At 40.9% G+C, this 144,179-nt stretch overlaps 6 protein-coding genes across 22 annotated transcripts in view; 2 read left to right on the forward strand and 4 right to left on the reverse strand.

The window, feature by feature from the left end:
* Positions 1-4,851: 4,851 nt before the first annotated feature.
* Positions 4,852-6,246, forward strand: LOC112842915 (uncharacterized). Its single transcript, XM_025900462.1, has 3 exons — positions 4,852-5,051; positions 5,292-5,467; positions 5,664-6,246. Exons 1-3 carry the CDS (start codon positions 4,889-4,891, stop codon positions 6,219-6,221), a joined length of 897 nt encoding a protein of 298 aa, XP_025756247.1. The 5' UTR covers positions 4,852-4,888; the 3' UTR covers positions 6,222-6,246.
* A 325-nt stretch (positions 6,247-6,571) lies between these two features.
* On the reverse strand, positions 6,572-8,994 carry LOC102081651 (protein ANTAGONIST OF LIKE HETEROCHROMATIN PROTEIN 1). The gene is made up of 4 exons (XM_005476543.4): positions 8,637-8,994; positions 8,142-8,307; positions 7,696-7,811; positions 6,572-7,424 (listed from the first exon to the last, which is right to left on the reverse strand). The coding sequence occupies exons 1-4, from the start codon at positions 8,787-8,789 to the stop codon at positions 6,618-6,620; spliced, it is 1,242 nt and encodes a 413-aa protein (XP_005476600.2). The 5' UTR covers positions 8,790-8,994; the 3' UTR covers positions 6,572-6,617.
* Positions 8,995-41,727: 32,733 nt separating this feature from the next.
* Positions 41,728-44,859, forward strand: ptger4c (prostaglandin E receptor 4 (subtype EP4) c). The gene is made up of 2 exons (XM_003438015.4): positions 41,728-43,336; positions 43,469-44,859. Exons 1-2 carry the CDS (start codon positions 42,482-42,484, stop codon positions 44,060-44,062), a joined length of 1,449 nt encoding a protein of 482 aa, XP_003438063.2. The 5' UTR covers positions 41,728-42,481; the 3' UTR covers positions 44,063-44,859.
* Positions 44,860-45,469: 610 nt separating this feature from the next.
* LOC102075588 (artemin b) lies at positions 45,470-63,071 on the reverse strand. Of its 2 annotated transcripts, XM_005476054.4 has the most exons (5): positions 62,544-63,071; positions 61,588-61,919; positions 49,741-49,802; positions 47,632-47,842; positions 45,470-47,309 (listed from the first exon to the last, which is right to left on the reverse strand). In XM_005476054.4, exons 2-5 carry the CDS (start codon positions 61,712-61,714, stop codon positions 46,810-46,812), a joined length of 900 nt encoding a protein of 299 aa, XP_005476111.1. In that variant the 5' UTR covers positions 61,715-61,919; positions 62,544-63,071; the 3' UTR covers positions 45,470-46,809. The 2 variants fall into 2 exon arrangements, with proteins under 2 accessions (XP_005476111.1, XP_019202900.1); XM_019347355.2 differs by lacking the exon at positions 62,544-63,071 and having other exon boundaries at positions 61,588-62,492.
* A 4,434-nt stretch (positions 63,072-67,505) lies between these two features.
* st3gal3b (ST3 beta-galactoside alpha-2,3-sialyltransferase 3b) lies at positions 67,506-120,991 on the reverse strand. Of its 13 annotated transcripts, none has more exons than XM_019348121.2 (14): positions 116,777-116,988; positions 115,116-115,193; positions 108,144-108,291; positions 102,122-102,208; positions 101,569-101,610; positions 100,300-100,342; positions 98,965-99,057; positions 93,342-93,436; positions 88,169-88,232; positions 87,989-88,084; positions 85,404-85,590; positions 74,797-74,943; positions 72,904-73,050; positions 67,506-70,199 (listed from the first exon to the last, which is right to left on the reverse strand). In XM_019348121.2, exons 3-14 carry the CDS (start codon positions 108,250-108,252, stop codon positions 70,110-70,112), a joined length of 1,200 nt encoding a protein of 399 aa, XP_019203666.1. In that variant the 5' UTR covers positions 108,253-108,291; positions 115,116-115,193; positions 116,777-116,988; the 3' UTR covers positions 67,506-70,109. The 13 variants fall into 13 exon arrangements, with proteins under 13 accessions (XP_019203666.1, XP_005476113.1, XP_013125479.1 ...); XM_005476056.4 differs by lacking the exons at positions 115,116-115,193; positions 116,777-116,988 and adding exons at positions 109,767-109,908; positions 110,015-110,390; XM_013270025.3 differs by lacking the exons at positions 115,116-115,193; positions 116,777-116,988 and adding an exon at positions 120,953-120,991.
* Positions 120,992-129,218: 8,227 nt separating this feature from the next.
* Positions 129,219-144,179, reverse strand: part of kdm4ab (lysine (K)-specific demethylase 4A, genome duplicate b) — a 22,900-nt gene continuing 7,939 nt past the window's right edge. Inside the window, exons 12-23 of one of the 4 annotated variants that reach the window (XM_013270712.3) lie at positions 142,174-142,281; positions 141,862-141,970; positions 141,407-141,582; positions 140,547-140,760; positions 139,952-140,031; positions 137,768-137,823; positions 136,760-136,868; positions 135,705-135,896; positions 133,735-133,905; positions 133,509-133,628; positions 132,700-132,792; positions 129,219-130,716 (exon numbers count right to left, since the gene is read on the reverse strand). In XM_013270712.3, coding sequence (XP_013126166.1) covers positions 130,579-130,716; positions 132,700-132,792; positions 133,509-133,628; positions 133,735-133,905; positions 135,705-135,896; positions 136,760-136,868; positions 137,768-137,823; positions 139,952-140,031; positions 140,547-140,760; positions 141,407-141,582; positions 141,862-141,970; positions 142,174-142,281 — 1,566 coding nt within the window. In that variant the 3' untranslated portion in view covers positions 129,219-130,578. Of the gene's footprint in view, positions 130,717-132,699; positions 132,793-133,508; positions 133,629-133,734; positions 133,906-135,704; positions 135,897-136,759; positions 136,869-137,767; positions 137,824-139,951; positions 140,032-140,546; positions 140,761-141,406; positions 141,583-141,861; positions 141,974-142,173; positions 142,282-144,179 lie in introns of all 4 variants that reach the window. The other 3 variants (XM_005476068.4, XM_013270720.3, XM_013270716.3) reach the window with 3 other exon arrangements.

Genomic DNA, 144,179 nt, shown 5'->3' on the forward strand with positions numbered 1-144,179 from the left:
ACAATAAAGCTGCCCAAGCAAGTTCAGGCTGTGTTGAAGAATCGTAAAACCCAGTCTTTGCCGCTTCTACTGTGTTTCCATGTATGTTTGCACGTCTTTCAATAAATCACTGCACATTTTTCCCCATTTTCCTTTGCTTCTGACTTTTAAAGGCTTAATTTAGTGAATAAAAAAAGTCTTACTAAACATTTCACTTGACACTTAGCTGTGATCATCCATATTGATGTGATTGTCATGTCTTCAATGTTAGTTACCATATCAAAGATTTTATGAAGTATCTCAGTGTCATATTTGCATGAATAAATGGACTCAAACTCAAAACCCTGAAGACCAGTGCAATTTTATTAAAAGAGCTCAAACACAATTAGAGAATGAAATTACAGTGCAGAGGCCGAGCAGCGGGTCACCAGAGAGAAAGTCTGATTGAGATTTTATTGCTCTCATTTACTCGTACTTACCTTGTGCACTCTCAGGTGGGTGAGGCGGGAGGCAGTGACAGTGGACAGTAGACATGCAGGGAATTTCCAGGTAAGCGAGACAAACAGCAGCCATCTTAGTTTTTCAGGAAAGTCTTTACTTTTTACATGAAACAGCCAAAGCACACACCTTGAGAACGAGAAGGCAAAATCAGATTATGGGAAATAGTGGAAGTTTCACCTGGCCTTTTGAATCTCAGCGTAATGAATAGATGTTATGCAGCTGTGCTAGCTGGAGCTAGAGACAGCAGTAACCCCACATAAGTCCAGGACAACACCAGAACCCTACCCAAACTCCACCTGAGAGCAAAGAGAGAGAGAAAGAGTGGCAAAGTAGGAGGACGAGAAGGGCTTAGCAGAATGATGATATTCAAGACTTGATTTAAAGATGCAGTGTGCCTGCACACTCCCATAAAACTGATAACTCAATTCAGACTCAATGAATTTCAAACAGAATGCCCTGATCTTTCTGTTAGGGAACACTATGTGCTTTTAAGGCAATTTCATTGCGTCTGGTCACTTTAAGAAGTCAGACACGCTACCTTGACGTGTATTTAAATATATGATTCATGTATTATTTAATTACTCAGCAGACAGGTACCATATATTCATCTTATAATTGCTCTTCCTTGTCTGTCTGATACATCTTTAACATTGTGAAATGAATGAGTATTTATATATATTAAAAAAAAACAACTAATAATGCAGCCTTTTTTCTGGAGTCACTATTTGCCCTTAACATTTAATCTGCCTGTCAATTCCATTTCACCCATTTAGTTTCAAACTTTTTATGGCATAATAATGAAAATCCAAATTTAATGTTGTTTCAGAGTGGAGAAAAAAAAAGTAAAGCTTCTGGTCCCGACCAAAACAAGACTGCTGGGATTATGTCCATTGAAATGTGACTGTGCTGACCTTGCTGCAGGCAAAATGATAATCAGCCAGAGTTTCAACCTTAAGCTGTAAAACGTCAGAGGAATTTTAGATGCTCAGCAAGCAAAAGCAACCCACATTTGCTTTTACTGTAGAGCTCATTCTTTTGGGCAGGTTGTACATCAGGCTGCGCTCTCTTACAGTTCAGCTGCTTAACATTTAAAATGTAATCAGAGGTGTTGCGTTCCCCTGTGGGCAATGGACTCCACCATCTGCACCGGTGGTACATTTATTGTAAACACTGGCTTCTGATGTTTCTGCAGATACTATGGTGACCATAACACATCACATGGCCCTGTTGAAACAACAACAAGTTTTAAGACTTTGTATTCCAGACAAACAGAAAGCCGGCAGCATCGATACTGGTTTCCCAGCATTATGAGGAGATGGAAATATGCATTTCAGAAGAGGCTGTTTAAAAGCTTAAGTGCACATGCGATCATTTAAATGCATTTCAACCCATTTTCCCTCAGCAGTTGATGCATTAGAACACATTTTCATTAAAGGTGACTGTCTGGGTTCGGTCTGCTTTCATATAAAGAGATGGAACCGCAGGACATTATATGCAATTTTCATCTGACCTTTAACTTTCGCCATTAGGTGGGCAAATAGTAACTGTTGGTGGCTCACATCTCCCACAATCCCGAAATGAATTTACTGGTGGTGACCTGTGGGAAATGTGTTTGTATCAGATTATAAACCAAATAAAAGTGATACATAAGATAAATGTGAGATTTTGTACTGACTTGTGGATGCCTGCATTACACTTCACATAATTTTTGCATAATATTTAGGCTATTTCGTTCTAGTTTACTTCTCTTCTTCCTTTTTTCCCCCTTCCTTTTTGCCTTTGCGGCATTTCTCCACAGAAGTAGAGAGCAGGCAGAAATAAACCTTATTTGTACGCCGTTAAAATAAAGAGCACATCCACTCAACCTGTCACGGTTCTGGGTCATTTTGACCCAGCATTTTCTGTTTCTCATGTTTTGGTGTTTTTCTAGATTATGATTTATGTTCTGATTCTTGAGTTGTGCTGGTTTGATTTTGTATTACGGGTTATATTTTCTGTCAAGTCTATCTCTCTCTGTCAAGTCCGCGTCTTTGTAAATTGTTTCTTGTTTCCTGTTTTACTTTGAAGGTTCATGTCTGATGTCAGTGTGTTCAGTTTTACTTCTCCCCTGTCTCGTTAGCCTAATTTCTCCCACCTGTGTCTCCCTCCTGTTTCCCATTCCCTGATTACTCCCCTGTGTATATAAGCCCTGTGTTTGCCTTTGGTCTCTGTCATGTTGTACCCGCTGTGTTCCAGTCTTTCACGTCCTCTGTTCTGAGTTTTGGTTTGCTTTTGTGAGTTTTATTTTATGAGGAAGTTTTGCCAGCAATAAAGCTGCATTTTGAGTTCCACTCCCATTGTTGAGAGTCCTGCATTTTGGGTCCTTTTTCCTGCCTGCACACAGCCTATCATGACAGAACGACGCGACCACTACATGGACCCCGCAGCACTTGCCCCGTCTGATGAGCTTCGGGAGGACATAATTTATTCAGTGAATAAGTTATGTGACCTTTGGCTGGATCATCCAGAGGAGGAGTTTCAGCGTGCTGTAGTCAACCGGCTACAACGACTGGTTTCCGGTCTTCCCTGGTTTCTGGACTCACTTCACCTGCTCAGACAGGATTTCTTTATAAATGAGCTTCATCTTCACCCCCCAGCCGTTACCGGTTACCTACCGAGCTCGGCAAAGGATGTGGTGCCCGGCCCGCCGGACTTGGAGTTGCCCGGCCCATCGGAGCCATCACCGAGGAGGAAGCGACGGCTGCGCCACCGGCGCGTCACCCCACAGCTGGACTTCAGGATGTCAAAGCAGCTGGCTGTGGTGAGTGAAAAGAACACTTTTTCTGTTTCTTTGGACCTTGGGACCATCTATTCTGGGGCTATGTTCTTTTTATGTCAGCCGCCCAGCCGGAAGCTCAGTCTCCTGTGTGGCCACCAGTGTTGGGCAAGTTACTTTCAAATAGTAATTCAATTATAGTTACTAGTTACTTCTTCAAAAAAGTAACTGAGTTAGTAACTGAGTTACAATATTCTAAAAGTAATTAATTACTTGGAAAAGTAACTATTGCGTTACTTAAAAAAAAAAAACAAAGAACGTTTAACCCTCTGGCGTCCAGGGTATAATTGGCCATTTTTTTACTACTCTTGATTTTCTCTCCACATTTTACCTTTAAAAACTATTTGCTTTGCCTTGTTTGGTATCATTCTTTTTAGCGCAACCTCACGTGCCTGAATTTACAGTTATGTTCTCATTTTGTCATACTGTATAACCAGAATTGATCTAAAATCAGACAAAAAACATAAAATCAGAGTAGAAAAAGTTATATTTTTACTGTAACAACCATAAACATGTTTAATGAATCATATTTTATAACTTCAAATGCAAATATTAATTGTCAATTTTAAAATCCTATGCACAAGTTTTGCAAACAACAAAGTTATTTGCATCCATTTACCTTTTACCCTTTTTTTAAATAACCATTTCAAACTATTTACAGAACAATCAGCTGTTCTTCAATAAGATGCCACAAATTATTTGTGCCACTCCAAAAAAATCATTTCTATCCACTATAAAGGAGAACATCACAGCCTGATACCTGCAGGTCTGACAGCAGCAGGTGTATCACTGCTGTTTCTACCTGGAGACAGCAGTCGCCTCATTGTTCTGACACACAACACAAAACTATCCACAACACTACACACTAACTACACAAGACAACACATTAACTACACACTCCAAACATGCTAAACGTCACAAATCTCACATCTCAAAACTCGCTCTCTCTTTCTCTCTCTCTCTTTTCCTGCTCTCTCTCCCTCTCTCTTTCTCTCTCCCTCTTTCTCTCTCTCCCTCTCTCTTTCTCTCTCCGTCACTCCTAAAACTTCCCCTGTTTTGTTTTGTTTTTTTGCTCATAAGCAGAGAGTGCTTGCTAGCGCTAACGTGGCGAAACTATTGAGGAAAAAACACCGCGTATATATCGTTTATCATGACTCTGGTTTTACGTGGCCTATCGACACAATTTATAAACTAGCACCTTGTTGCTTTGTCTTTAAGTGGTCATGTGATCGGCTTACCACGACTACTTTATTCTTCCTCAGTCAAACAGCAGCACTCATGCGATTGTTTTGCCTCCTTATGCCGGGCTCACACTGTGCGATTTTTGGCCCATTTCGAGCCGATTTTTGAGTCGTGCGACCGTTTTGGTGATCGGCCCGAGTTTGTCCTTCATCGTGCGTCGTGCATCGTGTAGTGTACGTGGGGTAACGAGAAGCGATTTACACCTCACGACCAGCTCCCGATCATCAATCGCTTGGTCGGGAGGATTTCAAACATGTTTGAAATCCTCACGACCGTCGTGAGGGTGTCACCGCAGTTTCTCACACTGCGCACGCGCAAACGCATAAACAGCGGCGAAAAAGACTGAGTAGGATGGCAGCGCAGCGTATTGTATGGACACAAGCGATGGAGGCACAACTGGTTGAACTTTGGCAAGCTCACCCGAGCCTTTTTGATGTGGCTTCAAAAAATTACCATGACCGCAACAAACGTGACAGGGGTTGGATGGAGATTGCTGCCCAATTGCAGCTTCCTGGTAATTTTATGTCATTAGCAATTAGCAAAGTTGATGGTGGTAGTGGTGTTTGTGACTGAGTGAAAGAGAGGGAGAGAAAGAGACAGATGTAAAACCCTATAAATCGACTTTCAGAAATATTTATTTTTATAATTAATTTCCAAGTAAACACTCTCAAACTGCAGTTTTAACTTTAGTATGAGAAGAGTTTTGAATCTGAAGTATTTAAATAAGAAGTACATGTTAATGTAAATTTTTCAGTGAATGAGGTGAAAACCCGGGTTGCATCACTTCGGACGCAGTATGGCAAACTGCTCAAACCGAAACCTAGTGGCAGTGGCCAGAAACCACCAACTCCCAAACAGACCTGGATCTTAAAACATTTGGATTTCTTGAGGGCACATGTTGTCCATAGACAGACTGAGTCCACTCTGAGAGTAAGTTCATAACCAAGTAGTTTAAAAGCATACACAGATTTGTGATGAATGATGTCAAAGGTAATTCTCAGTTGAAATGTTTTCAGTAAAATAAATGCCACAAAGTATACAGTGTAAAATTAGTGTCTGATGTAACTAATACTTTTTAGATCTTTATCACTTTCCCTTTGTCTGCTTTTGGTATGGTTTCCTACAGCTTGGAACAGAGTCAGAGGACATAGGCGCAACAGAGGAGGGAGATGAGGATCAGTCCACTATGGGAATTGAAGCAGATGTCTTTATGTCTTCAAACACCACTAGCCCAGTTTCAGTGAGCCAGGAAGAGGAAAACACCTCAAACAGTCCACCAATCTCAGAGTCCAAAGGTCGGCTTAAAAGACATAGAGTGCAAAAATATGCACCAAAATCAGCAGAGCACAGCATTGAGATGACCAAACTTTCCCTGCTTCAGCAGGTCCAGCAAACGCTATCAGCATCTAATGCAGATTCTGAGGAGCTGTTTGGCCAACAAGTAGCCTCAGAGTTAAGAAACATTAAGGACAGAGCTCTACAGCTGCGGCTCAAGAGAAACATTATGAACATGATTTATGACACACAGGAGGCTGAGCAGGGAGGCCACCATTCTCAATTTGCAGGTTCGCAGGTTAGGCCCCCTTGTTATCCCACCCAACCTCATCAGGTCCAGCCGCCCCCAGAATGCCAGGCCCCATCAACCCAGCCAATGTCCTTTCTGAAAATGCTCAACTCTGAGTAACAAACAGTTATATCTAAGAATATTTTTGAGTTTACTAGTTCAACTTTACTAGTTCCTGCTGTAAACATAGTCCATTCAAATTACAGCTTCATTCAAATGTTTTAAATGTTCCAACAGTTAATTCAAATTGTACATTAGAATTTTCTTTGTGACACTATTACTATGTGTCTTTCCTACCTCAATTTTGTGGAGTGTTGCAGAACTATTTGCACAGTTTGAGGGAAGATATTTTTGTATTCATGTAATAAAGCAAAACATTTTTGCAATTTCCCAGAGGTAGATTTATTGTTTTCAGTATTTACAAAGGGATTGTTTTTTTTTTATTTTAGTAAATCTTGGAAAGTAAACAAGGCAATTTAAACAAAAAAAACAAACCAAGAAAACCCTTCTGTCTTCCTACACCATGTCTTCCTGCCATGAAACACTCCCTGCAGGTGAGACAAAGTACTCGCAAAGGACATCTCGTTGTTTCTTTGCTTCTACTGAGGGGTTCCGTGCAAGGCCCATTGAAACTGACTGAAGCTCTCCCTCCATTCTCCATGCACCTTCGACCAGCTGGTTGTTGGCATCCTCAGAATCCACATAGCCAGGTGGTACATAGGCGTCAGATCTGTGGTCCCGGAGATAGTTGTGCAGACAAAGGCACGCAAAGATAATGGTGACAACCTTGTCTGGGTCCAGGCAAATTGTTGTTCTGAACACTCTGAAGCGATTCGCCAAAATTCCGAAAGCGTTCTCCACAACGCGACGTGCTCTGGACAGACGGTAGTTGTATATTCTCTGATCGGTGTTAAGGTTTCGAAATGGATATGGTTTCATGAGATCTGGTCGGAGGGGATAAGCATCATCTCCAATTAGCATGTGTGGCATCAAAGCATCAGTGCCTGGCAGGATATCAGCAGGGGGAAAGTTTAGTGTGCCTGTGTCCATTGCTTCTTTCAGGTCTGAATGGGCAAACACTCCTGCATCAGAGACCCTACCTTGTGTCCCTGCGCTTGCATACACAAACTTGTAATTGGCATCAACAACAGCCATAAGAATGATGGAAAACCTGGACTTGTAGTTAAAATACATGCTGCCAGTCTTGGGAGGGGGTTGGATGAAAATGTGTTTACCATCTATAGCTCCCAGGCAGTGTGGAAATTGCCACTTGTTTGCAAAGTCTCTGGCAATGGCCTTCCACTCAGACTCAGTTGATGGTGTCTGTGAAAGACAAGTAGAAAGTGATGCAGCAAAAGAATCTCTGGTGAATTAATGATTTCCTTTCTTAACCATACATTCAAATCACTGTCAGACTAGGAGTTCACTTTACTCTTTTAGATACGCATGTAACAAAGACTGAACAAATACATTTGTGACTCAGAATTGTTTTTGGTGAAAACTTGCTGTATTAACTGATGGGACGTTTTTGACAATGTGCAAGTCAATCTTTCAATAGCATGAGCATGAGTAATGTATTTTCTGTCAAAATTACCTTCAAGTAGTCTTCATGCAGTGCACAGGTAAGAGCTGTGCATGTTTCCATGACAATCGTGCTCAGTGTGGTGCTTCCAATCCTATACTGGAAACTTAATGAGTTGAAGGTTTCACCTGTCAAATAGAACAAAGTAGTGTCAGGTGGATAGTGGACACGGATGGAGCTTCGTAGAGTGACAGATTTTAGGTGACAGATGTAGAATATTATGCAGTAGTAGCAGCTTATGTAGTATGAAAGTATTCCTAGTGTGTAGGTGGATGGATGGACTTGCAGTTACAGGGCCAGTGTAACTGGTGAAGAAGAGCAAAAATATGTATGTACTTGCATGGGTGAACTGATTTCTTCACGTGATATAGATAGATGACCTTACTTCATGCACAGCATTCTATAGTTTAAGGGAGTTTATAGGGAGCAATACAGAATTTTCATGTCCACACACTTGCCTGTTGCCAAAAATCGTAGGGTAACTGAAAGCCTTTCCCTGGGGCTGATGGCCTTCCTGAGGTGTGTATCCTTCTTGATGATAGCAGGACTAATCCTCTCCAGTAGATAGTTAAAGTCCTCCACAGACATTCTGAGAAGGTCCCGAAAACCCCTCATATCATCTACCTGTTTACACAGAACAAAGTCAAAGTCAAGAACACACCAATAACGACATAATAGTGGTTGAATGTTATTGATAATTAAAAAGTTGGACTGATATTTAACCTATGTTGTATAAAGCAGAAAGATGTCCCAAAAATCACTTTGGTAGATGTTCAAGTCATTCACTAGAATGCTACTCAAGTAAAATGTAAAAGTACTGTAGTTAATGGCCAGTAATCCAATTAAATAAAAATACTAACAGGCTGAAATTAAAGGTTGCCTACTGAAAGTAGAGGCGTCAGATGTCTTGAAACATTTATCCATCATCATGCAGATAAGCTGTTGCTGCTTACCTCCAGTTCTCGTTGTAGAATTGACAGACCGTACTGCCCACGTTTGCCCAGCCATTTCCTTGTCCATACACGCAGTCGCTTTTTCTTTTTAGATCGTTCTGCACACAAAATGGCACACACTGCTAAGGCAGCGCGTTTCTCTTTGGTGAGCATTTTCGAATTTCGCGGATTAGTCTCCTCAGTTCCGGATTCTTCTTCTTCATATTGTTTATTGGCGGTTGACTTCCGGGTTCTTCTTCCGGAAACAGCAACACGACGTGTTGTGCATGTACGCACAGTGTGAGCACTCAGGTCGCATCAGAGCATCGGGTCGTATAGTGTGAGACCCTGCATCGTGACCTATGAACTTCTAACCCCTGCGAGTCAATCGTACAGTTTGAGCAGGAGCTGAATCGCGCGACTGAAAAAATCGCACAGTGTGAGCCCGGCATTAGCTCCAGGTGTTGTGCTAGACAGTGATCGTGATTACCGTCTGTGCGGGAGCGCGCGTAGCTGCTTAAAGCTGTAGCGCCCAGATTACTTACAGCTACTTCCTGCAGCTGATATAAGATGCGGTGAACTGAACACAGCTTCAACTGTTTGTTGAAAAATAGTAACGGACCGCGTTACCTTGTTAGTAACTGTAACGGCGTTGTAACGATAGGAATAGTAATTAGTTAGATTACTCGTTACTGAAAAAAGTAACGCCGTTAGTAACGCCGTTACTTGTAACGCCGTTATTCCCATCACTGGTGGCCACTAGTCCACCCGTTAGCGCGGCCTGCAGTTCAGTTATCAACTCAAGTTGCAGCTCCACAGTCTATTCAGCCACTATCTCCATCCACTCATTCTCAGGAGGGGGATGGCCCTACTAAGACTCTTGTTGTTCTTCAAGACCTGGCCTATTTAAAGACTGTTACTCTCTCCAGGGCCTCCCCAGAGGCTGAGTTTCAGCCCTGAGCTAACTCTGGACCCCTGGACAAGAAGAAGCCAGCGCAACCTGTTTTTTCTGGGAGCTCAACAGGGCTGTCTCAGCCATTGGTCTCTGCTGAGAGCTCAGAGGAGTTAACTCTGCCACCGCCGTTCTATGCTGGAAGCTCTAGTGAGCTCATTCAGTCAGCTAAGGACTGCATCCTGCTGTTACTGCCTGGGCAGAGACACTGTCCTGTGCAGCTCCAATCAGCTTCATCTCTGCCAGAGGTTTCTGTGCCTGCTGGTTCTGTCTCCACCCTGCCAGAGGTCTCCGTGCCTGTTGGCCTTGAGCCTGCCTCCGCTGGAGGGTCCGAGGGGCCCGTCCAGCCGTCTTCAGTCTCCGCTGGAGGGTCCGAGGGGCCCGTCCAGCCGTCTTCAGTCTCCGCTGGAGGGTCCGAGGGGCCCGTCCAGCCGTCTTCAGTCTCCGCTGGAGGGTCCGAGGGGCCCGTCCAGCGGCGCATCAGAATGGGGTGGGGGGAGAAAGGTAATTTAGGTAACTGTGATATGGTGGTTGGTGCCAGACTGGCTGTGTCACAGTCTGAGCTGGCGGACCCAAGTGCAGGCAGTGACGACAGAGTAGCTGTGAGTTTTATTTATAGTGAAAGACAAAATGCAAACAAAGCAGATCATGGTAGGGACTTTAACTAACAAAAGAACACGAGGAACGTAGAAAACATTACCAAAAAACCCTGAACACCAGGAATGAGGAGCTTGAGACATAAACACCAATGAGGAAATGCAGACTGTGGGACGCAGGGGATGATGAACAGACGACGGGGAGCAAAGGAGAGCACACACTATATATACACAGAGGATAATGAGGAAACAGCCATATAACCCCATTAGATCACTTGGCTCTCGCACTGCAGGCTTACTTGTTGTTCCTAGAGTATTTAAAAGTAGAATGGAAGGCAGAGCCTTCAGTTTTAAGGCCCCTCTTCTGTGGAGCCAGCTTCCAGTTTGGATTCGGGAGACAGACACTATCTCTACTTTTAAGATTAGGCTTAAAACTTTCCTTTTTGCTAAAACATATAGTTAGGACTAGATCAGGTGACACCCAATCCTCCCTTAGTTATGCTGCAATAGGCGTAGGCTGCTGAATTGAGTATTTCTTCTTCAGTCACCTTTCTCAATCATTATGTGTTAATAGACCTCTCTGCTGAATCACACTTGTTATTAATCTCTGGCGCTCTTCCACAGTGTCTTTTATCCTGTCGTCCTTCTCTCACCCCAACCAGTCGCGACAGATGGCCGCCCCTCCCTGAGCCTGGTTCTGCCGGAGGTTTCTTCCTGTTAAAAGGGAGTTTTTCCTTCCCACTGTCGCCAAGTCCTTGCTCATAGCGGGTCGTCTGATTTTTGTGGTTTCTGTATAATTGTAGGGTCTTTACCTTACAATGTAAATACCTTGAGGTGACTGTTGTTGTGATTTGGTGCTATATCAATAAAATTGAATTGATTTGAATTGAATAGACAAGCATCTCTGAATGTGCATATCAAACATCGAAGCAGATAGGCGGCGGCAGCAGCAGAGGACCACTATAGGTCCCACTCCTGTCAGCTGAAGAACAGGAAACTGAGTCTATAATTTCACACAGACTCACAAAAATAGAAGACTGGATAAATAGTCTGTTTTGATGATTCTCAATTTCTGCTGCAACTTTCAGATGGTATATGGTCAGAATTTGGCATAAACAACATGAAAGTATGGATCCTGTCTTGTATCAGTGCTTCAGGCTGCTGGTGGTGGAGTAATGACGTGGGGAATTCTTTCTTGGAACATGTTGGGTCCCTTAGCACCAACTGAACATCGTTTATATACCACAGCCTTCCTGAGTATTACAGCTGATCATGCCCATCCCTTTGTGACCATGGTGTACTCATCTCCCATGACTGCTTCCAGCAGGACATCACCATGTCACAAAGATCAGATCATCTCTAACTGGTTTCTTGAACATGACATTAAGTTGACTGCACTCAAATGGCCTCCATAGTCTCCAAATCTATCCAATAAAGCATCTTTAGGATCTGATAGAACGGGAGATTTGCTTTGTAAATCTCTGAGGAATGTTTCCAGCATCTTGTTGAATCTATGACATTAAGGCAAGTCTGAAGGCAGATGGGGATCCCACATTAGGGATTTTAGTGGTCCCTGTCATGTTGTACCTATATCCATAAGAGTTACACATTAGTAGAGATATAATATTTTTCCATATCAAGAGGAACTAATTTTATCATAGGATATTTTATAGTACTGTGCTACAATTTTCTACAAAAACCAGTCATGTACAGATTTTCACAAGGAGACTGGGGCTTTGCATTTCCGTTCTCAAACTGGCAGACATTTTCTTAAATTAAAGATGAAGAGCAATAAAGTCCTCCATCCTTCTTAATGCCTATAGGAAGATCAAGTCTTCTCATAGTGGTTCATTATTTCACAGCTGGAACAGGGCACGTTATTATGCAGCCTGTTATATGTGAGTATAGAAATGCAGACTGACACTGAATCTAGTATAATAAAAACGCCATCCTGCCTTGATAGCATGAAGTGTATGGATGTGGTCAGGATGATAGTGACAGAGACAGATTTAAATAGTTTATTTAACAGGTTTTATGGTGTGTTTATTTGAATTTGGCAAAAGGGGGTTAGTACAAACTAAACTAAAGTGATAACAAATTATTGTTAAATGTACATTTGATAAAGAGATTTTTCGAGAGAAGGCTGTGGTGATGATAAATCTGGAGACCATTGTGATTTATATCAATCATGGAATTAATATTTCTTGTGAACACTAGGACATCGAAAAGCAGAAATCAATTTCAAAGCAATTTTTTTTGTGTGAAAGAGACCAGGGTATAGATAAACAGAGAAATCCCACTACATAAAAAGCAACTGAAGCAGAGATATTAAAATTTCCTACTGCTGTCAGTCAGTGTTGAAATCAGAAAGTAAAGTCTTGTTGCACCACTTTTCTAAAAAGTCTGTCATAATATCTGTGCTTGAGCTAGCGGGCCTTTCATCCTTACAATCACGCTTCTTCTAATTTCCTTGTCAGGAAGATGGTTAATATGAAGATTAGATGGTGTACTCATAAACTTGGTTTCTGGGGAGTGCCTCAAACTCAAATTCTTTCTAACAGCCAGCAGTGGGCGACTGAAAAGTCTGATTAGGTCATTTACAGAGCAGTCTTCAGTTTTCCATAAGTTGATTCTGTTCATCTGGACGTAACGTTTTCAGTGGGAGAAACGTTTCGTCACTCATCCAAGTGACTTCTTCAGTCTCAGCTGACTGCAGGTTTCCCCAATCTTAGAAACAGTACATTTGCATAATGACTGAAACCAGCCCACTGAAGGAACAATGGGAGGTCAGTTCCTTCATCATAATTATGCAAATTCTCATGACCATTGATTAACAACCACTGACCAAAGATCACTGATCAATGGCCATGAGTACCATTCACAGAGAGTTGGGGAATGGCTGCAATCACAGCATTGTAAGATGGTGAAAGATGCACCCTTAGGCCCCCTCCTCGATTCAGAGATGGTCTTTCCCTTTTCATGTAAATGGCCTCCTTGACTGCGCGCTCAAACCAGCGTTCCTCCCTGTCCAGGATGTTTACATCCTCATCATTGAAAGAGCGTCCGCTCTCCTGTAGGTGTAAATAGACTGCAGAGTCCTGGCCTGACGAGGTGGCTCTTCTGTGTTGTGCCATCCGCTTCGCCAGAGGTTGTTTGGTTTCCCCGATGTATAAATCCTGGCAATCCTCCTGGCACTTAACAGCGTACACTATGTTACTCTGTTTGTGTTGGGGGACCCGATCCTTGGGGTGGACCAATTTTTGGCGCAGTGTGTTTTGGGGTTTAAAAGCCACAGAGACACGGTGTTTAGAAAAAATGCGTCTCAACTATTCTGATACTCCTGACACAAACGGGATCACTACAGGTTTTCTAAGTTTCTGGCTTCAATCCTCAACCCGCTGGTAGGCAGCTCTGAACACCACATCCAGAACACGTTGGATTTTGTTGAGAAGGTGAGAGATGTCATTGTGGAGGCATGTCCAGCCCCACCCATGGGGCGATCCGCGCTAACTCGCTAATGGAGATTTACCACACCCGCAGTAGATGTGCTTGGTGTTTGCTTGCTTGCAGCAAGCTATCAAATACGGTGCATTTCTCGGCTTTTAAAAAAAACGCCAGGTGTTTCATCAGATTCGAGGTGTTACCTCCTTTGCACAGTATCACCTTAAAGCACTTGTTGCAGGCTGCTGAGTTTGCATCTTTTGCTGTGAAGTACAGCCAGACTTTTGACCGCTTCGCCTTGGGCATTTTTAATCTGTAGCTCTGCTCTAAAAGAATGTACGTACCTGGGCCCGCCTACTATCCTTGGAAAGGTAAAATGATTGGCTAGAATCCAAAGTGTATGATTACTACCGTTTATGTCAGAACCGGTGCCATTATGGCACCGGATATCAGTACCCATCCCTAGATGAAACCATGGTCTCATACGATGTTACATCTCTCTTCACTTGCATCCCAGTCACGGAAGCGTTGGAGGTAGTTCGTAAAAGATTACAGGATGACCCCAACCTCAGCAACAGGACCACTCTCAGCATCGACCAAGTGTGTTTGCTTTTGGAACTGTGTCTTCATTCCACCTACTTCACATACAAGGGTCAGTTCTACAGGCAGAAACATGGGTGTTCCATGGGTTCCCCAGTTTCACCCATCGTGGCCAATTTGTACATGGAAGAAGTGGGAAAGAGGGCTTTGCTATCCTACCCTGGAACACCACCAAGCCATTGGTTCAGGCATGTGGATGACTGGGTGAAAATCAAATCTTAGGACGTATCACATTTCACGGATCACATTAACTCGGTGGACCAACACATCAAATTCACCAGGGAGGATATGAAAAGTGGCAGGTTAGCCTTCTTAGACTGTGAGATTTCCATCAGTAATGGGGGACATCTAAAAGCTGATGTGTACCGGAAACCTACGCATACGGATCAGTATTTAAGGTTTGACTCTCATCATCCACTGGAGCACAAACTGGGTGTCATCAGGACACTACAACACAGAGCAAACACCATCCCCACAGACACAGCGGCCAGGGAGGCAGAAGAACATCACATCAAGAAGGCCCTGAGTAAATGTGGTTATCCCAGCTGGACTTTTGTCAAAGCTGGGAAGACGCCAAAAGAAAGAACCAGGCGATCCAGGAGAGAAGGACGACCGCTGCCTAAACGAAAACCTGTAGTGATCCCGTATGTGTCAGGAGTATTGGAACAGTTGAGATGTATTTTTTCTAAACACCGGGTCTCTGTGGCTTTTAAACCCCAAAATACGCTGCGCCAAAAATTGGTCCACCCCAAGTATCGGGTCCCCCGACACAAACAGAGTAACATAGTGTACGCTGTTAAGTGCCAGGAGGATTGCCAGGATTTATACATCGGGGAAACCAAACAACCTCTGGCGAAGCGGATGGCACAACACAGAAGAGCAACCTCATCAGGCCAGGACTCTGCAGTCTATTTACACCTACAGGAGAGTGGACACTCTTTCAATGATGAGGATGTACACATCCTGGACAGGGAGGAACGCTGGTTTGCGCGCTGAGTCAAGGAGGCTATTTATGTAAAAACGGAAAGACCATCTCTGAATTGAGGAGGCGGCCTAAAGGTGCATCTTTCACCATCTTACAATGCTGTGATTGCAGCCATTCCTCAACTCTCTGTGAATGGTACTCATGGCCATTGATCAGTGGTTTTTGATCAATGGTCATGAGAATTTGCATAATTATGATGAAGGAACTGACCTCCCAGACCTCCCTGACCTCCCATTGTTCCTTCAGTGGGCTGGTTTCAGTCATTATGCAAATGTACTGTTTCTAAGATTGGGGAAACCTGCAGTCAGCTGAGACTGAAGAAGTCACTTGGATGAGTGATGAAATGTTTCTCCCACTGAAAACGTTACGTCCAGATGAACAGAATCAACTTTTGGAGATTTACTTACCTGGATGATGGAACATGCATCAAGAAGTCTTCAGTTTTGTTGATTTCCTGATGAGTTTATGGCCTCATATGCTTGTTCAAGACTTACTGAACACAACATGATGTTCATTTTATAAATTATGGTCCCCATAGGTCAAAAAGGATGATAAAATAGATAAAGAAGGGTATGCTTCAGGGATGGCCTACGTTGTGAGTGACATGTTGATACCCTTTGAGTTTGCCCCAGGCTTCACCTCAAGGGTCACATCACAGCTATGTCCATCTTTCAACAAACAGCCTGTCAAACAGGTGCTTCTACTTAGTTTGGCTTGCTTATGTAGCTGAGATATAATGTACTGAGTGAGTCACAGCGAATGTTCTCAAAACTGCATTGTATATAGTTTATTTTTTCTTATGTAAATTTTATTTTTGTAATGCTAAGGTTCCACATGTCACTGTTGTAGTGGGGCATTAATCAGTGTGACACCGCTTGCAATCATGCTGCATGTGTGGGGGTTCCCAGCCAAAGCTGCATGGACTCAACACTGGTAAGGCACACTTTCTGTAGCTCCTCTCCCTGTACTAAATTATACGTTTAAATTTGGTGTGTTTTTCAGTTTTACCCCACTATTACATTTGATTTTAAAGTGGCTGTTGAGAGAAACCACACCATTGTTTTGATAGTTTGTATTTTCTTTTATATATTGTGGCCAGAACTGCATGGACTCCACACTGGGCTAATGAGAGGCCTGCTGTTGCTTTGTGACACTGATTTTGCTGCTGCATTTTGTCTTTTAGAAAATAAATCCAGTTTCCAACCAGTCCCTGTCTGTTGTCACAATGTAGTCTTCCATTTGAAATCTGCTACACTTAATTACAAACAGGAAGATATTCAGATTTTTATTCATCACACACACAATCCAACAAGTAGTGAAATGCTTGTGTCCAAGCAGACAGGCTGCAGACGTGGCTCTGCCATCTCAGGGCTTGGTTTAGCATGGGGGGGTCTAGCCAGGACCCTTACCGGATCCCGGCCCCAGGCAGGAATTGAACTTGCGACTCCAACTCCCACAAATGTGTGTAGTCTTACCACAACGCTATCCAGCAGATATATGTCACAGCTCAAGGTGATCATGAACATGACCACAACCACAAATGTCTGTTTTCATGCTTCGATTGATTTATTATAGATTAGCTACACAATTCACATTCACACCTATGTCCAATTTAGATCTACCAGTTAACCTAACCCCACCAACTGAATGTGGCAGGAAACTGGAGCATCCACAGAGGATAGAACAAGCAGACTCCACACAGAAAGGCGAGTCATATGACAAAACAATGCAAACTAAATGTGCGCACCATCATTTACAACACAGTGTAATGTCATATTCTATACTAAAACAAAAAATCACCTTAATTAAAGTAACTGTTTACGCTGTAACTTTGGTAAATGCGAAACCTAAATATGAAAAATTAGGTGGGACAGTAAAACCTAAACTCTGTATCTGATTTAAATGAACAGGAAATGTGAATAAGCAGAATTATTTACTGTCTGTTTGAAGACACGGCCGTCCCACTTGTTACAAGAGAGATGCAAGATCAGCTTTAGAGATTAAGAAGCCCTTCTATTGTCTATGGACATTTTAAAATTAAAATTCGTGACTGTCATAATTCATCTCCAGAGCTCTGCTTCCTCTTTTAGATCCAGCCATAAGTGAGCCTTTTAGCTGACCAGTGTGAAGATGTACAGATATTTATTCAACAGTTCCAGTCTCTGCTGTTTGGGGTTGCCCGTGTGCACAGCTCAGTGTAGTGGCTGCCAATCGAATTAGTAGCTTTCCTCTTTCTTTTTTTTAAAATTTCAATTTATACAGTTTAATGGCAGGTCCATGGATCCGTCACACTACTGAATGCTGTCTCTGTGCAGACTGATAGGGTCATCAGACTTTCGCCTGCAGACTTCGCTGTGTGTGCGGTGACTTTAAATGTTCAAACAGAGATACGGTCAGTCAGGAGGGAGCGAGAAAGAGATCTCTCAGACTTAATTAGGTTAAAGAAATAATCTCCATGGCTCCATCTTCAAACCTGTTTGAAAAAAAACAACAACAAAAAAACATGCATTGTAGCAAAAATTGATGTTTTAAAACAGTTTTTAAAAAATATATTGATCACTTATTTGATAAAGTGCTCGGGTGTGTGTTTAAAAACTGCTCTGAGCTAACCATCACCATGGAAACATAACACATAGGGGATAATGGCTTTTCATTAAATCTGGCAATTTAGGTTTATTGAGCTGAACAAAAATTTGTGGGGCCCTGAGTTTACAGAAGGTTGAAAAAAAAAAAAAATGTTAATCTCCATACTAAAAAGGCAGACCCATATATTTTTCCACTGTTCATGCCAAGCATAATTTTATGCAGAAACAACTCACTTGTCTGTACATTTGAGACTGATGGTGGTGACATCACATGTTCAGCAGTCAGTGAAGTGCCACAGGTGCTGGCGGAGATCTGACAGTCTGTCAGGGTTAATGAGACCAACAAGTTTGCAGGTGTTTTTTCTATGAGAGAGGCAGAAAACTAAATGGTGAACAATTGTGAGACGTCTGAAAGCAATGTGGGGAAAACAGTACCAAGCTGTTGTCTCTGCTTTCACCCTCTATGGTTTGTGTGGTTTTCACAGTTAACGTATTCTAATTAGTGGAGTCAAATGGCCCTTTGGCAGCTTTTGGGGTGGAGATCGTGACACTGCATGGCGGTGATGACAAATAAGCTAGTCATTTCTATCAATTAATTAGTTCGCCTCTGGCACCACATCTTTGCCTCTCTGTGGTTACTCACTTGACTCACTTGTTTTAACAGATGGATTAAACAGCTGTTAATTGCCTTTGAAAGTTCATGTTCACTCTTTGCTGTTGGGAAGATTCCATGATGTGGCCATAACTGCAACAATAACGCTAAACTGTTCTGCTAAATATTTTCATTGCAGGAGCAAAGATGTTTAGGTGGCCTGAATCAAGTCAGATTGAATTTACATGATTTTCTATGGTGATATTAAAAGCAAGTTATATTTGGGATGAAAAATAAAATGTCAGTCTGCTGAAAATGATCAAAATTGACTGTGCTCATCCATCCATCCATCCATCCATCCATCCATCCATCCATCCATCCATCCATCCATCCATCCATCCATCCATCCATCCATCCATCCATCCATCCATCCATCCATCCCATCCATCCATCCATCCATCCATCCATCCATCCATCCATCCATCCATCCATCCACCATCCATCCATCCATCCATCCATCCATCCATCCATCCATCCATCCATCCATCCATCCATCCATCCCATCCATCCATCCATCCATCCATCCATCCATCCATCCATCCATCCATCCATCCATCCATCCATCCATCCATCCATCCATCCATCCATCCCCATCCATCCATCCATCCATCCATCCATCCATCCATCCATCCATCCATCCATCCCCATCCATCCATCCATCCATCCATCCATCCATCCATCCATCCATCCATCCATCCATCCATCCATCCATCCATCCAATCCATCCATCCATCCATCCCCATCCATCCATCCATCCATCCATCCATCCATCCATCCATCCACCATCCATCCATCCATCCATCCATCCATCCATCCATCCATCCATCCATCCATCCATCCATCCATCCATCCATCCCATCCATCCATCCATCCATCACCATCCATCCATCATCCATCCATCCATCCATCCATCCATCCATCCATCCATCCATCCATCCATCCATCCATCATCCATCCATCCATCCATCCATCCATCATCCATCCATCCATCCATCCATCCATCCATCCATCCACCATCCATCCATCCATCCATCCATCCATCCATCCATCCATCCATCCATCCATCCATCCATCCATCCATCCATCCATCCATCCATCCATCCATCCATCCATCCATCCATCCATCCATCCATCATCCATCCATCCATCCATCCATCCATCCATCCATCCATCCATCCATCCATCCATCCCATCCATCCATCCATCCATCCATCCATCCATCCATCCATCCATCCATCCATCCATCCATCCATCCATCCATCCATCCATCCATCCATCCATCCATCCATCCATCCATCCATCCATCCATCCATCCATCCATCCATCCATCCATCCATCCATCCATCCATCCATCCATCCATCCATCCATCCATCCATCCATCCATCCATCCATCCATCCATCCATCCATCCATCCATCCATCCATCCATCCATCCATCCATCCATCCCCATCCATCCATCCATCCATCCATCCATCCATCCATCCACCATCCATCCATCCATCCTCCCTCCCTCCCTCCCTCCCTCCCTCCCTCGGGCATCTCCAGATTGGATCAGAGTCCAGTCCCTCTCCAGGAGGCTGGTTCCAGAACTCAAGCCATGTATTGAAATTAACCTCAAGATATCTGGCTCGTGTCTGTCAACCTCACGCAATAACTCAGGCTCCTTCCCCACCATAGAAGTGGTGTTCCTTATTCCATGAGCTCCTTGACACCTGCCTGACAAACATTGCACCAGACCCATACGGCGTCTCCTGCAGGTGTTGAACCCACAAGAGGCCCATGTTGCCTCTTCAGGCTGATCACGACCAGGCCCCATGAGCTAAGGCCTGGTCTTTTGTAACTCATTCTTTGTCTGGCCCCTCACACTGGACAAGTTTGCCTTTGGACCCTACAAGGGTCAAAAGACCCTGAAAGAAGTAGCCCATGTTGTCTCCCAGTGGAATCATTAAAAATAAAATTTAATGTGATGCTCATAAAATAAATTTGAAGGCATTTATTCAGAAATTTATCACTAGAAAATGGATATTATATGGGTTCATCTAAATAGTTACACTAGTCTTCGAAGGTGGTGGGTGTGAGTGATCAGCTGTTCTTCCAGTTGATTTTCACCAAAGTTGGTTCTCAAACTGTTGAGAAAAAGCACTACCATCACATACTGCAGAATTTTAATTACTGGTATCTGCACTCCAAGGTTCAATGCAGCTGCTATAAAACTTTTTTTTAGTTACCTTGGATTGAAAACTGTTTCTTGTAATATGAATTACATGACTTAAATGTTCCCATTTCATTTGTTTTGCTGCACACCTGCAAGCCTCAAAATTACTTCCCCTCATTGCATCTGTTTTTGGTGATCTAATCTTAAAGACATGATCCTTGAAACATTATTAATACCAGTAGACATCTGACACAAACCCAAGCCTGCATTGCACATCCAGTAATCCAGAATACATCTACAGCACAAGACTGCAGGTCTACCTCGACACAGATGGTCTCTGATGCAGCTTTGGCAGTACACACATGCTTATTTTGAAGAAACACTTAAAGTAGCTTAAACCAATCACCGTGCTGGATGTACCCAGTTCCCAGGGCGTTATGTCTATTAGCAATAACTCAAGCATCTTGTACACCTGCGGCAATTTGGCTTGTGTAACTGCACACTACTGAATAAAGGGAGAAGTTGAATAGAGAATGTACAACTGATGTGCCAGTTATGCCGGAGAGGTACATCTAATTTTAAGAGTTTCTAGAACAAATCTAACAATGAAAAAATAAATAACAGACATGTTACTTTTAATGGATCAATTAATTTAGCACACAATTTGTTGTTTTATCAGTGTTAGTTTGTTAACTCTCTCTTGGTCTTTGTGTGTGTGCGTGAGTGTGACGGGTGACATCTCAGTATATTTCTTCAGTTGTTGATTAGACTAATATGTGTGATTCAAATCTGTCTAAAGTATCCCCAGCTAGTCTCACTGGCACAAGTCTTCTTTTTCTTCTCATTACTCTTTTGACTCTGACTCTGAAGCTCCTCCTTTTAGGGGTGGCTACAGCGGATCATCTGCTCTATGACCCAATCCCTACCATCTTCCTCTGCCACATCAACCCTCTGCAGGTCCTCCATCTCTGCACCCATGAATCTCCTCCGAGGTCTTCCTCTTTTTTCCTACCTGTCTATATACAACATCCACTATCTTTCTTCTGCACACAGACCTTTTCTGTCACCTCCAGCTCAGCCTCCTGTGTCTTTTTTAGTGCCTCAGTTTCCAAATCATACATCACAGCAGGTCTCACTACCATCTTGTGAACCTTCCCTTTCACCCTTGCTGCTATCCTTCTGCTATAAATCACCCCTGACACTTGTCTCCACCTGCTAGATGGTTGACTCCAGGTATTTAAACTCATTTACCTTCTCTCCATCTACTTCTTGCAGTTTCACATTTACACCTGTCTCCCACTCACTGACATATATGTATTCTGTCTAGCTTCGATTGAATTTTATTTATCCTCTCTCCGGAGCGTACCTCCACCTTTCCCAACTGCTCCCTACTCTCACTACAGATCACAATGCCATCTGCAAACATCCATGGAGACCCCTGCCTGATCTCATCTGTCAGGCTGTCCAAGCAAAAAGGGGGCTCAAAGCTGACCCAATATGTAATCCCATCCCCACCTTGAACCCATCTGTCACTCCAACCACGCACCTCACTACCATCTCACTATCCTCATACATGTTCTGGACCACCTTTACATACTTCTCTGTGACAGCTGACTTCCTCCTGCAGTGCCATGGTTCTTTTCTTGACACCTTATCACTTTCTCTAGATCCACAAAGACACAGTGAAGCGGCTTCTGATCTTCTCTAAGCTTCTCCATCAACACTCTCAAAGCAAACACCACATCTGTAGTGCTCTTTCTCAGCATGGAAGCCATATTACTGCTCACTGATCATCACCTCTCTCCTTAACACAGCTTCAACAACTCTTTCTCATATCTTCCTGGTATGGCTCATCAGCTCTGTAGTTACTACAGGCGGCAACATCAACCCTGTCCTTGAAAATCTGTATCAGTGCACTTCTTCTCCATTCCTCAGGTATCCTCTCACTCTCCATAATTGTGTTAAACAATATAAACAATCGTCCACTGCCTTATCTCCTAAACATTTTTGTACTTCCACAGGTATGTCATCAGGACTAACTGCTTTTCTACTCTTCATCCTCTTCTTAGTTGCCCTCACCTTCTCCTTACTAATCCTCTGCACTTCCTGATTCAATAACTGTCCTTCATACATCCATCCATCTGTTTTTATAATTAGTAATTCAGATACTTCCTTAGTGTTTACTCTCTTATCCGCTTAATGGAAACTGGAATTATTGTGCTGTGTTATGTACATTTTGGGAAATACACTTATTTGTTTTCATAGAAGATCAATACAACTCTGTCTACAAATGAAATTAAGCTGAAGGCATTCAGGTTGAAGTCATGGAAGCCATGAATCTCTTAGCTCATGAGACTGATTTCTTTTATGATGTTTCAGTGGCTTGGAATGTCATTTAAATGATATAAAAATAAAGTAATGGAGGCTACAGCGAATCTAGGCTGAGATGACGGTGTCAGTGCTCAAACTCAGGAAGCTAGACGACCTTAATTCTTTTAGAACCCTCTTCTGCATTCATATTGATCATTCCTTCTGGAAACTCAAAGACGAAAGAAGATGTGGCAGGCCTAAAAACTATCAAAACTATGTACACTCTTTGGAAGTCATGTCCTTAAGAAATAGTAAGCATTACATCAAACCCTGACACAGGACACAGGTGCCACAGGCCCTTCAGTTTATCAATCTAGTATTCACTGAAGCCTAATCAGAAATGGTCTCAGTGGAAAGGTAGCTGTGAATCAGGAAACCATTCTTAAGTAAGGGAAACAGAGAGAAAAGGCTGAAGTATACCAAATTACACAAGAACTGGACTAAAAATCAGTGGCAACAGGTCTGATGGAGTGATAAATTCAAATTTGAAAATTCTGGTTAAAATTATGGACAGAGGAAGTCAGCAGAGAGGTATAACAGTGAGTGTCTACAGCTATCTGCAAAACACGGTGCAATCTTCATCCCCTCTTATGTTTACCACCCAGGCTGTCATCTGACAGCGAGGAAAGCTACAGCTCATCCCAGCAGGAACGCAGCTTACTATACAGTCTGGACTCTACACGTGGGTGTTTTTATTAAAATTATGCTAACTAATGCTTGCTCAGTTGCTAACACGTCTCATATAAGTCTCATACCCTGGTTACATAATCAGCCTCGTGGCCTTTGAAGTTCCTGTCAAAAAGTAGAGCGACTTTGGAAGTCCACTGGTTTTGTTGTCCATTGTGAATTCTTCACAGAGCTCCTTCGCTCTTATAATGAGGCAGTCAAAAAGGCTAGATCCTTATATTTCTATAATCTTATGAACAGTCATAAGAATAATCCCAGGGTATTATTTGATAATATAAACCACAGTTTCTCTTCAACATCAGCATGCTGTGCTACTTTCTGATGACTACTGCGACACATTTCTCAATCACTGTGTAAATAAGGTGATGAACCTGAGATTGAAAATCTCCTCAAGTCGCTCACCTTATGAAGATGGTCCTCAGTGCACTGAGTCATTTATTTCTTCTTCACCAATTTCACTTGATGACTTAATTTCAATAATATTTAAGTGCTCCTTAGACAAATTACCTCCTTCTGTCCTATCTGGGAGTTTCGTCAGCATTGGTCCTTTATTGCTGTCTATCATTAACATCTCAATGAGACAATGTTGTTTTCCATCCTACTTTAAACATGCTGAGGTAACTCCCCCACTAAAGAAAACTAATCTTGATCAAATTATTAGAAAAAATGGTAGAAAATCACTTCAGATCTGTATTATGCAAATGACAGATTTTTGACCCTTTTCAGTCTGACTTTCAAAAGCAGCGCTCCACTGAGATCTCTCTCTTGAAGGTCTATAATGATTGTTTAATGGCTTCTCATGCAGGAGATTGTTCTGTAATTATTTTACTTGATCTTAGTGCAGCCTTTGATACCATTGACCATAAAACCTTACTTAATAGGCATAAGGTTTTGGCTAGTTTTTCTGTCTCTGCGTTAGACTACACTGTTAAAAAAAACGGTAATATTCCGGCAGCTGGGGCGCCAAAATACTACCGTAAAATAACAGAAAATAACTTCCTCATAAAAATACGGTTATTTCCAGTAATGACAATACAGTTTGTTGCGCTAATTTTACATGGGATCTTGCCTTTTTCAAGTGATTTTAAACAATAAATTAGGAACATGTTAATGTGATTAAACAATGAAATTACCTATAAATAGGGAAAAAAAACAAATCCTAAAAAAACAGTAATATTCCAGCAGCTGTGGCAATATGAATCATAATACATAAATGTACAGGAATATACAGTTAACATTTGGTTTAAATAATAATGGATTGCATGCCCTGGGACAGAGGCGAGGCTGCCATATCGCACCATCGGCCCCTCTGGCCATCATCAGTAGGTGAAGTGTCTTGACCAAGGACACAACGACCGAGAGTGTCCGAGCCGGGGCTCGAAGTGGCAACCTTCTGATCACAAGGCGAACTGCCAACTCTTGAGCCACGATCGCCCTAAATAGCAATGATAATAATACTTATGTGATGTAACACGCTTATAGAAATCACGTTATATACTTTTCCATAGCATTACATTTGAATTCAACGGTTCAATCTTTCAAATAACGGACAGATATTTGTGAAATCATGATACATTTGTGAATGTATTTTAACAATCTAAATATGCATATGTACAGACAGATACATTTAATAAACATGAAAATTATGTTTTATTACATTACAGTGATTTAATGTTAATTGACATGTGAAATGCGAAGTCACAGTCTAGTTGTGTAAATTTAATGATATTCTAGAAAAACAGTACAAAACTGTAAAATATACAGTAAGATACTTTGACATTACTATTTTTTGGAACAGAGTAGTCTTCTTTTTACTTATCTGATAGGACCTTCTAACTAACCTATGGGGTTCCACAAGGTTCAATCTTGGGTCCATTATTACTTTCTTTCTACATGCTTCCTTTAGCTGACATTATTTAATCTTTTAATGACATTTGTTATATTTTTTAGGCTCATGACTTTCAGCTGTGTATGTCGAGGAGGATTTTGCAGCATCATTTTAAACAACCTGCAACTGTTCTATTGAGGTTTTCCTAGGACATGTTTATAGTGCATTGCAGTAATTCAAATGAACTAGAAATTAATAATAATTTCTAGTTCATGTGACAAAATGGAGTTTACTTTACATTTCTCAGATGACGAAAACAGGAATGAACCAAAGACTTGACATGTGCATCCAAAGTAAAACCAGAATCAAAGGTTATACCAAGGTTCCTAACAGAGGAGTTTGCCAAAGAACCAAGAGGTGTCTCCTTTATCCCAGTGTCGGGGGAAATCTCCCAAATAGAAGGCTGCCAAAGTAAAACAGAGACACAGTGAGACAATATAATCAATCACATGTACATGGGTGAACGTCTCAGAAGAGAGTCACACAGTGTACTTCTTTATTCGTGCATTTATAGTCACTGGTGACAACAGTGAATACGTCTATTCATAGGCAGAGGAATGTTAGTGCGTAGGGAGTGAAGATAAGAGTGGTTGAGGTGTATGTGTGTGTGTTGTGAGATTCAGAAGGACGCAGCCCTTCTTTTTGTTAGAGAGCGCAGATAAAAGTATCCAGCTCTCCTCTTCCTGCTTGTTCAGCTATTATTGCTGTGAGAAAGAATTTATAAAACAGTCTTGTAGTGGACAACAGTCTAAGTCATCAAAAGGTCAACATACAGTATTCTATCATATGCAAACTTATATCATTAAAAGCTTATACTGACTACTAAGTACAATTTTCCATTGACACCCAGACATGCATTTTTCTGGTGCAATGATAATTATTTCAGCCCTGCATAGGGGGCACCAGATTATTTTTTTCTAAACCTGAGCTCTAAACTAATTCCAGACCCCTTACATCTGACCACTTACTGCTCTCCAGTCTGCCAAGTTCACACCACTGTCATCACTCCTAAACTGTGAAATGGTTTGCCTTTACTAATTATATCTTCCCCCTCAATTGTCCGTTAAAAAACCTACAACTTTATTTCTGTTGTTAAAGTAAGCAAGCTTTGTTGTTTTTATCAGTGAGCCTGAAATTGGCTGATATTCAGATTTTGTCACTTTTGACCATTTCAAGCCTACCCTTTCTCTTTTCATCATATTTTTATAACATTTTCCAAAATCTTTAGGTATTTCTTTGAATTCTCCTAAGAACAACAGAGTCTTGAGGATGCAATTGCCCCAACTTTCAAAAACATAAAGTAAAAATATCCATCCACCCATTTTCAATTGCTCAGGGTCACAGCTGTCATGGGGTGAGAGGCGAGAAACACCATCAGTCTGTTACAGGACTAACACAGAGAAACAGACAACTATTGCTCTCAATCACTCCTTTGACCAGTGTTTGGACTGTGGAAGAAATCACATAAGCACAGTGAGAACAGAAAGGCCCCTGCTGGCCATTGGAGTCAAACCCAGGACCATTAATGGCTGTGAGGCGATGGTACCACTGCGCCACCCAATATCAAAATAATTTATCTAGATGAATAATGTCATGTTCCTGTTACGAAATGTTCCTCTCATGTCTTTCCAGTGGAGTGTTTTGTATGGCCACAAACACACACACTTTCAACTAAACACAGACACACAATTCAAATTCAAAGTTCAAATCTTATAGTCTGCAACTGTTGACTGTGTGGTTTCAGTTCTGACATCCCACACACTGTCCACTGTCCATGCAACTTCACTAAATGTAACATGTTTGTGTGTGTGTGTATCTGTGTGTGTGTGTGTGTGTGTGTGTGTGTAGGTATTGTCTTTGCATTACACAGCTCTCCTATTTCAGGAATTAATGTTGGTATCCTGGATCATCAGATCATCTTTTTTCTTTCCACACAATGAGAGATGACGTGACTGTTTCATGTTGCTATCACTGCTGTCACAGTGATATGAAATCCAATATTGGGCCATCATGAGACAAGTTTTATTAAGTTTTCTCCTTCAGCGCATCAAAATTTTGTCTATAATAAGATATGCATTGTGTGAAAGTGATACTTATAATGACATTGACACTTAATGCTTCAGCACTGTAGATTGCAGGGATAATGTTTAATATTATTTGAATACTTTTACTGAAGATAAGACAAGGAGATTTATTTGCTAATAACCTTAATGATTACCGCTCTAACGAGGCCTCGGCGCTCACTGGATGGTCTTCACTGTGAATAGAAATATGAACTGTGATTCAAACTTCATTGTCCTGAGCAATTTGCTTGGTTCCTCTTCAAAATCCTCATTTATGAATGTTGTTTTGCAATAATTCAGAAAAAGGAACAAGGATGCCAAACAATATTTTTACTGGAGAATTTTATGAGAGACATATTTTTAATTTGCATTTAAACTCTATATTGTGTATATTGTGCATTTTGCTATTTATCGTACTGTTTATTTTAATCTCTGTGTGCAGCGCTTTGTGACTACCTGTCTATGAAAAGCGCTTAATAAATAAACTTTACTTACTTACTTACTTACTTAATAAAAAAAAAAATTGGGTTTGGTAATTGACATGAAAAATGTAATCGATTCACACTGAATTTCACGAAATATCACTACATCTTGATATTCAAGAGGAATTAAATACACTAAACACATTACAGTGATACATTTTTTTGCAAAATCTTACAGAGCAAGTGAAATTGCTTTTTTTCCACCTGCAAATGTGACAGTGACGGTTTAGATAGTTTACAAAGCCATAAACAGACAGTAACCTATAGCAATTACGTGACAAGTTACTGGAATCGTTTAGCATACAGATGAAGAACAAAACTAGTGGGAGAACTTTGCTGATGATGGATGGAGTGCACCAGAGGGGGTTCTTTCAGAGCTGAGCCCACTGGAGACCGGCTGATACACCAAGAATATTAAAGAGGAGACCGGACGCAAAGAAGCTAAGCTGGGCTGGAAGGTGTTAGCACTACTGAAGCAGTATAACCTGATGTTGAGTGAATGACTGAACGGGCTCTTAAATATGCAGCTGGCTGATAAGCCGAGGGAGAGCAGGTGTGCTAGCCAGAGATCCAGCCGAAGCCGGTTGCATGACATCATAGCTGTAGTAAGACTTACCCGCTCACACACTCAGACCTCAGGGAAGAGAGAGAAAGCAACTGTTGGAGGATAAGTGAGGAAATGTCAAAGAAAAGGGGAGAAAAAGGAAGGAAAGGCAGAAGTATCAGGGGACCAGGGACCATGATGGCTACGTTTTTGCCATGATGACACATACACACGGTGAAAGGTGAAAACAATACTAGTAACACCACTGAAGCTGTTAAAGAACTGCAGTGGATAAACATTTCAGTGTGGCTTTGATCACAGTGAAGCTGCACAAACACGAGCTGAACAAAACCGGGATATTAATAAGACTAAAGGCCATCTGACACACTGTGTAAATTAGAGAACTTTGGAGTTACCAGGCGGTGTGGTTTATAACCCGGGAGACAAAATTATGCAGCCTTTCATTGTGCTCTTGGCAGCAGTCCCTCTCTCCTGGATAGAGCTCTACAGACACAGATGACATGTTGGCAGTGTGAAAACTTATCGAAAAATTGTTAATGGGTACTGCTTAGGTGTAGGTTTGTGCTATTCTTGGTTTTACATTGGTCATAAGTGTTAAAAAGAAAACTTTCACTGCAGCCATTTTTTTCACACTTGTTCCTCTTTGCGGTGAACTCACTGCAGTTTCCTTTGGCGGTCACACAAACTTTGTTGTCACCTAGTCAACATTTGACCTCTGAATAGCATAATTTCCACTGCTCTTTGGTGGACTTCATGCAAATGAATCTTCCCACAATCTATTGCTTTCAACAGCCAGAGAGTTACAGAAAGGGTGACAGCACGACATGGTGAAAGCAAGTACATGAACGCAGCATCCTCTGTTTCTGAGTAAGATTAAGATTAAGATTAACTCCTTGTTAATCTTAACAAGGAGTCCACTGAGTCCTGTGAAAACTTTCTTTCTAACATGACTGTATGTGGTCATCTTTTCTCATTTCATAGACCATTAATATAGTTTACCTTTGGTGATACATAGTTCCCTGCAATCTTGCACACCAGTGACAAGGTCTACCGAGCCATTTGAAGGTATCCAGCTTCCTTCAGCTGGCTCCAGTTTCCAAGAGAAAGGAAAAAGCCAGCTTCTGCTTTCTGGTCAGGCCATCATGCAACTGCTTAGTAGTTTATAATGGAACTGGCTTACTTTGAGGTGTGATGGATGATGACAATTTCAATATTAAATGCATTTCGCTATGTAAGTGAAATTAAAACTGGATGTAAAAGCTGTGATTTCTATGTGCTGTAAACTGGTTACTTTTTTTGATGTACTATATGCCGAGAGTCTGGTCCACATATGAGTAATTACTGCACCTTGCTTTTTTTCAAAACTATCTGTTCTGTCCATAAGTCAGGTTCTGTTCTGCGTATTTCCTCGAGAGCATTAATAGATGTTTGGCCAACTTTTCCACTTTCTGACCCTTCAGGCCAGGAGTTGGCGTAAGGTGATCCAGATCAATATGGAGTTAACGTAAGTGCGGAGGCAAAAAGACCAGAGCTTCATCTCCCTCCTGCAGACACTGAGGATGAGGAGGTACCCTATTTCATTATCACATTTTGTTTTGTTCAAATAATGTAATTGCACCTGAAATGGTATTACATATGTATACTAAGTGGTTTCCACTTATGTACATATGTTATAAATGTCCTTGTAGCTGTTAGGAGCACTGCAGGTCTGTTTTTCTTCCAAACAGCTTTTGGATTGCTCTGACTGGCCAAGAAACTTGTTAAAGGAAAAGTCCGTTAACACAATTCAGGGTGACACTCGGGGTCATGGTCCACTCAGGGTTCAGACCTCAACCTGATTCAAATTCTGTGGTGGGACATTAAGAGAACATACCAATCATAGTGCAAGGTCCAAGCCTTGATTACATATGGGGAAGGTTGCATCAGGAAGGCCATCTGACGTAAACACTTCTCAAATCGAACAGGTGAATCATCAAAAATAAGATTTTCATACTCGATTGATCGGAGCCCAGGCTAACGACGACTGCCTCCAGTGCTGTTGATGGAGAAAAGGAAGGTAGATATATTGTGTGCAGGAGACCAGATGGAAGAAAAACAAAGCGAGGAGCATCAGAAGTGGATTCAACTATCATGGTATAAGTAGGAAAAGAAATGGAGTGGTGGGAATTTTGAAGGAAGATTAAGTGAATAGTGTTGTGGAGGTAAAGAGAGTGTCAGACAGGATCACTGTCAAGATTCAAACTCAAATGCAAGATATGGAAGAAAAAGTTCAATAGCTTTCTTTCAGGTGCAGAAAAAACAGATTGATATTGCTGATGAGAATTTTCAGAGCAAGACAAAGAAGGAGGCAGACACAAAATCCTCTCCACCGTTTTCTGTCACAGAAGGTTCTTCACCAGAATCTCCCAGGAACTGAAAGTGTCTGCACAGAAGAAAGTTGGGTAAGTCAGAAAACAGCACACAAGGAGCTGAACAACACTACTGCAGTAGCAGTTACTGCAACAGTCTGGTGTCTAAGGGATTTCTTCATGCAAGTGGGGTAACAGCTTCCAGAAGTGTCAGGAGGGAAGAGGGCGTAGAAACCCAAAGGAATTGTGCCTCTGGAACAGACAGGCAAAATTAAGAGAAATTCTGGAGTAAGTGGATGAAGTGGTAGGGAGTGTTCCCACGGAGGAGAGAGGGAGACTGGAGCAAATGTCAATGGACATGCTGGCAAAGGGAACAGAGGTGATGAGAGGGTGTTAAGTGGGTAGAGAGGTGAGAAATGCAGAAGGACAGATGCTAGTGGACTTTGGAAAAAAGTTGGAAATGGCTGTAAAGAACATATATTTCAAGAAGAGGAAGGAACACAAGGTGACATAAGATCGGAGGAAGCTGCACACAGGTGGGCTACATCTCATGGAGAAGGTGCAATCTCAAAGAGATATGAGGCTGCAAGGTGGCACTGAGGAAGAACATAATTAGGCAGCATCAAATGTCTGTAGGATGAACTGGCAAATCAAGAAGAAGAAGCAAGAGAAAACACATGCAAGGTTAGGCAGAGTTCAGGGAGCAGTTGAGACAGACTCTGGGTGGTAGGGAAGAGTTACCAGATGACTGGGAAAGTACCAAGAAGGTGTTTGGTATGTCTACTGGACAGAGGAAAGAGGGCAAAGAGACTTTATGCCGGAATGAGCAAGTACAGGAAACAAAGAGGTCAGCAAAGAAAAAGTGGGATAGTCAGAATGATGAAGAAAGTAGACAGGAGTGCTGGGAGGCTAGGTCTACATCAAAGAGAGAAGTGGCAAGACTAAAGGAAAAGTCTTACAGTAAATTGTGAGGTTGTGTGTTTGGACTGTAAGGGAGGAGTAAAGGGTTGATTATATCAATTGGCTAGAAAAAGAGACTGGAAAGGATATGCAGCAGATTAGGGTGATTAAGGATGGAGATGGAAATGTGCTAACGAGTGGAGGGAGTGTGTTGAAGATGGAAGGAGTACTTGGAGGTGGGATTAAATCAGAGATCTGCTTTCAGTCCCTTCTTGTTTCCAAAGTTGATAGATAGCCAGACGGATGAGGTCAGGCAGGAGTCTTTGTGGACAATGATGTTGCAGATGACTTTGTGATCTGTAGTGAGAGTAGCAGGTGGAAGTGAGCCTGGAGAGATGGAGGTGTGCTCTAAAGAGAAGAGGAATGAAAGTCAGTAAAAGCGAAATAGAATATATGAGTGTGAATGAGAGGGAGACGGATGAAAAGGTGACTAAGCAAGGAGCAGCGGTAGTTAAGGTAGTTTAAATAACCTGGGATCAACCATTCAAAGCAACAGACAAGGCACAAGAGAGGTGAAAAAACATAGCAGCAAAGTGAAAAGGAACATTTACAAGATGGTAGTGAGACTTGCTGTGATTATAAGGTTATATTGCTTTAATAGTCTAACAGCTTCCAGCTTCAGTTTAGCTTCTTTGGAGCTCCTCTCCTAATATTCTCCTTGCCAGTCTCCAGTGGGCTCAGCCCTCTAACAGTCCCCTCTGGTGCACTCCATCCATCATCAGCACAGTTCTCTGTTACACATTCCCACTAGTTTTGTTTTTCCTCTCTATGCTAAACAATTCCAATAATTTGTCACTTAAATGTGTAATATGTATAGTGTATTTTTATTTCCTCTTGAATAACAGTAAATTGTGTTATGTTATGAAATTCACTGTGTATCAGTTACAATTTTCATGTCACTAATCAAACCCTGCTCCTCAGTTTACAAGCTAGGGAACTTCACCTGTAAAAATAATGATTGCAATCCTTTTTCTCGTCTCTGAATTATTGCAAAACAAGATTCCCAGATGAGGATTTTGAAGAGAAACCAAACAAAATGCAGGAGGAGAATAAGTATGAGCCAGAAGCCAGAAGAGAGATTTCTTTTGTGTTCACAGTGAAGACTATTCACTGAGCACTGAGGCACTACACTATAGTGTAGTAATAATCAGTTTTTATGGTTTTGTGTTTTCCTTTATTTTATTTTATTTATTTTAGTTTGAGGTTTTTATTGCTTGTATTTCAGTGTAGTTTCAGTTAGTTCCCAGAGTGAATTTTCTGTTTTTGGTTTAGTTAAAAAATTTAGTTAAAATATTTAGTTTCATTTTTTATTAGTTAGTGTTAGTTTTAGTCTAACACTTATTATTATTATCATCATCATCATCATCATCATCATCATCATCATCATCATCATCATTATTATTATTATTGTTATTATTATTATCATTATTTGGAGGGCATATGTCAGATTGAGGAAAATCAGTGCAGTTATGAAATATGATATAAACTCTTACAATATGAACACCTTTTGAAACCAGTTGACTCCCAGTCTTGACAGTAAAAGTGTGCGTGTGTTTGTGTGTGTGTGTGTGTGTGTGTGTGTGTGTGTGTGTGTGTGTACCATGTTTACATATCTTTGTGGGGACCAAGAATTGGAATGTTACTATCTTTGTGGGGACCAACAGCCCTTACGGGGACAAAATGCCCGTCCCAATGAGTTTGAAGGCATTTTTGAGACTCAAAATGCTTTTTTAGTGTCAGGGTTACAATTAGGTTATGGTTAGGTTTAGGCTAAGGGTTAGGGTTAGGCATTCATTTTTGATAGTTAGGGTTAGGGTAAGTGGCTAGGGAAAGCATTATGTCAATTAGACGTCCCCACTAAGATAGGAAAACATGACTCTGTGTGTGTGTGTGTGTGTGTGTATGTGTGTGTGTGTGTGTGTGTGTGTGCTCAGTGAGGAGAGAATTTGTTTTTCCCGTGTTGTACATTATAAATCATAAGCTACACAAAGGACAGTAAACTGAACTGAAAGGACAAAGAGGACAGATTCTTAATGGGAACATTATTCATTTAGATTCATTTAAAATACTTTGAAATTTTGTGGAGAATTAGAAATGTGTACATCAGAAGGAGGAGGTTGAGTGGTTTGGAGACAAAGTTAGAAAGACATCACTGAGATGGTTTGGACGTGTGCAGAGGATGGATAGTGGATGGACAAAAAATGTTAAATATGGAGGTGCCAGGCATGAGTAAAAGAGGAAGACATCAGAGGAGACTCGTGGCTGTAGTGAAGAAGGATACGTAGAGGGTAACAGAGTAGAACGCTGTATGGATAAAGATGGTCTCCCGTGGTGACCCCCAAAGGAAGCAGTGAAAAGAGGAAAAACAAGAAGATCTATCCTGTTTGTAAATCAGAGCATCTAATTTCACAGCAGTGTTTCAAACTCAGCAGGTGCAGGCCACATCAGAAATGACAATAAGCTGAAGTTAAACACTCCCACTGCTGTACATACACATTCACACACAAACACATACCCACAACGGTGTGTTGATTCCACACAACTGCAATCCCACACCAAAATGAAAATGCAAATTACATCTACCTGCAACCATACACCATAAACATTACACACTCTGCTATTTAGACACTTGGCACACGTCTTGTTATTAGTGAGCAGTATGCTCATGTTGGTGGTAGTATTAGTCCTAGCTCACATGATGAAAATGTATAATATTCTGCTGCCATCTGACGCATGACACCAAGACACAGTATGGAAGACCATTAGTGCTGATGGCTGCATTCTCTCTGAGCAGACTGGTTGTCATCATCTCCACTGAGAGGGGTGTAAAAAGAGAGAGTGGGGTCTTCTACATGAGGACCATAATAATGAATTTTCTTCAGGCGCAAACAGTGCAAACACTCAAGGGAGACAACCGCTGGAATTTATAGGGAAATGTTAATCTTGTTATTCATTATATATTTTAGTTTAACATTCAAAAACTATGGTAAATTATGTAAAAAGCTCTTAAACCCTTTTAAGATATCAGCCCTCCTACATACACACACACACACACACACACACACACACACACACACACACACACACACATATATCTATCTATCTATCTATCTATCTACCTATCTATCTATCTATGTGTGTGTGTATATATATATATATATATATATATATATATATATATATATATATATATATATATATATATATATGTATATGTATATGTATATATATATATATGTATATGTATATGTATATATATATATGTATATGTATATGTATACATACATATATATATATATATGTATATGTATATATATATGTATACATACATATATATATATATATGTATATGTATATATATATGTGTGTGTGTATATATACATATATATATATATGTGTGTGTGTGTATATATACATATATATATATGTGTGTGTGTGTATATATACATATATATGTATATATGTATATATGTATATATATATATATATATATACATAAACACCCAGCATGCCCCTGTGGGTGGTTTATCCTTCAAGCTCGGGTCCTCTACCAGAGGCCTGGGAGCTTGAGGGTCCTGCGCAGTATCTTAGCTGTTCCCAGGACTGCGCTCTTCTGGACAGAGATCTCCGATGTTGTTCCCGGGATCTGCTGGAGCCACTCGCCTAGCTTGGGAGTCACCGCACCTAGTGCTCCGATTACCACGGGGACCACCGTTACCTTCACCCTCCACATCCTCTCGAGCTCTTCTCTGAGCCCTTGGTATTTCTCCAGCTTCTCGTGTTCCTTCTTCCTGATATTGCTGTCATTCGGAACCGCTACATCGATCACTACAGCCGTCTTCTTCTGTTTGTCTACCACCACTATGTCCGGTTGGTTAGCCACCACCATTTTGTCCGTCTGCATCTGGAAGTCCCACAGGATCTTAGCTCGGTCATTCTCCGTCACCCTTGGGGGTATCTCCCATTTTGACCTCGGGACTTCCAGGTTATACTCGGCACAGATGTTTCTGTACACTATGCCGGCCACTTGGTTATGGCGTTCCATGTATGCCTTGCCTGCTAGCATCTTGCACCCTGCTGTTATGTGCTGGATTGTCTCTGGGGCATCTTTACACAGCCTGCGCCTGGGGTCTTGCCTGGTGTGATAGACCCCAGCCTCTATGGATCTTGTACTCAGAGCTTGTTCTTGTGCTGCCATGATTAGTGCCTCTGTGCTGTCTTTCAGTCCAGCTTTGTCCAGCCACTGGTAGGATTTCTGGATATCAGCCACCTCCTCTATCTGCCGGTGGTACATACCGTGCAGGGGCCTGTCCTTCCATGATGGTTCCTCGCCTTCCTCCTCTTTCTTGGGTTTCTGCTGCCTGAGGTATTCACTGAGCACGCTGTCAGTTGGGGCCATCTTCATGATGTATTCGTGGATGTTTCTTGTCTCATCCTGGACTGTGGTGCTGACACTCACCAGTCCCCGGCCCCCTTCCTTCCACTTAGCGTACAGCCTCAGGGTGCTGGACTTGGGGTGAAACCCTCCATGCATGGTAAGGAGCTTTCTTGTCTTTATGTCAGTGGCTTCTATCTCCTCCTTTGGCCAGCCTATTACCCCAGCAGGGTACCTGATCACGGGCAGGGCGTAGGTGTTATATATATATATATGACTCACCACCAACACCTGAATAATCCATTAACATTATGTGGCATTTACTCTAACAGATCTAAGCAGATGTGGAGCATATTCAGAGAGGATGGCAGATGAATTTCCCACTTGACTGTACTATGATCTCCAGGCTCCTCAAATGTGAAAACAGCTCACAGATGGAAATGTGTGGGACGCCCAAACACCGTATACACATAAACAAACTTGACTGAGGCACATATGCAGCAGGGCATGTGTGGGATGTTAGTGCTGAAAAATATGAAACACTGACATTGAGCTTTGGTCTGTGCGTATGTGTGTGTGTGAGTGTGCATTTGCAAATGCTCGAAGGACAGATGCGTATGGCCTTTGGAGTTTACCACAACTGCAGTGTACAAGAAAACAACACTGTAGCTTTACAAGATGCAGATGATTTTTGGGCATTAATTGGAATCCACTTGTAATGCAGAAATGAAAAAAGCTAGTTTTAAGACAGTTTTAAAAATAGTTTGCTCCAGAGGTTAAAGGCATTGCCAGAAAAATAAATAAGACTTAATTGGCGTACAGGGACAAAGAAAGAGCTCCAAATAGGGGACGCTTAGGTTTACAGACACTAAATGAGCCTTAGCCTCACTGGTGGAAGCATCGTGGCAGACTGCTGCAGAGCAACGTAAAGCGGTTTGATTGGATATCTGTGCAGAGAGGCATCAGTTGTGGGAAAAGAAAAATAAGATAAAGCCACATGATGACATCCTCCTTCTGGGAATGCTTTCCACAAGGTTTAGCACACAAGGAGCGTGTTTGTGGGAATTTTTGACCATTATTCCAGAAGCACATTTGTGAGGGCAGACACTGATGTTGAACGAGAACGCCCGGCTCAAAGTGTCTACTCTAATTTATTCCATAGGTGATAATCCCCCCCTCCACCAAACTTTACACTTGGCACAATGCAGTGACAAGTGCTGTTCTCCTGGTAACTGTCCATTGGATTGCCAGATGGAGAAGCGTGATTCATCACTCCAGAGAACATGTCTCCACAGGTCCACTGTGTGGCGTGCTTTACACAACTGCAACAAATTCAATTAAATTTGATTTATATGGCACCAAATCACAACAACAGTCACCTCAAGACATTTTATATTGTAAGGTAAAGACCCTACAATAACACAACGAAAACCCCAACAATCAGACATTCCCCTGTGAGCTAGGACTTGGCGACAGTGGGAAACCTCCAGCAGAACCAGGCTGGGGGGGGGGGTCAGACAGTACACACTGAGGAAGGGAGCCAGAGATTAAAAGTAGGGAGGGTGTCTCGGCACACTCTGAATGGTTAATATGAAACTGTCTAATAATTAGACTAACTTTAGAGATATTGCACAAATGCAAGAAAGCATTTCTATATAATTGTTTAAAATGCACATTGAAGGAAAGATCCTGGTCAACATTAATGACTCCAAGATTCATCACAGTGTAACTGGAGGCGAAGGAAATGCCATCCAGAGGAGGTATCTGGTTAGACACCATCTAATGCTTTGCATTGCACTTGGTGATATAAGGCTTTAAATGCAGCTGCTTGGCCGTGGAAACCCATTCCACAATGCTCTTGAGCTGATCTAAAGCCCACATGAATTTTGGAGGTCTGTAGGGATTGACTCTTATGTGTCACAGCATCTGCTGACCCTGCTCTGTGATTTTACGTGACCTACCACTTCGTGGTTGAATTGCTGTTGTTCCCAATCACTTCCACTTTATTATTATACCACTAACAGCTGAATGTGGAATATTTAGTAATGAGGAAATTTAATGACTGTACTTGTCGCACAGATGGCATCGTATCACGGTATCACGCTGGAATTCACCAAGCTCCTCAGAGCGACCCATTCTGTTGCAAATGTTTGTAAAAGCAGTCTGCATGCCTGGGTGCTTGATTTCATACATCTGTGGCCATGAAAGTGATTGGAAGACGTGAATTCAATAATTTGAATGAGCGAGTGATTACTTTTGCTAATATAGTGTAACGTTAGAACTGAAAACAGGACACAACAGCTAGTCCACCCTTTTGTAAAAGCCTACCAGATGAACTCATGTGCTCAGCTGAAGTTGCCTTACACGTTCCCCTGTGAACAGGTGATATCACATCATCTTGCCAACAGTCGGGCCGGTATAACAACGTTTTGTGTCATTTTGTTTGCAAAGGCATCACATGCTGATCAATAGCCAGCTTCCATATTGATCCTGTGTTGGAGACAGAAACAACTCCTGGGATTTTTTTAAATGTAATAACCATTGAGAATCTTCTAAAGCTGCTCTGTGCTATTTCACAGTGAGAACTGAAGTTCCCTCTAAAAGTCATTAACACCATTTAACCAACTGTTGTTTGCCACACCTGTAATGGCCAACCTTCCCTCACAGCCAACGTAATGAATGTGCCCAAAAGGATCTCAGCATCCTTCAATACTGCTTATGACCTCCAAGGACTATTGATTAGTGGGTCTGAGAAGTGATTAGACCCAGTCATGTATCGAGTGAGAATAACGGCACACAGACAAAAGCGTTAAACCCATGTGTGCTCCGTCGAAGGGAGAAAGAGTATACTATGTGTGAGCATCAGAGCTGCTGATCTCTGATGGCTTTGGTTATTACAACAGAAAGGGACGCTTCAAACCCACAATCGAACGCACACCCAGGAGGCATCTGTCCCTGACGGCGGGACAGGAATCCACTTACACCGACAGAGACGGAGAGTCTCTGCAACAGCGCACCGTCAGACAAATCTTACTCCTATTGTATATGATGAATTCTTTCATTTCCACCGATTAGATTATCCTGCTGTTTCCGCTCTGTGTGTTTATTTATGTGTGTGCGTCTAAAGCAGTATTGCGTGGAATATCAAACATTAAAATCGATTTTAATATTGAGATATATGTATCTGAGTATTTCCATTTTTTCAGGTATAACATTGTGCTTTCCATTTCACATTAGTAAATAATTCTACTTCAGACTTTATATAAAAATATCATAAATGATTAACAGCATATAAGATGACAATCAGTAGGGAAACATGAACAACGCTCCACCGTTATAAGTGTTCACCATTAGAACTAACTAGAGCAAAGCCTTCAGCAGAACGGCTTGTCACTGTGTGGTTAGTTTGTGAATCACCACCTCGATAAGACGATAAGAGATTCGTTCTTCATAGTTGCAGCACCCGTGCACTTTTTTTGAGCTCCATTTAGTTTGCTCTACCAGTCTGTGCGTAATTAACTCCCAATTAGCGAGGGAGCGGCTCCTCATCACTGAGCCTGTGGGCTGACGTACCAGTACAGTCTGACTCCTAGGCTCCTCTGGTTCAATTGTATTAATCCAAACGCTTTGAAAAAATATGAATGGATTAAAGACTAAACAACATTTAGAGAAGTAGTAAATTATTCATTATGATGACTTTTGAAATGATAATTTCACCTACTGGCTAATTCCTCTCGACATTTAGTCGATCTTGGTGGAATGACTAACCCGACGTATGGAGGTTATAAAAAATGTATAGGAGAGAGAAAGGAGGCAATCGAGCAGCCTTTCGTTGCGGTTTGCTATGAGGCTGATAGCAGTCTCACAGCTCACTGATCGTCAACTTCAAATTCAGTTTTAATACACACTCCCCCCATCATTGTTTGCCGCTAGTCAGATATTTATCTAAATAAGTAAATAGATTCATAAATAAATGCATTTAGTTAATGCATTTATTTATGTGCAACTTCCTGTAAATGAAACTGGGTGAGGTTTGATAAATTGGTGTGAAACCGTGTACTGTGTTGACTCGTAGTCAGGTCTTCAGTAAGATGTTTGGACTGTCCAGCTTGAACTGCTGCTGTGGTGCCAAAAAACAGTGATTGTAAACTGTTATAAATGACCTTTTGGCCTCTAATGTGTCAAACATGTGCCAAACACATCTGAATGGCATCCAATCATTTTCAGCCCGAAAGAACATTCAACTTTTTGTGGCTTTTATATATCCATTATTTGTGCAGGTAAAAAGTCTCATTGACATTAAAAGGGTCTTTTTTTCAAAAACTGCACCAAACACAACATCACTTTTATATAAAGATATTTCAAGTTGCCAGAAAGGACTGGATTGATCATTATAGAATACAGAGTAGGCAAAATGACGCAGAGTCATGAAGACTTTTGCAAAGCAGTCTTGACTACAGTATATTTACAAACAAAAGCAAAAGTGTAAGACATAAAAATCACAAACGATCATTTCTTGGAACAACACAGGAAACGTCTCGTGCATTGGATGATTTTTTTTTAAACTGAATGAAGCGTGGGCTACAAAAGACCCAAGGACTCTAAACAAGGAATTCAAAAGGACCCCTCATTATGCAAACTCTTAACGCGCGTCGCTTATCTGTTAGGGCTGATTCACTTGACAAGCATCACCATCATCACAAGAATATCTGTATTTTTGTTTCTGGTTTCCCATTATGAGCGCAACCTTACTCGGATTGTTTTGTCTCGGAGACGGCCACATTCATGCGACAATACACCCCGAGGTCACCGCAGATAAAGATTAGTGGCTGTAGAGCCATCAATTTAGCTCACAGCAATATGGACAGCTTGTTCCCTCGAGTCCTCTTCAACAGAGACATGTGTACCTCCATGCTCGTGTGATTGATTGGCCTTTTCGCTGGAATGTGTGGATTTTATTTGATAGCACCGTGCTCGATTTTGACACAAAGATGGAATCCGATTAGAAAAAAAGACATCCGATGTCGAATGCGTCTTAAAGAGGTGGGTGTATTTTTATAGTTTGTGAAGGAAGGGTAGCTGTCTTCAAACTACAAAAAACAAAACAAAATAACAACAAACAAACAAAATCAGTTTCTCTTTGGAAGGTCATCGATTGCATCTCAATCGGACAGCCACTAATAACCAATAGCCTGCTGAAGGTTGATTTTGGTGGGGAGTGGTGGCGGTTGTTGTGGAGGCGCTGACCTTGGTGCTGAAGTTTAGTTTTCACTGATCTCCGCTTTTTTATGTAGACCATATTGATAAAGAGGATACTGTGGCAAACTGCACGTCAGTGAGCCATAATCCAGAGCATTCTCACATATGATATGAATCCCGGGAAGCCTCCTTATGAAATCGGTGAGAATCAGTGAGAGCTTCTATTTTTATTGTGAACATTTGTGATCATGTTTTTTAAAATTTCAGGTAAAATAAGTTATTAAAAACAAATGAACCTTTTGCTCTACGTGGCTGTAGATGAATATAAATCAATCAATCAATCTTTATTTATAAAGCACTTTTCATACAAAAAAAAAACTGTAGCACAAAGTGCTTTACATGGTTAAAAGCATTAAATGTAGCCTATTTAATGCGGTTTTTATGGTGCACACTTTGTAAATCCGTCCAAAAATTAGACAAAAGAAGGAGTTTAATCACTACACGATACCAGCTGTTGTCATTTGGCTAGCGGCTTTAGTGAGCTGAGGCTGCTGGTGTTTTACTTGTGGGGTTAATAAGGCCATCGGGGAAAAGACACTTGATTGTACTTTGGCTGCAGACATGAGATCCTCGGAAACCTGCGCGCTTCCAGCCCGCACGTCACTGTCCTGACATCAGCACAGAGCTTAAATACCAGCAACTCCGAGTGGTGTAAAACAAAATCAGGCACACCTGTTATGGACATGCCTGGATCCAAACACAGCGCTGGGACACAACATACGTTTCACTGCTGTGTGCTTTAAGCGTTTATGAGCACAAGATTCTATGCGATGTGATTTTTTTTCCTCTTCGTTTTTTGGAGAAGCACTTTGTGTTTTCAGAGCGACTTTTCTGAAGGTCACTGAAAGTCCCTCGTGCTTTAATCTTCGTGCATTGTTACTGCTTTTTTGTTTTGTTTAATAATGATCAACCACACTGTTGCGTTTGAAGAACTGGACACAAACGTTTCTGAGCCGTCACAGCTTCTCTCGCTTAACCAGAGCGCTTTCCCTGCGCTTCGACTTGAGTATAAGTCTCTGATCACTTCAGCCACTATGTTCGCCGTGGGCGTCCTGGGAAACCTCATCGCCATAGTCGTGCTGTGTGTCTCCAAAAAAGAACAGAAGGAAACCACTTTCTACACGCTGGTCTGCGGTATGGCCATCACGGACCTGTTGGGGACGTGCTTCACAAGCCCGGTGGTAATCGCCACGTACGTGTCCAACCGGTGGCCAGGGGGAGCGCTGCTCTGCCACTTCTTTTCCTTTTCCATGCTTTTCTTTGGCTCCGCTGGCATGTCCATATTGTGCGCTATGGCTGTGGAGCGATACTTGGCTATAAATCAGGCGTATTTTTACTCCCAGCACATAGACCGAACCATGGCGCGGTTTGCGCTTTTGGTCACCTACCTGGCGAACATCGTGCTGTGTATTATGCCGAGTTTTGGATTCGGACAGCACGTTAGCCAAATCCCCGGGACTTGGTGCTTTCTCGACTGGAGAGCAATGGATCCGCTGGGAGCTTGCTACTCGTTTCTGTACGGCGGCGTGATGACTGTGCTGATCGCGGTGACTGTTTTGTGTAACTTGGCGGTGTGCAGGACGTTGGTGGGCATGAACCAGAGGACAGGAATAGTCAGGACTGAGCTGTGTGAGCAGGGGTGCTCCCGTCGACGCTTCCCTCGGCTGCCTTCAATCACTTCTGCGGCAGAGATCCAAATGTTCTGGCTTATGATCTTGATGACCATCGTATTCCTGGTCTGCTCTATCCCATTAGTGGTAAGGGCAACAGACTATTTGTTTCTATTTGTTCTCCTATGTTTGTACCCAGTGCGCATGCATTCAGCTACTACTCTCAGCTTTATTTAACATCATAACTCAGATATCTTATGTCATGCTTTTGTGTCACAGGTGCGAATCTTTGTTAACCAATTGTATGGCCCAGCTTACATTTCTGCCGGGATGAAGCCCGACTATCGCAGCGACATGTTGGCAGTCCGCTTCGCCTCGTTCAACCCCATATTAGACCCCTGGGTGTACATATTGTGTCGCAAAAACCTGCTACTCAAGGGCTGCGAGAAGCTAAAGAGAACAGTTAATAAGGTCAGGGATGGAGGTGGTGACAACATCGGCTGGGCAGAGGGTCAAAACTCCCCGCAGTCTTTAAACAGCAACGATACCAGTTACGCTTCCATACGCACAGCCAGCTACAGAAACGACCGGGACCACCACGGATCCATGCAGAATAAATCTTTTACAGACTTTGCCCTGAGACAAGCGTGGGAGTACGACACGGCCCGGGTCAGCTTTCACCCGTTCAGCGTCGAATCGACCGCGATCCTCGGCTGTGATGACGAGGTGGAGGGTAACTCCAAACAGGAGGCAGCCAAGGCATCTCCAGGGCGCAGCGTAACCCCTCTGCTTCCTGCGCACATAAGGAGAATGGACATCGTTACCTGCACGTTCAGCACACCGAGCTCATGCGAGTCGGCGAAGTGTCTCTGAGTGAAATTCTCGAACTCCCGACAGCAGTTTTCAAGCACCTCGGGCAAACCGGGAAAGATCCCCGAACTGTGACTTAATCACATTTGATGGTTTTAAACCGCCATAAGTGTCACATCGTGTAAAATAATATCCAGAAATTAACACGTCACCATTAACAGCAGGTAACAGTTTTCTTATGATCTAACATGAGCTGAAAACTCGCAAAGTGCTTCAGGTGTGATCCACGTGATCCAACGCAGCAGTTCCACAGTAGATTGTGCTAACTGAAACGGAAGTGAAGCATCGCGTCAGGTCCAGAGAATCACAGAGACCAAACATTTTCTTCATACTGTTTAATCTAAAAAAAAAAAAAAAAGTTTAGCCAGAACAGTGTGTGCTAGTTTTTTGTTTTGTTTTGTTTTTATATATATATAAAAAAATTTCCAAACTTGGAAATGTAAACAGTCATACCCTGCGGGTACAAATAAAGTGCGTGTCATTGTCATTGGTTTAAAACTCTTTAAACATGTGCCCTTAAATGTGCTGTTACATATTTATTTATTTATCTATTTATTCATTTCTACATGCTGCCAATTCGCTCAGTGCCATGTAACAGTGCTGCATGATGCAGGAACCAGTGAATGTATTAGATTTGAATATATTTCGTGTTTTGATAACTGCTGTTGTAAAACGCGAATGTAACCAAATCTTTCTTTTTTTTTTAAAGAAGAAAAAAACACTGTTCCCCTCACCTGTGTGAGCTCAGGTGCTTACTAGATGTGTTATTTGGTCTGTGCAGATAAATAAAGGCAGCGACATCACCGGCTTTACCTGTTCTGCTGAATAAAGAACAATAAGTTTTTAAAGCAAACATCACCAGCTGGCAGACAGGTGGCAGGACAGCAAGTTTCTCCCACTTGAAAACGAGGACTGAAGTTCGCTTTTATTCTGGTCCAGCAGGTGGCGCTACAGGATAATTCATCAGCAAATTAAGTTGTGGCCTTAGTTCACAGCAGTAACCATTGTACGGATAACTGGACAGAATAGTCTGAATAATAGGTGTAACACTAACAAGATGTATATTATAAAAAACTTTATTCCCTTAGAGGATAATAACATACAAAAATAAAGGAAGCTTTATAATCATCATAATAACAACAATAATAATACTAATAAGGAGAGAGCGACATAGTGAGAGTATGAATGAGAACTAAAAGTCACCTTCAAGGTCTTGTCGTCTAGATCAGGGATGCGCCAGTTCTAAAATTCTGGGTCGGTAACAATTTAACCGATAGCTGGTTCTGATATTTCTTTTTCAAACAAAGTTATTGCATTATAAAACATAACTTTCAGTTCATATCTTAGAGCATTTAGTCAGCACAAAATTGCTGGGACTGGTAGGACACAAAACATGGCCACTGGTAAATATGTTACTTGGTCAAAGGCTGACATCAGTCATCAAGGCTGGGGCTATTCTGACAACACATCGACAAACTGTCTGAAGTTGAGTGTTTGGCTCACTGGGATTACTTGTTCATACAATAACCTCAGTATTTAGTGTTTAAAACTGAGCATCCACCAATGTAACAGCAAAGGAAAAGTATAATGGATCCTCTTCACTATGCACTGTACATACAATACAGTATGCATTAAAGTTTAAATAACTATTTCCAACACAAAGCTGACCACAAAAACAGATATCTCACCAGACTCAATTATGTTAGATGCTCTCAAAGTAAACAAAATTAAATATTTATCAGTTCTTCCACATTGTTTCAATGTTGGTCCATTTTTGCCCAATATCTGTTAGTCTGGGATGAAACGTAAATAAGAATTTGACCTCTTGGATATTGTTATGTTTAATAGAAAAAAAAATCAATAAACAGTTTTTAGAAATCCAATCTACTTCTGCCTAGAAGAAACTGTTTAGCCAAAGTTTGACTTTGTTTTCTAGGTAAGTGTGAAAATCAGCATCTGGAAAAGAAAAATAATGTTGTACTGTATGCGAGCACAAGTAACTGTCGACATGGAAAGTGAATCTTGGCAATAAATAGATATTTATCTACAATATAGAGTTCATAAAAACAGCTCTCATATGAAGCCATAATAAATAAATAATAATTTATCCAAAATAAATATACTTTACTTTTATACAGTAATACATGAAGATGCATGGCATCCATTTGGCTGAGTTCACCTGAACATAGAAAAGACACAATGTAATGTCCCTGTCTGTGAGCGGGAAGAGAAGGAATCTTGTGGAAAGACCTGTTCTCACCGAGCACGAATGGTCTGAATGGAAACACAGCGTCAGTCCATTAACTGTAAATTTTCTTTACATCGCTTGAGCTTCAGCCTTCAGGTCTCGCCCATATGAAATCAAACACATGAGGAAGGTCTCTGTATATAATAACCAGGCTTCAGTATCCTGCATTGGTTACCGGTTATTCGGTTAAAAAGAATTCACTCTTCATGAGGGAACAGTATCCAGACTGGGGTTCCCTAATGACCTCCCCCTCAGTCTCTTGATTTGACCTTGGCCCTTAATGTCCAGCTGCGGCTAGCCCACTTCCTCTTCACCAGGAAATGTATCAGGGAGGCAAACAAGTGGCCTCTATTGCTCTCTGTGTCTGTGTGAGACAGTGCCCCCATCTGGCCAAATCCTACACATGGGGCCTCACACACACAGAGACACACACACACACACACTATCCAGCCAGAGGCTCTTGAGCTTTATCCATCCCGGGCACTTATCTGTTCCTCATAATTCAGCCCATACACATGCAGCTGGCGGCAGAGAGCGACTGGATGGTTCTCCACGTGGTCTTGGCATCCATGAACGATACCGGCTCGTAGCGGTCGGGCCGGCAGCAGGGGTGGCTGCTGACTTTGCGGGCGGTGCGTCGAGGCAGCGAGCCATTCTCCAGCAGTGCTTTCAGTGCCAGGTCATAGTTTGTTCTTTCGGCCTGGCAGGAGCCTACACAGAACTTAAAAAGGACGATTTCATCCGAATCAAATCCCAGTCCTAGGTCCCGAACCCTCATCTCTTTTTTCTCCACACGGCAGTGCCTGCTGCTTTGCTTCGGGGGTCCGTTTCTCCCCCTACCCTTTCTGTTCCCTGTTTCTGTCTCTTCTTCCTTTTCTTTCTTCTTCTTCTTTTTCTTCGATGATCCTTTGGGCTGAGGTTCTGTGGGGTCAGAGGAGCGTGGTGAGCGTCCCACCCAGCGACTGCTGGGATGGTCATCCACCTCATCCATTACAAAAGGGTCTGAAAGAGAAGGAAAGAAAGGACATGGTAGGCAGGGAGTGAACACCAGTTTACAGAATTATGAGCAGTGGGGTATATTTCTTAAATAATCTACAATCTCACGTCTGCATTTTAATATAAAATGACTTCACGTGTAAGTGTATTCGAAGGACTGAGACACAAAGCAGGCTCAGACCTTTCTCAACCATCTTTCCATTCTAGTACTGCTCGGTAAAGCTTATGTGCTATGACTTATATAGTAAATGGACTGCACATGTCTATATAGAGAGAGCTTTTTAGTGTTATCAGTCACTCAAAAACACTTTCCCAAGAGCTTCAGTACCATAAAGAGGATGCCAAGTAGAGTAAGGGTCACTGTCTTCTTTCTGTTCCTTGTCCTCCACCATTTCAGGCAGCGTCACAGGAAGCTGTCTCTCCTCCTGGTTTCCCAGCAGGCCCACAGCGTGGCCTGACTCTGATCCCACACCAACACCACCTTTCATATGAGCTCCTTCCACCAGAGGCAGCAAAGCAATGAGCACCCACAGCAGCACCTAAGAAGACAGAGTATGTCAGTTGGTTCTTATTTGATACATATTCTTTTTCTAACACATTAAACATAAAAAGATTTCCCTAAAATGTGTTATGTATAGTTAATAAAGTCCTCCGGTCTGGTCAGCTGGTTGTTGTGTTTGCAGCACTGCCAACAGGGAAAATGCAGAGTGCCCTCTGGTGGACAAACTATGCAAAGTCAACCCTCATAACATGGTTGAAGGTTCTTCTTCCAGCTGTTATTTACAGTTTATTTTTCATTTGTCAGTCAATATAAATACTGATACCAATAGACTGGTAACAATATCAACTTACAGACAATTCGGCTCTAATTGCCAGTACTCTCATTACCTCTGAAAGCAAAAGTCCCATGCATTCTCCATAGGGATTGTTGTGACTATCCAAAGCAGACTGAACAATGACTGTGCTCCTGTAAACCACGAGTCTGTTTTATCAACCTTATTTCAAGGAAAAACATTTTTAATTGCGATGTCGTGGAAAAGAACTACTTTACCCATAATTGTACGCTGAAAAAGCGGCATCTCTGCTTGTGGAGGTTGTTCTTACTGTGGAAATGTTTAAACCAAGTGTGGGGAACTCCAGGCCTCAAGGGCCGGTGTCCTGCAGGTTTTAGATATCACCCTGATACCACCAACACACCTGAATCAAACGATTAGTTCATTACCAGGCCTCTGGAGAATTTCAAGACATGTCGAGGAGGTAATTTAGCCATTTAAATCAGCTGTGTTAGATCAAGGACGCATCTAAAACCTGCACGACACCGGCCATTGAGACCTGGAGTTCCCCCACCCCTGGTTTAAACCGTGTGAACATCAGGTCACGCAAAACTTCAGAGACAATATGAGTGGTGATTTTTAGTAAGGAACGAAACACTGTGCAATTTAGATATGTAGACTATACTTTACTACACACACACACACACTACAAACTTCAGCACTATTACTGCACAACACTGAAATAAAAAAGGTATAAATACAAGAAGGTTGTAAATGGTCTGGCTTGTGAGATTTACAGTGCACTGTGTGACAAGTAGTTTTTTCACTATTATAATTCTGTCAGTTTTGCACCTTTGTCTTATTTATTTATTCATTCATTTCAAAAATAAAAATAAAATCATTTTATGGTCAAAAGTCACATTGAAGCTGGTTGGCATATAACGTATAGGTGAAGTGATAATAATACTCAGTGTCACAGGCAACTTATTCACAGGCAACACTCGCTGGATCTATTGGTAAAACAAAACCGTCTATGTATAACAATTCTTTCATGTAGACAGTATAAGACATATAAAGGTTTCTAAGCTAGGCAAGTTTTCAGAGAAGTGTAATTACAAACAATTAGCAGTTAACACCAGAGGAATAGTTTGCCTAACAAGAAAACTCAGCTTACAGGGAGCTTTACAGATATAAAACTGATAAAGATAATAAGATTCTACTCAGAAGAGCTTCTTAAACACACAGGTTTTTTTTAATAAGCCCTTCAAAAGAGCTGCAGCAGCACTTTGTCTTAAGCCTGTTTCATCTTAAGTGATACTTAAGTCAAATAACTCTGCTTTATTTCCGCCTTGGATCAAGCTCCGTCCGCTGGCTTATCATTTAGCACCGAAAGCTTCGGTGCTGACAGGGCTTCATGAAAAGCTCATTTCTGAGTCTGGTGGGGATGGATTTCATTAACAATTTATACACGCACATAACTCTTCCTCTGATTTATAGCGGTCTGCACAATCGAATTGAAAACTTATAAGGTGAGCTTATTTGCACAGAGGAGGATTTCATTTAAGTGAGTGTGGAAAAGATGGAGAACAGAAAGAAGGAGGCGAAGAGAAAACAGGCAGAAGTTGGAGGAGAGGTAAGTTTGAGTGTGCTTGCTGCTGACAAACCTTGCCCTTTGCAGAAGTAACGTCTTGTCTATCCGCCCTCCGAATCCTCCATCTGGTCCCACCTGGAAAGAAAGAGAGGGACAGAGGAATTTAAGAACAAGAACAAGGCTTCAGTCTCCCAGCTTTCCTTCTCCTAGAACCTTTATGTTATCCTTTGAAAAGGATAACATAAACTAAAGGGACAACATGCGGGCGATATGGTGTGTATACATTCACAATTGTCCAGATACAGTAAAAGAAAACAGGCCCGTGGGCCCCTGAGCAAGCCGACATGTCACATAAATCACGTCCTCAGTACATGAGGACAATGTTTTGGTTGCTGCTTCAGTAAGAGACTAGTGTGTGCTGCCAGTTACTGTGGCTAGTGTTGGCTTGTCTGTTCATACATCCATGCAAACAACCCCAGTCCGGCAACAAAAGCCAGCATCTGCAATTTACTTGTCAAAGGCATTCTTTAGGGTTATTCCTGTGGCAGAGGTACAAGCAGGGGGAACCAGGCATGGCAAGAGCACTTCACGGAGGTCCCAGACAAAAACCACAGAGATGCAGGACAGGTGATAAGAAGTGTCACGGATGCAGATGTTTATATATAGTACGTGCTGTGTGGAGGATTGTGCTGGCTGCGGAGCGCCTGCAACATGAGGTCATCAGGTTAAACTGTGGCCTCCCAAAAGGGGAACTCAGAGAACATCAGACTATCACAAAGTTGTAGGTGTTTCTTCCTTATATTGCTTTAGTACTTAAGAAAAACATCATTAAAACGCTAAACAAAGGCAGCCGGACACCAAAACAGGGGCTCACATTGCTTTGAAGCTTTAAAGATAACCAGTTCACAGGCTAAGCGAATAATTTGATTGGCTGGTGCACTGTGAACATGCATGTATGAACTATAAAATCTTTATATACACCTCAGCTGCCACTCTGAAAGTCCAGTGGAGCATCTTGGAATCACTTTCTTTGTCCAAATATTAGACCAGAACCCAAATATATCGTGAGCGTTGATTGAGATTGAGTGTTCATCCTTGATCTCTGAAACAGCCATCAACAACACTGTGTAATCACAAGGTCCATTAGTAGCCATTCTGGAGCGTTTGATCATATTACAGGATCTTCGTCAGCAGGTGCCCATTTATCATGGAAATGTTTATGTTCAAATTTCAGGAACATTTTGTCCAAATTAGATAAATGATGATGAATGGAAAAGCAAGGAACTATATTAATTAGGATAAAAAATGCAGGTATGATTGATTTTTGATTACATTTCAATTAATAGAGGTTTAGGTTAGAATTAAGGATTGACATTTCTGTGTATTCCAAGGTGAGTGTTAAAAACATGAGGTAATTGGGGTTATAAAAATGAGGTAATCTGGGTTAGAAATATGAGGTAATCTGGGTTAGAAATGTGATGTAATCTGGGTTAAAAACATGAGGTAATCAATGTTAAAAATATGATGTAATCAAGGTTAAAAACATGAGGTAATCAATGTTAAAAATCATGATGTAATCAAGGTTAAAAACATGAGGTAATCAAGGTTAAATACATGATGTAATCAAGGTTAAATACATGATGTATTTAAGGTTAAATACATGAGGTAATCTAGGTTAAAAACATGAGATAATCAGGTGATGCTTAGTCTACAAGATGCCAAATCAGTGATTTTTATTTAAAAACCTAAAGACCACACTTTCCTTTCACTTTTCACTTTCATTTAGTCTTTGCCTTCTTTGTCTCTTTTGTATTTCTGCTTAAATTCATTTTTTCGCTTTGTGACTATTTGTAAATGAAATTTCCCCGCTTGCCTGCTAATAAATGAATTACTTCAGCGCGATGTATGCTTGACTTGTTTAAATCTGACATGAACATGTTTTTTTCTAAAACAGCACTCTGCCCACAATTACCTCCAACATCTTTGAAACCACATCTATCATCTCTGAGAGGCTTTGTGTAACTTTGGCACTGAACTACATACAGCAACACTGCACGCCCACTGTAGCGTATTCTAGCGTGTACCGTTCACGTCTCTATAGATCTCGCCGATATGCAGCGCACCATGTTTATTTAACAGTCACAAAGAATCCCAGCAGTTCTGTCTGTGCAGTGAGATGGAAGACTGACAAAAGGTTATGGATCACAGGTCCTGATAAGACCTGTTGGTGCATTTATGCAATCCTGCTTGTTCCAGCTGTGGTGATCCAGTCCAGGCAAAGTGAAGTTACACACACTGAGGGTTGGGCGAGGGAACAAGAGGACATTGAGACAAACTGATCGTAACTCAGCCAGAAAAACAGACACCGCCGCTGCGACATAAAGCCAAAGCGTTCCAGCTCCTGGGCTCTGTATCTCCGACTGTCTCTGAGCTGATTTAGAAATTATTTAGAAACTAACAGCAGTGTGAAGTGGGACACGGGGCTGCAGATCCTCACCGAGTCTCTGGAGAGGTGCCATTCTCAACCCCTAATGCCACAGCTGGGAGTGTTTAGCCCTTTTTAGATCAATGAGCTGGGAGTCTACATGGGCCTGTCTGCTGGTTCATTTCACGCCGGCTCTGTGGAGCTGTTTACAGCCCGACGCCTCCAGGCTTTTCAGAGATGAGATGGGTGGAGGAGTTGAGGGGTGGAGAGAGGGGGAAATAAGAAAGAGCACACCACTGAAGGTCCTGAAGAGCTGCAGACTGACACAAGCTTGCTGATATATACAGTATATGTGTGTGTGTTTAGACAGCTAAGCATATGTTTCTTCCTTGTTTGGCTGATTAAAGGCTTTGGTTTGTCCATCAGCCTGCATGTCTGCAGCAGAGAGTTCTTGTCACCTTCCATTTACATTGTTGCTTCTCAGCGGTGCGGTTGTTGTTCACAGTTAGTTAAGTGGGCAACCCCTCCAGAAGCAAGAGCAACCCACAAAGACAGAGCCAGTTAATACTCGCGGAGCTTACAGGACTGGAGTGCATAGCTACTCCAAATGGTGTTTAAGTGCTTGCACTGGGTGGATGTGGACTGTGTTCGGGGAATATTTATTTAAGATATAAGAAAAGATACCAGCTTGTAGAAAAGAGGACCCCAGTGTAAAACTAACATCAGTTAACTGAACTGAAGCAGGGAATAATTTGGGATAATTTGGGCCTTCATTTTATGAGCATCAAAAGATACAAACCACAAAAATGATGCAACACAGAAACATGCTTTTCTATTATATAAGAGTGCAATATGGGATTTATTTAGAGGAACACAACATCTAAAATTTGGTTTTAACAAAGCAACTGTATAAGCTTAGTCAGTAAAATGTCTCTCTTTAGATTTCACTTTTCTGTCTGAAAAATGAAAGTTGATGATGGTTTTCTATCACATACAAACATGTTTAATAGAAGGTTTAAACAACCATCTTATTTGAAACAGATAATAAAACCTAAAGAATCATTTAGCCCCCCCCCCAATCCTCATTTAAACATACTGTGCAGAATCTGCTGTTCTACTTACTGAGTCATAATCAGCCTCATTAGAGACATACCTCACACATCTGTCACACATTTGTCTCAAACACTGTTTTTTTCCTGAACTTTTCTGCAGCTATTCCCTACATTTGTAAGGCCGTATAAATATTACATTGATTTCCTGTCTATTACTCACAAAGATGTTTTACTGATCAGTGATCTGTGGGTTCACTGTATACTATTACAGACCTGAGCGTTACCCACAGAGCCTCCATAAACCTCTCACTATTGTAAAGAAAGAAAAAAGCTCCAAGCTCTCTGGCGTTTAGTCTCCCCACAAAACCCAAACGCCGATAATAACTTCCTATTAGAGTCGCTCTCTCTTCTGCTGTGTGAATGCTGGTAAAATGTTCTGACCTCCAGCTTTAACCTGTCACTACCACGGTGCCTGATTGCAGGAGCGAGGAGAAAAACAAGAGTACAGTAAATCACCGCTGGCTCAATAAAAGACACCTGCAGTGTAAGAGGAGAAAGAGGCTGAACACCAGGAGAGCCGCCTGATCACTACCAGACACCAAGAAATCTGGGGAGGTCCCCTCCAAAAGGTAGCATAATATCAGCTTGTGCCCCAAAGCTCCACATATATGCATCTAACCAGTGTGAACTTTACTTTAATCTTGCTTGTAACATGCTGTTGACAGGATTTTCATTTTTTTTTTTCATTAATCTGTCCAACAAGATGCTCCAGGGCGTTAAACAGTAAAAACTTGGGTCTTCTGGGACAAATTTGTAATTTGGGGCTACGTCTTAAACTCAGACATTAACGTGCCATTCTCCTGACTCTCACCCTCTACCCTTTGTTTCTCATTTTCACCCTTCTTATTAAAAGTTCACGCACATTAAATGTATTTTGCTCTTGATAAGTGTCCTTTCTTCCCCTTTATGACTAAACCAATTTCACTCTTCAGCGGTTAACGACAGCATGTTTAAACTATGTGAGGCGGCCATGAAGTCAAAAGGAGAAAAGGCCAGGAGGAGGAGCGATAAAGAGAATGAGATAATAATGAACAAACGAGTAAGGAGAATTAAAAATAGACAATGGGTTACTTTCCAGGGGAAAGAAAAATTAGAAAAAGATAATTGAACCACTGAATGGGAGAAGTCTGAAAGTAAAGATAAGCGCGAACACAAGGAAGGCAAGGGAATGACAAAATGAGAGTGCAGAAAGGGAGCGCAGACTGAAGCCCGGTCAGCCTGTAATCCCATAATCCCTGGCAGGCAGGCAGGATGTAATTGCTCGTTAGTGCCAGTTTCCACTCCTTGGCCTGTCACTGCTGGAAAACCACAGAACAGCGCTAAAATGAGAAACAGATAGCAGGTCCCATGCCTCGGTTCAGATAGCCCCCCCCCGAAACACACACATGTGTGCACGTACAGTCTCTCCGCCTGTTGGTCTTTTCTTGTAATCCTTTCCCTGCCACAGAAACATGAACTATTTTTGTTAATTTTTCACAGTTCCCACACACGCACACATACTTGAGGCCACACAGAGGAGGCCGGGATAATCAGAGGCGTGGACACCGCAGTGCCTGGAGGAGGATGGTGAGCAGTGAATCCGTATGACCTCAACCCCTGTCTGCATCTTTATAACTGAGCGACAACATCTGAGCCCATAGGTGTCTGACAGTCTCTTACACAGGTAACAGCTTTCAGATATGGGTGGTACAGCGGTTTAGTACCGTCACTTCACAGCTAGAAGATCCTGGTTTTCAATGTGCAGGTTGGAGTTTGTATGTTCTCCCTGTGCCTGCTTCCTCCAGCACATGTTGGGTTAATTCATGATTCTAAATTGGCTGCATGTGTGACTGCGAGTGTGAATGTTTGTCTCTCCGTGGTAGCCCTTCAACAGACGGGCAACCTGTACCAGGGTGTACTCTGCATTACACTCTGGGATAGGTTCCAGCTCTCTGCAACCCTGAGGTGGATAAACAGAAGAAAATGAACGGTTTAGAGACTATTGTTATGTAATGAAATGATTTAATATACTTAAAAAGAGTAGCCTTTGATGTATCTATGATTTCTCCAGCCCCAGCGACCACTCGGCTTGCTAAAGACAGGTCCTAATTTCAGTCCCCCAATATTTTTCTTTGATAGTTGATAGGCCTGCTTCCTACATTCATCACGTGGACAGAAGCCTTATCGCCTTATGTGTAAACAGGCAGCTGTTTGCTTACATATTTGCCACATGAACTTAAGAGATACTGCTACAATGAGCTCTAATCTGGATCGAAAAGTAAAGAACAGAAAAGAAAATTCTTTACTCGAGCAGTTAAACACCACAACCTGGACCTCATTAGACGTACCTATTGGCTGTCTAATAGTAAACCTGAGTGATAAGTGATTTACTTCACTGACCCTGCAGTTTTCTCTGAAGCGAAGCGAGGAAAATCCAGAGGAAAAAAAAGTGTTTAATGGTTTCTTGGTGGGATAAGTGGGATGAAGCACTTTTCATGGGGAGCAATGTGTTTGAAGTGGAACAGTTCTAGATTAACGCCCTCACACATTTAGGGTCAGGTTGCCAGAAAGAGTTACGGCAGACTGTCAAAGTGCTGGGATCATTGGGTCACCACAAGCTTGGTAAAATGCATTTTTCTGCGGGTCATAAAAGTGTCATCCACGACCAACGCGCTAACCTTGAGCGGCAGCCCTGATGGCTTTATTGCAACTGAGTTAGAGAGAGAGAGAGAGAGAACGCTGTCGTCATTTGAATGGCCAAAGCCACCTGACTCCACGAATGGAAACATGTTCTCAATGAAGCAGAAAGCTGAGGCTGTAACAGAGCCAACGGAGAGGAAATTATCAGACGTATTGTGTGACTAAGCAACCAAAAATGTAAAGTGACCACATTGCAGCGGTGTGAAATTTCAGAAATGCAAATCAGACTCTTCCATTTGTTCTTACATGTCTTGCATGCCTTATATAGACCTTACTAATTACACCTTCTTTGAGAAATTCGTCATACAATGGACGTTTGATGTTTCTGTTGATTGTATGTTTGCATAAATCTGTCAGTTACATTTCATTATGAGGGGAAAAAGCACATTGATTTGTTAAACTGGTTTAAAGCCTCCAAGAGCCAGAAGTACAGTAATACCTACTGATATGTTAGGAAAAAGTAGAAAGATTTGGTTTAACAAAAAAAAACTATTCACGATAATTTTAATACTATGTATCATCAGTGTTTGCAGATATCTGTATGTGCTGCAAAAAGGCTCTGAGATATGAGGTTTTGATCCATTATTATCTGCTGCTGCACATGTCCCAGTCTATGAATTATGGCGGATGTTGTCACATCCTACACTACTCAATATTTTTGTAGTGAAAAGGGATCAGACGTCAGCGTGTAATGTGTAAAGGGTTCATTCACAGTGACAAACCTTCAGAAAATGATCTGACGGTTTGATAGTTCAGCTAAGCAACAGAGAGGCTATTTTAGCTTTGTTAAGCTAACCGCGCTGAATAAAGCTTTTTATTTGCAAGTGGCGGGAAAATGTCCAGCATTCACTCTTACTTTAGTTCAGTTTTGTTCTCATCACCTGAAGGAAATGTCTGCTACTTTAGAAGCTAACCGTTTCAATGAATTCACCCTTTAGTTGCTAACTTTGCAGGACACAAACACAACTGAACGAATGCTAATGTTTGTCCAAATCTGTTGCTTTGTCGCTCACACAACTGGTTTCCCAATCAGCCCAAAATAATCAATAATAGAGTAATTTAAAATCTATGTGATTATTTTCTGATAGCTTGTGTTTGACACTGCTTGTATCTGTTGCTAAATTTTAGATGTTAAAGTGGCGAATACCTTGCTAAAATTAGCAGGAGAGCTAGAAAAACTCGAGCCTGCAGTAGGTTTCCGGTATAATGAGCATATAAACCTTCTAGATTTTTCCACATCAGCTGGAATTTAGTACCACCGCCTCTAGACAAGATTAAGTGTGCAGGGTCACTGGAAAGTTTAGCTAAAGCGTAGTTATCGCTAATTATCCACGCAGAAACCCACAATGCATCAGACCTGTAAGCGTCTCGCGACCCGATCAGGTAAATTAGACGGGACACCACCTTTCTCAGCGCACCGCCTGCTTTCCCATGAGTTAAAGACAGCAACAGCTGATGCGACACATCTGTGTCCTCACCGTCTCGCTTCCCTTCACTTTGCTTCTCACTAAAGCTGTTTCCCAGTGTCCCTGACCCTAATAACCCAAATTCCTGCCTGATTAAGTTGGTTTTAAAAGGAAGCCACACAGAGAGCCGTTGGTTGAGCCTCACCTTAAATGGGAACACATTTTAGCTATGCTGGAGCGATGATCGGAGGATAGGATTTCACTTTCCGGTGTTTGTGAGGACGGCAGCGCTTAAAAGGCCGCAGAAAGGACAGCGGGGGAGAACAGAGAGGGATGGACAGGAATAGATAGAAAACACACACGCACACGCACACGCACACATGCATAAACTCCTTTTTCCCCCCTGCCAAAACACTGTAAAGCTTATATTTCCAGGAAAGACTGGCAGTTCAAATCACACACACATGCACACACCCACTCTGAAATTTCTTCTCCCACAATCCCCCCCCCTCCACCACCCTTGCAACCTTTTCTTGTTCCAATCTCATGTTGTTATTTCTTCAAATTAAGCCCACACTGTGCCTGAGAATAGCTCTCAGAAAAGTGGTTATAAGTGACACACACACTCTCTCTTTCTTTCTCTCTCGCTCTCTCTCTCTCTCTCACACACACACACACACACACACACACACACACACGCGCATGTGCGCGTACACACACACAAACGCAGGTCATTATTAGTGTGTCTTGGGTCTGGTTGAAGCAGCGCTCTCCAAAGTGTTTCCGTGTCACCCTCTCTCACCCCAGACAGGCTGGCTCTAATGACCTGGCCTGATAGTTCAAAGCGGCCCTCAGACGCTATGATTAATGAATCTGACCTGCTAATTTCAGGAGAATACAGCTTATTGTATCAAAAAGCACTCTCAGAGACACAAACACGGCGCTGGGCTAGTTAACATTCTTCAGTATTTGGAGAAAAAGTTGTTTTAAGGGGGAGATTTTACGATAAGCACAGAGGTTAAGCTTTATGTTTCATCAGCGGCTCCAAACGTATTAACTTTTGCTTTGTTCTAAATAATTTAAAGTGTTTGAACTTGAAAAAAGCCAAAGTGCTCGACAACAAGAAAACAATCCGAGATCACAGAAAGGAGTAATTCCCCCTGCGTAGTTACACGAGATTGTCCAGCGCTACGAAAGCAGGGACACAGAAAACAGAAGTAGCATGGGAAGCATTTGTCTGAAGGAATACATCTAACAAATTGAAATTCCTTTATGTCAGATCATGCCTCCTTCAATTTGCCCTGAAGGAATCACTGTGGTTCGCTGCGTACTCTAAGCACTTCCAGATTGAAGTTGCCCTGTGGCACTTCACGTTGCATAATCAATCTCTCTCCCTGCGCTCTCTCCATTAGTGCTGGGACAAAACAGCCAGAGTAACGTTACACACACTGAAGCAGAGGCGCAGACGAAGACAAGCCTCCCTGCGCAGAGCACGCATCCATCTTTTACTGACGGATGTCCATTAATCTGAAAAGATTGTGGTCTGGTGTATTGCTTGAATATTGCACTGCATCAGTGTTGCTGTGGAACGAATAAAATGCTTTAATCTGAAGTCAGTCAGATTAATGTGCTCAGTGAACAATGAGTAGGTTTCACTGTTTGTGATGGGAATCGGCTTTTTTATTCTTAAAAGCACAAGGCTCTGGGCTTTATCTACTTTTTAATCTCTCGTGTTGTCAATATGACTAATCCAGGAAATATACAGCAACACATTATCAGACGATTAGGCGTAAAAGGTATTTGGTCATAGTTTAATTACTTTGCAATCACGTTTCTTTTTAAATTCCCACGACAGACGTACAACGTGAGTTCTTATTTGGAGGCATTTACTTTTTAACCTTTGACTTGAAGGCATACAAAAAATTCTAATCATCTAATAGTTCAGTGGCTTGGTGAGTAAACTTTACTGAATTTCACCAAATCTATCATTAATTTGATAACAAACAGTGTTACGTCATCCTCATGATGCCCTTCTGAAAGGTAAACATGAGTGTCAGTTTTCTATCAGTCGTTCCAATCTGAGCAGCTCGATTTAAAGCACGCATGCTGTAATGAAAGATTTATTTTCAAACAAACTGAACCTATGAGAAGCAGGATGTTCAGAATAACCTCTATGTGCTGATGGATGCTGTTCCAATGATCAATATTTAATAAATATTAGTTATTTGGGCTGAATTGTTGAGTTCTCATCTGCTTTAAAGCTTGCTTTAAAGTTAACAGGTTTTGCCTGGTGAGACAAATGTGTGATGTTAAAAATTGTCAGTATGATCAGTTTATAAGTTTTATGGTTACTTTGTTTAAAGTCCCCCCCTTAAAACAACTCTGCTCTAAACTTTGTGGGACTTTTTTTTGTCTAAACCTTCAGAAGTGACTGAATGTTCCCCCTACCTTCTGCTGTTTTCATCACTTCATTCCCCTTGATTGTCAGGAGAAGCAGAGGTTATGTTTTTTTTGGCAAACCTGAGAGATGCAATCTTGCTTTAAAGAAAAAAAAAGATATGAGTGTTTTTATCCTCAATATGTCCCAGAATATTAAATTAAACACACCACGTAATAACTGAGGTATCAGGCCCTGCGTATGAAGGCTTAGTGAGTAATAAAACCAGAGGGGAAGACAAATAGTGTCATAGCGGATCCAAGTCTATCAACGAGGATGCTTTTATTTAAATTAACTCGTGTTTTAGTTTTGATTATGAGAGTTTGAGTGGCTCCTCTGTGACCCCGGCTGGCGTCAGATTAAGAAAGAGTTAACACTGTAACACCAACAAACGCCACACTAACTCTTGCAAAAGCCACATGCCAGTTAAAACAAGCCAGACCACACATCAGCAGGCTGCTGGTAAAGAGAACATGCCGGCCGGCTGTACCTGACCCTCAGCGGGGCCACTGACCCCCGTGACCTTTGACTGGAGGAAGTGAAAGCTGTGGCAGCGTGACGGGGGAGTGTGAGATGCCTGAAGCGGAGGCCATACCCTCAGGTTCCTCCTGAGAACAAACTGGAGATTTTAAAACAATCCAGAGTAAAGTAAAAAACAAGGCCGTTTCAACGGCATGACAAGTTTTCACAGGCTTTACAGAAATTCAGCGAGCGACGCCTGCTGGGGACGTGTGACATGTCTCAGGTGATGCCAAAGCGCCTGGACACAGAGATTCATCGAGTGCTGAGATGAGAAAAATGGAGAAAACAGTGCTGACTCTCTCAGTGGCTCTGAACATCAGAGGCCCGCCTCCCTCCAAATGGGCCTCATCAGCGTGTGTGAGTGTGTGTGAGAGAGACATTGTATGTATATGACTGAATGAGTCACAGGGTCATTGAGTCAGAGAGTAAGCATGAAAGTTCATGTACAAATGTGTGAGTCAGTTAGTCATCATCAAGCTTTCTTTTCACATCTTTGAGCAGACAAATCTTGACATTTCAGGAGGGAAATCACCGGATGCTGAAAGTCTGAATGCAATGAACGAGAAGAATACAGATTAAAGTTGAAATAGATCCAGAAACACAGCGGTAAAGCCAGAGTGATCAACACGAAATACCCTGAATGTCACAACACCTGAAGCTTAAAGACTTCATCTGGCCATGATCCCCTCAAAGCCTCTGGAAAGTTAGAGAACACACGCATCTGTATGCCTCTCTCTCTCTCTCTCTTTCTGTCTCTGTATGTGCGTAATCAGCACTTTGATATTTAGATTTGCAGCCCACCACAGAAGGGGATCACACTGGAAGACTTCTGACTGCCGCTGTCCTCTCTTTGAGAATACACACACACCTATAAAACCACAGTTCCTTTGATTTATATTTTTCCGCAGTTCCGAGGCCCCCCTTCCCCTTCTGGCACCTTGTAAACACTTCTGACTATAACTCATATAACTTAACTTTATAAGCACCACAGGAACAAACACATCCACTACCCTCCTACGAGACTGCGTTTCATTAATGCCCTCTCAATAAACAGTGAATGAAGCCCAGCTCTGAATCCAGGTCACAGTGATCCTGAGAGTCAGAGGAGTCCAAAGCAGCTGGCAGGTGCGTGAGGGGAGGTTTGAGAGCGGCTGAGGTGAAAGCAAATCAAACATCAAACGATCATTTCAGTGTTGTCACAGCAAACACGAAGACAAGAGGCCCTTTTACTGCTTTTACAGCAAGCATAAAGATATTAGCACCATCACTCTAAACGGCTGTGACAAAGTCTTAAATCACTTCTCGAGCAACTTTGCACGGACCCTGAATGGCGCCTTACCAGCTGTCCTGCGCGCGTCCTGCTCCGCACCGCAGAGGACAGGGAAGCCGCTTCTTCTTCTTCTCCTTCTTCCGCGCTGGGTGCAGCAGCTCATGTTTTTGGCAATCCATACGCTACGATGCGTCATGTTTTGTAACGTGCTGTCACGGCTTGTAAATGTTCAGAGCAGACCGTCTGCTCCGGTGCTGAAGCAGACATAAAGAATCCATCTAAAAACGTCTCAGCTTCAAGGCGAGAAGCGCCTCCTCCTCCTCCTTTATGTGGGGCCAAAAATGCTTTTTTTTTTTCTATGGCCGGAGTCCTGTCACGGCTTCTTGTAGAGTCTCAGCACCCTGAACAAGAACAGAGACAGTGGATGGTAAATACACAGTAATAACCAGTGAGTTAAGTTAGTTCATTGCGTTTTATATGGCTCTCAAGTCTGATTGAACTATGGAATCAAATATAACCAAAGGATGGGGCAGTTTCCCATCTTTTTGTTACCATTATTTTGTTACTCTGTATTATTTGTGATGGGTTTTTAAAAAAAAAACAAAAACAAAAAACTTTTTTCAAACTTCAAGATATTTATTTCTACAAAAAAGTCCTCTCCAAAATATCTGAAGCGGTTTAAAGGAAACGATATTCTGGTCTGAAATGCGAGACCGAATGACTTGTCAAGAAAGACATTTTGCAGGCGGTTACAGCTACCCAGGACGAAGAAAATAAACCTCTACAGCTAACTGGTGTTGGCAGGTTACTGCCTATATAAAATTTAATTAGCGGGGAGTTTGTTTGCGGTGACACAAACAATTCAACGCGGAGAAAGAGAAAGCAAGGAGAGTCGGTCAAACAGTCAGGAGTGCAAGAAATGTTTGCCCTCAATCTGCTTCTTGTACTACGTCTCCGCTGACACGTCAAACCAGCGTTTAATGAAATGAAGCCAGTTTTTCCAGGCATGACTCTCCGCTTCTTACCTCTAGTAACCTGTTCGGTCTTGTCTCCAAACAGCTCGTATGGTTAATGACTATATAAGTTTTCAAAGCACGCTTTGCGTCTCTTTTGACAAAACGTCCGAGAATAGACTGTGCGGTCACAGTTTGGTTTAAAAAAATCACACGGAAAGCCCTTTTGTCTTCTTTTTGTGGATCTTTTGGCTTTGGGTTGATTTGAAATTTGAAGTTCAAACGGAGAAAACCTCTCCTCTGTCGGTCAAAATATCTGACTTCAAAATAAAAAGAAAAAAATCCATGCGTCACGCCTTTACGCAGCAACAGTCCGCGTCTCCAAAAAGCGCATATCTTGTTTTTTCTCTTGGTAAAAGCTCTTCTACTCAGGACTCAGGTATCCATTTATCAGAGCTGTGTCCTCTCCACAAATGTACTACGCGGCTACTTTACAATGTCTACAATAGCCTGCTGGACTGGAGGCTATGCGTAAAAACAGCGCGCCGCTCCCCCTGTCAGAGACTTTGTGAAACTGGAGCGCAGTGGCGGCTGCACAAAGTGCTCTGAGTTTTGTTCCTCATCTGCATGGCTCAGATGTCTTTTTGTTCCTGCGCTGGGAGCAGGGAGGGAGGGAGGGGGAGTGGGGGAGACTGTCATATGGGATGGTCATGGAGCGTTTCTGGAAAACTGTTCCAGTGGAAGAATCCGGGAAGATTCTTGGCCTTCATTGTTTACACACCGGGACTGATAAATGTTGAGAGTTTCAGTATATCCCACGTGAATGCGCACACTGAGACATGCATAGGTGAATTGTGATACAGTAGATCCACAGGGCCCCATTTGGGACCCCAAATGACAGTCGGCCGAAAGACGTTGGTCACTGCCCTGCACTATTTCTGCATCCCTTGTTGGGTCCTTTCCCTGACCCTTTGTGCCTCTGTAGTCTTCTGTCATCTTTCCATGCACACATGCACCCACGGGACGTCATTATGTACACGCACTCACTCATGCCCTCAGATGTTAAATGTCCTACCCTGGCCTGGGCTTGTCATTTGAAGGATGGGCAAAAGGACTGCGCGTGACACTACCCAGACCCCTGATCACTGCAATCCAAACCAAGCACCTTTCCCACTCCTTCTCTATCCTATATGGTTTATCCCATTCTTCTCTGTTACCCCACCCCACCCACCCACCCACCTTCACACGAAAAGGCCCTCAAGCAGAGGCACTCCCTGCAGGGCAAACACTGAGGCCCGCCAAGCACAAAGACTGGGTAAATAGCTGTCCTCTGCAGGCCCACTCTGCTGAGGCAGAGACAAATGCAGGGAGGTTCCCTGGTCTATGCCACAGTACTATTAATAGTAGCAACCAACAAGGCAACAAAGCGCACAGCTGAGGTGCCTGACATGCAGGAATGTACCATCAGATAAGAAAGATGAGCTCAGTAACAACAGGAGGGAAGGTAGACCCGCCAGGATCATAAAATTCTGGAATATTTGGGACTTACTGATGAATCAAAGATGTCAAAACAAGCGTTTAGAGATGTCAAAACTGAACTTTGTTTGATTCCTTAAATATGCCTGAAGCAGTTTTCACACATATCATCTCGATCTGCCAAATAATGTAAGTTTCCCTCCTTGGTAGAGCCAGGCACCACTTCAAATGAGGCAGCAAGCAGGTGGCAGTTTGAGCAGAGGGCACGACAAATCCAAGTGTGTCTAACGAGTGTGTCCACATCATCCATCACTGTGAGCCATGGCGATGAACTTGTTCAGTATTGTTAAAGGGAATTACAGCATGACACTGTTTGTACACCTACAGTTAAACCCCATGCAAGCAAAACACACACATTTCCAGGCCATACAAACACAAACACACACGCAGGCACTGGATTGCTGCAGACCTCCTCCTTCTCCCCCTGTCTGGCAAGCCATAACGTGGCCACTGTTGTGGTTTTAATGGAATTTTTCATTTCCTATGTTACAGTATAAAACTGAATTTACGAGGACGATATTTTTTTTAATATCAAAGTGTTTCTGGTGTGTCAAGTGAACCCAGAACGTTTGCTGACCAAACATGCAGCCTTGTCCTTTTGGGATGAGCTGCTGGGTCCACTCACATTCAGGACCAGATGTGCCAAGCCAAAAAGTGATTGCATGTATTTAAACTACCGCAAATGGCTTGTTGACCTATAATTTCAACTCATTTTGAGCAAGAAAGATCATTCTGATTACAAGGTAACAGCTGGAATAAATTTTTGGAGACATCAATTTATATATCCTTTATTTATGCAGGTAAAATAAGTGTCATTGACATTAAAATGTCTTTTTTAAGAGAGATCTGGCCAAGACGGAAGCAGTAATTGCAAATAACAGTTCTATCGAGGTATTGGACTGGATTGATTGTAATGTAGGTCATAGAGATACTTGCAAAACAGGTCATTTCTCTATTTTATATATAATCCCTTCTTAATTCCTGTTGACTGCAGTCTACTTAGCAATATAAGCAAAGGTATTACACATAGAAAACACAGAGAAGCATTGGAAATCACTTTTTGGGAGACAGAGGGAAGAGAGAAGAGTGCTCTCTGGCTGTCATGTGAAGGAGACTCGAAGGATATTTTTGTATTCTCTCCAACGTTTCTCTGGTCTCTTCTGGAGGCACAGGTCACTGCCCCTATTGACCATCTTTGCTGTAGCCCATTTGTCCTTTCTTCATCCAAAAGGTGACTCTCTTTTCTTTGGCCTCTTCCCACTTTTAAATTTGTTTTCACTTTTCAAGTGGGATCTCCTCTCTTCCAGTACACTGACTTTAAAGCCCCCAGGCCACACGTGCGAGAGAGAGAGCACAATGAAGCTCCGAGAGCAGTAAAACAGCGGACTGCACAGCACCCCGTTTCCACATTAGCTCAACAAGTGAACACACGGCGCTGATAAATCTCCAGTAATTACCGCCTCAGCCGAGCATTTCAAAGCTGCATTCCTGCAGGCGTCCTCCAGATTTGTTGTATCATTGTTCATACAAACAAATCATAAAGCAAAGCGTCGGCATGTGGCTTGATTGGGGCTGCTATTACGTGGATGGATGGATGGAGCGTGCGCAGAGTAAACAGCGGTGAAACTTCACAGTGTCACTCTGGCTTCAGTTCTATCTCCCGGAGGCACAGCTGAAGGGATGAGCTAAGGAATCAAATCAATCAATAGTCAAACGTCTACGCACACAAGGTTTTGTTTATTGCTTTGGATAATCAAGAATCGGGCCAGGAAATACTACATATAATATATATATTTTTCCTCTGGGCATAAAATATGCATTAAATTATATACATATATATCTTTCTATCCATAATCCAATACGTGTCAACTTTCTGATGATCTAGAATGAGCCACAGCAGAGGACAAGTTCAGATGCCGACGGGACAAGAAGGCACATCCATCTGCATTACAGGAGCATGACAGGCCCTGTAGGTGTGTCAGATCCACAGACAAAGGTAAACGACACTGTGTGGGACGCAGTGCGGAGAAGGGAATTTTCATCTCAGCTGACCCGGCATTGGCTAAACAGAGCAGGGGAAGAGAGAAACGGGTGTCTGAATGGGTGTTTTCACCCTCTCCAACTTTCTTTCTTTCTTTCTTTCTTTCTTTCTTTCTTTTTTTTTTTTTTACGAGGAGTTTGAATTTCAGGCTCGGAGGTCGTGGCCTCTCTGTTCCAAGCCTTCAGAGAGGAGGTGGGGCCAGGGGGAACCTGTCGCTCAGAATAAAAAGCCCGTCGGCTGAAGAGGTGCAGGCCTGCTCATAGCCCTGTCTGCCGGACCTGCGAGAGCAACCGCCTCCAGCCAGCCGGGCCGGCCAGCTGCCTCGGGGAGATCCCAGGTGGCAAATATTCCCCTTGCTGCAGGGAGGGAGAGAGCACTCGATCCCACCCTCGTGGAGGTCAGGAAATTTGTCGAGTCAGGGTAGCTCGAGTTCTGCGGTTGCGGTGACCAGTGAGGCGTGACTTATTTGTGTGTGTGTAAGGGGGGGAGTTTCTGGCACCCCGTTAACAGCAGGATGGGATGGGACGCTGTGGAGGCGCTTTAAAGGCCCTCGGCGTCTTGTCTTCCTTCACCTCACAGCTGTGGTTTATGATCACGTTTGCAGGGAAGTGAAAGTTTGTGCGCTGCAGCTGAATACTGCCGTGTATTTATTGTGTGTCTCAAATGAGTCCCTCATGACTTCCAGTGAAATTTGATCCCTGTTAGCAACGAGCAGGTGAAGAGGGAGAAGTGAACAGCGCAGCAGAGCACAAAATGGGAAACGAGTAACAGAGGGAGTGAGACAAACACACAAGAGAAAAAGGAGAGTGAATTAGAGAGGAAGCCTGGTCGCTGGAGGATTGAAAAATGATTTCCCCTGGCTCTGCAGGTTGGAGATACAGAGCACAAATCAGCGGAGGAAATCCCCTTCTCCGCACTGCTCCATCCCATCCCTCCTTCATCTCCACTGGGTTTCCTGCACTCTGTATCCCCTGAAACGGGAGGAGGCAGACAGTGTTCCAACCTGCTGCACATTTCATGAGGACTGCTCCACTATCAGCATGCCAGACTAAGACACCAAGGGCCACACCGCTGACATATTTGAGCCCAGAGCTGCCACTTTGTGATAAAAGCTAGATTAAAAGCAGAAGGCGGATCAACCACATCAAATTAATTTCCTGCACAAACAATCAGTTTGTGCAGCTGCTGCAGCTTTTTAAAAAGCACAGTAAAAATTATTTTTGGACACTCATGCATGTCTCCAATAAGGCCATTTACAATAAAATGAAAAGACCACACGCACAAAGTTCCATTACAAACCTTTTTATTAGGCAACAGAAAGCCTTCTGTAACTGTGTATATATATATTTATATATATATATATATATATATAAAAAGAATTATTAACACGTTCAATCACTTTGACCTCCTGTTGATGCTTCAAAATAAAAGATTTATAAATACCACAAACAACAAAAGCAAATACATTCGGCTTTATTTTGAACAGATTAGAAGAAAAGAAAAAGGCGATTTGGATGTAACATGTGAACTTATCCAGCATTCATTAAAAAATAAAAATTAAAAACCTAAAAAGTAAGACAGAAACGGGCTCCTCTCCAATTAAGGATCTGCTCAGACTCGTTAGCTCTGAAGACTATACTGGTAGTTTTCTGTGTTTTAGGGTTCAAACAGAAAATATTTGATTTTTTTTTTTTTAATCATAGTTTTCAAATGATTTAACCTAAGTAGCCATCTTGTTTATTAAAATACAATATACACATCACTTTCCCCTAAAACATACAAAAAACAACAAAACAGTATAGGGCTTCAACTTTCACTTGGATTGTATACAATGTACATACATGAAGTGGACCGGTCCCAAACGCCAGGAATGAGACCTGTCCTGACCCAGAGCTGGAGCTGCGCCTACATACTGGAATCAGCTGCCTTTGTTCTCTTTCACAGCAGTCACACTCCTCGCTACAGCTTCCAGGTGATGAGGTGTAAGGCACTGACAGCGCCTCATGATAGTGCAATGCTCAGATGTTCCCTGTACCTTTTGCTCTCAGAAAAAGTCCCAAACAGAGCCCAGTTTTACAAAAAAGAAAAAAAAAGTATCCATTTTCAAACCCAGGAGAACCATTCTGAAAGGGACTGGGCATGACATGACGATACATGACCCTGGCAGCATGTGGAAACTAATGAGCATGAAGGAAACAAAAAGAGCAATGCATCGTGTGTGTGTGTGTGTATACAATCTACACTTCCAAAAGAAGAGTTAAAAAGACAGAAAATTGGAGAAAACCCTATTCACAAAAAAAGTAAAGCAGTTTTTAAAATGCACCATCACCATATAAAGCTGATTATCGCATTCATATAACACGATGAACATATGCATCTTCTTGCTCTCCCTCACTGTTTGAAGGAGAGTGTGTGTGTGTGTGTGTGTGTGTGTGTGTGTGTGTGTGTGTGTGTGTGTGTGTGTGTGTGTGTGTGTGTGTATGAGTGAGAGATCACGAATATGTTCAATGTTAAAATACAGAGAAGCCTGTAACAGGATCTCCATGTGAGAAGTGCAAAGGCCTCAGCAGCACATGAATTTCAAACTGAAGGTGGCATTTATCACCTGTGGAATTTTTTTTTCTTTCTTAACGCCCGCCGTCACAGAAGGTCACATGTGTTGTGTTAACAAACGCTGCGTAAAACAAAGAAAATGAAGAGGTGCAGACATTTAACACCCATCCAGTTTCAAGCAGATTCAGCCGCATGACTACTTCTGCCATAAGCCTAGATGATGCTGCAGTCTCTGGGGAAGCACATGGTGCTGAAGTTTAAAGCACAAATGCAAAATTTTGTTTAGAACAGAAAGCAGGCCTGCCTGTGACCAAAACACTGGGACTTTGGAACAAAATAAATAAACAAAAAACAATAACATATATTCCACAAAAGAGTTCATCATTTAGTGAAGAACAAAACCTCTGCAGCAACAGGAGGATGGAAAAGGGATGCCATAAAACACCCTGGATCACTTTAGGTCTCTGACATGAACAAAGATAGGATTAAGTAAGAGGAGATTGCAGTGTCTTAAGTTTTACTTTCTCTCTTACAGGGTTCAACTTTAAAAACTACAAAAGACAGCATCTTTATTGAAAAAAAGAAGATGTAGAGTTTTAAAATACCTCAAATAAACTTCAATTTTAAATACCTCAAAGACCTTTAGTCTTGATTAGTATTTAGCTTTTTGGTGGCTTCTTACCTGATGCAAACAGCATGGGGAGCCGCAAGCTTATATTAGTGTGTCAAAGTAACACCAGTCTTTGTGACAGGTGGGGGTGTCAGAGATCATCTGGTGGAGCAAGTGTTAATTTTTAAGTCAGGACAGAATGGGGGGGGGGGGGGGGGATGAATGAATGAAGTAGTGACTGACGAGGATCAGGGCAGCTGCTGCAGCTTTTTAAAAAGCACAGTAAAAATTATTTTTGATATTTACAATGAGGAGCAAGAATACATTCAGGCAGCAGAAGGAGAGGGGGGTGGCCTCTTCTCTGTACGAGGTACATTTGGCACTGCTAATATTCAACCCATCCCCACATTCTGTTACAGTCCTTCTCCATCCCTTTGTCTTCTGTCTCTTCACCAGACTGACCGGAATGTCAAGCTAAACTCTGACTTTTGTGGGTCACAAAGTGTCACCTCTGCTCTTACTGTTCATTCATGTAATACTCAGGGCTTTGAAGTGGTAAACACTGCAGTGTGGGGCCGGCGGAGCGTTCCTGCGAATGTCTTTTGATAAGACGCAAAACTACGCAGATCCAGTGCTCCCCCCATGCTCGTTTCCCCCCGCTTCAATCAGCAGCAGTCTTTGGTTCAGAAGGCACATGTGTGTGCGCGTCTCTCCACAGAATCCCTCCTGTATTTATTCTTCTTTTTTTAATATCCTTTGATATAAAAACCCCGGCAGTGTGCAGGCCACCCGGACGCCAAGGGTTTTTTTTTCCTTCTTCAAAAAGTCAATCCATTTCCCAGCTTCCTGCTAGTAGTCTTTTGGGAATGGCGGAGGGAGACTGTGGGCGGGTGTAAACTTAGATACCATTGGTCAGATCTTTGATGACGTTTGCCTTCACCAGCTTACGAAGGAACTCCTTTTCCTTGGATATGTTGTGTGTCCATGACTGCAGGATAATCAAAGGAAAGGACATATTCAGAAAGATACAACATCACAGATGAAGCACGAGGATAAGTGGTGGGAGGAGGCATATTAAACAGTACATTTTCCAACAGCGCCAGACAAAATTGTATGTTAAGTTTAGGGTTACTATATCCCCAGTGTCTATACATGTGGGTGTTCAAGTGTACAACAATGGAGCATGTGTTAAGCCATGGTGGTCAGTCTTCTGTCCTGCTGTGCTATAAGAATTCAGTCCAGTGGGATAGTTAGGGACAAAGGGAGAAGGAATAGACAGAGAGCAGATCAAGGAGGCACAGGGTGGAGGAAGAGACATATGAGAAAGAATGAAAAAAAGTGGAGAGCTTCAAGACGCTCTTATAAGGTCTGGCTGTGTGTCTGTCTGGGTCAAGCCTCCTACAATTACATGATGGGAAACACCACGGCCTGAAAGAACAATAAGCTGCAGTTTTCACAGAAGTCAACAGCAAAATTACAATGACATTTAAAATACAATAACAACAATAACGACCTGCTGGCAACCACTGGTTGGGAGAGAAAAGTGCGTATTCTGCAACTAGTTGGCGAGTATTTACTTAAGGTTACGTGCAATCGCTATTAAAAAGGTCCACGATGAAAAGCTCCTTCTAGCTGCTTTGTTCACTAGCAGATTTACATCCAATTACATCTAATATGTAATCCAGCATGTAAGCACTCGAGACAGTTTCCTCCATTTGCTTTTAGGTTCCACTCTGGGTGGTTTTTATGATGTTTCATTAGCTTTAATGACGATCTGCTGTGGTGACTCCTATAGGAAGCAGCTAAAAGATGAGGAGGAGCAGGGTAGAAATAAACCCCAATGCCTTCTCAGCTTCACTAAAAGTCTGTCCGTATCCACTTTGCACACGGGACAGACAGGGCAACATATGCATTGGTTGCAATCATGTCTTTGGGTAACTTCCAAATAATAACTGTAAGACTTTATTCCTCTTTGACTTCTTTCTTTAGTGAAACTCCACATGACAAAAATGTTAAAGTTGTGACCATAAAATCAAAACTGGAAGATGAGCTGAAAGATGCCAATGGCTCCACAGCCTCAGGTCATCATTCTCTGTGGGTTTTCACAGTCAATGATTAGATCATTTCCAAGTACAGCTTTGAGATGAAAAAAATGAGGATGCATAGATAGACATGTATTGTGGATTTTAATCCTCCACCCAGACAGTTAAAGAACAGGCCTAAGAATAGCTGGGTGGTTTACCAGTTGTGCAGTTCCCGAAAAATCAAATAACCTCAGGCGCTGGTTAAGCTTTCCAAACAACAGAGAAAAAAAAAGAAAGGCTAAAAACATTAACATTAATTAGCCATGTGTGGCTGATGATGACAATGCTGATGAAGATGATGACAATAAATGCCAAAGGTTCACTGGGAGTTTAGACAAAGGTTATCATCATACTGAGCTCATGGTTTACACATGTCAGCGCATGGGTGACATCTCTGATTCAGCTCGGTTTCAGTGTAAACACAGAGATGCAGACTTGATGGAGCAGAGAGAGCTCCGTCATGAGGACGTTTAGAAAACGATCGTTTAAGTGACTGATGAAAGACCGTTCCCACTTCAATCTGAAGATTTAGTTTGACGATTGGCATTTTTCATCTCTAATGAATTTATTCTTTAATTTATCAAGAAGTCTCAACAAGCTTTCGTTTTGTTTATGGTTTAATACATGTACGGGTTTGTTTCCCTTTTTTTCCAGACATTTTCTGTGGTTTCTACTAATCTGTGGTCTTAATCTTTCATGAAAGCGCCTCTGATTTAATTTTCCAAGTCAAATGGGACGTAAAGTTACAGACAGGTGACAAATTAAGAGAAGTGTTTGAGCCTTAAACCTCAGTATCGAGGTGGCCGTTACTCTCTTGTGGGCGTGTGGCTGGCATGCTGTTCCTCTTTGAAGCATCACTCCAAAACAAGCTGTTTAGTGACTGCTTTCATCTTACAATGTAGCATTTCCTGATTCTGATGGGCGTAGTCCACGAGGGGTCACTGAACGGTTTAAAAAGAACTGAAATACTGTGAATTGCATGTTATGGCATTTACACATCTTAACTATAGAAGATATTGGATCAGTGAAGGGATATTTTTTGGAAGGTTTGTGTTTAATCCTTTCACAAAATATCCAGAGACTTGGAGCTGATGGTGCAGTTATCAGACACAAAATGTTCCTCACACCTCCGCAGCTTTAACAGTCCCTTCTAATCTTAAATATTTGTAGAACAACCGTTAGCCAACTGCAAAGAGCTGGTTAGCACGCCGGAGCACTTCCAAGCATTTTTTCCACAAGCTCATAACGGCTATAATTTTGGCTTTAAAGAAAAAAAAAATGGGAGAAGTTGAACCCCAAAAGAATTCTTGGACTAATATTACCATAAGCCCAAACAGTGACTGCTTTGTAGTGAATGTATTTTGGCTGTAAGCCAGTTCACGTCCCCCTCGCACTCCTTCACAGGAGTGGTGGTCCCTCCTAATCAAAGTCTACAGTTGTTACTTTGGTTATTCTACTGTGGCCAAAGGGTAAGGAGCAGCTAGAATATATTGTTCTCATTAGGAATGAGCCCACGTGGTTCCACATTTCATTTAAAGAAATCTTAAAGAGTGCCTCCAATGCTGGATTACCCTGTAGTGAAATAAGTGCTGATGTGCGAACGCTCACCTCTTTAATGGCGGACATCTTGACAGACTCGTAGTAGTGCAGAGGTGCGTAGGGCTTGTTCATGTCGTAACCAAAACCAGCCACCGCCACCTCGTCGCAGTTGTGCAGCGCCATTGTTATAGCAACAGTCCCCAAAGTTGGAATGTTCTGTGGCAGAAACACAGGTGTGGGCGACACACACACACTTTATTAAAATGAAAAACAGGGATGAAAAAAAAAAGAAAAGAAAATCTACCTAATTATTATTATAATTTTCTCATTGCATTTGACACAGATGTATTCTACCACTCTCGTATCTGCTTCCCTCCCTCCCTCTTCGGTACTTCTGTCTTTGTTCTACTTCACTGCTGCTAACTGACTCTGAACACTTGGTGATTAACTATTACCTTTGAGATGTGATGCCTGTAGACCCCTGCTACGACACGCTGATCTACAGGGTTGAAGCTGTGCTTCCTAACCGCCCTGGGGTGCCAGAGATCTGGGATTCGGGGGGGTAGGTAAAAGGGCCTCTGTGTGTGTTTGATTGTGTATGTGAGGATGTTGCAGAACAACAGAGAGTTGGGGGGGAAATGCAGGGTGCAGAAGAAAGAGCAGAGGGAGGGAGGCCCCATTTAAATCATTACCCTGATTTGCAGCCCTCAGGGTAGGTGGAGCTGAACCACCAGCTGGCCAACCCCCCACTGCATGTTCTAATAAGAGATTATTTTACACACATGCAGCCACACACACTCAACATAAACACTAGTATAACAAATAGTCCTCCTCATTAATTTCCATGTACATAAACATACACTGTGATGGTCAGAAGAGAAACGGTAAAGTGTTTCTAGGGAAAGAATGTGCCAAATCATACAACTCTGCAGCCAGACAGCGCTGCAAACACCCAGACACAAACACAAACGTGCACACAGATCATCATGCACTCGCTCTCTTATGCACAAACACACACACACACATATACACATGTTCAACACATGTTGCAGAGCGGAGTTCATGCAGGGGTGTTCTTGGTGGCCCCCAGAGGGTGGTGTTAGGGTGATACACTCCTCATGTCCCCTCCAATTCCCCCTATCCCCCCTTTACTCGCCAAGTGTACACAGACACATACACACACTGTTTGCATACACAGCTATATACACTTGCACACCAGTATTTAATTTCAAACAGTCTGATGTTTAGTTTGTAATTTTTCTGCTCTGCAATCGATTTGATAGTCACCAATTTAAATTTCATCACTTCTTAAACAAAATATTCTCTGGGATGACACGGCAGCAGAATTCACCCTGGCTCCAGGTTGCAGCAGGTATTCACTAGTTTTTAATGTACCAAAGTAAAATGCAGTGAAAGATCAGAACCCTTTAAATCCATGGCTCCCTAATTAAAGCTCCTGTTCCAAGAATGAACTCTGCTCATAACTTACAGCTAAATAAGCCCCTAAATGGCTCCAGAATCAGCAGATTATATAACATTTGTATATTTTCTTCAATTAGTTATTTGAAGAAAAAAAAAAAAAGAGAGACTCTTGTGTAAGCAGGGCACAGGCGAGTGGGGCTGTAATTATTCTGTATTTCGTTTGGAAACGCAGTCCAATCCCCTCCCCATTCTTTCTGGATATTCAGCTCTCATTCTCTTACGAAAACAGATGAATGTCTCATCTATGCATACAAAGTCGATATCTGATGTAGCCTACGTAACTGGCCGACGCCGTTGCCAGCATTTATCCTTGTGCGGACTGCATCGAGCAAAGTTACATTTCAAGGGGGGTGCACGTCAGGCTACACCACTGAATACAGCGCAGGGGTTTTTTTTTTTTTCCTGTTTTAGAAGGGTGTGCAGTTACAACATACCTACGGTGAAGGTTTAAAACTGAAGTGAAGTTCCACTGTTACTTACCCCTTTGCCCATGATGCCATTGTTGAATGGCAGGCCAATGAACTGGAAGGCAGCCTCCTGGATGAAGTAGGGGTTGAGGATTCTCATCTCTGTCGGCTCCCGAGGGACCGACTGAGCCACTGACTTCCAAAAGCCATCTGTGCCCCTCTGAACAGTAAAAAGATGGGAGGCAGTAGAAAAAGGTCAGTTTGTGTATAGTAAAGAATTTATTTTACACTGTCATATTAGAGCCATGTCACAGAGGCACAAAGAGGGGAAAAAAACCCCCCAAAAAACAAAAGGTTTCAATTGATGGCACCTTTATTGGTGATAGCCAACTAAAATTTACCAACCAAACATCAACAAAAGATGATCCTCCTTTAACAAAGACGCAAACCAGAAGCCAGGCTCTGTCTACCACTGATTGGGGAAATTACTTCTGGACCTTTAATGAATGAAGGGGGGTGGGGGGTTGCCGTTTGCAGGACACCAGTAATTTTGACCTGTCAGAAGGAAAGTCTAGCAGTTTGTGAGGGATAAAGTTGCCCTAGAGTGGTAACGAGAGGCTGCACAAAAGTCCTCATCAAAGTTTTAGAAGATGTAGATAAGACAATAGTGCGACACACAGTTGAACCTTTTTAAGGCTTCAGTGCCATTTTCCTTTGAGAAAGAAATACTTCATAATCTAAGTGAACACCAAATAAGGACAATGATTATAACAAGGTGCCGATAATAGTGCTGCCGTGTTAACATGCACCGACCCTGGAGCAAAACTGCTCCATTACCGTGCTGAGACTTTCTACTGTTTCCTACAATTTTCTCAGGCTTGTGGAAATATCAATATATTAGTGAAATAATTGATTTTGACAAAAAATCTTTTGTAGACACACATTTCTCTGAAGTCAGACACGCTGCTGGGAACCCATCCATAGCCAACATCTGTGGGTAAATATTGCATTAGAAAGGAAATGGCACAAAATCACACCTTGACCCGAGGGTGTTCTGAGAGACCTCGGGTCTCTTTACACAAGGCAATCTTCATCAGTCGCTAGGACAACCCGTCAGACATGCTAGTAACACCACCTGAATAAAATTATGCAACTCTAATGAAAGGCACTTGCCCAACTTAGTCATTCCAGAACCGCCGACGGATATTAGTAAACTGAGACACAGACAAAAAGCCCCCCCTTGGATAAGTTTATACATAATGCAAGTGAATCCTGAGTCGAAACTAGCTCCCTTTACTGCATTCATTCAAATGTTACACTAAATTAACAAGTAACAAATTAACAGTGTGTGATTGACTTGTCTTGACAGTGCAGCTTCCTAAGATCCATGAAGCCAATGGGAATCACCTGTTCAAACAGTCAAACACTCGCCTGGCTGCCTTTGATACAGCAATGTGTATGTGTGTGTGTTTGTGTGTTGGCAGAGGCAATAGCAACAAGTCTGATGGCTTTGTGGGTTCAACAGTGGCGGCTCTTTTTGAACGCAGGCCCAGCTCTGTGCCCTCGGCAAGCTGCGACAGGAACAGCAGCTCATCTCTCCTGTCAACACAGCTTGTGTTTGCCAGAAATCTATTTAGCCGAGCTGTTTGGATGTGTGCAGGTCTGTGTATGCTGAATAAAGAGTGATGCATTTTTTTCTTTATTCTAGGAAGGAGAGCGGCTAATGACACAACACATACACACACACACACACACACCCACCCCATGCTTTACACAGCAATGATCTGACATGCACATAGACACAAATGTCACAGGGTGGGGATCTCTTTGAAGATCAGACAAGTACAGGTGGCTTTGAGAAATGTATGAGCAATTAGTATGTAAGGATTTGGGATTGTTAGGAGGGATGGGAACGGTGGGTATGTTTATGAGTTAAGGAATGTGGGAAGCTGCTCACAACCCCGTTTTCCAAAACGCTGTAACACTTTGTAACATGTAAACAAAAAACAGACAGCAATGATTTACTTGATCCCAAACTTTGAGAAGGAAAGATGGGGTGGATTTCACAATGCTGTGAAAACATGGTGAGCAAATGGTTTAGAAAAAAAACAAAACAAAACATAAAACTACAAATGTTTTAGTGATCATATAAAATATCCAGAGAATTCAGAGACATTCCTGTGCACAAGAACAAGGCTCAAAACAAGTCATGAATGGCTGTAATGTTCAGCCTCAGGCTGCACTGCATTAAAACCAGACAGTTCTGTACAGAGTCAATGCACAGGCTCAGGAACACATCACAGGAGCAGGAAATAAATGTTAAAACATAAAAAGAAAATTATTAATTCCACAGACTTCCTTGTACCTGAGAGATCATTTAAGGTGGATTAAGGGGAAGTGGAAAACTGATCTGTTTTTATGGCATGGCCAACTTGCGCTTCTACAGAGGCACCATTAGGGGTTGAACATTTTATACAGTTTACCAAACCACATCCTGCACGTACTACATTAATATGGCTTTGTAGCAAAAGAATCTTGGTGCTTAACTAGCTAGCCTGCAGTAAACACCTGCCACCCACTGGAAACATTTGGTTCATTACAAATGAAACATATGCAAGAAGGACGACAAACCGCTGAGCAGAATGAGAAAGAATTTCACTTTCAAACAATAAGCCCCGTTTTGAAATGACACCATCAGAATGTGATTTTTTTTTTTTAATTAAAAATAAGCTTAAAATTAACAGACTCTCTGTAATTAACATTTCACAGCAGGACAGTTACTCCACCCTCCTTAGACAAGATCCACCAGGCTGCTATGAGCAGAACATTGAGCTGTCGAAATTTTCCAGAAGAGCTGCACATTGACAGCAATGAACAATGAACATCAAAATGACATAAGCTAGGTATCCAGTAAATAAAGATGAAAAGAAATGGCTTTAAAGCAGCACTGAAAAGGCTGCACTTCCAGCGATGAGTAGCGTACAATCTGTACTCAAAGCTCCTACAAATAGCCTTAAGGGAACAGGATGTGGCTCCCACTGTGGACTAACTGCTAACCTCTGTGTGAACATGCATTTGTTTCTCAAAACAAAGCACTGTAACTTTGCCCTAGACACGATAGGAAGCTACAGAAAGGGTCCTTCACACCACTTGCTAACGACGGACGCACACATGCTCAAAGGTGAACACACGTGTGCTGCGTTGGCTGGCCAGGCTGTCACTGAGCTGTGGTCAAAGAGGAAATGACTGTTTCCGTTCTCCTGCGACAGCTTTATGGTTAAATTGGTTTAGATTATTAGATTTAAGTGTGTGCACAAGGTGGTGCGCTCCAATAAAGCACCTGTTAAAACAAACCTGAACTGGGTGAGTTAATTATTTGCAATGCAAGGAGATCGATCCTAGAGGGGGGTCAACATTACTCAGTTACAAGAACTTAAAAATCAGCTTGGTGCCAGTCAACCGTGTTGAGGAAAAGATGATGCAACTCCCCTCAAAAAATAAAAACAACCCCCCCCAACTAGCCTAGCTTTAAACAACCAATTTGCAGATTGGAGACTCCGCTCAGTTTGCAGTCTTGTCAGAAGGTAGATCTCAAAGCATAGCGAGCCTGAACTGAGTGCGGATGAGCAGAAATTATGAGTTCACAGATTCAACAATTCTCCAAATAACAGGAACAGCAAGCTTATACTTGCTTATACAGTTACATCAAAGCACAGCATACAGCTCAGGCTGGCTTAACCTCAAACTCTGAATTACACACGTTTGTCCACTACAGCAACAGTCACGGCATTTCTTGAGAGCTAATTATAAACATTGTTTACCACACAGCACAGAGAGCTGGAAATGCAGTTCTAAATGTATGCACATTTAGAACTGCATGCACAATCTCCAGCACTATAACAATGCAGTGATGTTGCGATAATATCTGTGCAATACTAATTTTTCTGTGGTGAGGATGAAGAGGATGTACCAACAGAGCAGTAATGCTGTTGAGATTAGAAATGGACTATTATTGATTCCTCTGAAACCACAAACAAAAGCATGTACGATTAAAGTAGATGGCAGAGTACAGGTAACTTGTCAGCTTGAGCTGAAGCCTTACAAAGGCTAAGTGTATTTGTTTTGTGATTTCAAAGCTGCTGGAAAATCACAACTACACAAACCATTAAAGAAGAAGAAAAAAAAAAAGGGAGCTTGAATCAGAGGATTAAAGTGTGCCACAGGATGAGGAGAAGTCCTACTGTAAGCCTAAAGATGGAAAGGATCAAACAAATGGAAAAAGTGAAGCAAAAAAGAACGCTACAAGGAAAAAGGTAATTAACAACAGAGCTAAAAATCTCAAAAAAGGTAACTAAGATCATGTGCTGGTGAGATACCTAAATTAGACTGTCCATAAACATAATGGTATGTATCCTGTGTCCTTGTATAAAAAGGCTCAAATAAGCAACAGCTTTGGTTTAGAGCCTTGCATTGAGAGTTTTTAGCGTGCTTTGGTTTCATTGTGGCTTCCAGCCCAAACCAAAACTGAACTCACCTTAAAACTAAAGTGGTCCGCTGTGTTAAGTGAAGCAGCCAGCTCAGTTTATAGCTTCTGGGGGACTGAGTGAAAAGTGCAGACACACTGAACAACACTGAAATATGACGGATAAAGGGAAACAAAAAGTTTGACATATGCAGGGTTACTACAGGTGGCTTTAAATGCCTTGAGCGTAAACCATTTGTCTGCCACAACCAGTGAAGCCAAACAATCTTGTCACCAGAAACTGTTTTCAGTTTCAGCCTACATGTGACCACTCTTCAGATTGATCTCAGAGTATTGCTTCAACAGCAACGGATGGCCTTACTTCCCTGACTGACAACCGTAACACTATTTGGAGTTTTTCAATCCTGTAAACTTGCTGAGCGAGGATGTGGTTGCGTTTGATGTTTGTGCCGTGGAGCTGGATGGCTCAGACGAGGTGGACCGAATTTCCGGAGGGCCGGCTTAAAGCAATTTAGAAAACAAAACGGCAGCCCCAAACTGCGAACAATCACAATTACAGCTGCCTGGAGGTCATTAGCACTGTGTACATGTCAGGTCTCTGAGTTTACAAGTGGTAGTGTCTTACCACTTAAGTGCTCCTCTGAAGAGGAACCATTTGTGCAAGAATGTCTGAATGGAGAGAGGTAGGGAATAAAACCTGGAGGTGCACAGCAGGGGATTACAGTTACTAAAGGTCCACTTATAATATTCCCCCTCTTTGTTTTTAGGCAGGAATCTGAAGCAGTCCCCGATTTGTGTTTTTTGTTTTCTTGACACATACCACGACCTCTCCTCCCACTGAGGTCATAGTGATTTATCAATTCCTGGTCTCTCTGAGGTTACTCAGTATGGGAAGCACAAATCTCCAAACTTCCACGATGGCAAAGATGAAAATTGTGCCAATGCTTCACCGCTACACTACACTACATCCTTTAAAACCAGCAGGTGCAGCAAAGTCTCTGGGAAATAATAGGTGATGTGTTGAAAGATCACAAGCAATACCACAAGGATCTGCTCGTATATGGTTATAAAAAACAAATTAATAAAAATTTAACAAAAACACAACAACACAAACATCAGTTCTTCGGGCGACCTTATCATAGGTCTCCTTAAACTCACATAAATACATCATTAATCAACATCCACTCTATTGGAACACAGCACCGAAGGAACCCAGTGTACAGGTCCCAGTGTAAATCACAGCAGGCTAGGTAGGTGACTCACTTCTGAAACACAACACTCGTGGCAATCAGTGACATCCGGACACCACGTTAGTCACTTGGTTCACGTTCAGAATCCATGTTTACAAGTATGTAAATGTTTATGAATGCATGTATGCATGCAACTGGGGGATTCTCCACAGATGTTTGGACTTAAAAGAAGAGCCATATACCTTCCTGCAGTTCATCCACAGTAAAAGGGTTGCAAGAAACTTTTTTGGGGATAAAATGACAAGTATGTAAACCCCAAAATCTGGGCACCACACCACACAGCTCACTGGCTCACACCAGTATTCCAGCCATCGGGAATTTACATTTAAATTTCTCAACAATGTTGAGAACCTTGCCATTCTGGAGACTCGATTTTTTAGCTACACTCGATTTCTTTGGCATTTACAAAAAGACAGAAATATTGGCTACACTCCAGTATTTTGTTACTTTGGAATAAGAACCCCTGGCGGTATTTCTATTAAAGGAGAAGTACTTTCTTCCACAAATTGTCTGCATCCATCATTTATCTCTCTGCCCTGCAGCCAGCAGCGAAAGCTCCTGTAAACAAACAGGAGAGATAGAACACCGACACTCCACCTTCAAACCCTGTGTTTACCACCGGCTGTATATCTTTCACTGGATCTGTTTAAAAATATCCCTGCATATACAAACACATGCACACTGTGTGTGCATGAACTGTGAGTGCGCGCTGTGCATGAAGGCAAAAAAAAAAAAAAAAAAAAAAAAAAAAATTTGCAAATTAGACCCAGGAGAGAAAAGAAAAAAGAGAAAGAGAAAAAACCTATATCAGCAATCGTGGAAATCGTGTTTGAGCACATGTGTAAACAGCATGTAATGTGGCAATCAACCAGGCTGTTGCCGTTGTGGGGTCCGATTTTAAGGCAGAGTGAGAAAGTTAGCTTGTAATCAGGTAGACAATGAGGGATAAGGGAAATTGGAAGCTTTGTGATGCTTTGGGACTGTGTATGTATTAAAAAGGACAGGCACAATTAGGAAGAAGGATTAGATGTGATCACGACTGGATTTCTTTGCGTGCGTCTGCGTGTTTGTGGAAGTGTCTGAAACTCTAAATAACAGATTGGGAAACTGTCTTGCTCATTTGTATTCTGGCCAGCTTTCCAAGACTGCACTCTAGGCACATGAAAATCTGCAATAAATGAAGGATAGTCCGGCACATTTACCACCGGCTAGATGAGTCATTTGGAACTGCGCAAGTGTGTACCACCCACTAACCTTTCAGAAAAAAAAAAAAAAAAAAAAATTACACTCGCTTTCATAACCACAGAAGGCAAGTAAAAAAGGTTTTTCATCCCTTCCAGCTCCAAGTATGCAGGTTACACAAAGAAATTCCCGGCTGTAAAAGCTCCCGAAGGACAACTGTCCAGAGTTACATTATGTTACCCTCTAGGCCAAACAAAATGGATCGAGTAAAGGGGTGCAGGGGGGGCTTGCTGCTACTTGGATGAGGATTTCCTGCAAATAGTTCTTTACCAAACGTATGATGGTTTTATTCCATTAAATACCTGTTTGTGTGGTAAGAAGTAAAGAAAAATGGTTTTAAAATAGTGAGCAGGCATATATTTTTTTAATTCATTATTATAATTATTTTTTTAGGAACGTTTTTCCTGAGATCACAGGAGGTGAAATCAAACGTGCAGATAAAAACATCTTCGTGTTTACTCTGCATTTCTCCCTGCTGCTAGTGAATGAGATACAATGAAGACAGGATATCAGTCTTTTGACGGGTTTCTTTCATGTTGCTGCCAAGGCAGAAAATCCAACAGCAAACAGATATTGCTCTCCTAGTAACACAAGCAGCTTCATGCTTCACTAAAGGTATATGCTGCATTTTCTTACCAAATAGTTTAATGTGAGCAAACAAATTAAATGCCTGCGTGGTGCATTTTTAAATAAGCACATAAAAGCTTGCTGCAGACAGTTCATTTATCATTTAAGTCAATGTGACGTGCTACTTATTATACACAACTTTTGAAACTAGTGTCAAATGAAAGCATTCCCTAAACACATCGGCTTACAGTCATAACAACACCTACCACCACTGAGACTCAACCGGGGAGCAACGGTCAGCACTAATGAGCAGGCAGCCCATTTCACATCTGGACCAAAGCAGTTTAAACCGACAGATTGCACAACTCACCGACTCTGCTATTCTAGGACAGGCTTGTTACTCTTAGTAACAAGTCTGAACAGCTAGAGGGGCTTTTTTTTGGACTGTAATTCTATAAACCACCTCACTACACTGATATCGTTTATGGATTACTTTTACACTGAAAGAGTTTCAAGGGCACAAGTTGCCAAAATAAAAATGAAGTAAACTGTCTAGAATGGCAGTATAGATGAAATGCATTCGATTTCCTGCCATATAAATAGCGTGTCCCATTATGTTCCTGTTTTCTGGAGGTCAAACATGGGTCTCTGCACATGTGTCAGTTTTATTCTGCCATGGTGTCATCGAGCCTCAAAACAGAAGACACTGATGATATTTCTGTTTCCTGATAATTAACCCAACAGTTGCATTCCTCCTTCCTCAGCAGATGAAAGAGGACTGAGTCAGACGCCGGGGGCCAGATCAATTATCAAGGCTGCCATTTTCACTGTCCTCTCCATCTGACACGCCACAAAAATCTGGGCACTATCAAAGGCTAAAGAGGCCACGAGCCAGCCAAGAAAGCAGTTTTATTTTATTTTACTTTACCGTCAACTTCCAGTACTCCCTTTCCTTTCCCCACTGTCAACCCTTTACTCCATTTTACATCATCCTTTCCATCTATACATTTTCTTTTGTCCTTTAATCAAAATTGACACTACTACGCTGTTTCAGTTTGTTATGCCATACCCTAACTGTACTGTCCATTTCCTCCCACCCACCTCAATTCTGTTTTTTTCCACTTGTGACTTTCTATTTTGACAAAAGCCGCCTTGTAAAAATTCCAGCTGGGATACGGTCTCTGAAATTCACTCGACTGTGTCAGAAAATAAAGCAGGTTTCCCAAATCCTGTGTTTTCTAATGACACTTTTTTCCAAAACAAAACAAAAAAAGTAAAACATCTGGTTATTTTTACTGCTTAGAAGAAAATGTCTTATACTTCCTACTCTGATTTTTAATAAAATTACATTTGTGAGTTTTACAACACCAACATGAACAAAAACAAAAAAAGGAAACCCACACAAACAAACATCTGCTTTAAATTCAACACTTCTCCCCATGCAGGAGACCTCTGTGTGCACCTTCGCACCACTTCCTGTGCTCACAGTTTTTTCGTTGCTCATTGGAAATCCCAGTGTGACCACCTGCACGCGCTCCTTTGAGATTTCACCACAGGCTTAACAAACATCAACTTCTGTGTCAAACTGATGCAGCTTTCATGTAGAGGATGATGACTGAAGCCAGACACTCAAGCTTGGTGTCCAGCTACGACCTGAACACCAAACTGTAGTTTAGAGAAAGCACACAGAGTCCAAACCCAAAAGGTCAGTATTGTGACCAGAAGCATGCTAACCGCTCACTCCTCTGTATCTCTGTCCTTTCTCACAAATTCATTTAAATTTTATTTATACAGCAACAAAAATCTCAACAGTCGCCGCAAGACGCTTTGTATTGTAAGGTAAAGACCCTACAATAATACAGAGAAACCCCCAAAAATGAGACCAGGCAGGGAGACACGACAAAAGGCACACTGAGGAAGAAAGCCATGGATTAATAATAACTAATGACTATATGCAAAGTGGTGTATAAACACCACTTTGGAAATTCCAAGTGGAAATGTTGCTGTTTTGACAACTGAAGTTTCAGTGTGAATGCAAGTGATTCAAACATAGGAAGAGTTCTCGAAGTGATGCAATGGTGCACAGAATGGCCTTAAAGGGGAAATCGTCCAAAATTAAAAATCAAGTCAAGTTATTGCCCTTTATGGGTGAATATGTGACCGCCCCTCACAGAAGCAGGCAGGATTGGTTTTGCTTAACACTGCACATGTGGAGCTTTATAGAAGCACTCAGCAATAATGTAAATTCATAAAGATATAACACATTCTAAAACTTTAAAAAAAAGAAAAGAAAGGGAGGATCTAGTATGTTTCTTTAAATACTTGGATTATTCTTTGAGGCAGTCCCTTTGTCCTTGAGCTAAGTGGATTCAAAATAATCCCACTCAAAGAGATATTATAGACTACTCAACAAGAACAGCACGAAAGTGCCAAGAGAGCTTTTTTCTAACAAAAGGACAGAATGAGAAGAGGAGCCATTAAAAAACAGCCACGTTCGGTAATACTTTCAGAGATAAGGTAGACACAATTGGGCCATTCAGTCTGACCCTGTGAGATTAATAGGGCAACTCATAACCTGTCAATTAACTGTGCCAATATTTAATATTCCATGGGACATGTGATAGGCTTGTTACATAGCAAAGGAAAGGAAAAAAAAAAAAAAAAGGTCTTTTTTCCTTGAACGTCCTTTCCACATTAAACATTTAAATCATCTAAAGCATTCCCAATATAATTTAGTATATGGCATAATTATGTGTATTCTTACTTATTCTTTTACAAAGTGGTTTACATTTCCACAGGTAATCAGGAGGATGTGATTATAGGTTATTCTGCTCTGATTTAGATGTTCAACGGGGGACAAAATTGTTGCGCAATAATTCAGCCGAGCGCTGATCAAACCAACAAATACACAGTGAGGAAAGCAAATGCTGAAATAAATGAAAGAAAATGTAAGTGAATGCAAGCATAAGCAGGAATCTTGTTCCAAAAAACTGCTTGCAGTTTGGATCCATTTATATTTCAATAGTCAAGTAGCTTAAATATCTTCCAGGTTTTGTGTTTGTAAGTTCAAGATTTCAACCTTCATTTATTGAAGAGAGAAAAAAACAAAAGAGAAAAAACCTCCAAATAAGTCCTTACCATTTTCTCCTTGAAGACCATTTGTCTGAGCCACTTGAAATCAAGTGGTTTGAAAGCAGATAGAACAAAAAGTGAGTCTTGTTCGTAGTTTTCTGGGTTCTGGATCGCACCCTCTGGATATGTAATCCTTATGGTGGTTTTAGTTCCTACGTCTTTTCCATAACCTTTTACTAGAGCTTCATTCAACCTGTCAACGCAAGAAAGACAACAGTGAGTGGAATCAGGAATTTAAGAAAAGTAGGGATGCAACGATACCAATTTTTTCAAACCGATCCGATACCGATACTTGGATCTGAGTACTTGCCGATACCGAGTACAAAAACCGATACTTCTACCACACACAAGTTAAACTTAACCAGCAGTAAAGAAACGACCCCAGACAACTCTTTAACACAAACGAAACGTTTACTGAACGTAAGGGCAGAGACAAATACTGTACAACACATCCCTTTTTTAAACTCAAATGATATTCCAATTCCTTAACCAAATGAAATACACTGTATAAATGACATAATTCCCTTTCAAATTATATTAAACAACCCAACTTATATTATCACCTTTTGGTAAGTGACTCACTAATATACACTCCAAAACACGTTATATAAATCCACTTAACACACAATATTCACACATGGGCCCCACACACACTCACATACACACTTGTTGCAGGCCTGTTTGCTGCTCACGCAGGACGATGGAGAAAAATCCTCTTCTCCCCAGTAAGAGCACAAAATTCTGACTTACAGTTCCGTTGCCCGGTAGATCGCCGTTCACCAGTCCCACACTAAATCCACTCCCTGCGGACCCGATGCTGTCTCTGCTACAGCGCGTTAGCCAGTCACTGTCCAGCTCTCCGACAGTCCATAGCGGCTGCCTCCTTGGCGAAGCCAAGCAGTCCGGGCTAGCCTTTAGCCTCGGCGGTCGTAGCTGGAAACACAGTTTTCCACGGTGGTGCGACCATTGAAACAAAAAGTCACTTCACCCACACTCTGTTGTGAAGCTCTCACACGGTCAGCTTTCTAGTCACACACTCTTTTGTGCTGGTTAACCTCAGTAAAACTAGCCGAGTCTCTCACTTTGGTTCAGCTAACCTTGTGCATCTCTCCATGCCGTTCTCTTCTCCTCCTCCATTGCAACAGATACACAGGTCCCGTTTTATGCTACCTTCACGGGCCTCCAGAAAATTAGAACTCTGAAAAATATTTTAACTCCCTTCAGAGTTACATACCATAAAATAATACTTTTATGATTAACATAACAGTTTGATTGGTCTAATTACCTGTATTTACCTTGTGACATATTACAGGGCAAATTACATTTAGGGTAGAGTTACATCACATAACATCAACTGTGAACACCTTATGTTACCGTGGCGTTTAAGTCCATGGGAATTATGAGTATTCCCATCCGGGCTACATTAGTATCGGTTCATGGTATCGGTTAACTTTTACGAGTACGAGTACGCACACATTTTACAGTATCGGCCCCGATACCCGATACCAGTATCGGTATCGGTGCATCCCTAAAGAAAAGCATAGTGAAAAGCACGGGATTATTATTTTCTCATCCAAAGGTTTTAATGAATCAGATTAAGCTGTATACAGTGGTCTTTTTAAAAAAAAAGCAATATCATTTAAGGGGAATTGAAGCCAAGATCTAAAATGTTTAGGAATCCGCCAGATAAAACAGCACGTCTGCAAACAGAAAGACAAAGCAAAACCTCCACATGAAGATTCAGCTGACACATAAGCTGGATCTATGTGACAGACTGGTCAGAGGGAAACCCAGCTTGCCACCTCATCACAAGAGTTAACATCTGACATCAACATCTGGGTAAGCTACGGTCATTCTGGAATCACTAAATCACTAAAGGTAACAGTACATCCTGTTTTATTTTGGAGTTTCCTGCTTTCATCTTTAGCTCGTTTAGCTGATTAGTGGGCTGCTGTGCTTGTCTGTGGAGAAGCGAGTTCACTCCAGGGTATGACCGTCTGCCTGCAGTGAGCATGATGTCAGGTGGACGCAGTGTACGAAGTATGTGTAACAAATGCTCTGTGGGCCACTCTTGCCCATGTTGTTGTTGGTGTGCCAGCCAGGTCTGAGAGCAAAGTTATAAGACACAAAGAACTGAAGTGAAACGGAGTGTTAAAAACAATGAAAAGTGTCACTGCAACCACTGTGTGTGCTTTATTGCTTTATTATTTTTAAGGGGTTTTTTTTCCTCCCATGGTTTTCCCCTTCTCAGTGAACTTCCCAGTGGGGGGAAAGAAAAAAAAAGTATGTTACTGAGTCCCCCCAAATAACAAAAAGCAGAGCAGAGACTTCTCGATATTCCACAACACTGCTTCCCAGCACTTCACTGAAGCAACCATGCATTCCTATTTTGGTCACATGTTGCTGATGCAGAAGACATATTTTCTAAATTTCCCTTCAACTAAATATTCAAGCTGTCCAGGGGGGAAACCCCCCCCAAAAAAACAGAAAACAAAAAAACCCCACACCTTCACACTATTTAACGTTGGATATCACATTGGTTATACAGAACACTGCTGTTAAACGGAATCCCTTTTATTTTGGTATCTTACCTGACCACAACATCGTATTCATCTATTCGGGACCCCAGAGACTTGTTGGACAAGATCCCACCATTACCCACGACGATGCATCGCTTACAGCTGAGACTGGAAGATATGATAGTCATATTAAGAAGAAACAAGGAACCAAAAAGAGACTTCATGTTGGCGCTGATGAGTAGGTGCAAGTACCTGTCGAGCTCCTCTCCTAGCCCGTAATTTCTCGTTATAGTCAAAATGCTGTCTATTATTCTCTCTGCAGAGAAAGAAGAAAACAAAGCAGCACATTAAAGACAGGGCCTCCATACTACAATACAGTCACCATTAGAAATTCATCCATAAGTACATGCTATAATGTGGGTGAAATTCATTGCCAAGCTAATAATTTTTACCTCAGCAGCGAATAATGCTCCAAGTATCAAACTTTTGAAGAAGAAAAAAAAAAAAATACTCCATCTACTGATCTGGCACTAGAAAATGGAGCTTTGTCATCAGAGTCAGTCACTTTAAGCGCTCAGAACGTCCTTTTAGCTCCTCAGATGAGTTGATGTTCTCAAATAATGAAAATGACATATTTGAAAAGCTCAAACTGGGGGAAATCACACTTTTAAAAGCCAAACAGACTGCCAAAGATTTCAACATACCACCCGAGATACAACAATCTAGGTGGTCTGCAGACAGGAAGAGAGAATACCACCCTCCGTTTATTCACTCATAGATAAGGAGTGACCAGTGAACCTCAGGAATAGTGGTGATGGGGATTACAGGGGGGGAAGCTGTTGTATTCTGGAGAGGAGTGAATCTGAGAGAAACAGCCATACGGAGTTAAGGATGGTATGCGTGTGTATGTAAAAACTCTGCCATAAAAGCACTCAGAGTGGAATGCTGTTTTCAAACAATCACATTCTCCTGGTTAAGTGGCCGGTGTTGTACTCGTCTCCTTGCATGGCTAGCCCCCCTCTGATCACAGGTTGAGAAACGGCGATGTTTAGCCATAGCGTGCATTCCTGCCATGTTCTACGGGCTATTGAGCTGGAGTCATAGCTCCAGCATTAGATCTTGCATGCATTTCTTCCTCCTGACCATTTTTAGACCTCTTATATTTATAATTCATCTTCTCCAACATCTCAAATGTGCAGATTCCATTAGAGCTGCACCTATTTATGTTCCATCTTACATTTGCAGTACGTTGGAACTATGTGGATTTAACAGCTGTGATAAAAAAATAAATAAATAAATTTTAAAAAAGTGTCCTCGATTTGAATCTTCATCATTTAAAAAATTAAAAGAAACACAAAAAAGTCATTATTTTATAGCATTCCATGTTATTTATTATATTCATAATGCAGCACACCGTCTGCCTTTACTCTCACTCTTGTTGTTTCTCTTGGCCTCTTTTTGCAGACTGAGCGTTTAGACTGGGGCCTCAACCCAGGTTGTAAGACATATTATAGTCCATCCACCCTGTCTAACAATCCTAATGATTAACCTAGTGAAGAGAGGCGAGCAGAGCCACAGCTCATTGTTTGGATGTGGTGTCGATGTCTGGCGTCAAGTATCACCCTGAGCAGCATAAACACAAGGCCGAGGACCACACCTGGATCCGTGCGGGTGAAAAGTGAAAAATCACAATGGGTAGTGTGCTCTTTCAGAGGACAACATGGAAGCTAATTGCTCTAAGTACCTGCGGTAAACCCTTTCACCAAAGCATGTCTTGTGGTAGTGCCAAAAGACAAATTGCTGCAAGTACAGACATTAGTCCAATGTGGAACTCTTGAAATGTTAAAAATCTTTACTGGCAACACCGACGAATAGCAGAAGCATCACATAACACATAAACACAGACACTTTGCTGGAAAGAGTGTGGAGACTAAACACTACAACAAATCCTGTGATGAAAGAAAGATGACGATCGCAAAAAAAAAAAAAGCCAATAATTTATCTGCACTACAAAGATAATGTATCACTATCCTTGATAAATTAGTTAACAACTGTGAAAAAAAACAGCTAATGACGGCAAATGTGAGATGTGTTTAAGTCTTTGGCACCAGCTCACAGTCTGGCTGCCTTAATTGTGCTTCCTCCTAACTAAGTGTAAAGTTGCATAACGGTCGGTGTGATTTCATTTGGTGGACATGCTGGGAATAAAAACAGCACCAATAGTGCAGGGACATCACTCCTTTATTTTTAAAGCTTTGGAGCTGGCTGATGAGAACACAGTTTTAAATAGTCTGCTGTAGCTTTCTAACAACCCTGGATCTGTATTTGCAAAGATACATTAGCTTCTCTGATCATTTGTACACCAAACTGGATGAATGATCCGGTTTTCAGGTGTTAGGAAGAAGTTCATCCCTACACACATACACGAACAAAAAAAGTTCATGTCCCAAACTAAATATAACAGCTGGAAACAAGCATGGATACGTACAGAAGCAACTAACAACAAATCACATCTTTCCTCCCAACAGGTTCTCCAAAAATAGCACCGCAAGGAATTTATAAACTTATGGTTCACACTCTCACACCACAAAATTCCTCAAGTCTATTAACAGTTTAAAAAAAAAAAACAAAGTCCACTTTAAACTGCAGAAATAAGATATTTAAAAAGATTTTCATTTAAAATTTAAATTAATCCTGAATTTTGAGCAATCCAATCACTGGCTGTGTAGTTTTATTTTCCCCCCTCTGAAAACGAATCAGGGCAGCTTAATGATTTTTTTCCTTCTTCAGGCTGTAGCTGATGTGTGCCAAAGATACTTCTTGGCACAATAAAAAGTCAAAATAAAACTCCCACCCACCAGCTCTACTCCGTGGTCTCAATTTGGAATCCTTTGTGGAGTTCTATTCAAGATCCACACGTATCACCTCTCCACATGAGTACCACTAAAAGGGAAACCCCACTGCCATCACAGTCCGTGGAGAAAACAGAAACCAGGTGTAACACTCACACAGGGAGCGTTCTATTGATAGCTGTGGCTGTGTGTGTGCGTGGGTACACGTTTAATTGACGGTGGAGAACTTGCCAGAGCACAAAGGTAACATTCACTTTACCTTCTGCTTGCAAGTATTGGAAAATGTGACAGAGCATGCCAGTGAAGACAGATTAATGTTATCTCTTAGGTTCCCATGGTACTGTGTACTTGTTCGATATCTGAAGTGCTGGAGTGTGTTAAGGTCAGTTAACAAGTGCAAGCACTGTGTGCGGACATGCTAATGTTGGAGTGTTGGAAGACATCAAATTTTCCGGTCCCAAGATAGAGTTCATCCAGCAAACACATGTACATCACTTGAAAGGTTACGACAAACTGCGGAGGTTGGACTGACTGCCTGAGAATACTAGAAAATCTATCATATACTTATGAATGCTAGAGTATGTGAGAGTATTAGCAGTATTACCATGACATGCTTCGCTGGCTGTGAAGGCAGTAAAACTGTATTCTTTAATTTCAGTCTATAGCTATGAAACTTTCCCAGCTGTCAGGGGCAAAAGGTGGGGTACATCCTGGACAGGTTCCCAGTCCATTTCAGGGCAAACACAACCATTCAGTCACATTCAAACCTACAGACAATTTAGAATCACCAGTTAGAGTAATAACCACGTCAAATTTTGGATTTGACTGGCAATTCCACAACTACAGCTTGGTGACTGCATTTCTGACACTCTCTCCACCTCCGGCTGTGGCTCAGGAGGTAGAGTGGGTCGACTGCCAATCGCAAGGTTGTTGGTTCCCTTCACTCCAGTCTGCATGTCAAAGTATCCTTAGGCATCATCTTAAAGTTGTCCCTGATGCATCCATCAGAGAGAGAGGTTGGTATAGAAAAAAAAAAATTGCCTGTGATTGGGTGAAATAGGCTTGTAGTAAAAGTGTTTCGAGTGCTCCGAATAGAAAAGCACTTTATAAGTTGCAGTCTATGTATAGGGGCTTGGTAACAATTTAATTGTCCATCTACATCTGCAACATGGCTGTCTTCTGACTTCGAGAAGGACTTTGGAACACTCAAAGTGATTAAAGTGACCAGATGCATATTTTTTCACCTTCAAGAGAAAGAAGACTGTACTGTTGGAGATTAACTTTAACTAAACAAAGGTTGATATGAGACCTCTTTGCATCAGAGCTAAAAGAATGATCTGGGAGCCTGATCTACAAATAGAACCAGGCCGCAATAAAGAATCAAACAATAACTAAGCCTAGATGATATGAGGTAGTCCCCCCCCCCCTCAAAAAAAAGTCTGCAGTTGCTTGTGTCTATTGTAAATGAACCTTTTCCAATCTTAACAGAAACTCATCTTGCGAATTTGTAAACACTCTCTGCTTGCATTATTATTTGGCGACTATAATCATTAATAATTATATGTTTTAATAATTAATACACAACAAGCAAACATGCGAAGGAAAAATATATTATGTCCATGTTATATCTATTATGTCCAAAATACAAACTTTGCAATAATGGTAAAAAGAAAATGTTTAAGTCACAGAGGAAATAATGAGCCTTATTTTCCTTAGATCTCAGATTTTCTCCACAACTCATACCAAACAAACCAAGTGGAAATTCAGTCTGAACTGTTAAAATAACTTCTTAGGAGACATTTTGAAATTGTTGGTTGGTATGTACTGACTGTAGCCAAGTACAAACAGTATGAGGAGCCAAATGATAAAACCCCGATAAATAAAGAATGTCATCGCTTCTACTGAACAAAATAAAATATTGGCAAGCCAGAATATTATGTTGATTAATACTGAAAACACGCAAAGCTTGTTGGCTCATATCTGAGATACCAGGCACTGCAGGCACAAAACTGCACTACATCAGGTGTCAGTCTCCCACACAGCCTCTAAACGTAACAGAAACAGTGGCAAATGAACACATGCTCTGTCTTACTTTAAATGGGCACTCCACCAATCTTTATGGATTAAGGTTGGTGTGTAATTTAAAGAGGGAAAAAAAATGTGTGAAAATACAGTAGCTGTAAAAAAATCTTGTCCTGTGTAGCTTTGGGAGAGGCGTTCTGACGTCACGCAAAATGACCCTGATCGATGTCTGCGTAACTCCACTTAAAGAAAAAAAAGAAAAAGAAAAAAAAAGGGAAAAAGAAGACCCGACACCCCCCCCAAAAAAAACCCAAAGAAACAAAAAGAAAAGAAACAGAAAATTACACCAAAACTTGATGAGAGCTAGAACTGAAGATTTTTAGAAGACAACAGGGTCTAATGAAAGACTGACATGCATCAGGGAACCATGATCTCGCAGCTTCTTTCTGTTTTTATATGTAGGTCCCCCTAAAACCCCAGAACATGCAAGTCATATAATCCACAGTAAACATACACACTAGTGGAGGGTCAGCTGTGATGAATGGCTTTACCTTGTGTTTTAAAGCCGAATGGAGGTAAGTAGTTGTTGACTTTTGCTAGCCGTTTGAAGTTTCGATCAAGAAACATTGGCGCCAATTTCATAAACCTGTAAGAGAGATGAAACAAAAACGGAGATGGTTCTCATTAGCTGAGATACAGAAGATTAAAAAACAATGCTGTAATATCCAGTATTCTTAGTGTAACAGCTCCTGTTACAAACTTTCAATAATTTCTATCAATGTTTCCGTTGCTCCATGTGAGGGGCCGGCAGGTTCTCATAATCCTCACTACACCTGGGATAGTAAAGTTTATGTTACCAAGGAGGTGATAACTGAATTTTTGTGTGCATCATCATTAAACTTAGCCCGCCCCCCCCCGTAAAAGCTTCCTAAAATGAGCAAAGCCTCCACACACATTAGCACAACAGTTTAAATCCAAGCAGGTGATACAAATTAAGAGGTTGCAGTGCATAACCCGTCAGCATAACCTCTCCTCCAGGGCTTAAATCACAGCTGACACATGGTGTTGTCTGAAACAACAGACTCATGTCACAATGTTCTAACGATCTGAAGCAAGACTGAATTAGAGTGGAGGACGTTGTTCTCAATGAAGAGACATGATAAAACATAAAACCTGAAAATTCAGGGGTTACTGACGTCTTTTACCCACGACAGAATACAGAGTTGAAATGGCTTCAGCAAAATGTCAGTCCCATTAGAAAATAAATTAGGCCTGATAGTCAAAAACATCCCAGTGGCCAATGTTTTTAATGGCCCATGACCCGCTACTTCCAGCATCGCCTCTTCCTTATCCTGTGTGGCTATAGAAGTGTGCGCATGTGTCTCTCTTTGATTAACTGCAGCTCTGATATCAAAAAGGAGTCATTTCCTCTTAGTAATGCCTGTGACCCTAGTGCTGGGTTATGTGCCACTTCTGCAAGTGTAGCTTCGGGATGGATGTGTGTTTTTATGACCCGCTGTCAAGCTCGAGGGATGCAAGGCAAGAGGAAAAAGGAGCGAGGAGCCGTTCGTGTCGTTTCTCCTCTGATGTTTACATGGATGGAGCTCTATGGATGTGTTGTTCTTTAACAAGCCACCTAACATTTTGTGTCAAACCTAAAAGCATCGTGACACCCCTACAGAAGAGACAAAGTTAAGGAGATTTATCAAACTGGTATACATCTTTAGGTAAATTCTGAAGAAATATAGAGATTACAGAGCGCTTGCCCATCTTCCCCAGAAGTAGACCACCAGCAATATAAGTGTTGCATCGTGCTGTCGTGCATCTGTCCAATAAACACACAGAGCTGTAAATTATTCCTCCTGCAGCCGAGAAACGGCATTCAAACTATGGAAGCATGAAAAGACTCACAAGCTCGATCACACCTCTGTTTCTCAGCAGGACCCTTGAATACTTGTTCCCATAACATAACACTGCCACTGGTTGACAAGAAATATGTGGCCCATTGAGACACAATGACCAAACATGGCTGACATTATTGGGAGACCTTCTGGTTAAGCTTCAGCCTCTTCCAAGCACAGTAATCAGTCTTTGAAATCCTCATTATTCTCCAGCTTTAAAGCAGAGTGCGAGTGACTAGCGGTAGTTATGTATGGCTCTCTCTCCACCTCGACTCACCTCACCTGACAGGGGCGCGCACACTCAGAGACTTGTGTCCAGGCAAAACAAATGGAGATTCATTAAACCTGGGCCTTCTGAGGCCACATGGAGCTATAAATAACACGGGACCATTACAAGTCACTGAGCCCTGACCAACAGTCAGTCACTGACATCCTGACCAAGCACAGAGACAGGGGGCTGCTTGTTGTTAAATAAGTAGTGAGGGCTCCCAAAAACAGCCAACAGGCAGGGATGCATTGTGCTCATTTCCTTTGCTGGGTCCATCTCTCACAGGCAATATTTTCATAACCGTGCCACTTCGAGTTCACTGCCAACACTTGATTTAGGGCTCTAATACAAACAGTTTTGGGGGAAAGGAGAGGGTGAGGGGAGGGGCGTGAAATAAATTGGAGACTGCAGGGCAAGGAGCTTCAGAGAAGACAAACATGGAGGAAGCAGGAGATGATTAGATGGAGAGCCATAGGACCTCACTGCTAGAGGTTAAGTAGGTTTTCTTTAACTGTCGAACTGTCGGCCACACCTATTCACACAAACTGTTAACGAGAATATTTTAATGGATCTGTTTTTGCCTGGTAAACGTACAAAGCAGGCAGAAATAAAGAACGCTAACAGATAAGATGTTAAACAGCCGACTTCCCTTCCACACAGGAGACAATAAATCACGACTAAACACACACATGGCACAACTGTGTACATTCGGCTGTACACTTACACTCATTCATACAAATGAGCATACAGACAAACTTACACTAAGTGCAGCATTAATTGTGCTTATTGACCTGTGGTAGACTGGGTTGAAGGTGGTAGTAATCAGTGTTCTCCCAGGGGTTTTCTGTGTTGAACAGAACTTTGATCCGACACGTGCGGCTGATGAGAGGAAGTCGTTACCAGCGAGGACGTTGTTAAAACATAGCCTCTCATATAGGTAGAGGGCAGTTGCACAAAGTGCTTTGTCCATCTTATTAAAAAAAAAAAAAAAAAAAAAAAAAAAGGGTAACAATTTACAGCCCACAGGGCAGCTGATGGTGTTATTTAGAGCATTTGATGCCACTGTAGGTCTTATACCTTTAATTAAATACTACTACTTTTAATTTAAAAGTTGGAAAACAATGGCATTGCAAAGTGACAAGATACTACAACTGTTGAGTATGGGAATTGAGAGCTAGTCCCAAATTCTTCAGTCTAGTAGAATGGCATGTCTCTAGGCATGAACACTAGTGTGTCGCCTACTGCAAAACCAAAGTCAAACTCATACAAACCTTCACAGTGGCTGCCCATGATTATCAGGGACCACAACAGATTGCACCCTTGTGTCACTACCATTTTCATTTTCTCTACACTCCATTCTCTTAAATAAGGACAAAAAACATACCACAAAAAATTAATCAAATGAATCCATGCATGGAGACGTTGATCTCTGGAGACCATCTCAGCTGTCACTGGGCGACAGACGGGGCCCACCTTGAACATGTCGCTAACACGCTCCCATCTAAAGCCAATTTGCAATCACAAATTAACATGCATGTTTTTGTACTGTGGGAAGAAAACCTGTGCGCCTGGAGGAAACCCCACACAGAGACAGAGAGAACATTTAGACTTCAAACAGAAAAGTCCCAAATGACCAGAGGGTTCAAACCAACAAACTTCGTGCAATGCTAACCACTCTACCACCACATGCACACAAGCAGGATTCAATACTGAACAGGTACAGTTAAGCCCATAATTATTCATACCCCTGCCAAATTTTGACTTAAAGTTACTTTTGTTCAACAAGCAAGTTCTTTTTTGAGCAGAAATGACACAGGTGTCTCCCCAAAGATAATAAGACGATGTACAAGAGGCATCATTGTGGAAAAAAATATTTCTCAGCTTTTATTTATATTTTAGCAAAAAGTATCATGTCCAGAAATATTCATACCCTTCTCAATAATCAATAGAAAAGTCTTTATTGGCTATTACAGCAATCAAACGCTTCCTATAATTGCAGACCAGCTTTTTGCATGTCTCCACAGGCATTTTTGCCCATTCATCTTTAGCAATGAGCTCCAAATCTTTCAGGTTGGAGGGTCTTCTTGCCATCACCCTGATCTTTAGCTCCCTCCACAGATTCTCAATTGGATTCAAGTCAGAACTCTGGCTAGGCCACTGCAAAACGTTAATGTTGTTGTCTGCTAACCATTTCTTCACCACGTTTGCTGTATGTTTTGGGTCATTGTCATGCTGAAATGTCCACTGGTTCCCAAGGCCAAGTTTTTCTGCAGACTGCCTGATGTTGTTGTTGAGAATCTTCATGTATTGCTCTTTTTTCATGGTGCTTTTTACTGTGATTAGGTTCCCTGGTCCATTGGCTGGAAAAACACCCCCAAAGCATTAGGTTCCCACCACCATGTTTGACAGTGGGGATGGTGTTCTTTGGGTTGAAGGCTTCTCCATTTTTATGCCAAATGAAGGCAACATCATTGTGACCAAATAATTCAATTTTTGTTTCATCTGACCATAACACTGAAGACCAGAAATCTTCTTCTTTGTCCAGATGAGCATTTGCAAAGGCCAAATGAGCTTTTGCATGCCTTAGAAGTGCCTGGAGAAGTGGCGTTTTCCTTGGTCTGCATCCGTGGAACCCAACAGTGTCCGTTGGACTGTCTGCCTTGAGACATTGCCACCAGCAGAGCCCAGATTCACCAGAATGGCCTTGGTGGTGATCCTTGGATTCTTTTTCACCTCTCTCACTATTCTCCTGGCCAGCACAGGTTTCACTTTTGGCTTCCGACAACGTCCTCTGAGATTTTCCCCAGTGCGGAACATCTTGTATTTTTTAATAATACTTTGCACTGTAGCCACTGGAACTTGAAAACATTTGGATATGGCCTTGTAGCCCATTCCTCACTTGTGAGCAGCCACAATGTGCAGCTGCAGGTCCTCACTGAGTTCCTTTGTCTTAGCCATGAATGTCCACAGACCACCTGCAGAGAGCTGCTGTTTTTCACCTGTTGAGTTGAGTAAAACAGCTATTTCCAATTAATCAGGGTAATTAAGATGCTTTAGAACAGCTTTGACTATTTGGAATGGTATGGAACTTTGGATTTTCCCTGAGACTGTGACAGTTTGTAAAGGGTATGAATAATTCTGGACATGATACTTTTTGCTCAAATGTAAATAAAAGCTGAGAAATAATTTTTTCCACAATGATGCGTCTTGTACATCATCTTATTATCTTTTGAGAGACGCCCGTGTCATTTCCAGTCAAAAAATAACTTGCTAGTTGAATAAAAGTAACTTTAAGTCAAAATTTGCCAGGGGTATGAATAATTATGGGCTTAACTGTAGATTAAAACTTGGTGCTTCGGGCGATACCTAAAGGAGGCTCAATGTATGGCTTTGCCCAATAGCTAGGTCAAGTAGTTACTTTAGTGCCACAGCCTATTATTTAGCAACATGAAAACTTCCCTTGCACAAGAATGCTAAAAGGACAATGTCCAATAGACCGAGCTGAAAAAGTGGAGACAGTGAAAAATCAAAAGAACCAATGACATCAAGAGGACTATTGGGGATTGTATGGACTGTGTAGGGTGGGTATTAGAGACCCCTTGATGAGTCAAGACAGGAAGCTGTTTGGTGGCGTTCACAGAACGCCTCTAAGGCTCTTTAACATGACAGGGAAGTGATGTGAGACCTTCTACTCAGGCGACAAAAGTTCTTTTGTGTAATGGGGGGATCACAAGGACACAGTTGAGGTTTTGTGGTGGGGAGAAGATGATAGAAACATGATTGAAACTGGGGAGACTGGATAGGAATGTAGGGGCTTCTCTGTTTCTGACTCAAAACCCTTAAGGCCTAGTTGGCTTGAGGAGTGACATCATGCAAGTTGGTATGCTTGAGTAAAAGCTTTTCTCTTGCTGACATCCAGTTAACATTATCTATCTGTTAAACTCCTGATTTTGCATTTAAAGTTAGTTCTTCACATGCAAAAAAAGTCCAAAAGAAATGTCTCACTTAGGATAGATGGTGGCCATCTTAGCTGCTGCATATCCTGGCTTGCACGCTCCTTCGCTGAGGTTGCCGTACTTATATTCCAACTCCTGCGATCTGTACATTAAAAAGAAGAAAGCGAGAGGTTAATTAGACAAATCGTGATAACTGATTGCCAATTAAAATGACAAATTCAAAGCTTCAAAAACTGTGTTTGACAAACAATCTGCTGGAGAGATAGGGCTGTGGAATTAGCTGGGAACTCGGCAACAAGTCAGCATATCACCTGTGTGTGTGTGGCAAGACGAAGCAGAGAAGCCTTGTTTAAATAATCATGCTGGCAGCGGTAAAGCTTGAACCTCCCGATTACTACCAGGATCATTAATAATGTGATGTATGCTATGATTCTACTTCAAATAAACAACGGGAAAAGAGAGGGGGGCCCGTGTCTTTGCACTATGTGAGGTCCAAAAATCAAAGTTGGCTGGAGAAACTGTTTGACTGGGGCCTTCTTGCACATAATCTGAAGCTCATCTGTGCTAACAGACTTTATTTCAATCCTCTTCAATCACTTGCAGTAGAGTGGAATTAAAATCTCTGGGGTATTTCCATCAGTTTGCCTACCCCGCATTAAGATATGACCCAAGTCACAAAACTAATTACGAGCTACAAGATGAATTGCAATACAGTAAAGAAAGTGGCTGCATTACATGACGTGAACCCATGTGAATTCCACTGTAAAGCATGTGCTGACATTGTGGCTGCAGCGCATGTGGACCGATGTGATGTGATTCGTTCCTGTGCGGTAACGTAGGGCCAGAGAAAAGGACCTTGCCATGGCGGTTTAGAGCCAACGTGTCAAACCAATTCAGGGAATTATACACACATCAACAAACACAGTGACACAATGACAGCTGCATAATGATCTATTGTAGCATGTTCTTACTCTGACAAACCACAGCCAGTCTAAACACAAAACACTAACTGACCTACATCTCAATTCACACTTGTTTCAAAAGTTATTACTCAGACCACCTATCGTATCTGTGCTCGTGTCACCATCTGTGTTTCCTACACTGTGTGTTTATTTAAAAAGAGGAGGGGGGAAAAAAAGAAATAAGGTTAGATTAATTGGCCAAACGTTTACATTTTCATGTTTCATGTTTCCCCATTGATCAAGCCTAACTGCAGTATTCTGTGATAACAGATGTAAAACACGGCTGAATTAATGGAGTCAAAGTCTAAAAGGGAATTCGGTTTTGGGAATCCATCATGTGTAATGTGGCAAACGATGATGGAGAATAGCTAAATGTGTTATAATGGATGACATAAGTGTTTACTAGAAAGAGATGTACTCACAATTTTGTGTCCAGCTGCAGCAGAAAGCCCTGCTTATCATACACTGGGGACAGAGATGGAAAAAGAAATGGAAATTGTCCATCACCACAAGAGTCCATAAAACACTTTGCTTTAAGAAAAAAAACCCAATAAGAAAACAGAACAACAACAACAAAAGTATGGCATCTTAATGTAGTCATCCAACTATTCAACTAACAGCTCAGCAGCTGTAGTTGTAAACAACCTGTGCAGCTTTCACGGGGGAAACAATATGGCAGATGTAAACAAAAGCATTAGGGTCAAGGATTTGTGACAAACAAGCAAGGTTAGGGAGAAGCCAGCCAAAACAATCTGTTGAGTTTAAAATAAAAGTTAGAAAAACAAGTCAGAGATCACCTATGGGCAACCAAAGGGACAGCCAGTAGGTGCCTAGTGAAGCGTTGAGGTAGAAGAGAGAGAACACAGAAAACAAGGAGGAACATATTTAAGGTGAAATGGGAGCTTTGTTTCCATTGCAGGCCGACTCTTTGCAATAAAGCTGATTGGGTCTGCAAAATACTTGCTATGATCATTTCTGGCCAAAAACAAAAATAAATAAAAATCTATAACTACATTAGCATGGAAGAAATTAGGAATAGTGCAGCATTACTCCTGCAGTTGTGGATCTTGTCAAAGAGAAGCTGGATAATAAAAGATAGGGAAAATAAAGATGAAGAAAAAGGGTAATGGGAATGTCTGACGGTTTGAAAGGGAAGGATCCAAGCACTGCCCTGGAGGAAGGGAAATTAGCCTTAGCAGCCAAGACGGGTGACACATCTGTAGAGTAGCAGCCAGAGGGCAGAGTCAAAGCAACTTACTGCAGGTTCACACCCACTAAGCAAATCTTACGTTTTCTAACCCTTTACAGTATAATCCACCAAAATTCATGCAGACCGTTTCACTGCTATTTGTTACCGAACTGAGACAACAGAGGGCAGTGTTGTATTGTCCTTCATAAGAGAATGATGGCTGAGCACATGTTCATTTCCCCTGCAGTTGTTATGAGTGTTTCATTAATGTAACAAAGACACTTCTAAAAGCAAAGCGCTTTTTTTGGTAGGAATAGATCAAGACTGGAAAAAGCCAAAAAAAAAAAAGAAAAGCTGTCTGACTTCTTTGGAAATGCCACTTGTTTCCCAACCTAACAGGGCTGTTGGTTCCCAGGGTTTTAAAAGCTGACTTTTTCTTTAAAATGGTATCTGGGACAACAATGATGGGTAAAAGTTTGGGCTGGTGGGGCTGCAGATGTACCTGAGCCTACTACTTGTCCCACGTTGTTGTCCATTTCCAACTCTGAAACAGAAAAGGGTCAGTTAGCACCTTTTTAAGTCATTCTGTCATGGCAGTATTGGACTTGAAAATAAAGCCAAGTGGAAATGTCAGGAGTTACGGAGTAAGAAAGAGGAGGGGTTAGTGGCTTTAATCCCAGTGGGCTGAATTATAACTGTGAATTCCAATCTTTATTCAAAAGTCAGAAAGCCCAGTGAAGTAGAAAATTAAAAGCAAGACTCCATTAGGTTATATGACTGGTTGGACACTGGAACATTGAGAGAATGATGAATGAATAAGCACAAACGGTTTAAAACCGTTTTGAGACATAAAAAAAGGGTTATGGAAAGCGATGTGAAGTTAGCAGATATTTATGTATATGTAAATCCCTGAACTACTCAACCGTTAAGAACAAAAAAAACACCAAAAAACCACCAAAAAAACAAAAACAAAAAAAGAGAGAGAGAGAGGAAAGAAAAAAAAATGCTCCATAACTGTAACCCAGTATATGTGGGCCGAGTCCCAGTGCCTCTACCTGTAATTCTTTTCACTTCAGCACCTTTAGTCTGGGCTCTACTGTGGGCTCTAGTCTGGGCTAGAGTTGGCTCTTCTGCATCTTTGTCTGTAAACAAAAGGGGTTAAACTGAAATAAGATCATGAGGATAAAGCTGTGGAAGCAACTATTAACCAAACAACCAATAAACGAGGTCCTAAATATATATTAAAAAATGCTTTTGCTTCAGCAAAAAAGACAACAGTGGCCACAAAGAAGAACAGATGCGCACAAACAAAAGGCAGCGACAGAAATGAAAGAAAATGGAAATATAACCCGATCCTTCAGTAGTGGCTTACACAGAATATAGATAAGAGTCACTTTAAAGTCTGAAGACCTTTAACAAGGTTTTCAACCACACAGATGTAAACTGCTGCGCAGAAATGTTTTCTTTTACAAAACAGGCTGTGTGCAACACGGAGCTGCTGCCCTCAACGACTGTTCAGACTCGCCAATTAGTGAATTTCAGGCTCTGTTCCGGCTGAAACTGTATAGGTGTATCACTATAGCGCTGAGACAAGAGAAGTCGATCTCTGAGGCTGAGAATCAAACCTGGGATATTTAGAGCATGCTCTTTGAGCTGCTGTTGACCTCGATGTTAATGAAGCACTGAAAGTGACAGAGAGGATCCCATGTTAAAATAAATATACCGGACTGCCTTTTGCCATCTGAACTGCCACGTTCAAACTCACAAAAATCACCTCTCTTCTCCATTCTGATGCTCAGTTTGAACTCTTCCTGACCACATCTACTACATATGTAGTGATTAATTTTATATTGAACAGGTGAGTGCATGGGTTTACAGATTTGTGAGCAAAGTTTAAAGAAATTCTTATGCCTCGGACAAACAAGAGGGTTAAATTCTAGACAGCATTTTCAATTCATCTAATTGAGTTTGGGCTTTAAGTAAGCTGGATTAAAAGCTGTGGCATGCTGGCTACCGCAATTACAGAGAAACTGTTAGCAGCTCAGCTGGTGCCGCACACATTCTTTTCTCACCCTACAGACGTTAATTTCAAGTGTGATTTAGCACCCCAAGGTGGTGTTCTTGTTACTAGCAAGGAACCCAATTATAAGTGACCCTGCTGTTGGTAAGACTGAAAACAAAGTTGGCTGTAAGAAGATTATCCATAAAATTGAGATAAGTTTATCATGAACACTCTTAAAGGGACAGTCTCTTTTGAATACCTGTTAGAAAACAGGTGGACAACTGAGGGTAAAGTGTCATGCTGACCCTCTGCAGTCTGCATACTGACTACATTGGAGAATGGATGAGGTAATCTACATGGCGCAAAGCGCTTACTCCCATCTATATAGTAACAACTTCTTTGTCTTCTCAAGTGCTTTTAGGACTACTCAGCCACTGCTACTGAGAGAGAAATGTTAGGAAAATGTCAGTGAACGTGTCCACCATCTCATTTATTGCAGACTACTTGACAGATAGGTGTCAATGTGCGAGACAGGTTTGGCGATGTGCAGTACAGAATTTCCACAGGGGACTGATGTCTCTGTTTAGACGGTCAGTACAATGGCTGCCAATGGTACCCACAGGAATGCACTGATGATTGTGGAGTGGTTGGAACTGGGATGGATGTGTTGGTGATAGCTGTGCTCTTCCTTCTGAAGTCTACAGACCTGTGTCTATCCCGAGACAGGATCAGTAAAAATACCTGAGCAAATTATCATTTTCTAGCACTCAGCTGTGGTGAGTGCAGTGTACTTTGCGGTAGTCTGTAAGGGGAGCAGCATCAGAGCTAGTGGCTCCAACAGACTACATAAAGTGATTAGCAGAGCTGGATCCGTGATTGGCTGCAAACTGGACACTTTTGAGGCTGTGGTGAAGAAGGAGTCATTGAATAACCTTTTATCCATCAGAGATAATCTGGGCACCCTCTGTGCATTTACTGGACAGGCAGCAATGTATCACCTCTTACAGACTGAATCAACCCCACTGCTGCAAGGACAGATACAGCAGTTCTTTCAAACCACATGGTATCACACTCTATAACACAATGTATCTGTCTGGGAGAGACACATCTGCCAAATAATAAAATATATATATGTCATTTCAGCTGCTTCAACAAGAGAATTTCCCAAATACAGGATAGAGTATTTCATTTATTTAAAAAAATAAATAAAGGCATTGATTATTCCTGCACTGGGAAAAGTCGAGTCACTGTTTTATACTTTCAGCACAAATGGGAATCAATAACAACAGCTGCACTGTGATTAGCTAGACTAACAAAATAAGTCATTAAATAGAGGGCTTGAGGGTAAGAGAAAGTTTGGCCAAATAAGTACTTAATATGTCTGACCATACACACATCAGTGCTTCCTTGGGTAACACAGCAATACAATGGCCTGTGAATGTACTTCTTCATTTGAGGTTTTCCTCTTAAGTTGAATGCGATAGTTCAAGGCAACTAACGAGCCAAACTCTGGCTTCTATTTATGCTCACCGAGAGCATAATTAGATACGATTGATAAGCAGGTACATTTAGCACTTTCAAAAAACATGACATAAACCAAAGACATATTGAAGACACGTTGACGTGGCATGAACAGAAGGGTCCAAGATGGCATCAAAAAAATTACCACAGGAAATGTTACCTCGCTTAAACAGCAAAAACAAAACAAGCGCGCAAGTGTGTGTGTGTGTGTGTGTGTGTGTGTGTGTGTGTGTGTGTGTGTGTGTGTGTGTGTGTGTGTGTGTGTGGGTGGGTGGGTGGGTGGGGGGGGGCCTCAGGATAACAAGGTGATAAAGCTATGGTTACTGGCTCTGAAGGTGACGCACAAGTTAACAGATCCATGTGTACAAAAGTACCAACTAATGAGCTACTTTATGAACATAAGTATTGCTGCACGCCATCATTAACCTTTGTGCAGTTATTGAGTATTACAGATTATTTTACTTCATAATCGCTAGATGTGCTATCACTGCCATTTTACTGTTTTATAACCATTAATATAAAATCCCAACATGGAACATGTAAGCCTAGCACTTGCTGACATATACAAAACAAAGAGTTTGGAAGTAGGCCCGCTGTTTGATATGGGTTTGTTTTGTTTTTTTGTTCTTTACTTTGTCTGGAATTGGAACTGGAAGAATACAGCTAAAAATGCTTGCACATTATTATGTAACAGAATATTTAGGTATAATACAGTAAGACCCCACCATCTCTTGCCATTGGGGTTGTGATACTGACAGTCTTATCAGAAAACTACAACCTTTTCATTTCCTTCCTGGTTTCAGCTAGACCTCAGCGATTTTCCAGTCTTACTGATCACACAAAGCACACAACATACATTCATACAGTCCTTTTTAATATGTTTATTAAGCCTTTAATGTTTCTGTATTCTTCTAATATACAAATAACATTTCTAATATTTCTCATATTGTATTTTGTCTCCTGGTTTGTCAGATGTGGTGCTCTCTTTGCCAATCCACCCTTCTGCTTGTGATTGCCTATATGCTACAAAACAGAGCCTTTTTTTTATGTGACTGCATGCATAACTAGGTAGAACAGCTCTGTCCTGACTTACTGAGTTAAATACACCATCATGTGACCACTTAGGGATCGCGCATGCTTGGATAAGTGAAACCAGACAAGGAAAATCTTTCCCTGGTATATGAACTTCAATTCTCAGGACAGGCCCAACCTCAGCTGAAGAAGCGTGTGAAAATACCAACTACAAACCATCTCACAATAGAATCACATGAGCTGACATAAAGAGCAATTGAGTACAATGATCACACACCCATGTTCAAACCCAGCCTTCACTTCAATGCCATGGTCGAAACAGCGGAGGCAAACTGGTAAAAGAACCAATTCTTAATAAATGTAAACAAATGTAACCGATCAAATTTCCCATTACTTCCCAGCTGAAATCGCAAGAAGAGTGCACAGCAGTGCCACCAGTCAGTGAATGCATGACAGCAAAAAAAAAAAAGTACCATGATGGTATTAATGTTGTTTATAATCAAAGCACAAGTCTCCATACAGCACTTGCCCTTGTGGCACTAAGTCCTGCACTGTAAGACAATAATGGTGAAGAGAGATCACTCAGATATGATCCTCTCTTGACAGCACAGCTTAGCTGAGCAGGCCAGAGGGCGGGATGGACAATCCACGTGTTCTTCTTTCCCCTTTGACCCTCTTTAAGCCAAACATCTGTCATCACAACAGTACGGAAAGCCAATATTTCCCCCTGCAATCTTCTTTTGGTGTGCTGCTGAAGTCTGTTCACTCTCTTCACATCATGCACCCTTATATGTAACCTATTAAAAGACACTGGTGCTGTATAATTTCAAACCCACAAAGATAAACTGTACAAAGCTGAACGCCTTTGTATTTCACACTTTAAGATGATGAATGCTGATGTTGAATTTCAAGAAAATGTGAGCTGTTGCAACAGAACACAAGAGCCTGGTTTAAAAAGAAGAAGAAGAAGAAGAAGAAGAAGAAGAAGAAGAAGAAGAAGAAGAAGAAAGCACTGTGACAACCAGGACCATTGACTGATCACGTGTTCTGTCAGTAATGCAACACACGAGAAATGAGTTTTTTATTTTTATTTAAAGTTATTACTTTAAAGTCATATTTGGACTCAGAGAGTTAGCCACAGTCATGTGGCAACTGGACAGAGGGGCCAAACAAGGTTAAGTTTTAAATAAATTCAGACAAAAAAAAAGTCATGGTTGTATCGTCAATAATTCACGGACAGTAGATTGGAGAAGACACTGATAGTGTGAGTGCTGAGTGATCCAAGAACAAACAAGGCTGAGTTAAAACAATGAGGACAAGGCAAGAAATTAGGTCATAATGTATGAGAAATGCGAACACAACCTATGCATGGTTTCCTACTGAAACACTTTCCTTTAGAATCAGTATAAAAACAAATTTAGCTGCAAATTTTAGCTGGCTAAAAACAAAAACAAAAAAATCTCCTTCTGCTTGCACACATCTAGTGCATAGAATTCTTTCAGGAAGAAAATCTCTACTAACAGAAGTGGCACAAAAGTCAGGGGAAAAGCTCTCTAGGTGGGCAATTCTGGGGAATGGTGATACGTTTTGGGTTTTTTTAAAGGACGAAGGAAATAAAAAGATTATTCTCACTTCTGCTACAGAGTTTTTAATTTGTTAAATAAAGAGCTGTAGACTAACTGGCAAAACCTTACACTTGTGGTTTCTCTGTCAAAACACTGCACACTGGGAAACCTTTCTTCAGAAAACTTCCAACTTTCTCCCAGAAATCTTCTAGCCCCCTCTACTGGACACAAACAGCTGTTTTTTTTGGAGAGGCCAGGGGGCTTTATAAGTTGGTTGTTAAGCACTGAGCCAAACAGAAAACGGGGTTTCATTATTACTTCTCTAAATATAACATTCAATTTACAAATACCTACTCATGACCAACACCCAGCAGATGTGCTCTCTGTCTACATTAATGTGTGCCTGGAGAAACAGATTTTCAGTTTTGGTGGCAGGTGCAGTCGCACTATGAAACTAACTGCCACTTCCTCGTCATGTCAAAAGGATAAAGGAAACGGGAGGAGGCTACTCGATCAGTTTTTTTTTGGGGGGGGGGGCGGGTTTTGGTTTTTTTAAACTGTAGTCTAGGTAGATGGGCTGATTTCCATTTGAGAGACAACCCACATGGGTGTATCCACTGCTTTTGTCCTTGATGTACAAGCAGGTCTAATCAAACTGTGCCCTCAACATTCAGTGTTCTTCTGAAGTAAATGAAAAACTGAATTTCACATCCGAGACACACATGTTATGAGACATAAACACAAAGCTTGGCCTTCTGCCTATCAAATAAATAACAAAACAAAAATAGGCGTGCAAGTAGCTGACAGTGAGGGCAGTGAAGCAGACAGAAAAATAGATTAAAAAAAGACTTGCTCTCTCTAAAAACAGATAAAACATGCAATGTTTCAAACAGCTATGACAGATGGACGATGAGGTGATGGAATAAATGTAACAGTCATACTGGAAATGTCACTTACGAGACTTCTGTCCCCACATGGGTAGATGCAGCTTCCCGGAGGAGTAGTAAATAAAGCCCAGGACCAGCATGGGGCACAGGATGAACAGCAGCTTGTGTGCAGGCTTCATTGTCTTCAGTCATTTACATGGCACTATTCAGGTCATCACCTGGAATGACAGGAGGAGAGTGGAATAAAAACTGATAAAAACAAAACACAGTGATTAGAGGGGAAGGAAAAGGAGTCATAGCAAAAGATAGGTTGGCAAGAAAGGCAAGGGGGGAAAAAAAAAGTATAAAAATGCTTTTTTACGTCAAATGTGTGGGATGAAAGGTAGTTTTATCAAGACAGATCTTAGATTTTTCATTTAACTCTACAGAGGTGTGATCGTTGATCTCTTCCCTTGGTTACAACAGGAAAATAAAGTCACTAAAAATAAATGAAAACATAGATATGAGCAGTTTTCTTGTTATTCATGCACTGAACCTTGACAAGAAGTCCAAATGCAAGAAATTACAGTAACCGAAGCCATTCTTTTTTAGGGCACGTGTCTTTAAGACATGACAACAGCAATACTGAAATGTGTCAGCATCAGTCGCAAATTGCCTCACTTCTTCTATAACAATCTTCTTCTATAGTTCAACAGGAAATCCCACGCCCTGTGTTCATGGTTTGACACCTGCAGAGCACTCATGATCTGTGCTCTCTCTTTAAAAAGAGCACAAACTAAGTTACTGCTGTATTTAGTCACGGTTATAGCTCGGTTAACAGTGATCTACTTGCCTCAGGCAAACAAACGTGAACCAGCAAGCCATAATGCAGTGAATTATGCAGTCTAGAGGTTACCTGGCAGAAGACAAAACAACCCAGTCAGTGATCTGTGTGACCTTGTCCCTGCTTGGAAAAAACTGTTAAATAGAGGCCGGCTGCCTACGAACTCTTTCAACCACTAACACCGTCTACAGATTTCAGTTTGGTCTTTAAATATATATATATATATATATATATATGTGTATGTATGTATGTATGTATGTATGTATGTATGTGTGTGTGTGTATAAAATAAAAAAAATATGAGGAGACCCTGCTAAAACAGCATGATGCAGAAATTCTCAGACCTGAAATGTTCCAAAATATTGATATCAAATATCAAGTGGACTATCTCTGATCCTGGAAATTGAAGGCAAACTGAAGTGAAGGACTCAACAGCTTTAGCACAGGGAAGTGTCGAAACACATCTGAGCTCAGATAAGACTAATGCCTGCCTTGTTAAAGGGTCAGACACTTTAACAAAAGTTAATAATCTGCATGACCCAACAGATATTGTCCTTTATATTTAAAACGCAAGCACCAACCTGCGCAGTTGGTGACACTGCTGACCATCTCTCATAAAAATGAACTTCATCTAGTTTGGTTGCTGCTTGCAATCTGTGAAAAGTTTCCCCAACAGACAGTTAGGCAGACACACTGCTCGGTGCCTTTGACTACAGACTAGCAAACAAAACGCAGACACCTAATTTAAAAAGAAAAATAAACATAATAAAAATAAAAAGTAGGCCTAAAAGGGTAACCATAGCAGCAGAAACGAACCCGAGGCGGTTCGAAGGCATCATAGGGTAAAAGTCTAGAAGCAACAGTCGCTCACCTCACCTCACCCCACTGCTCGTTTCATACACACGCTTCCCAAAGTATTCAATCAGAGACCATATTTGAGGTCAGGTCTCTACATTCAGGTGTAAGTCACGTTATTCGCCTACTTCCAGCTGAGACCGCAGGGAGGTCCTCGGCTAGCAAGAACAAACATAACGGAACTTTGAGTGGTGAAAAGTTGTGTCCCAGTCTTTCATAAAACAGCCGTTTTAACAGGGGTTTGCCTTAGTAGAGTCCGCTTACCCTGACGTCGGCGTAGCAAATGGTTACCCAGATATTTACTGAGAGAGAGACAGAGAGAGAGCTATGGAAAAGACGACAGATGACATGAACGGCTAGCTGTTGTAGCCTCGGCTAGCCACTCGCTATGCTAACAACGCTGCGTTGGCACAGGGGGGAGTTTTGACTTCATCCCGTCGGCAGGCCTGCATTTAGCGCGGCGCTGCTCGAGACATTTTTGCGGTACAACAGCGATTTTTGTGAAACGGTCCACGCAGGTAGTACGAATAAAAAAGATCACAACAACAGAGAGTATACTAGAGCCCGCAGTACAATACTGAGAATATATAGCCGATAGTGGTAGAATCAGAGACCACCGGTTTGGCTCAATTACCCACCGCGATCACAGCCGAATAAAGAAAACACGGTTTAGCCACGTCTCATTGCCATTCCCCACGGATTGGTATAAATTTAGGCTTTACCTTTTCTGTTTCCTTCCGAGTCCTCCCGTGAGAAACAGTACCTCTCTTAGAATAAACAGAGGTTTGGCCGATAAAACGACAGTGTTCTCCCTCCTCTCCATGCCATCTTGATAAAATCTGCGAAAGTCAGTGGATCAGTAAGCAGAAGACGAACAGCTCGACTCTCCGTGTGTGTGTGTGTGTGGCTGCTGAGACAGGAGAGCTCCCTGCCTCTCCGGGCTCTAGTATGCATCAAGAGTGACTGAAGAAAAGAGCACTCCCTCCATCAACATGATGATGATGAGCAGTAGCGGCTTGCTTGTTCACAGCAACACAGTTTGCCCGCAACGGTCACATGAGGCTTTCAGTGAATTACCATGCCCCCGTTTCCTGTTTTAGTAGATGAATGCACCTTTTCATGTGGATCTTCACGTGGTGCTTCTCTTTGCTTTTCTGCTGTTATGGTACTGTTGTAGCTGGATTTTCATCAATAGCTCACATATACACGAGCCGTCCTTGTTCAACAGTAATAGAGATGCTGTAACGTGTAGAGCATGTTGTTCTGCCTTTCCTGTCAGCATAATGGTATGTGCTTGGCCAGCACAGCTTTAATTGGGGAGTATGTTTTTATCCTACAGTGGGGAGGATTAGTATTAGTTGACTTGAAGCCATTTTTGTTTTTCCTTTAGGATGATTTTGTAGGGAACCTTTGAGGAGAACATTCTCCTTCAGACAATCCCGTCTCACTCGATTAGACATAGATAATGAGACGTTCAGTTGTTTTGACAGCAGGTGTCTAAATTTTGAAACATAGTTGTGGCATTTGTCATCTGTGTGATTTGCCTCGTTTGGGCAAGTATTATTCTTTAGATGCCTTTGTTTTCGCAAGCACCCACAAGGTCAGTGAGGGAGCACCACTTCCACTACTGAAAAGTCATCCAGAGGGTGACACGTGCAACCATAAGCACTGGTGCATGAAAAGAAAAAAAATTGCTTTGCTATGCTTTAAAACCCCCAGTTACCTCAAGACCTCACCACTATTTCTCACTTTCCGAGCACTAAAATAAGGAACATGCATACGTGATCTGTGTGAGAGATTCACACAGCATCTTCCAATAGATGTGATCATACGCTATGGTTATCAATCTTCTAAGAGCAGGAGGAAAAATTCAAAGAAAAAATCTTTACCAAACACCAAGGACCTGAATTAGTCTATATGAAGCAAAAATAGGAAATACTTCCTTTTAAAACTACACATATTACTTTCATCACTTCAGTGTTGGTAAAGAGGAGGTATTAACACCCACTGTGTCAACCAGTTTTTAAAAAAGAAGAAGGTTGCACTGTATTGTGCAAGTCTAGGACCGCCCTAAATTTCTTCATATTTTGGTTACAAGAAGCCAGACAATCTAGTAACTGTTTGATCTTGAGCATCAGCATTTAGATTTCTGGAGGTCTTTCATAATTTGGTTATCGACTGCTTTTCCACTCATCCCAAGTCCAACCCTTTACCCGACCATGTTTTTGGTTTGTTGTGTTTTTTTTAATTATTATTATTTTTGTTAAGCCACTTAACACTGATCAAACACTGCATACATTAAAAAAAGGCACCTAACCCAAGGGATGAACACGTGTTGCGTCTACACGTAAAAGACAACTTAGCACAAAGCCAATTTTAAACCGTATCTTCAGGCTCTTTGTTACTAGCTACAAGCATAAATTGGTATTTTTGCAACAACAACAATGCAGTTCCAAAGGCTATTAAAAATCTACTAACAAAACAAAACAAAACAAAACAGATAAACAAAATCTTAAAGTCAAGTCCTTGAAATAGAAAAGAAAAATCAATATCTGCATATCTGCATTTGCATTTGAAATTCAAACTATCATCAGTATGTATGGGAGAGATCAGGAGAGAGGTACAACAGAGTGCCTTTTTTTGTGTTTTAGATTTCATATTTACACTCAGACCTTTAAACAGCGCAGAGCATGGAGCTGAGGACTAAAAGTAAAACTGTTGGGAGCAGGTTATGCTCCAAGTTTGGGCGGTACCTTACCACAACCACCCAATGAAGGTCACAGTGTGCATTGTTATTTAGAAAATGCAATTGTTGTTACACTTCATTCTAATCTGCTGCCAAGTCTTTTTTTTTTTTTTTAACTTCAGGTGCAATTACAGACCAAGAATACCTGTTAAATTAATTTCACTTCTCTCTGCTGGCATACCCAAGCTATTTCCAGATCTCCTTTATTAGGCTGTGGGACTGTAAGCTTTAATGTTTAAATAAAACCAGTTTACCGTCACTTTAAAAATAAACGACAGCGCTGAGAGCGCACTTAATGATTAAAATAATCTTGAATTAAATTGTGTCTACAGTTCACCAAATTCATAAAATAAAATAAAAAATGTAGGATTAATTGCATGTTCGTTTTGCAAAAGTTTTTTATTTTATTTTAGATTTTTAATCATTGTGTCTGATAATGTCTCTGGAGGAGGGGGCAATGATAACTTTAATTCTGTGGAAGAACAGTCATATGAACTGTGAAACCTCCCCTTCGGATTAGTCAAATGCTGCATGGTTTGGGGCTGAATTTCAGTCAGGGGTGTTAGAGATGCTGTTAAAATTAATAAAATGCAGAAAAGCACCATCAGATTTTGATCCATCATTGAATGCTATTTGGAATGTATTCAACAACTTCCTTTTTCAGACTGACAATGATCACACACTGCTGGTGCAGTAAAAGCATTCATGGATAGAAAAACACATAATGGATCACTATCAGTCCAGCTTTGGCCTCCCCAGAGCTGGACTCAACATTATTGAAGCAGTGTAGATCATGTTGACAGAGAACAGAACAAAAGGCAGCCAACATAAAAAGAAGAGCTTTGAATGTTCCCCAAGAAGCCTGGAGAAATATTCCTGAAGAGTACTTAAAGAAACAAGAAGAAAGCTGCCTGAGAAGGTTTTTACCTTATATACAGTCCATGCATGTTTGCATGCGTCTTTATAATTCACTGCACCTGTTTCCTAGCTAAATGTAAAGAAATGATAAATTGCTCAAGACTTTTCCACAGTACTATATACTTAGCATATAAATAAATAAATACAATTTCTCAGTTTCAACAGTTGATATGTCATTTTTGCATTAAATTCAAGTGAACTTGCAAATTGTTTCAATTCCTAGACATAGACCCGTATCAACCTCCGCATCAGTATCATCCTCCGCATCATCATGGCCCCTGTAGACTTTGTATTTTGTATGCTTTCAATCCCAGCTAGACTTTTACCCCATCACATAGCTGCTTACAGCAGATTATGTTGCAGTAAATCCATAGTCCTGTCCTTCACACCTGCTCAGGTTACTCACTTTATTCAGTTTTGCTTGTGGATCTTGCTTCTTATTTATGACACGACATTCGCATGGCCTCATTTCCTAGATAACCAGTTGTGGGGCTGAGAGCCAAGTTAGTGAAGGGTGGGAGGCAGCAGTCTTCCGTTTTTTGCCCAGCAAAGAGTGTGGCAGAGTAGCACACCGATCTATTAATATTGAATCAAGCGGGAAATAGAATCTGCTCACCCACTGTTCTCCATCTGGGGTCAGGAGATTAGCAGGAGCCAGGAGAAAAAACACGAGCAAACACACACGCACACACACTTAGCCTATCGAGGATCACAAGCCTTTTTGAGAGCTGGTAGGGGATTCCCTTGTGAGTTGGCAGCACTTCATGGTCTTTGGCACGGGGGTCATTCATTGCTATGGTGCTTGCAAGAAGGAAGAATCAAGAAATTTTCTCATCTCTAACCACATCTTTGTAGTGTACCATTATTTATTTGTCTGGTTTACTGAAGTGGAAATGTACCATTTCTCCTATACAATCCTGTTCTGTTTATCCCAAGTTCAGTTCCTGAGATGAAAGCAAAGTGAAATTAATTTGACCCCTTGGGGGTTGCAGCTTAGCAATTTTACAGCTGTGGTTTCCCTCCTTTTCTGTAAACAGATATATCAATATATCTAAGTAGAAATATCAATAGATAGCCTGAACAGAACATGGCTCTTGTGTTTCCAGATGTAACTATAATTATAACTGGTTCTGATGGACTATTAAAAATCTAGTGCAAGTTCAACAGTACATGTCATTTTTTTTCAAAATGATAAAGAAATGCTGTTTACAGTGTTTCAGCATGAAATCTGGATGAAAATGGTATTTGCTTTATTTTTTGTGACAAAGACTTTGTTTAAAAATTTTTCTACATGCTTTATTTTTTATTTTTTGTATTACTGTGAAAAAGTGTATGATTTTTTCCCCATAGTTTATCTAGCCAATACTCAGACCTCTGTTGATATATTTGTCCACATCACAATGAATAATTAATGAATTAATTCAGATTAATTTAGATTAATTAATAATCCAAATTACAGCACCTTATTCATTTCGATAGTGATAAAGGCCAGTAAAAATCTTCAGTGGTTTGGTCTTAAGTGAGCGGAACCATTGAAACTCTTTCTGTTACCGTAAAGATGTTTAACCACATCTTAAGTGCAAGTTCAACAGTACACGTCATTTTTTCAAAATGATAAAGAAATGCTGCTGTAGTAAATGTAAGATTTGTCAGCACATCAGCAAATAAATGTACAACTGTTTGCTCGAGTAAAAGCCCCACCTCTGAGGAAGTGATCCTATGATTCAGATGACAGAACACTGAGGTATTAATTTTGCCCGCCGTTCACTTTGGTTGTATCTAAGACAAAAAATACTTCTGTTAATAGTTTACATTTGCATAGTACATTTGGTCATGTGCATAGCTGACAATTAAGGCAAAAAAGAAGCCAGATGAAATGACTAGAGAGATAGATTACGTCATGGATACAGACTGCTCGAGGTTGCAACAGGAGCACACGTCATCAGGGAGTTTGTAATCTGCAGTGAGTCACATTTGCTTGTGAACTTTGCAACATAATTTTATCTTGAATGAAAGTGCTGTTAACCTGTATGACTGGATGGACAAGGCATTCTTGCAGATCAGTCCAGTTTTAGAAAGATATCAAGGGAAATTCCATTTAGTTCCATACATCACTCTACTATCCAATTTAGGTTTGCAGGGGTACTGGAGCCTCATCCACCTGTCATAGGGCAAAATGCGGAGTACACCCGTCCAAGTTGCCGCTGTCATTTAGTTGTGATATTGTCAAATCTGAATAAATTATTTTGGGTGAGCTGAAGCCTTCTGCCACTAGACTACATGACTGCATCTTTAGGGGAATACACAACCAGAGCTGAGCAAGAAACCTGCCAAAGTAACTGAGAAAAACTGTAATACAAGCACATTTAAGGCACTGTGTTGTAAAAAAAAATAAAAATGATACCTTAACTTTATTGTTTAGATGAATGAAATAAAAACTCCTTGGTTAGGCTAAAGTGTGAGCTTATATCTGTAAACGGATGGTATCACTGCTAGTAGAAGGCAATTAAGAAGAAGGGGGTAGGATTGCATTTTAACCAGCACATGTATTTCTGTTAATATGACCAAATAGTCAAATATACTACTCTGTTCTTGTTTGCAAGTCTGAAAATAATTCATCAGCGCAAAGGAGTATATAAGTAGAAAAGGGGAATATATATATGTATATATATATATACACGCACACGCACACTGCTTAACTTTTGGTTCCTGTCACAGATCAAATCAATTTGGAAACAGCCCTATTAAATTATAATTACTCTGATAATGATCTCAGAGTGTTTATTAATAGTTTTATCTGTCACGGACGTTTAAAACAATTTTAAAAGTAAACCTAAAAATGTTTTATGGTTTTCTTGAGTTTCCTTTGAGTTAGATAAGAAGATTAAGAGAATGTTTATGTGTATGGGGTCCATTTGGCATAATGGAAGGGAAATGTTAGCTTAGCTGTATAAAATGTTTTTGCACCAGCTGTGTACAAATTGCAAATTGTGAGATTAAATGCAAAATTTAAAAAGAAATGGCAACAAAAGTAATTTAATTTAACTCAAACTCGGCCAAGGTCACAGACTCATTCTTCGCCTACAAATAATTCTCTTTTTTGCTTTGACCCTCTATCCATGGACGTCCAGATTACAGGAGAAAAAACACATACTCACACAAATACAGAAACAATATCTCAATGGAGGACATCATTTTGTGAATGATGTTCAAGCTTCATTCTGACAGTGTTAGACTATTAATCTATCACTAACAGAACTGTTCTTGGCTTTTTAAAGTTGTGTAACACGTAGCGAAAAAAAAAATCTGATTAATGTATCTGAGTTTTATAACTTTATATTAAAGGTAGAAAGACACATCACCTTTTCAGCTGCTGCCGTCAAGTCCTTTAGCCAGAGTATTAAAACTAGACAGGAACTAACTAAGACCAGATGAATCACTGAGGTATTCCCAAAAAACAAAGGAGCATATTGATCTGGCCACTTCCCATTTAGGTCACTGTAAAGAGTAGTTAATAAGTAACAGAATTAATGGGTAAAATAAGACTCTAGAAATCCAATAAAATACTTGCAGTACATCGTGGCTCGGCTCTGTACCCAGCTGTCAATTATTTCATACAATACAATATAATAATGTTTGGGGACTGGATGAAGCAGAAACTGATAAAAACAGAGGGAGATATTTGGTGCGACCTTTGTACAAGATGTTAACAAACATCCCACCAGCTTGTTTAAATAAGATCGGGTTATCGCAGATATTTCATGGAATTTGGATCTGTAGCCCTGTCATAATTATAAACAGCAGGGTTTTATGAAAAAGAATTGCATAGGAAGCCATAAAACAGTAATTGTGAGTTATTTTAAGGTTTTATATGAGCACATAAAATGAATCTGGTCCTTAACAGGTCTTAAAATAAAATAAATACAACCTGAGATGATCTACAGCGCATGAAATATTCAACTTTATCATTTATTTAACAAAGATTAAGCCAAAATGCAGAAAGAGTGTGTGGAAAAACACCCTTACTGCTTCTACAGGAATTAAGAGGGAAAGAAGCAGCCAGGTGCTGCTAATCAAAATACATTGATTTATTAATCAACAGCAAGTGTGAAAAGCAAAAGTTTTGGCAGTTTACTGGCCTGAAGCATTCAGGTGTGTCATCAGGGAAATCAGCTTTCCAGTAAATTCATTCCAAAGTTAGAAGGTGCAATACTGCCAAAAACCCAAGAGCTACATCTCAGTCTCTACAGGCCTCAGTCAGCATGTTAAAGAGCTCATGACAGTACATTTAGAGAAAGATGGAACAAGTACCGGTTGCTTAGAAGGACTACCAGAAGAAAGTCTCTTCTCTCTAAAATTATCCTGGCTGACTGCTTACGTTTAAAAATTTTAAGCAGAACAAACTACAAGACTTTTGGAACAATATCCTCTGGATAGATGAGACCAAACTGCAGATGTTTGTCCATAATGCACACAACACCTTATCTGGCCAAAAGAAAAGAGGTGACTGGGGTAAAGGGGGTCACCTTTTTTGCAGCCACAGGACCTGAGTATCTTATATTGTGTTTTATTCTTTACTGAGGCCAACTGTTCGACAGCTAAAGACCCAAACTGCGTCAACAGGGCAATGATCTCAAGCACAGCAGCAAATCTAGAACAGAATGGCTGAAAAGGAGAAGAATCAACAAGGTCCAGACCTTAACATGACTGAAGTGCTATGGTGGAGGAGTCTAATCCAGACTAGGGCAATTAATGTTCCCAAGGTACACATGTGAAACTGGCATTATGGTAGAGGGCCACACCAATAAGCTTTTAAAATTAATATTGAGCTTATTGGAAACCACAATGATGCGAGAGACTGATAATCAAATTAAAAATGAATACGTCAAGTTATTGCTGAACAGTGGGTCTACTGGCTCCTGAATCGTTGAATCATTGAACTTTATTTTTTGCTGCAACAAGCATTTACTTTTAAGTACATATATACATGATTAAGATAGTATTTTCTCGACATGGAAATCCAGAGCTGAGGGCTCGAACTCAGTATGTTGGCATGCGTATGCACTGTGCATACACAAAATTGCTCAGATGATTAGGAGCTTGATCTGTCATGTGATAAAGACCTTTGGGGAAAACTATAGGCTTGCTGTGGTTTGCTGCATAGAGATGAGGCACCAGCTGGAAGAAGAATGAAACAGAAACACTGCTGTAGAGGATCACAGTAACAGCATGTAATCTCAATTTGATTTAATATCTGTAATAACAAAATAACAAGATCCATAAACAGTATGACACAGTATACTTGAAAATCATTTAAAGACATTTTAAAATATATATTATGGGAAGTCAAAATGAATCCGTGGCTCCATGTTTTGTGGTCTAGTAGCTTTGTTCACAAAACTAGTCGTCGGATAGACGGCCACTTTCACATCCTTACACATGAAATCTAGACTTTCTGTCTCTGATACAACCCCCTACACCCACCGCTGGTTTCTGAGTACACAAGCACATACGTGATATTTCTAGTCCTCTGCTCTGCAGCTGCAGAAATGCAGACAAGTTTTTTTCTGTGAAGGAGTTTGAAAAAATACAAAGTGACAACATTAGGCAGGTTGTGGCAAGTACTGAGCATGCAGTTATTGCGAGACAAAGGACCCACCTGATCGGATCAGGTTTTGCTTGGCATTGTTTCAGTTCAGAAACTCAGAGCATTAAGGCACGTAGGCATCACCTAGAAAATTTCCAGAAGTTCAAACTGAGCATCAGAGCGAGGAAGAAATGTGTCATGGTTGTTGCTGCCAGACGGGTTGGTCTGACTATTTCAAATACTCTACTGAGAGTTTCCCACACTAGCACCTCTATGGCTTACAGAGAAAGGTCCAAAAGAGATAACATATTCAGTGAGTGGCAGTGCTGAATGAAAATGCATTGTTGATGCCACAGATCACCAAGGTTCACAGAAAAACAACTCTGAATGCACAACACTTTGAACCCTGAAGTAGACGGGCAACAGCAGCAGAAGACCACCAATGTCCGATAAAAACAAGAAACAGAGTCTCGATTTCTGCTGTGAGATTCGGTTGATAGGCTCAGAATTTGGTGTAAACAACATCAACATCAAAGGTTCAGGCTGCTTGTGGTGTAACGACGAGGAGGACAGTATTGTTAATGATCATGTTCATCCCTTATAAGCACAGTGTGCCCATCGTCTGATGTCTGCCTCCAGCAGGATAACGCACCAAGCCACAAAACTCAAATCACCTCAAACTGCTTTCTTGAATATGACAGTGAGTTCACTGTACCACCACAGACACCAGATATCAATGCTTCCTTTTATAGACTCGTGTAATGGGACTGAAAACCCTTGAATTAAAAAAATGAGGAAGTGAAACTTTCATCCAAATGATGTACCTCTGATACAAACATGCAAGCGATCATTCAGAAAGAAAGGAAGATGTCATATGTTTAGTCACAGTATGTGAAGACACCTGCAGTTCAGCTCTAAAACTCTAAAGGAACAACAAGCATCGTGCATCGCGCCCTGTTCCCCCAGGGCGCCAAACAGGCTAGGACCGCCACTGCCTCCGTACAGTTACATTTGGACAGAAATAACTTCTCTAATTTTGATTCTGTACATTACCACAATGAATTTTAAATGAGACAACTCAGATGCAATTAAAGTGGAGACTTTCAGCTTTAATTCAGTGGGTTGAACAAAAAGATGAATAAAAATGTGTGAAACTAAGCATTTAATAACGCAATATCTTTATTTGAGGAGATCAAATGTGATTGGACAAATTAAATAACTAAAAATAAAATGTTCTGTTCTAATACTTGGTTAAAAAGCCGTTTGATGGCAATGACAGTGTGAAGTCTTGAACTCACTGACATCAGCAGATGCTGGGTTTCCCCCCGTTAAATGCTCTGCCATGCCTTTACTGCAGCGGCTTTCAGTTGCTATTTGTTTGTGGGCCTTTCTGTCTGAAGTTTAGTCTCCAACAAGTGAAATGCACGCTCAGTTGGGTAAAGAGCTGTTTTGGCAGTTTAAGGATGGCTTGTTTAACCTGCACATAGAGCTCCTTTGACTGCATGTTGTCTGTTCACAGCTCACATTATCTCCATGCCTTTTATCTACTTGACTGATAATGACAACAACAAAGGAATTACTCACACCTGCACATGAAATAGCCTTTGAGTCAACTGTCCAATGACTTTTCATTTAAAAAGAGGGTGGCACACGAGGAGCTGACACTCCTAAACCCTTCATCTAATTTGAATGTGGCTACCCTCAAATGAAACTAAGACACTAAACATTATGTCCATGTCCTTTATATAACTATAATTGTAATAAGTTTCAGTAAACAGGTAAAAAAAAAAAAAAACTTGTGTAGGCATCCAGAAATAAATACTGAACATTAAGCAGGGCCAATGGTATATCACCCCAAACACAACAACAAGGTACATTAAAGGGTTTTACAGAAATATTCAATTACAAGTTAGATATGCACAAGAGAATTGTAAACGAAAAGTTAACTCACAGTAAAGAGCATCCTGCCTTCAAAAAGTTTCAGAGAGGAAGAATAAGGTTTCCTGTTTGTGCAATGTATCCAGTGACTGTGCTAAAACTATTTCTATGAGGTGTGTCTTACCTGAATTTGCATCTGATGAAGAGTTGAGGGATTATGTGAGTGTGCACGCCTGTCATTAATCAGAGGCACCAGTTCTAAGAATTTCATCAAACCTGAAGGCATCAAATAGTTTTGCATAGTCGAGAACGTTTATTCTCAACTTTATAGTTTGATATATTCAGGCAGTGTTCATTTCTGGAATAGCTCAAATACTCTGCATCTCACATGTTACAAGATTTGTACTTTCCATGCACATCTCGCTGTCTTCAGATAAAACATAGAGGGGAAAGCAGAGCAAGGAGAAGTATTAGATGATCGCACACAGCTGGAAAAGACAGCTGGTGGTCAACAGTCACAAACAAAACAAAACAGACTGCAACACTAAGCCAGGCAACCAATCAAATAGTAGAAATAGCATGCATAAACAATTATAAAGCTTTATATTTTTACCTTTAACCGTAGCTAGAGCGGAATAAATCCAAACTATTCCTCATTCACTGCCTTTCTTGGACTTCATTCTTTCATACATCCATATGATGGAGATTAATGAGACGAACTAGTTAAAGTATGCCGGTGTTCAGTAGGCTAATCCTCTTTTCCATCTTTTAGGCTAACTGTCTGGAAGCTAGCTCCAAGATAATCCTGACTTTTACCCCTTTAATAGTGGACAAAGAAATCCCACTAAAACCAACTAGCATCTTGTTTTTAATCCTTTATAGTAAAAGGGTTCAATCTTCTTTCCCTGGTCTAATGGCCCTGCAGCATTCACTTTATCAGAAAATGCTATGATTGTGATCTGGGATTGGAACATGACAGCACGCCATTTATAATACGTTTTTTAAATGCACAAATACTGACTACAGAATCTCACATGGAGACATAATGTGACACAGCAGTCTTTTTCCCCTCTATAAGAAACATAAATGATCTACTGCATTTATGTGAATTTGTTACTTCTCAGCCATACATGTTGAGAAGTACTTGCCATAGCTTAATATTGAGTTTCCATGTATTTGACCTGAAATTACAATGCAAATAAGTTTATCTACTTAATTTACCTAATATATAGCAGTATATACACTAGAAAAAGGGGGGTATTGATTCAAGATTTTAAATAAAGAATTATACTAATTATATATTATACTATATTATACTAATATACTAATTATAAGTGCATAAGTATAAGTGGTGGTTATTTTATAGGAAAGGAGACAAATTATACTGTAAGTAGTGCAAAGTCAAGCCAAAATCCCTTGGTTACTGTTAGTTACTGCTAATAGAAAATATATCAAAACAAAGGCCACCTCACTGATGAGTCATGCATTTCTTTTGTGTAGCAAGTGATACATTTAGCTGCCTTTATGTGCAACACATTAAGTTAGAAGTTGTACACTTGAAAAAAAGGCAGTATGAAATACATATCAACTACAAAGCCACTTTTAATCAATTAAAGAAGTAAATCTTCATTCAAGATAGAAAAACTTGATGGACGTGCTTGAAACCCTATAACATGACAAATCATGAACCCTATGAAGTAAATATAGTTGCAATAAGAAATAGGAAGTCATTAAAACAGTGTTTTTCTTACAGTTTTATGTTTTAGTTTTAGATTATATGTGATGTTTTTGTGATGCTTATGCAAGGCATCTTCTGCAGGCAGCTAACTGACATTTAACAGCCTGGTGTACGTGTACGATATCACTATTTAACCACATTTTGGTTTGTGTTTCCTGTCTTGAGTTTTTTCTTCCTTTTTAAAACTACCATATTTCCTCACAGCTAAATTTGGCCTTATGTGAAAACCCCTTCTTTTGTGTTTTGCAGAAATGCATTTAAACATGGCAGAAGTAGATCTAAAAAGGAAGAGTTTGTACAGTTCTAACAAGCTTCAAAGTCAATATTTGGTATGACTAACTTTATTCTTGTACACAGCCTGAGCTCGCTCTCTCTTTAAGTAGTCTTCAGGATTATTCTGCAGGCGTCTTGGGGAACATGCAAAGCTCTTCTTTGGATGTTGGCTGCCTTTTGTTTTCTCTGTGAACATGATCTACACTGCTTCAATTGAGATCCAGGTCTGTAACTGATCCATCATGTGTTTTTCTATCCATGAATGCTTTTACTGCACTGGCTGTGAATGTGGGATCATTGTCTTTCTGAAAAATAAACCTCTTGTCAATTAGATGCTTTCCAAATAGTAGATCTCCAACACCACTGACTGAAATTCAGCCCCAAACCATGACACACCCTCCACCGTGTTTTACAGATGGCTGTACAATCTCACTGCCATACCTACTTACATATTTAAGATTTGAACTACAAATTTGTTTTTTTTGAATTCATCTTGCCAGACCTTTGTTCTTCTCTGATCTTTCATTCCAGTTCTTGTGTAATTCAGCAGACCTCACCCCTTTCTCTGCATTTCCCATCCTTAAGAATGGTTTCTTGAAAGCCACCCTTCCACTGAAACTGTTTTGTCTCTGCTAGACTTTTTTCTTATTTCTTAAGGTCTTAACTTTCGAAAATGGTCAGGTACAAGGATTGGACTGAAAATGATTGAACAGCTGTCAATGAAAGACTGAAGAACTAAATCTAAAGTGTGTCTTTATTTCATAATCAATCATACTTACACCATGGAGAGTAAGTCAACCATTTAAAGACAAACCATTTTGTGTTAAGAATGGAGCTCAGATTCAACCAGAATACATTTCTGCTATCTGGATTCACTTATCCCAACATTTACAGTTGAGATAAGCAGTTGCATGAATCAGTTGTTCAAGTTAACCCAGAGTTTCCTTTTCATATAAAGCGTGGTGTTAGCAGCATTTGACTAATCTGAAAGGGAAGTTTAATAGTTCACATGACTCTTCTTCCACAAAATTGTTTTCATTGCTCCCTACTCCAGAGACATTATCAGCCACGATCTTGATGCATGCTCAATCATCCAGGTAAGCAAATCCCCCAAAGTTGATTCTGTTCATCTGGACGTAGCGTTTTCAGTGGGAGAAACGTTTCATCACTCATCCAAGTGACTTCTTCAGTCTCAGCTGACTGCAGGTTTCCCCAATCTTATAAACAGTACATTTGCATAATGACTGAAACCAGCCCACTGAAGGAACAATGGGCTGGGAGGTCAGTTCCTTGATCATTAATATGCAAATTCTCATGAACGTTGATCAACAACCACTGATCAATGGCCATGAGTACCATTCACAGAGAGTTGGGGAATGGCTGCATTCACAGCATTGTAAGATGGCGAAAGATGCACCCTTAGGCCTCCTCGATTCAGAGATAGTCTTTCCCTTTTCACGTAAATGGCCTTTTTGACTCTCAAACCAGCGTTCCTCCCTGTCCAGGATGTTTACATCCTCATCATTGAAAGAGTGTCCACTGGCCTGTAGGTGTAAATAGACTGCAGAGTCCTGGCCTGACGAGGTCGCTCTCCTGTGTTGTGCCATCCGCTTCACCAGAGGTTGTTTGGTTTCCCCGATGTATAAATCATGGCAATCCTCCTGGCACTTAACAGCGTACACTATATTACTCTGTTTGTGTCGGGGGACCCGATACTTGGGGTGGACCAATTTTTTGGCGCAGGGTGTTTTGGGGTTTAAACGCCACAGAGACAGAAAAAATGCGCCTCAACTGTTCCAATACTCCTGACACATACGGGATCACTACAGGTTTTCGCTTAGGCAGCGGCTGTCATTCTCTCCTGGATCAGCTGGAGCTTTCTTTAGGTGCCTTCCCAGCTTTGACAAATGTCCAGCTGGGATAACCACATTTACTCAGGGCCTTTTAGATGTTATGTTCTTCTGCTTTCCTGGCCGCTGTGCCCGTGGGGATGGTGGTCACTCTATGTTGTAGCGTTCTGTCAGGAGTATCGGAACAGTTGAGACGCATTTTTTCAGGGAACTTCTGGCCTTTAATGACATCGATCACACATCAGTTCAAAATACAGTCATGGGAATCTCACTTGTTTTGTGGCTTTAATACAGGCTACATTATTAAAGCACTGTAGATTCCTGAATTTCACTGCTCACATGTGGAATAATTCACAAAAATGATTGCTGGTGTTAAATACAATAGGCATTAGGAGGTGTTTATTACAAACATTACTGATGTTTACTACTTTTTAAACCCATTGATGACTATAGGGACAACCAGCTTTAGATGTCTAAATTGATCTCATTGATAGATTACTTTTTTTTTGCAATTATGCAATTGTTGCAAAAAACAAAGACAACACCCATCTTGAGTCAACATCTTAAGCTTGGATTTAACAAATGACTGGTTGCTGAAAGATGTTTCGGTGTTTAGCAATTCATGCAAGAGTAAAAAGTGTGACAATCCATCCCCTGTTTACCTCATTGGAATAACCTGGTCGCACAGGTCCGACACATCTTCCAGAGAATAGTGATACTATAATAACTGACTCTAGGCCATGGTTTTATATCTGTTCACCTTCAAATTACGAACCTAACCTGCTCCGGAGCAAGTTAGGTGACTTGTGTTGCCAACCAGCATAAGTTACCAGCATAAGTTACCATGGCGACATATTTAAGAAGCGAACCACCTTTCCACTACAGAAACCTTAGTGTTAACTTTGAGATTACCTGGATCAGACCACATCCGGTTTCTTTTATATAGCACCAAATCACAACTGTCATCTCAAGGCATGACCAGCAAAGCTGACCACACATTTAATCTCTGAAATAGCTTAATAATAATAATAACAAAAGAAAGACGTGGAATTTCAACTGTACGTCTCAGTTTTTCTACATGATAAAGAAATACTGCTGTAGTAAATTAAACAAAAAATAAACAAAAAAAAACTGTCAGACAAAAAGACAGTCTTGTAATTATAAAACTTTTTATAAAAGTTTTTTGTTAAATCGTTTTTTTTCCCTTGACAACAAAAAAATAAATCTATAGCAAATAGTGCAAAAAATATTTTTCTGTAATGTAATTGTTTTTCATTTATTTAACTACTTTAGTGCAGTATGACTGACCTTAGGGGAGGTCTAGATCAGTAACTAAAGCTGAAACGTGAGAAAATACAGTTAAAAGTCACATTTTTTGAAAAAAAAATCCTGTTGGTAAAATTGGAGCTTTTGCCAGGCCGATTCTGGCCCTCAGACCTTATGTTTGACACCCTGTGCTAGCGGAAAAGACAAAGTATCCTGTCGTCATGATTCATCTGGGAACAATGAATGACAAATATTGTTCCTGGTTTACATGCCCTTCTGTGATATCCATTACCAGGTAGCTTAACATAAATTCCAGCAACAAATAGCCCTTCTGATGATCTGGAAATGACTTTGCAATAGTGCAAACAGAAAGGATTTGGAAATCACCAATGTAGATTAGAAGCAATAAAAGAGAGGAAGCCATGACTATCTTGACTTCTTTGATGACGCTAGAAAGCAATGCATGAGCATGACGTAACAAAACCAAAGGTGCCACCTGAAAAAGTCCTGAAACCAAAGAGGGTTTTCTTGTTACGCGTCTTTTAGAGAACATAACAGTTGGGGAAAGTACAGCACAAAAGTAAAATAGACAGGATGTTGGTATTCAGCCTATACGTGAATAACCACATCTTGCCAGTCTGCCAACTTTCATTTAAACTTAAGTGGATTTTTTAGGTCTCACTCACATCATCAGGACTTTACCTAACAAGAAGTCAAATAGAACTACTTCATAAGTAAGTAAACCAAATGCTGAATCAGACGATAAAATTTCCAGAAACATCTCCTGGAAACCTTGGGGTGTGCCTGTGTCACAACAGGGTAGGTATTCAGCTCTGTGTGCCAAGGTATTGTGCTAATACACACCAGCCTGTGTTATCAGGTGTGTTCATGAAGTCTTTACGTGTATGGGTACTATTACAGGCGTATACAAAATTGTACATAAAAACACAGGTCTTAGAGCCCTATATTAGTATTTTATAAACCATTTGCTAATATTTCTCAGTAAACTCTTTATTTATAGGAAAAAGAGTTTGGTGTTCATTAGCATTAAATCCACATAGATTCTTCTTCTTATGGGGTCTGCGGTGAAAAAAATGACATACGCTGGGAGTGATAAAATGAAGCAATGAAGAATTTTTTGTTTGCACTGCTATGCGGTTGCATTAGATTTATGCAGTTCAATGCGTCTGGTGTTTTGCGTCTGGTGTGTGGTGTGGTGTGGTGTGGCAGTAAAAAGTTGATTGCATAATGGAGATATTAAGACCTTGGACACCCTTTACTGAGAAACCGGTTTAGGTAGGTTAGGTTAGGTTCTTTAATGTTGGTGATTCATGAAGTTAACTGTGAAATTTCACAATACCGATAACAGATGAGCGGGTCCCATACTTAATAGGATTTGTATTTTCTTAAAAAAAAATGTCATGTTTTTTGAATGCTTGTTGATTTTATAAGCTGAGTTCTAGTTTGCACTCTAATTTCTTGCATCTAAATTTAGATAAAGCTGAGGTTACTTTACTCAGCCCTAAAATCACCTTAGAAACATGATGTCCATGATGGCATTACCTTGGCCTTCAGTAACCCTGTGAGGAATCTTGGGAGTTATTTTTGACCAGGCATGTGTTTCAATGCACATATCAAACAAATATGTAGGACTGTTTTCTTGCATTTGATCATTATATCTATAACATCCTGTCATGTGATGCTAAAAAAAAGCTGGTTTGTGTATTTATTACTTCTAGACTATTGCAATTCATTACTATCAGGTTGTTCTAAAAGCTCCCTGAAAAGCCTTCAGTTGATCACAAAATGCTGTAGCAAGAGTCCTGACAGGGACTAAAAAGAAAGATTACTATTTCTCCCAGACTGGCTTCTCTTCATTGGCTCTCTGTTAAATCCAGAATCAAATTTAAAATCCTTTTCCTTACATGTGAGGTCTTGAATAATCAGGACCTATCCTATCTTAAAAACCTCTTAGTATTGGATCACTCCATTAGAGGCCTTTGCTCTCAGAGTGTTGGTTTACTTGTGATTTCTAGGATATTTAAAAGTAGAATGGGAAGCAGAGCCTTCAGCTTTCCAGCCCCTCTTCTATGGAACAGCCCCCAGTTTGGATTCGGGAGACGGACAATCTCTCTACTTTTAAAATTAGACTTAAAACTTTCCTTTTATGATCAAACTTACAGTTAGACCCTTAATTCTGAATCCTCCTTTAGTTATGCTGCAGTAGGCCTAATATGGTGATGCAGAAGTGCTTCTCTTTCTCTCACCTCTTTTCACTCACTATGTGTTTATACATCACTTTGCATTTAATCGTTAGTTATTACTAAACTCTGGCTCCCTTCCACAGTCAGTGTTTTGTCCTGTCTCCCTCTCCTCACCCCCAACTGGTCACCACAGATTGGCTGCCCCTCCCCGAGTCTGGTTTTGGGAGGTTTCTGTTAAAAGGGATTTTTCCCTTCCCACTGTCACCAAATGCTTGCTCATAGGGGGTCATGTAATTATTTTTTCTGTGTTATTGTAGGGTCTTTGCCTTACAGTATAAAGTGCCTTGAGGTGACTGCTGTTGTGATTTAGTGCTATAGAAACAAAATTGAATCAAATCGCACACCATTTCTTTTCCTAAATTAGAAAATGCCCCCCCGAATAATTTTGCCTATATTAATGTCAGTATGATAATGCAATGTAAACGATCATAGTTATAGGATAAACTGAAGAAGTTGTTTATCTGCAAAGTCACTGTACATTTGCAATGTGCATATTAGAGTTGCAAATATGCTGATTTTAAAAGAGATACTCTAATCATGTGCTAACTGTGTACTTCCTGTTTTCACTAAAATCAACACTTCACTTACTCTTGACTCAAACATTATCCTTAACCAGTGTGATTCTTTGCATCATCCAAGAACATATGCAAATCTATCTATCTATCCATCCATCTATCCATTGATAGATATTAATAGAGCTATTACCACTATCTGACAGCAGCATTCTTTCCCTCCCTAACTCATGGAAAAGCAGGAGTGGGCGAGAAAAGCAGAGCAGACTTATTGATGTAATGATTTTCTGTTTAGCCTGAAAGAAAAAAAAAAGATTGACTTTTGTGAAGTACAGTTTTTAGGTGGATATCATTTAGCTTCATTTATAGTTGACCTATTGGAGGCTACATGCTAGTACATGCCAGGGTTTTATAGAGAAAATAAATTACACCAGGGTCTTTTTCATATTCAAAACTTTACTCAAACAGTCGGTGTTTGCAAAGAGTGTACAGACTTAATGCTGCCATGGAGACAGGACCAAAGGAAACCCAATAGTAGCCATGATCACAGCTAAAAGGTATCTGCAAAGGTCATCTTACAGAGGTTTGTAATCCTCTGCACAAGTCTGTTTTAAAGCAGGTTCAAGGGACTGCACATGAAAGCAAACTCACCTAAATCCAAAAATGAGCTGTCTCGGTTGTTTGTCATCAGGGATCGAACTATCATCTGAAACTGCGATCTCTAAAGCTAGCATTTATCAGAAACACAAAATCTCCACTTAGTTGAGGCAATAAGCCTAAAAAAACAAAAATAAAAAAATAAAAAATGCTCAGAAGGAAGATAACTAAGCTATTTGAGCAAATTTAGCAATAATAATCTTTACCTCCCGAGGTCACTGCAGAGCAAACGCGAGCCTCAGCTTGGACAGCATGTCTGAAAACCAGTCAATATAATAAATATAAATACATCTGAGGTTTTCTACAGACTGTGAAAAGGACATGACAAAAATAGCTTTGTTTTCAAACTTGATGCACTTGCATAAATAAAAGTATAGTAATAACATTACTTACAATAGTTATAATAAACCAAGATAAACCAAGGTATTGTAGGCCCTCTGAAGTGTAAGGCTTGGGCCTATAAAACATGTCAAACGTTCTCCGTCTTCACAGTAGATGCACAATAACACAACTATGTATGGGTAAACTACATACTCTAAACGTATTTCTCAACCACAAAAACGCAATAAGCAACAAGATCAACTGTTGTTAAAACTGTGACAGAGAAACTGAGTTCTTTGGGGTTTATGATTTGACACAGTTCTTCATAACTCAAACTGATAAGGTCAACAGCTACAGTGTGTCTGCATCAGTGGAGAAAAAAAAAACAGACTTGAGAAAACCTCCATCAACAAGTTTTTTTTTTATGGCAAAAATATTGTGAAAATATTAAGCAAACATCAGTCAGAATCAGTTATTTGTGATTTAAGTGAGAAATATGTTTTCGCAGTATAACATGTAAAGTTTTTTAGTCAACAGCTGCTAATCAGGGTGGCAGTGAACAAAGAAAATATCCAACGTTTTTCACATTTAATTCATTAATGGCTTCTTCCTGAGAGAAAGAAAAAAAATGATGAAATGGGGGAAAACAAGCAATCTCCAGACTGCAATGGGACATGAATGTCTATGAATATTATTCAAAGCACACAAGAGTCAGTTAAAGTCCCAGCCGTAGTTTATAAATATGGAGCCTGGCAGGCCGTGGAAGAACAGGAGGGGCGGTCAATCCTTTAAGCAGTAGCCGCAGAAAGAAAAGGATGTCACTCCATGATCGCTCGATAGATGACGGGCTCAATGTAGTCCTCTCTATATCGAGAATTGATGACCCGTTGCCTTTTGGTGTTCTGCTTGACGTCGTTTTGTGTGAAGAGCTCGAAACGCATGTCTGATGCCACCGACTGAAAAGCAGACAGGAGATACAGAAATTACCACTTGGTTATACAGATGTGTTGCAAACACACAACTGCAATTCCACAACAAAGTTGGCTAGGTGTGTAGAAAAGAAGGACAAAAGAAAACAAAATACGGTCACCAGTCCCACTCCGCAACCTTCAAAGTAGATGCACCTACGTGCATCCTACGTCACCTCGTTCTCAAGCTATCGTGTTCACAAAGTTGGGTGTCCATGTCGTCCACCCAGCAGGGTGACGACAATACCCTATCAGCCTATCAGAGCTGAGGAGTAATAAAAACAGATTGTAATGTTCTGCAAAGCTCATAAACCCCATTGTTACTCATAATAGAACACAGAAAAATAGTTAAAGATTAATCATCCCCTCATCAGTTAACAAGAGTACATTTGTAGAACTGAGGCTTGCTGTCCTGTTCTTGTCTAATAAAGACCTAATAAAGTATAGTTGCTCAACAGTCTCGGCTCTTTGTTGAACGTTTCACTTCATGATACTTGAAATGTTTTCAGTAGGTGAAAGGTCTAGACTGCAATGAGGTCAGATTTTTTAATGCATGAAACCACGCTGTTGTAATAGCGGTTTTGCATTATTTTGTGGAAATACACAAGGTCTTCCCTGAAAAGGTGTCATCTGGATGGGGCACATGTTGCTCTAACACCTGTAATACCTTTCAGTTGTCACGCTACCTTTCCAGATCTGCAAACTCTCAATTTCACAGGCAGTTATTCATCTCCATACCAGCAGAGTGCTGATTATAAGCTCCACCGTAGTCTTGAAGATGTAATGTTCATATTTTCCAAAAAGAATTTCAAATTTTTAACCACAGAACAGTTTCCCAGTATGTCTCAGCCAATTTTAAATGAGCTCTGGCTCAGTGAAGACAGCAGTGATTATGGCTTCTTTTGCTATAACCTGCATTTGTGGATGGCATGGTCTACAGTGTTCACAGACAGTGATTACTGGAAGTTTTCCTGAGCCCCATGGAATGATTTTAATGCAGTCCTGCCTGAGGGCCTGAAGACTAAGTAACTAAGTAATTAATTACTTTTGAAAATAAGTAATCAGTAAAGTAACGGGATTACTTTTTGGGGGGAAGTAATCAGTAATTAGTTACTGATTACTTTTTTCAAGTAACTTGACCAACACTGTCCAATACTAATTTTGGACTTTGTCTCCTGGATTTTGGTAAAAGGTCTGAAGATCATCTCTCCACATTCCCTGAATCTGTTGATATTATGTTCTGTAGGTCAGCGGTTACCAACCCCCGAGCCCGAGTCGTTTGGTACCGGGCCGCGAGAGTTGAGGCTCGGGTGTGAAATTTATGGTTTTCAGGGGGTTTTCCGATTTTATCGTTAACTCTGTTTCCCTGGGTCTTTTCCTGTGTGTTATGAATAAATCTTCTTCTTTTGGTGCCGGTACTGGTTTTATTGTTGTATTTATCTGCGAAAACTTTAAGGCCTGTACGTGAAAATATTGTGGGATATAAACCGGCCTGTGGCACAAAAAAGGTTGGGGACAGCTGCTGTAGGTGACGATATATACATGGTCTTTGTAATTTTACACTGAGGAACATTATTTTGAAATTGTGAGACAATTTGTGGATGCAGGTTTTTGTAGATTGGTGAACCACCTCTGAGATACTCTTTAGATGAGTCATGTTACTGACCTGCTGCCAATTAAAACAGTTAGTTGTAAAGTGTCCCTCAAGCTGTTTATTTTAATACTACTTACTCTCCCAACCTTTTATTAGCCCTGTACAGACTTCTGAGACATGTTACTAATACTTTTCATGAAATAGTAAAATGTCTTTGAGTGAAGTAACATCTGATATGCTTTCTATGTTCTATTGTAAATAAAATATGAGTTTAAGTTATTCATTCCACTGTTTTTAGTTACATTTTACACAGCATCCCAACAACTGGTGTTATATTCATTTCCACATAACATAAAGGATTGGGATTTTTAGCTCACCATTCTTGACTTGACTCGTTTAGGCAGATTCTCATCTAGAGTGTAGATGTCTTCTCGCTTGGCAGAGATTTGTGAGCCATCCTCAAATTCCACCTACACACACACACACACACACACACACACACACACACACACGTAGGAAGTGCTTAAATGAAAGCATATTTGAATATTTCTACTCCTCATACTGTATTGTATGCCGTTGTGTCACATAATAATTATATTCATAGCCATAGTAGAATTCACATTCAATAGGTGGGCAACAAAGATTAATGTCATCAAGTAAGTGTGACAAAAAGTGAAATGTCTGACTCCGCTCCTGACAGATGTAACAGTAAAGTTCACCTCCCTCCGGCATAAAATGTCCTTTATCCTGTTTGATGTTAAAGTGAATTTTTCTCATCCCGGCCACATGAATTCTTCTGTTTTAAATGTATATTTGTATTAAAGAAAAACATTTTATCCACATTGAGCTTGATCTTAGACAACTTATTATGTAGTTCTTCTTTCTGCCAAGAAATTCTTTAAACATATTTAAACACGCTGCATTCATGAGAATTAGACAAACTGATCTCCCATCAAAACTCGCATCTATTTTCTGTATAGAGCTTAAAAACATGACTGATAAAGACCCTTCATCTTAAAGTATTACAAACTTGTTAGCAACCATTTGTTTAACATGACAAAATGTTAATTATTAAACCAGAGCACCAAGACTTTACAGTCAGCCTAACCCAGCATTTTGTGTGTTGATGAAGTCAAACAGAGATGAAGCTGATGAGGATCAGAGGGACAAACAGACACATGCTTACCAGGTACATGGGGATGGAGTGGGAAGCTACAAACTTGGCTCCATATATCAGCCCATCTGTCCATCGAACTTGAACAGCATCACCTTTGGCAGGTGGGCCGAGGCGGACGCAGTCCCGGTTCTACAAACACATGAAAACAAATATTGAACTCCGGCCATCTTGAATGGGAGGGCATTTAGAAAAGGAAAATGTAAGGGCAGCTTTAGCTATGTGAAAGTTTATTAACCTCAATATCCTCAGGGAAGAGGTTGTCGCTGAATGAGCCGTCGTCAAAAACCACTTCATAAAACGTAGCCGTGGTTAGCTCCAGCAATTCGCTCTGGTAGTAACGGCCATTCTTGTATTTACAGATCACCTTTTGGCCCACTGCCAGTTCCTGCATGGCAGCTTTGCTGCGCTGTGGAAGACAAACATACTGAGTGTTAATCAAATGCTATTACTTCAAAGTTAATTTTTTCCCTACAGCCCTAAAATAAAGCGTAAAACAGTGGCTGTAGTGCAATAAAGATAACAGGTTACAGTAATGTTTAAACATTATCCCTGCTGTTTTAGAGAGGAGCGGTGCTTCAAAGGATAGCTGCAGATTTCTGTCAGAATCTGCAGATTATACAGTACAAATAAAATCTTCACGTTGTCTTCCCAACAGTTTCACTAACATCTACACCGGATGGCCAGGAAGCCTTCGCGATGTCTTCTCCGGCGCTGATAATTGGCGTCTGTCTTGTGTCAGTGACGTAAAAGACGGATTTAATGCGACATGACCGTTCAAACAGCTGTCGCTTTCTAAAACATCGGATATGTATCGGATTCAGTACCACATACGAAAGTGACCCAGATCGGATTTGAAAATATCGGATTTGTGCCGTTCACACTGTCATACCATGATCGGATATGGGCCGCATAGGGTCAAAAAAATCGGATTTGATGCGCTTTCGCCTGCAGTGTGAACGTAGCCTTAGTGAATCAAAGCTTCAACATGCAAAAGCAGAAATCCCTGTGCAAGCTTCCAGCTGTTATGGTGCTGCACGGCTGACTAAGCTTGTGCTGGAAGCTACAACGGAAGGCAAGACAGTTCTCACTTTATAAAAGCATTGTGTTGCAAAGAAACTTTATCAACTGATAACATAAATGAAAAAAAGGAATTTTAAATGCTACAACAACACATGCCACAGTTTACACAGCAGTGTAAACAACATTAACTATTTTACTGGCTATGTGGACACAAGGAGCTGCAGACTAAACCACTTAATCAGCAGTGCAGGGTGGGGCAAAGAGTTACATTAAAAAAAGTCACTTAATAATATCTGTTGAGCACTCCAGTTAAATTTTTTCTTTGTGTAAAGGCGCCTACTATATTTACCGCTCTTTTGTGGATTTAGCCAACTGAATTCCACAGATATAGGCAGAGGGCTATATGGCTGATTTCCAACCCTCTATACACTATGAAGCTAGTACAAAAGGTAGAATTTAATGTGTGAAGCTAAACAAAATCATAACCTTGAATTTATATTACTACCCTGCTACCCTTAATGAAACCAAAACCACAGCTTCGCCTGCACCAGTCCAACACAGCACATCACTGTAAACCGTACAACACCACTGCAAATTAGCAGCTTAGATTGCCTAACTGCCTAATACATATTGGTACATTTTTTTCAGCAACTTTTGAAATACAGCAACTCATCAAGTATCTCTCACAGTAAGATGTTTAGACGTGCTGCTAGACCGCAACTTTAGATCTGAACTTTGAATGTAACAATGCCATTCAAGGAGACCTTGAAATGGTATTATGTTCTTTTTATGACGCAGAATCTCTATACATTCAGCTGGAAGTGTATGAAAAAGTAACTAATTTAACAGTATTCATTAACCTACCCATCAGATTTAATTGCTCTTTAAATCAAAGTCCAAGAAAGCCATTCAGGGTCATTTTAAACCTTGCTGATAATGTGGAACTAACACTTCTTTACATTGAGGAACTGAAAATGCTTCATCTCTGAAATAAACAATTTTGGGATGATTGAATACAGAATTCTATGGAAATCCAAGCTAAGCAGTGTAAGCTCATGCCGAGAAAAGGGCAAATTTATTTGTTATTTCCTTTCACTGGTAATCTGTTTTACACCTTAAACACATCTTCACAGGACAGTATCTTCAGAAATTATTACTGGCTAGACTGGGACTTTCAATGATTACCTCAGGTATGGCTGGTGCTCTGTGCCTGTGGCAGGTGATGAAGACAATAAATGGCCAATCATCTGGGTGCATGAGGACACCAGCTGCCTGAGCACATGTGGGGTGAAATGCCGTGGAGCAACGCCCATGGGAGCACTGAACACAGCAGCCTTTCACTTCCCTCTTTATCCGTTTCCTGCAGTACACACATTTCTACCGGAGAAAAAAAGACAAAAGAGTGGAATAAGGGGGTGAAATTAAGTGTTCTATATTGTAAGTGGGAGACTAGGAAAACAAAAAACATGAGAAGGGAAGAAGGAGAAAAATCGTCTAAGCCAAGCAGGGAGGATGAGAGGAAGGAAGCCAGAAATGAATTATAAAAGGCAGCCCCAAACACAAAGTGAGATGCAGACATGAGGGAGGAAATTATACAACTTCCTGTTGACAATTTAGTGACATCATGTGTCTTATTTAAACACACGTAAAAGTAGAACCTTTGACAAAGGTTCCTTTGTGTTACAGACGTGTAACAAGCCCAACTATTGTAACTGAATTCCTTCATTATTTCCATCACAATGCTTACATCTCAAACAAACTACAAGATAAGGATAGTGCAATCCTTGTACATTATTTTGAAATTTACTTTGTTGAGCTGACAGGAAGCTAAAAAAGTGTGTGTGTGTGTGTGTGTGTGTGTGTGTGTGTGTGTGTGTGTGTGAGGGACAGAGTGAGTGAGTAGGTCATGTCATTTCACAGTTAAGCGGTACTTTTTCTTTATTTTTAGAAAATACAAAAACAAGAAGTAAAACTGTGGTGACAGTCCAACAGGCAGCACAGTAGTTAAATAAAAGTGATGTGTGAAAACTACAAACTCATGACATCAGTTTCCCAAGTACCCTTGTGCTTGGAAGTGGAAAAGACACAAACACACAGCAGGCAACTACCATGTCATTTCAGGACAGATGCATTCCACATTCACAGGAATTACCTATATCCCTGAATCTACAAAACACGTGACATTGTGTGGGTCACCGCACTCATGGGTAATCCTACAGTACACAGCTGTACTGACTTACCAGTCTGAAACGTGGCAGTGGGATGGCAGAGATATCAACAGGGCTCCGCTCAGTGATGTTGACAAAGCGAGCCTCCAGCACAGTTATGGCACACATCACATGAACCCACCTGTGTGAAAAGCAACATGAAGTGGATTTCACAGAAAGAGTACGCGGTTATGTTCAGCAAAGCACCCCCACCGAATGTTAGGGATACATGTTATTGTCTACACATATTCAATATTGAACAAAGGAATGTAACTGTTAAAAAATTGCCATCTTGTATTTACAAAAATCTAAAGATAAACTAGTTTCTCCAGTTGGGCTTAACTCAAGATGACTTTTGAATAATATCACTTTAACAGTGTGTGCGAATCTGCTATTTGAACTTCAGCACACTGATAATTCTCTACCCTCTAACAGGATGTGACAACATCACCTGAGCTAAAGGTCTTTGCCTTCGGGCGCTCTCCACATTGTTTGCATAAATAAAGTAGAGCGCCAGGAATTATCTGACTCGGGTGCATGTGAGAAAGCATATAGTCAATATAGTGAAGACAGTCAATCTCTTCTATTTGGGTAACCGACGTTTGTTTGTTTACACAACAACCACACACAAACACACCTGTTTGCGTGGGTGTGTGCGTGCATGCTTGCATGTGTTTGTATGCATTTGAAAAATCAGATTAGCTTAAAGGTCTAATGGTTGAGATGGATTTCAGAGGTAAGAGGTTGAAGGAAGCAAAAATTACAGCTGTCAAAGAGAATGACAGCAAGAGATGGCCGGCAACTTTATGACATCATTTCGCGACTCTGAGCATGATTGACTGAATCCAAGAAGCAGGGAAATATTTTTGTAGAAGTGGTTTTTTTATGTTCTATTGTCTTAAGTTCTCAGAAGTTCAAAAGAAAATTCAAGAGACAAAGACAGAGGCAGAGCCCCAGTTTCGACCTCTTGCTGCATTACTGTGTGTAAATGACAAAGTTGTGTTTAGAATATCATCGCTTGTTTCTTTTAGTACTTCTTACTTGTCATTGTTGGCTCTCTGTAAAGCTCCTCCTCTCAGGGAACACAGGCAGCAGTCCTGCAAGCAGAAACATGCATCATATATTTTTAGCTGTGGTATATGATTCATTTATCTTATTACACCAGATTGGATGTTTTGATACATTAGGACAGTATATCGTTCTTAGTTTACACTGGAGGAAAACCACAATTATGTAAAGGTTTGCATGAAAAAAAAAAAAATCAGTCATATGAAGCTCAATCTCGTCTGATCATTTGTTTGTCCTACAAACCCAACAGACACGTGCTAGAACAGGAAAAAACCACCTCAGCATGTTTCAAGTAAGTAAACCGCTGAGTGTCGCCAATAAACAAAAAGCTGGACAAAATTCATGAAAGAATCACTGACATGCAGGACAGGTCTCTCTTTAAAAAAATTCTGTTTATTTCACTTTTAAAAATTTGGACAAAAAGACTTGAATGAATCAAGTCTCTTAAAGCCATTTAAAGCTATGCTAGGCAGTAACATTTAAATATTATTATTTTGTTACTATTTACTTTTCTGTGAATAAAACTAATAATTATTGCAAGCTATTTTTATTTGCTTTCTATACACCTTTTTTTTTTTAGAAACCTTTATACGAGATATAAACCAGAAAAGCACTGATACAAGAACCATGGGGAAGTAACAGCTTAACGTGGACACCCTGAACCCTGATTAAGCCCTAAGATTCGCTAAAAACAGAACAAGGACATCTGTTCAATAAAATTTTAAGTAAACCTACAAAAACAAAAAAAAAACCTTTTCGCATACTTAAACCATGACCTCAAGTAAGATAAGACCGAAAACTTCCACAAGTCAAAAAACACAAAACTACAGAACATCGTCTCAGGCTTAATGAAGTGTACAGTGGAGCACTGCCCACTAGTGGTCAGAGGGATTTGGACTATCTTCAGGACACATTCCCAGAATAGTTCCCTATTGTTTTGAGCTGATGGGAATGCTGAGAGCAAAGGAAATTTTGAGATAATTTTTGAAAACAAAAGGTGGGAAAAATAAATGTCCACCCAGAGGAAGGGGCCACTAACGCTATCTCTGCAGAGAGGAAGCGACGTCATACAGAGCCAAGTTTTAATGATGCGGCTGTCAACAAGCCAATTCTGTAGTGCTGACGTGAACAGTTATGCTTTATTCTGTACCATGAAATAATATAAATTATTATTATTATTATCATAATGATTATTATTATCATGATTATTATTATTGTTAGTAGTAGTAGTACTACTACTACAACAATGTTTTGACAGAGAGAAAGAATCGGCATGTGCACATATGCAGACACTGTTTTAAAAATACAAAGGTATCTTCACACTCACAAAATTGCCAAATGATTTTTTGCAGCAGCAGCAGGAGCTGCAAATCATTACAACTTCAGTCAAATAAATTCACAATAGAAGTCTCTGTTATACAAGTTCTGCAGTTCTAGTTATTGAATTGCAGAACACAAAAACTAATGATTTGCTCCTCTGAGGACGGTAGCCGTGAACACAGCATGTCTATACTGGTAATCCTTTTTGTTTCAGGTACTTTCAGGTAGCAAGCTGTTCATATCATTTTGTGTGGGTATAATCAGCGAACCACCTCAAGTTTATATATTTTTAGTAAGTAGTACATGTGTTAGTTTCAATGCAACCACAGAAACTGATCTCTCAATGCCAATGGGCCCCACAGCAAGTGTGTTATCATCCTATATGGCGAATGTGGCTTAGCACAAATTTATAAATTGTTTACATCTTACCTCATCTAATTTTACTTTACATTTAACACTTAATTAAAGACATACACACGTTTTTTGTGTGTTTTAACAGACATTCATCCGTTTCTGTTAGCAGAAAACAGAACCACTATGAAAGAGTGACACAAATGGGGCCCATTAAGATTCCAGTGGTAAGCTGCCTCCATTTATGAGCCTTTCCAAGCAGCAGACTATCCTGCTAAACACTTGATTTTGCTGTAACATCCTGTAACATAATCAACATACACAAGCTAACACTAATGGATGTGATGCCATTTAGACTAAATACATGTACTAAATTGTTCATTTAGATACAAGTTTATAACTAAGCAGAGCTAAAGACTTATTTTAACCTGTCAAAAAGAAAAAAAGAAAAAAAGAAAAAAGAAGGATACGCCTTCATTAACTAACCTCAGTGATGGCGTCAGCCTCACAGCGGGCACACAGCCATTCATCTAGCTCTGCATCATCCCTGGAAATGCCATAGCAACCTAAAACAACCGGAAAAAACAAACTCAGACATTTCAAAGCCTAAAAGGGCAGAGATGCTAAAATCAACTTTTTGCTTATTCTTATTTTGCTTTTCTAAGTAAAATATTCTTAAACCATCAACTGTTAGCAGTGCACAAGGTATATAAAAAACAAAACTGAGGGCTACTGTTTGCAGTAAATTTTCCACTTTCATTACTCCCCATTCGTGTTCTCTGTAAAGCAAATAACTCTAGCACGTCATTCAGCAAAACCATTCACTTGAGACTTTGTGAAGCAGCTGCTAGAGGTACTGGCTGCATCGTTTTACGCGTCAAAGGGGCGTTTATGTATTCATCTTTTATGTGCCTATTTATTAGAGTAGCTTAAGAAAAAAAAAAGCAGCTGAGTGTTAGTTTCCTAAAGAAAAACAAACAGGTTTGGATGTACTAAATGTAATTAAGATTTAATTTAATAATCCCTCAGCCTTCTTCTACCTAACTATTTTTAATAGAAGCATAAGAGAAAATGGGCTTACTTGCATGTACACGTACGCAGCACTGAGCGCAGCTCACTAGGCGGCTGGTACCATCCTCGGCTACATTAGGGTTAGACAGCTGCCCCTCCCCGCTGTCAGTAATCTTACTGGACTGGGTGTTAAAACACATTTCAGGGATCAGTGGTTTAGACCACTGTTGGCCCCCTGGACGGTTCACCAGGGTCACGCTCGAACTCCCAGTGTTGGATTCAGACTTAAAAGAGAAAAAGTTTAGAGGCTTGTTAGCATCATTGCTCTCCTCAAATTCTGATAAATCCAGTCTTTTGACCGAATACAGAACTACATGCAGCATATTTATTGCAATCTTTGTTTAAAGAGGTATCTTAATAGATCTAACACATTATATTATTTGCAAATCCATAGTTGCTCTTTCTACAGCAGAAGCAAGGATATAATATAGATGAATACAAGACAGTCAACAGTGCTGTAATCTGGTGATGCTTCAAGATGTCTACTTCAATACATCTAAAATATAGGTTCAGATAACTTGATTCACAGTATACTGACACAAAACTAACTTACTAACCCACTGTGCCAGTGCATACTGACACCTGCTACATATGCATTTCTGGCAGTTCCTTTATGAAGGGGCAAAACTTACGTAGGAGACTATTTAAATCAAGCACGCAAACCGATTTACTAATGTTTGCGACACACAGTTTACTGCTAACTGTGACAATACTTAACAGGAAAAAAACATGTCTTTTTTCCCCACTGACATTTAAATTAACTGAGTTTGCCTGTGTTTAGAAAACGAGAACTTTTGTGAATCACTCGTAAAACTAACCACACCTACGTAGATTACACATGGTTTAGTAAATCAGACCCTTAGTTCCTACCTGATGGTGAGTGTAGAAGAGCAGGCAGATAGAGCAGTAGGGAGCCTGTTGGCCCATCTGTTTGTTATATTCCCTCTCTGCATCAGGGTTAAATGGCAGACACTGCCATAACTGGGTTAGCGGCTTTGCCCACTCCTCTTTCTCCTCTTGGATGACCTGCACATCTACGTATAAATCTATGGATAACAGGTGTGCCATGAACGAAGGAAGGACATGGTGAATCCATTATGTTTTAGGAAGACAAGGTGACAGGATAAAACAAAAACATTAAACACTTTAGTCTTATAAATTTACAACACCTGAGTTCATTTATTAGCAGCTATAGCAAGAAAAAGATATGGAAAAAAATTAAAAGCCTAAAACAAGACCTAAAATCATTGTGGTAAACACAGTGCTTGGTAATCTGGCGAACTACACACCACACAATTACACAGCGGATCTAAAATACTACGTACCGTCATCACTGTGTGCCTCCCTGAACAGAGGGTGATGACGAGGCAGCTTACACAGCTGTGCTTCCTGCTGGTTCTTGACAGGCTTGCAGTACGACTGCTCGTCTGACACCTGCTGGAGAAAGAAGTGCATAGCAAGATATAACTAAAGGACACATAATGCACGTTGTAATAAACATATCAAAAATAATTTGCAGTGAGGTCTCCCTATAATCGGGCATAATGGAAGCTCTGTACTGATATGCACATTTTTCCAGATAACAATCCGATCCAACCGTGCCTTTAAGCTTCTGGTCTCAGGCATTAACTACTTACATGATGAATCTGAGGAATCACCTTCAGCTCATCTTGCACTGGTTTCATGACAGGAATGGTGTCTTTCAGGATGACAATGCCATTATCCGCGAGGGGGGATTGGTTACTCTGTAGTTTAAACAGCATGAATTACATTGAATATCTCAGATTTTAGAATAATGGCTATTAAAATTCAACACACCAATGAGAGAGATTATAAAAAGACTACAATGTTAATAGAGATTAGTGTGCAAACATTATGCATAGAAAGACACACCAGTACAGAGCAACCAGAAAGTCCTGCGGGTGTTTTAGTTTGGACACTCACATGCGTATTACCAAAGCAAGCGGTTTTAGTGAAACCTAAGATTGTTCATCTTGAGGTGAGACAATTCCCTTTTCGGATGTTAGTTTGTTAGCCTATAAATACTTGCCCGTTCCCCATCACTTCCTAGATTTGTTAATCAATCTGGGTGCATGTCTTAGAGTTAAGATGTACTAACTTTTGTTCATGTAATAAAAATACATTTTTACCAAAATTGCTATTAAATAAATCTAAACGATATCATAACATTGCATTGCATGCATCATCAAGCTAGACCCAATTTCCACTACAATCAGGATTACCAACATCTGTGAAGCTTTTCTGAGTTATTTTACAACACTCAGATCCTGACAAATTATATTTAACTTATCTCAAAACAAACTGCAACAGCATGCCTGTGTTACGTGTACGCTATTGACATAACTTACACATTTACTTTGATGTTTTTTTAAAATACATTTTGCTCAACAATTTTTCATGCAGTGACACTCTGGGGTCGTTAAAATGTCCTGTTATCCACATATGTAAATAAGTGTTCATCAAACAGTGATGCTAATAGTGCCTGTAATTAATTACTTGCAAACAAGAAAAACAATAAATATTAGTGCTGTCAAAATTAACGCGTTAACGCAAAGTAATCCGCCAACGTGATTAAAATGATTAAAATTTTTAATGCAATTAACGCATCTGGAGTGGAGAATGACTCAAAATCCCTGAAATGTTTTTGTCAACGCATTTCGGGCAGTTTGTCCAAGTAGAGTTACCTTCACGCATGCGCAAATGGGCAGCTGATCTGGTAGTGACGGGCAGCTGAACCAATCAACTCAATATGGAACATGATAAATGCACAATGGGCCTCTCGATGGGAAATTTGAGTATTAAAAAAATAACAAGACGGAACAGTCGACCGACATAAAATATTATGCACGTTGCGCAAGAAGGAATTTTCACATTTAAAATATCAACACTGACAGGAAGCTTACATTAGTCGGGGATGCTGGTAGCTGGGTAACGCATCACCCAGCTTGCAACAAACCACTCACGGAGCATCGGGGACTCAGTAGGTCTACCTCGGAAATATTGACTGACACAACTGCCAAGTGGATTGCAACAAACTGCAGACGTATTAATATCGTTGAGAACACGCGCTTTACATAGCTTTAGTTCCTCGTTTCAAGGACTTGAAGTGCCTCACCAAGAGTGACAGGGAGAGTGGATAAATGTTTCAAATCAATCAAATCAAATCAAAATGTATTTCTATAGCACATAATAATACAACAAAGTGCTTCACAGTCGGTCAGAGCAATAGCATAAGACAGAATAAAAAGAAACAGTTAAAAGGAGGGCAGGAAACAATATGAACAATATGGGTAAAAAAAAAAATTAAAAAAAACATAACTAGCCATGAAATAACATGCTAGTTTGAATCAAAAGCCAGACTAAAATAATTATTTTTAAGACGCAATTTAAAAGACTGGATGGACTCGGAGGAAAGAATATAAGGAGGGAGGTTATTCCAGAGTCTGGGAGCTATGACAGCAAAGGCCCGATCACCTCTGGACTTCAAACGAGACCTCGGTCTGACCTGCGTCAGGAGCTTTTGATTGGAAGATCTAAGTGCCTTATTAGGGATATACAAATGGAGGAGTTTGCATAGATAGCTGGCAGCCAAATTGTTTAAAATTTTACAGGTAAGCAAGAG

The sequence above is a fragment of the Oreochromis niloticus genome, linkage group LG18 (assembly GCF_001858045.2).
Source record: "Oreochromis niloticus isolate F11D_XX linkage group LG18, O_niloticus_UMD_NMBU, whole genome shotgun sequence".
Classification (NCBI taxonomy): domain Eukaryota; kingdom Metazoa; phylum Chordata; class Actinopteri; order Cichliformes; family Cichlidae; genus Oreochromis; species Oreochromis niloticus.

What these genes read in the sequence shown, in the direction of transcription:
- LOC112842915 (XM_025900462.1), top strand. Translation starts at nt 4,889, where the DNA reads ATGGCAGCGCAGCGTATTGTATGGACACAAGCGATGGAGGCACAACTG. An exon ending in TGCCCAATTGCAGCTTCCTG is followed by an intron (nt 5,052 to 5,291) that starts GTAATTTTATGT and finishes TAAATTTTTCAG; the next exon opens with TGAATGAGGTGAAAACCCGG. An exon ending in AGACTGAGTCCACTCTGAGA is followed by an intron (nt 5,468 to 5,663) that starts GTAAGTTCATAA and finishes GGTTTCCTACAG; the next exon opens with CTTGGAACAGAGTCAGAGGA.
- LOC102081651 (XM_005476543.4), bottom strand. Translation starts at nt 8,789, where the DNA reads ATGCTCACCAAAGAGAAACGCGCTGCCTTAGCAGTGTGTGCCATTTTG. An exon ending in TTCTACAACGAGAACTGGAG is followed by an intron (nt 8,308 to 8,636) that starts GTAAGCAGCAAC and finishes CTGTGTAAACAG; the next exon opens with GTAGATGATATGAGGGGTTT. An exon ending in TGCATGAAGACTACTTGAAG is followed by an intron (nt 7,425 to 7,695) that starts GTAATTTTGACA and finishes TGTCTTTCACAG; the next exon opens with ACACCATCAACTGAGTCTGA.
- ptger4c (XM_003438015.4), top strand. Translation starts at nt 42,482, where the DNA reads ATGATCAACCACACTGTTGCGTTTGAAGAACTGGACACAAACGTTTCT. An exon ending in TCTGCTCTATCCCATTAGTG is followed by an intron (nt 43,337 to 43,468) that starts GTAAGGGCAACA and finishes TTTGTGTCACAG; the next exon opens with GTGCGAATCTTTGTTAACCA.
- LOC102075588 (XM_005476054.4), bottom strand. Translation starts at nt 61,714, where the DNA reads ATGACGCATCGTAGCGTATGGATTGCCAAAAACATGAGCTGCTGCACC. An exon ending in GGACGCGCGCAGGACAGCTG is followed by an intron (nt 49,803 to 61,587) that starts GTAAGGCGCCAT and finishes CTTTCTTTCCAG; the next exon opens with GTGGGACCAGATGGAGGATT. An exon ending in TACTTGGCATCCTCTTTATG is followed by an intron (nt 47,310 to 47,631) that starts GTACTGAAGCTC and finishes CTTCTCTTTCAG; the next exon opens with ACCCTTTTGTAATGGATGAG.
- st3gal3b (XM_013270025.3), bottom strand. Translation starts at nt 108,252, where the DNA reads ATGAAGCCTGCACACAAGCTGCTGTTCATCCTGTGCCCCATGCTGGTC. An exon ending in TGAAGTGAAAAGAATTACAG is followed by an intron (nt 101,611 to 102,121) that starts GTAGAGGCACTG and finishes TTTCTGTTTCAG; the next exon opens with AGTTGGAAATGGACAACAAC. An exon ending in AGATGTCCGCCATTAAAGAG is followed by an intron (nt 70,200 to 72,903) that starts GTGAGCGTTCGC and finishes ATTATCCTGCAG; the next exon opens with TCATGGACACACAACATATC.